This window comes from Helicoverpa zea, chromosome 8, assembly GCF_022581195.2.
Source record: "Helicoverpa zea isolate HzStark_Cry1AcR chromosome 8, ilHelZeax1.1, whole genome shotgun sequence".
NCBI classification, from domain to species: domain Eukaryota; kingdom Metazoa; phylum Arthropoda; class Insecta; order Lepidoptera; family Noctuidae; genus Helicoverpa; species Helicoverpa zea.
The window spans coordinates 1,711,710-1,821,723 of NC_061459.1; the positions used below are offsets into that span (position 1 = coordinate 1,711,710).

Here is a 110,014-nt window from a genome sequence, read left to right on the forward strand (position 1 = left end):
ATTTACTTTGCTATTACCTTTTTTCTACTAATTTAAGCTAATCTCAAATATTCCTTAACATATTCCGATATGTTTATATGAATCCCTTTCATGTGTGTGTCTTTGTGTATGTAAATGATTCCCTTTCATCGCTATCGAACCTAACAAAATATATTCACCCTTTCATTACTATCAAACAACTGTCGCATCTACAATTATACATTTATGATTTGCTCTGACGCAGCCAAATGGTTCGCAGTTATTGTAGCGCCGCTGACAATAAGGATATGCCGTCTGTACAATGAATGCTTGCTATTAACTAACAATTAGGCTTTGGTTAATTGAAAATGGTAGGTACCTAATGGGAGGAGAGGGATTTAATTTTTCTACTTAGCTAGCTAGGTCTTTGCTTGTTTCGAGGAGTTATTCTCAATTTTTCAGAGTAAATTAGTAGATCACACAGCCAGTAAGTAATGGTCACCACGCTGATTAAAAACGACCAGTTAGTCACCATTAGCTAATGGTCTAATATTAAAATAAGGAGATATGCTGTGACGACTCCAAATAAAATTGACGACTGGAGGATGATCATCTTGAGATGATCCCATTAGACTTTTATATGAAGACTAGTTCTTTCCTGAGGTCATACCTACAATGCACATGGAAACTTTTTCCAGTACCTGGATAAAATACAGCTTACCTATATGCATACATACAGCATATATTTAGTGTATAAATTGTTAGATTATGAAAACATAGACGATTTTAATATTTAATAATAGTATCTGTCACATCGACTAATTCACTTGCACCTCACTAATTTTGTGATGGCAACACCGTAGGATGGTACGGATTTTTCCTTCTTCTTGTTCCGGCTACCGACGTTGAAGGTTGTCTCTCGTAAATTCTGAGCTTGGTGTAATCCGATAATACATAGTTTGCGAGTCCATTTTGGGTTTCTTTCAACAGTCAGAAGTGACAAAGTTTATCCACGTGCCTGATGCTGCAGTCTCCTGGACCCTGGATTTATAAGGTCAGATGTTGAAGCATTATCTTGTTACTACTCGGATATCTCAAGAACAAAGACGCGCGAACGTGCGAAGTGTTAATTACTTTACTAGAGTCGAGAGTTGGACATTATCAAGTGGAGATTGTATTAGCTGTTATTTCTTCGAACTACCTACATATAAGCTACGTAAAGTGATTTGGAATAGTTGGTGTTTCGAAAATTAAGACATTTAAATCATTATTCTGCTTACGTTTTATAGTAATTTGAACAATATAGATAGAAGTTTATTTATTTTTTATGTAAATTGCTACGTTTATTGTCTGGTGATTGTTGGTCTTTTTATTTGTTACAAATTGATGTGCATGTTTAAATTGTTGTGATCCTTTACTTGTTTGGTTATATATTTTGTTGTGCTTTGAATCATTTACACATTGCATTACTAGTGAGTACAATGGGAAGACCTGGCCGAAAGAGGCGCGATTCAGTCGAAGGTAGTAGTTACTCGAATTCAGATTCTACGTTTAGTGATACTGACGACAATGAACGTAGGTCACGTCGCAAGCGGAGACGGAGACGTAGGCGTGACGATAAGCATTCTCGTAACCGTAAAACTCACGGTAGAAAACACGCGCACTCTGAACGTCGTGAGCATAGGTCCCCTAGCAAAAACGTTAATCGGGAATTAACCCAAACTCCCCCGTTAATGTCTCAGAATCTAATAAATAGGTCAAATACCCCTGCCGCCGTAAGTTATCAACCTGAAACTGGTTTATTGGACAACAACCGCGATCAAAACTGTATCAATACTCCAAGTAGAAATTCTGCACCAGTACCTCCAAATTTCTGGGCACAAAACAACTTTCCAGTCTCGTTTAGTGTTGTTCCAGAATTTGACCCTAGTGACAATAGTCAGACAATCGAGAACTGGATAAACAAGGTTAATGAGTGTGCGCAAATTTACTCGTGGAATGACCGTCAAATTTGCCACTATGCTCTACCCAAATTAACCGGTTTAGCCAAAAAATGGTATCAAGGTTTGCCCTCAGTCTTATATAGCTGGGATGAATGGATTAAAAAATTGAAATTAGCTTTTCCATCAAATGAAAACTACGGTGACCTTCTAACAAACATGTTAAAGTTTAGGTGTAGGTTTGGGCAGTCTTTAGAACATTACTACTATGACAAAATTGCTCTTATAAATAAATGTGAGATAGCTGGTAAAAAGGCTGTCGGTTGCCTTATACATGGTATCGATGATAAATTTGTACGAATGGGAGCGGGAGCTTGTATGTTTAGTGAACCAGAACAGGTCCTCAACTATTTGCGCACGGTATCACAGCACGAAAATAACACACCACCCAACCACAATCGTAACCGAACTGCTACACATTCAAGACAGCTTAATAAGATAACACATGAACAAACTAGAGTGTTTAACAGTACAGATCAAATTAGATGTTTCAATTGCAATGAATTAGGACATATAAGTTTAAAATGTAACAAACCAATTAGGAAATGCAACATTTGTTTTAAATTAGGTCATGATAGTAAGGATTGTCGAAAGAAAAATGGTAATATTAATGATGAAGCAAATAAAAATATTAGTTCGACGGAACAAACTAAGAGTGTTATGTGTATAACCAATAGTCTAAGCAATAATGCTAAATACTATAAAGAAGTCAAGGTAGGTGATACTGTGCTGCACGGATACGTAGATTTAGGGAGTAAATGTACTCTTATACGGTATTCTGATGCTAAATTGATAAATGATTGTTGGACGACCGATAATTTACCAGTTTTACAGGGGTTTGGTAACTCCTCAGTGAAGCCAATTGGTAGATTAATAGCCAATGTACAAATAGGTCCGGTTCAGGCAGAGACAGAGGTGCTAGTTGTAGATGATCAGTATTTAAGCATGTCAATTTTAGTTGGTCAATCTTTTACCGAGAAACCTAATGTGATACTATTGAAGACAACTGAAGAATTAGTTTTTATACAAACTCCAGATCTGAGTTATAATGATTTTAAAATAAAAGTATACTCCGACAGTGATACTGTTATTAAACACAAAACTGTTATGCCTATTGATGTCAATACAAATAATAATTACTCAGGAGGAATATTTTTTCAACACAATCTTCGAATCTTACCTAACAACGAATATGTTGTGTTGCCGGGGCTCTTCCAATTCGAAGCAGGCAAAGGTTATTTAATGTTAGTCAATTTGTCAGCTAATGATTTAGAAATTGCCAAAGGAACTTTATTAGCTCGCGGTCAGCAATATACTGAAATTAACACGGAATATATAGGCTTAACTACAGAAACCAAAGAGTACGAGCCTTTACCTTTAGCCGAGGTAAAAATTTGTGCGATGGTGACTGGAGAACAGAAACAAAAATTGTTAAATCTATTAGAGAAGTATAGAGATTGTTTTGCGATGAATTTGTCAGAGTTAGGTAAAACAAATTTGACTGAAATGGATATAACCTTAACTGATAATAGGCCTGTCGTATACAACCCTTATAGGGTTTCCCAAAGTGAACGCGAACACCTCAATAAAATCGTAGAAGAATTACTGACCAATGGTATTATACGCGAAAGTACTTCAGATTATTCAAGCCCTGTTATTCTGGTTAGTAAGAAAAATGGTGATAAACGTCTGTGTATTGACTATAGATCGCTAAATAGAAAGACACTCAAAGATAAATACCCATTGCCTCGTATTGAGGACCAGTTAGATAGGTTAGGAGGTAATAAATTCTTCTCAAGCCTTGATTTAACCTCAGGGTATTATCAAGTGCCTTTGTGTGAAAAAAGCAAGCGCTTCACGGCATTTGCGACGCCAGATGGTCTATTTGAGTTTGAAAGGATGCCATTTGGATTGGCTAATGCACCTAGCGTTTTTCAGCGTACTATTAATTCCATGCTGAAAGGTAAACAAGATTTGGCGTTAGCATACATGGATGACCTTTTAGTAATGTCTCAGACAATAGAAGAGGGTTTAGACAAATTAGAAAAGGTATTCCAATTGTTAAGATCAGCACAACTCAGATTAAATTTGAAAAAGTGTGATTTCTTTCAGACTCGTATAAATTATTTGGGTTATGAGATAGGTGCGGATGGTATTCGCCCAGGACTAGCTAAAATTCAGGCAGTAATTGATTTTCCTACACCGAAAAACGTTCACGAGGTACGACAATTTGTGGGCCTCACCAGCTATTTTAGACGTTTCATTCAAAACTTCTCCGTAATAGCTAGACCTCTGACAAGCCTTACGAAAAAGAATGCCGTGTGGTGTTTCGATGAACCACAGCTGAACGCTTTTAATGAATTAAAAACCAGATTGACCACTAGACCAGTTTTAGCATTATATGACCCTCAGGCAGAATTAGAAATCCACACGGATGCGAGTAAACTTGGTATAGGATCGATACTGATGCAAAGAGTCAATTCAGAGCCTTTTCATCCCATTTCATATTACAGTCGTCAAACTACAACGGACGAAAGCAAATTGCACTCATATGAGCTTGAAACTCTGGCTGTAGTTTGTGCGTTGAATAGATTCCGAGTGTATGTTTTGGGAAAACAATTTAAGGTTGTCACGGATTGTGCCGCTGTACGCAGCACAATGATAAAAAAGGACTTAATACCTAGAGTAGCACGTTGGTACTTAACGATGCAGGAATACGACTTTATTGTGGAGCATAGGGATGGGGCTAGGATGAGTCATGTCGATGCACTGTCACGCAACCCAAATATATCAGAGTCAAAGGATGACGTGGAAGTTGTTGAAGTTTTGGCTGTAGACGAGGACGGGTGGCTAGCCACAGTTCAGGGACAGGACTCAGAAGTACAGAGAATAATGAACATCTTGAATGATCCCGATACAAAAGACGTAATCGAGATTCATAAAAATTATACCATAAAAAATGGACGTTTGTATAGAATAGTGATCGATAAAAATAACGAAGTTAATTTAAAATGGGTGGTTCCGAAATCAGTGAGATGGCAAGTAGTTCGTATGAATCATGACGATGTCGGTCACTTTGGTTTTGAGAAAACTTACAATAGGGTTAGCCAAATTTATTGGTTTAAGAAAATGCGACGGTTTATAAAGAAGTATTGCAACTCTTGTCTAAGCTGCGCCCATAATAAGATTCCGGCTGGGGCTAAAGAAGGAGAGCTTCATCCCATACTTAAAGTAAGCAAACCATTTGATACCCTTCATACAGACCATTGCGGCCCCTTTCCCTTGAGTAAGAAGAAAAATTGTCATATTTTAGTAATAATCGACGCCTTTACCAAATTTATTTACATAAAACCAGTGAAAAGTGTCAAGAGCAGTACAACTATTCAGGTGTTTTCCGAATATTTCTCGTTGTTTGGAGTACCACGTCGTATAATATCCGATCGTGGTACAAGTTTCACCAGCAAAGAGTTTTCAGATTTCATCAACGGCAGAGGTGTCAAGCATATTTTGAACGCTGTCGCTTCACCCAGGGCAAATGGCCAAGTAGAGAGGTATAATCGAACTATAGTCGAAGCCATAACATCTACTAACCATGGCAAACCTGAAAATGAATGGGATTTGTGCGTTCCACAAATTCAATGGTCCCTGAATAATACCGTCAACAAATCTACTGGCCGTAGTCCCTCTGAAATGTTATTTGGTATCCAAACAACAGGCGTCTCAGATGCCTTCATGAACCCAGTAGTCTCGGAATCCCATTCTCCTTTAGACCGTGATGTGATGAGGTCCGATGCAGAGTCCCGAATTCAAATTAGTCAACAAGAACAGAAAAAGCGCTTTGATAGGGCTCATAAGAAACCAAGTCAATATAAATTAGGAGATCTAGTTAGAGTCGAGAAGGATATTCGCACAGACCCGGGACAAAGTCGTAAGTTGCTACCGAAGTGTGTAGGACCGTTTCGAATTTCAAAAGTCATCGGTAATGATCGTTATGAGATAGAAGACACCCCTATAACCCGAAAGGAAGGCTGTAAACCGTATAGGTCTGTCTTTGCTGTCGATAGGTTACATCCCTGGCTAGTTTATGATCATGATGCAATGTCAAGTGATTCAGAGTAGATGCGGATAATGTGTGGTGCGTTGTTATAGGTCATTTTAGATGATAGAAAATGATATAGAACGGTTTATTAAGTGTTATTATGTAATAAGTAAGCGGTCAGAATTAATTCAAGTGACATATATTGTATTAAATCTTTCAAGTGATCATGAATTTATACTATACTTACACTATGCTATATATTTTATAATACCTATACTATGAATGAATTGTAAAATTTACAAACATAATATTGAACATAAATGTGAAGTGATTAAGTGATTTAAATTGTTAGATTAAAAAGAGAATTATATTAGTTGTTCATTAATTATGTATGAGATACATTGCAAAGATCATAACATATTATCACATTGAATATAATAAGAAGGAAATATCGATAAACCGTACATAAATTGTATAAGAGACATATATTATTATTTCTTAGAGATGAGTTATTGTTGCGATTCCTTGAGTGAAATTGTAAGAGTGAGTCGATTTGGGTGAGAGTGCCCATAGTCGACATTAGCTATAAGAGTGAGTCGATTTGGGTGAAAGTGCCCATAGTCGACATTAGCTATAAGAGTGAGTCGATTTGGGTGAGAGTGCCCATAGTCGACATTAGCTATAAGAGTGAGTCGATTTGGGTGAGAGTGCCCATAGTCGACATTAGCTATAAGAGTGAGTCGATTTGGGTGAGAGTGCCCATAGTCGACATTAGCTATAAGAGTGAGTCGATTTGGGTGAGAGTGCCCATAGTCGACATTAGCTATAAGAGTGAGTCGATTTGGGTGAGAGTGCCCATAGTCGACATTAGCTATAAGAGTGAGTCGATTTGGGTGAGAGTGCCCATAGTCGACATTAGCTATAAGAGTGAGTCGATTTGGGTGAGAGTGCCCATAGTCGACATTAGCTATAAGAGTGAGTCGATTTGGGTGAGAGTGCCCATACTCGACATTAGCAATAAGAGTGAGTCGATTTGGGTGAGAGTGCCCATACTCGACATTAGCTATAAGAGTGAGTCGATTTGGGTGAGAGTGCCCATAACCAATGTTAATTTTAACGTTACTTCTCTGTACATTTTGCCCTCTCTTTTATTATTATTATTTTTTTTATTTTTTTTCGATTTGTTAAACGCGAGGCCGCGTTTGACGTCAGGATTAGCCGAATGTTAGATTATGAAAACATAGACGATTTTAATATTTAATAATAGTATCTGTCACATCGACTAATTCACTTGCACCTCACTAATTTTGTGATGGCAACACCGTAGGATGGTACGGATTTTTCCTTCTTCTTGTTCCGGCTACCGACGTTGAAGGTTGTCTCTCGTAAATTCTGAGCTTGGTGTAATCCGATAATACATAGTTTGCGAGTCCATTTTGGGTTTCTTTCAACAAAATATACCTACCTACAAAAAATGCTCGTTAAAATATAAGTAGAGAAGACGTTAGTTAAATGAGCAGCTTTATTGTAATTTAGAAAGAAAGAAAGAAAACATAATAAATTAGATATTACGAGCCTTTCTATAAATAAAGTCCATTATGGAAAGCTTAGAACACCCAGACGCGTTCCTTATATAATTTTTCGAAAATTCCCATGGAATGGAAACCTAAAACGACTAGGGAGATATCAAATGCAATCCTGTCAAGTGCTTGAGAGACTCCTGAGTGGTTTTAAAATTACACAAAAAATATCTTTATCTGATGTAATTTTCCTACGTATTATAAACTTAAGATAGATTATTAACCATAACAATAATCAACACGGCATTTGGTCTAATTGGCAATTTGACAACTGAAAATGGTTCGGTTATCAATACAGTTAAATGGTGCAACCCACCGTAAGAACTCAATCATGAATCATGATAAACAGACGAAAACTTTAGTTACAAATGACTCATAATGTAGTACATAGCAACCATTTTAAGAGCTGACAAGTCCCAATTTACGATACAACTAGATAATTAAACAAAGCGAGCCTAGTAATAACTTTGGAAACAATTACCGTACTTTATTAGAAGATTGGTAGGTTATTTATTGAACAAAATAGTCTGTTGTTAATGATTATAATAGGCTTTATGTAAGAAATTAAATACCTATTATATAGAAGACCTATAAATTACTGATTGTTATTCTAATTACCAAAAAATAGATATGAGATATTATGAAGATAAATAATTATGATGTAACTATTAAGAATATATTATTTAAATTAATTTATACGTCTGTTCAGTACAATAATAAATTGTGAAAAAGTAGAAATTAATATAAAATATTCATATAATATCCAGTTAGGCTTAGTAGAATACAAGTAAGGCGAAATCCAATTTTAAACAAAACAAAAAACTTTCATTTCAATAAACACCGCTGGTATTAGACGATAAAGAATAAAAATAGATCTAATTTTGTTTCTAATTTTCTTTTTCAAGATTATTTTTCGTTTTTTAAAAACAGAAAGGTACAAATTTCTGGAAAATATCATTTTATCACCTTCATTAAATTCTAGAGCAGATAGGACCAATATTTTAGGCAACCTTTAATTATAATGCGAAGGTGTTTTTGCGAAATAAGTAATGGGACACTAAAATCTTCAATGATATCTATTATGAACAGTTAAGCTGTTTCATTTATTTATAAATTCAATGAGAAAAAATAATACTAAGCATATTTTTACCCTGAATTTGTTTGAAAAAGCTTATCAAAGATGCTTCCGAACTTTTGAAATGTTAGAAAGCCCATTTATAGCACATCCTCATCCTCATCCTCTGAGCCTTTTTCCCAACTATGTTGGGGTCGGCTTCCAGTCTAACCGGATGTAGCTGAGTATCAGTGCTTTACAAGGAGCGACTGCCCTATCTGACCCCCTCAACCCACCTTTTTAACCCACCTTTTCCACAGTTGCTAGAACCCCAATTTGTTCTACCTGCCGATATATTATTCTTTTATATCGCCTATAAGATCGAAATACATTACCTAGGTATATAAAGAATAGTAATCTCCCCTTAACACAAAAACCTTCATTATCCACTAGCCTAGACACAGGTCATTTAATCACTAATACCTTATAGGCCCTATCTATACTTCTATACAAGTCTATACGAATATAATTAAGAATAAACATTTGATTATTTGTTTGTTCTCACCTCAGAGACTCTGAAACCAATGGACCTATCTAAAAAATATTGCACTCTTGGAAAGCTACTCTATCCCCGAGAACCATATTATATCTCACATAGCCTATATTTTATCTCAGTGGGGCAGTATTGCCCACGGGATGCGGGTGACACCGCGGGAAAACTACTAGCAACTTAGGCCTTATACAATATATTAGCAGCTTATCTTTTCAGGGCCAAATAGCAAGGTCTACCTTCAGCCAAGCAATTTGCTAGAAGAACATTAACGCCTACCTTTATATTGGTTTCTCATAAATACTTCGTACTTTTGTAGGTAAAAGTTTGTGTCAATGGGTCAAGTTTATTCTAAAATAGATTCTTTAGGTAAAGAAAAAGGTATTTCTCCTTAGAGTCGGGTTTCATTTGTAGGTATTCGTAGATACGGTTAAAGTCATTTGAACTATTATCCCTTGCCCTTAACACTTATAGAAGATAGTATTTTTTGTGGTTCTGTACCTAGATGGAGAAACTTGACTTGATTAATATAACTTGGCTGTTCGCCTGTGTGTTTCCGTTCATCCCTGTCACAAGGTTGTATGTCATGAACTCTGATAATGTAGTCAGGCAGTTTTCACAGATGATGTATTTCTGTTCCCTTTGTAGTAACTTATACTGAAAACTAGAATACAGTATTAAATATTCTAAATCTACACAACAAACGTGATTTTTTATGGTTTATCCCTTACCCTTCCCAAACCCTTCATATGTTTTTTCGTTCCGCAATCCTTTGCATTCCTCAAGTGTACAAGAATTTCGTTTGCTCCCCAAATTGCAACACACACGTCACAATGTAAACGTTATGTAACTGAGTTGCAACAGTTGCACGTGCTTCATATCTCGTTCATAAATTCATAAGCTGTAAACTTGCCAAGAAAAATGTACGACTTTATATACACGTGTTAAACTAACATAAGTCAGTTAAGTTACTCCAGTTACATGTACCAAGTTTCACTATGTTTTTCTTTAAGTATTTATTTTCTTTTCGGGATAAACCAGCATCGTCCTGTCCCAATTGCCAACCTCATCATTATGATCATATAGTTTATCGCAGACATCTAATTAAAAATTACTCTAATCCTTTTCCAAAGGGTCTAATTCTACACTAATCTCTCAAGCAAACTAAGATCATGCATGTTCACAGGCAAGTTCACTAACTTTGCTAAACTAATAGCAATCCTCAGAAATGCTCCTTTAAATCGAAAATCAAATAACCCTTTGACAACTAAACGCACTTGTACTTAGTACAGCAAACAGGGTAACTGCGCAGCTCCGCACAGGCTGTTATACCAGCCCCGCCGATCACACCGGTGACACCACAATAACCGACGAACGGTTCACTTTCGACGCGAAGGACCACAATGTACTTGTACTGAGTACAGGGTCCCAATGCGATCGCGGGGATTAGTAGGGAGTAATAATACTGCCAACTACTTAATTAACTTATATATTTGGTGAACACACATTTTATTTATTTTGTTGTCATGTCATCACTGTCATTTTTTCATTCACAGTCAACTGTCAAAAACAAAAAAGTTGTTTACAAAAACAGTTTAAATCCTTATAGGTTAGATACCAAATATAAATAGAACAAACACACAAATCATGGATAAACCAACGTAAAATATTGTACAGTAACATAACGTGTTGAGAGAACCAATGAGTATGTAAGGGCTAAGCTGGTAACACGGAGGAAGGAAAGATGAGAGATGTCATAAGGCAGGTAGCCACGCGCATTCTTCTAGGTCCAATAACGTACGGTGGGCGTGATCAAAACGATAAGTTACTAGTAAATTAACACGCCATTAGGGTTTCTTGACACATTTGTCGAATATTTTTAGTTTTAAAACCAGGTTTCAAAGAATGCTTATTATATAAGGGCGGAGGCAGTAACGTTCCTCGAAAACCCACAATTTGGCGACGCCACTTTCTTAGGAGATTTTTCGTTATGACATCTCCGTTTGTCATTTTGTTTTCCATGGCTAGATAGACTAAAATAGGCTCGGCTAAGCTTAATTTAGTGTTGGCCGTTTATTTGAAGTAGTTTCATGTCCTTGGGCAAACGAAACCTTTGTTGCTTGTTGCTTGTTCAAGAGATGTTAGGAATTAACCTAATACGCCAGACTTGTTAGGCAGTGAATAGATAGCGAATGAAAGCCACATTGTATTCAGATCCTGATATAGGGATTAACGTATTGTTACGGATTTCTTTGTTATTATTAGGGTTGCGTACTCAATGGGAAAAGTGGGAAAATTACACTAAGATTTGCCCGTCTGTCTGTCCGTCCGTTTATCACGACGCCTCTCAATAACCGTGATAGTAAGACAATTATCACTTTTACGTGTCATGTGTTATTGTTGCTGTTTTAATAGAAATACTGAAGATTTTTAGAGGTTCTTTTAGATTTAAATAAATATTTTAAGAGGACCTATTCAACAAACGTGATTCTTTAGCTTGTTTTATAATTTTGTTATTGAAACCCTTAGTGACCAACTACAACTCTCACTTGGCTGGTTTCTTTTAATTACGTTTTGTACAATAGTCTAACTTTTATTATACCTCTAATAAGCGATCTAATTCAGCCTATTATTTTGGGAAAACTCTCCTCAAATATGGCTACCGAAATTCGGTCACGAAAGGACACGCTGAATCAATATTCGGGTCTTGTTACCGCCCTTGATTAAATCAAACTCAAAATTGTAGGTACCAGAACTGTTCGTTTCAAGGTCTCACTAATCAAAATTTTATTTGAAAAGTTGGTTGCTGCTAAAACTTCAATTAGGAACGCTACACAACCTAGTGATTGTTATCGAGTAACAATGTTTGGATTTAATCAAAAAGATCTGCTTTTTGAGCAAAAATAGGTAGGTAAACAGGGATTGACCTGATTGATAAAATATCAACATAATCATCAGCCTCTTTATCTTCTCCCTGATGGGCACAGGTCTTTTATCACATGGAGAAGGATTAAGCGTTAATCACCACGCTTACTCAATGCGGGTTGGTGATTTAAGACTTAAGGTATATACTACAGGTTTCCTCGAGATGTTTTCCTTCACATTTAATGAGTCATTGTGTTCAAGATATATGTACTTGTACAGTACTTACAAACTTAGAAAAGTTTCATTGAGACTTGACTACACTTATCGAGAAATTATTATTATTCGAGCGCATCCGGCCGTGCTCTCGCTGTGGCGGCATATTGGGCTGACAAAGTGTAGTCTCAATATATGACATGTCATCGACACGAAAGAAGAAGATTATTCGAAGGCTGGATCATTTTAACTATAAATAGCACCTAAAGCTAGTTGATGTATGAACTCTGAAACCATGCAAATACAACTCGATTAAAACACGATCAGAACTGAGAACCTAGGTAACATTGATATCAGACAGACTATTTGCAAGTCTAACATCGTATAGTTGGCGTGATCAGATTCAATATCAATTCAGTTCAGTTACCTATATTTAGAATTGAAGATTAGAACTAAGAGTAACCGCATACTGCAAAACAAACAGTCGGCCGACAGTTGGCCCCATGGTTGAAGTTGTTTTTAATAAAATCTCTTGAAGCTTTAGGTACCGGTATAGATCGTTGTTATGTACACTGCCTTTCATCTTCATACTGGTTTATGAGCCTAAACAATCGGCCTACTGAAATTTTGTAGTGTGTGCATAGTCTTAGAATTGAAGATTGAAACTAAAGAAATATTGAAGTAGAATAAATATATTTATATTAGTTGTGACTTTCATTTGATTGTTTGACTTGCTTTGTGTGGTTTAGGTTTGAATCGTTGTAGACTGTGGTATTGGTTAGATAGGTCATATTGTTACGCGCTCTTTGAAATTAAATATTTTGTGGCTTTAGAAATGGTTAGATATGTTATTTGTTAAAAGTATTGTTAGGTATTTAATAGTTATTACATGTAAACTGCAATTTGATGCCTATTGAAAACGGTGATCTTGGTTAATAATACAATTAATTGTTACTTATATTACTAACTAGCTGATCCCGCGAACTTCGTATCGTTCAAACCTTCTCTGGACCTCTACAAACATTTTAAAACCTAAATCAGCTCAATCGGCCCAGCCGTTCTCGAGTTTTAATCAGACTAAAAAACAACAAAACTTTTTTATTTATATAAATAAATGCAAAAGTGACTTCGTCTGTCTCTCTATCCCACTCTTAGGCCAGAATCACTGAACCGATTTAAATGTTAGTGTGGACTGGGCGTAGGTTATTTTCGATATAAACACACTTATTGAAATATAAAAGAAATTTCAGTTTTTACTTAAGGTAATTTTAACGTACTTTACTATTTATTTACTTTTCGGAATATGAAGGCCACATTACAGACGTTGAGAGCTACCAGATGTCTTGACGTATCACTTCATCACCATAACATTCGTTACAATATCGAAATTACATCAAAATATGCATAAAAAACTACGTCAAATAAAAACGTTATTTCTTGATAAAATACAGCGTCTCCCAATGGAAATAAGCCCGCCTTACGTTACTGATAAAGACACTTGATCTCATGTAACAAGATGAAGAGTTCCAATTACACCGACTTCGGCTGTGCAAACGATGTGTATCTTTATTTCATACTAGCTGTTCCCTGCGGTTTCACTCGCATTCCGTGTCAACCACTACCTGTAAAGGAGTAAAATATATGAAACCCATGTTACTCGGGAAGAGTTTAGCTTTCCAACAGTAAGATAAAGAAATATTTTTTCTCAATAGTTTCGGAGCCTTATATAAGTATAGGCAGAAGTAGTGGTTTCACCCGCTTCCAAAAGAAGCTGTTTCCTGACAAGGCATGAAAAGTAGCTATAAATGTCTTATACATTTTACATTTTTCATCATTGTACATTTTTAAAAAAATATTTAAAAATGTACATAATAAGTTATATACCAAGTTTAATTAAAATCCAAGAACAGGAACAAGTATACATACAAACTTTTGCATTTATAATATTAGTAAGGATATGCTCAGTTTAAAAGGAATTGGAATTTACATAACATTCATGTTTCTATTCAGAAACGGGTAGAAAAGTGTGTTTTTATAGCAGACTCGTCTTGGTAGTTTCTTTAACAGAGTTAGCGTTTTCTTATTGGAAATGGAATTTAAACGATGTTTTTCTGAAGTTGAGTAAAGATCTTTTTAAAGGGAGTTAAACTTAATGGTACATTTATAAGTATTCATGAAATACTCTTCTATCTCCTGTATAATGTAGATTTACCCGCATACTACTTACAGACTAAATAGTCGGCCGACATTAATGTGTTCAGGCTGTCTGATACTGGCTTAATACCTGATCTTTGTAATGAGCGTAATACCGTATATCTTCATACTGATATTATGATTTCAAACAAAAAATCGGGCGACTGGTGTGTGCAACTTTTAGTCTTTCCAACAGGTTCGTATAAAACAAATTCTATGCTATTCTATAAACTTAGTGAAAATTCCAATAAATCAATTACTCACCTACCTCAAACTATGCTCATCACAATCAAAACTGAATTCCGTTCCAAATAACTAAGTGATAAGCATTAGTTTCAGTGGTTTCAGTTGTCAAAGTGAGCGAATTAGCGTAAACACAGATATAGACATAATTAATCTGACAACAGATTAACTTGTCTCTTCTAGTCGTCCTTTATCTGTGGTCGGTGGTTTAATAGATAGTGGTGTGATTATTTAGTCAGGTAGAAGGAGAAGCTTGGTTAAGCAACGCTTAGTGCGGTCGGTCCGTGGATGGGTGACAATCTATAGGTCATAACGAGTTCCTCAGCGTTCCGGATGGTGAAATTGTCAGTTAGTTTTTCCCCATTTCACTTAACATATACCTAGAGTTTTATTTTGCAAGGTTTTTGAGAAGCCGAGTATGTGTGTGCCAACTGTCATTGGAGACAGATCACACACAGTCAACATGAGTTAAAATGCATAAGAGTTGCTTAAATACTGGTGAGCCCTCGTAGGGCACTTAACGTAACTCATTAGCAATCATTGGTACAATTTCACGTCAGAGGCCATCTGGTGAATTTGAGAAAACTCTAACATTAGGGCTTATTAAGTGTACTGGGCATGATGATTAGATACACCATAGATGGTATTCACGTTTCTTTCTTTCTTTTTTTTTAGTCTAATCTTCTATACCAGCTTATCTACAAATATTACGATGATGAGGACTTTCTTTGTCAGTTAAGTACCTCCGATAGGAAAAAAGCCGATTGGAAAAAATCTTTCACTATTAGGAAGCTAGACCAACCCCGGGTGACAGAGGCCATGGGAAGAAATCTCACGGGAGACGGTAAAAACCGAAGTTAACAGCTTCTTTACAAAACAAATAACTAACAATCACGTGGCCACCAGCTGTACTGCGAACAGTGCAAATCAGTTAACTGCAGAAATTACCTGATCGTCGAGAATTTGTTCTAACAACCCGATGTCGGCGTAAACTAGGCGAGATCACTTCAATTGACACTTCCTACTTTACTAAATATTAGCACTTTGATCAGCAGGTTACAATGTCAGGTGATTTGTTATGTAAAGGGTACTTTAAATTGTTTTTTTTTAATACTTTTTTTTTCTTGCCAGGCAAGTACCAATGCAACTTTTCTAAGTTTGTATGTACTTTCTAAGTATATCTTAGACACCACTGACTGTGTTTCGGATGGCACGTTAAACTGTAGGTCCCGGCTGTCATTGAACAACCTTGGCAGTCGTTACGGGTAGTCAGAAGCCAGTAAGTCTGACACCAGTCTAACCAAGGGGTATCGGGTTGCCCGGGTAACTGGGTTGAGGAGGTCAGATAGGCAGTCGCTTCTTGTAAAGCACTGGTACTCAGCTGAATCCGGTTAGACTGGAAGCCGACCCCAATATGATTGGGAAAAAGGCTCGGAGGATGATGACTTTTTTTTTCTTGCCATATGAAATCGTAAGATAATGATTAAGTGCGCATAAAAACACATAACGAGGGGTGAAGGGCAGGCGTTTTTAAGGGCTGTCTTTTGTAAACTTGACCTTCTAAAAGTGGCGATGTTTAGCTTACTTAATAAATTTATCTTTTAATAGGATACTTAATTTCACGTATACAGTGTCGTCATTATCCTTCTTTTAAGCTATAGAAGAAGTATATTTCAAAAATAATTGTTATTCTTAGTAAACATGCCAGGCAGTTTAGCGATTTAGCTATAACTTGAGAATAAGTTCCCTCTCTATGTTTTCCAGTGCATCATTATTTAAGTACATTTCACATATTTTGACAGATCTCTGATTACCTGTAGAGTATTACGGCTATAGCTACTATATTACCCCTATATATGTTATGGACCAAGTGATAAATTGGGCAGTATACATAATGCCCGGTCATTATGAAAAATGCGCAATATGAGAGTGCAATTTGATAATAATTATTCAAATAATCAAATTGACCGGGCACTATACATATTGCCCGTGACCTTTTGGGCAAAGTAATATAAACATATTTAATTTCATTTTTTTATTATTGTTGACATTTAACTTAAACTAAATATTAAACCACACAGCATGGAAGTAAGCATGCAACATGCAGCAAGCATGGCTTCTGTCACGGCTCCGGCGCTGCGGGGCTCCGGCGGTCCCATGCGAGCTTATCGTCGCAGATGGTTTTCACGCTCACCACCGCAGCTTCGGCTTGCTGGCCGGCTCAGCCGGCCAGCCTCAGCCGCGTCGGCGAGCGTTAAAACTACCTGCGCCTCAGCTCGCAGGCCGCCTCGCCCCTCTGCGCCTACGCGGTTTTGAATTGCACTCTAGGGGTAGGGCAGACAAGACTACGTGGAGTCGGGTTTGCAGCGATTCGTTTTCGTCACTGACTTCAATTTTTAATACAATGTTTTGAATCCAAATTAAATTCTACCATCAAAAAACGAGCGAAGAAAAATGAGATCAAGAAAATCGATGCCGAGTGAGTAAATTAGATGACAATTGTCCAATAAATAATTTTGTGGTTAGACTTATAATTTCCCATTAAAAAAGAACATATAATTTTCGAAACAATAATCATAAAATATGTAGCGAGTAACAGAATTTATTTATTAGAACAACTGCCACCCTCGCACCGCATAAAATCTAGCTTTATTATCAAATTGCCCAACTGTCATGTAGCAATATAATAATGCCCGTGCAATGTGATAAATAATGAAGTTAAGATAGTTATTAATCATTTGGCCCGATAATGCTAGACATTATTCATAATGCTCGGGCATTATAAATAATGCCCGAATTAATCACATGGTCCATAACATATACATTCCATTTGCCCTATCTTCTTTAATTAGATTATCGACAAAGGTCGAAGCCGTTTAAGTGTTACCTTTGCCAGTTCCAGTACTGTGTGTGGTTCGAGATGGTAGACGGTAAGTATTTATATTTATTCTTCCAAGAAATTCTTTAAAAATAACTCTCACTAGGTCTAATTATTATAGGCTGATGCCATCTTACTGTCTAGACCAATTATCTACATCCCACTTCTAATAAATAAAGGGGATAAAAGTAAATTGAGGCTAAATATTTAATATGCCCTAAATGTCAGTTGACTTTTAGCTAATAGCTTGTCTCTTCATATTCATTTTAGACACCTTTATTCAAGATACATGGGGTCAAAGTATTTACTTTTTTATTTAGCCTATATTGGCTCACTTCAGGGCAATGGCCTCCCCATCTTGACTGTATGAAGGTATGTATTAGTGGCTCATTTCTCCTGGCGCATTTGACTGACCCATCTATTATATTATATTCGTGGGCCCATAACTATTTTAATGTTACCGTCTTTTCGCCTTCATCACCTCTGGAATTCCTGTTCTATACCATCATTGCGGTATTCCGTATGCAATCGTTCCATTCAATACTTGAATGACTACGTCAATTTCTCTGTGGTAAATCTTGAGTCTATATCTCAAATACTCGATGAGAGACCAGGTCAAGATCAACATTTTAATTATTATTTTCATTCAGTTGTAGACCCAGGGGTAGTGAAGACAGGAGCGTATAAGTACGAAGATGGGACCCGTTATGTTGGTGAATGGAATTCTAAGGGGCAGAAGCATGGCATGGGGCATTTGGTCCTACCTGACGGGACCAGGTATGATGGTGCGTTGATTGGAGGCCTGTGCTCTGGTTTGGGTGTTATGGCCTTTCCTGATGGTGCCAAGTAAGTCATTGCATGATTTTTTCTTTTGAAACTAAATTATGGTTATTTTTTAGTCCATAAAGGAAGCCAGGAAATTTGTCTATTAGCAGAAAATTTAATAGAAAAATATTTTTTTTTCTGGAATTAACTTGCATGCAAAATTGCTATGTATATTTTTTCAGGCGCAGACAATTTCTTTTTTCATCGGGTTGCATTTTAATTTCGAAAATATTGTTTCCTCTTTCTTTTCATGACAGGTTATTTTTAGAACTGTGTTTTATTGGGAATAGTTACTTTTTCGTCGTTTCTAAAATTGCCGTCTATTAAATTAAAGCATTCCACCGGAGTACTTACCCTTCAAATGCATTTCCAAAAATAAATGTTTGGATAAAAATAACAGTAGAAATTGGAGAGTTTACAATGTATTTCGAAAAAAAAAACCTTGCAATTTCATTGAAAGTGTGGGCAGCAAAAGGATTTATTATTATTAAATTCTTATCACGTAGGTTTTGTTTATGACGTTTCCATTACTCAGGATTTAATGCTTTACGTCATTACTAAAACTCGTATATCACCCTTTTGCGTCATATTACCAAGGCAGTTAGAATGCTTTCACACTAGCAGATTTTGTCGCGCAAGTGCGCTCGATTTGGCAGACAATTATATTATGGCAAAAATCGATCGCACGTGTGCGTGCTTATTCGAGCGTCATTGCTCGCATAGGGGACCGCCGTGGTTTTGACTGGTGTTTAGCTACCTTCTAAAGCAACGTTCTTATAATCGTGGTCAATATATAAGGCGCGGATAGCTTAGACGAGTATATATGTAGTCGATCTAACGTTTTATTATATCGTATTTTCATTTGAGTAAACTGATTTGGTAGATGATTTTCTACTGACAAAGTGCAAAAAATAAATGAACAATAAGCAGGTAATGTGATATTTGACACGGAGTATCAAACAGATCAAACATGTTTGACTCGAAGTACTAACACAGGCATGTTCTAAATTCCTCCAAAACAATGTTGTTTCGGAAAAGCCTAAATATAATTTTAAGACTGAAATGGAGGCCAAATTCTGTAATCTTACCGATATATTTTAGCGAGCAAAGTTTACACTGCTATACATGGTTTTATGTGTGCTAAATCCATTCACAAAATTCTTTCACTAACACTTACACAATATTATTATAGAACTTATTTGGTATGTGTACGACATGAAAACTACAGATGTTTATAGTTATTTTTCAAACTTAAGACATATTATTTGAAAAAGCTTAGTGGCAATATTTATAGTTCTCAATCTCCATCTACTAATATAGACCTATTGGCAATCTTTACCTCATAAAATATCTATCGTTGATCATTATTTGCCTAGCCTTTTCCCCTGATCTCAACCATGTTGGAGTCGGCTTCATTCCATTTGGACATAAATAAATATCAATGTTTCACATGAAGTGACTGCCTATCTGATATTCTCAACTCAGTTACCTGTATCTCAAAACAAAAAGTCCAAAAAATAATATTAAAGTTTGAATTCCAGATATGAAGGCGAGTTCATGCAGGGCTGGTTCCATGGTCACGGAGTATTCTGGCGAGCTGATGGCATGAAGTTTGAAGGAGAATTCCGTGGTGGAAGAGTTTGGGGTCTTGGTGAGTAATACTAAAGTGCCCGCACATTGCAGACTTGTTGGCAAAAATGATTTTTTTTTCCGAAAATCTTGTTTTAAATAAAAGATTTCAGTCGACTAAATGCCTGATCCTTGTACTATTAGGTAGGTACTAAATATAAATAAGAAAAGCCATTGTAAAAGTCGAATATACACCGTAACTTTTTAGTCGTCTTACAACGGCAGGCCACTTCATGTATCCAATGACTATATAGTAAACGTTCATATAAAAAAAAATATGTTTAAGAGATTTGAATAATTTAAAAATAAAAATTAATTCATTATTATGATGCATGACGTAGATTATAAGAACACCCTGTTGTGAGCGCTGCCCGAATCTTGTATCAATGGAGCGCTGCGCGTTGGGAAGGTACCTATTTTCTACCGTTTGATACGTAAACATTTTTTTTTCAGTATTTTTCTTTGCACCTATTATCTTAATTAAGTAAGGCTATAAAATTAATAATCGTGTCTAGTGGTATTTTATGTCGGGTAGATTGAGTGGACCACTTTTGTAAGACGACTAAAAAGTCACGGTGTATAATGTTGAAAGACACCGGGAGACTGGAACCCAAATCTAACAGTCATGTTACACAAAGAAATACATTACAAAGTTTTTTTTTTGCTATTTATTTTGGATTGTTATAATCCTACCTCAGAAATAAACAGAATCTGAACATTTGGTCAGTATTTTTCTATCTTATCAATGTAAGTATAGTTTTGTACTTTCTAGACTAGCCCTATACAAGGATGTCTAGATCACATGACTTTATCTGTCTGATGGGTGAACACCCAATTTATTCTTAATCCAAACAAGAAACAAAATATAACAAACCTACTGTTGACCCTAACAACGTGATAACTATCTTATTTGCTAAAAGAAAAACAAATTCGCAGACAATTGGCAAATGAGAGTCAGACAAAGTTATTAGACTTGTCAGTTTTGGTCTAACACACTTCCAGTCTGTCTGACCTTGTTACGTTACGAAAAAAAGGGTAGTTTTGGTGCCAATATGTTGACCCAAACTGGTGGAATAATTTATTATGTAATCTGGATGAAAAGATGACCCTCATACGTCTTAAGGATTATTTAAGTGCCTTAATATTCAAGACGTTTTAGATAAATGGCTGGGATGTCATAGTTAATTGCTAAACTTTCTTATCTCTAGAGCAGTGACTGGATTCTAGACTAGTGCTAACAACTAGGATAAAAGGTATAGTTGGTTACTCACTAACAAAACGAAGTAACTTAAATAAAAACTAAAAATTAAAGGTCTCTTCTTAAGCGTTGTTTTGTTGTAAAACTTTAGAGTTTTTTTTAGTTTAATTTATTTAATTTCAAAAAACTCTAACTTATGTTTAATTTGAAACTGCAAGTATGATATACTTGACTAATAGATTATCTATCTAAATTAGTTTTAACAAGATCAAACTTCGCGTTAATTTTTTTTTAATGAGTAATAAAAGACCGGAGTGTACATGAAAAATGAACCTGTTAAAACTATATTTTGTTAAGTGAAGAGTAAATACCATTATTAATTTTGTTAATCTAAACTTTATTTGAATTGTTTGATTTGTAGACCGACCTGTCAGGGATATAATGAATTTAGGTACTAAAGACAATAAAAGCCTTTTAGGTGAATAAAATAGTTGCAAGGTTTAACCTTAAGATAAATATAGTTTCTAGAACAATAGGAGATTGACAGATTAAGGTTTTAGTTGAAAATAAGTTAGTCAATGAAATGGTTTGTTTAAAGCTGTTAACAAATATAATATTGTAAGCAGCTAGTTTTTATTCAAATTGTGTCGGAATGTGACGAAGATTTTTTTATTTATTCGATTTACACAGTTTTGGAAGCCAATTATGTTATACTAAGTTACAGTTCAATAATTTATGGGTGAGTTCTGTATTGTATCTACCTTCTAATCTTCATGGTCTCAAAACAAAATAACATATGTACAAAATTACTTTCTTGAAAAATTCAATCAGTAATCATCTCAATCGAAAACCTTTAATTTAACATCCTGTGGATTCGCCTTTCAAGTCAATGAGATACGTAAAGAAAGAGTTTGAACATCCTGAATCTAAATGAGGTCAATGACCCCGTAGATTTTGGAATAAAAATTCTTTGAACTCGTAAATCATATTTCAAAATCACCTAAATTCTAATCAAAGGGAAAATACCTTAAATAAACTTCAATGCATTACTACGTAGTTGACTTTTTCAAAATAAATTGTAATTGTACCCTTTGAAACATAGAATTCTATATAATTCAAAATAAATATTAAGTTTTTACGGTATAGAAAAATAAATAAAACGCAGTAATTTGATTCGTAAATACTTGTTAATTTATTGATTTATTTATTTAATACTTCTGCACATTTTGTACAAGGACGGACTTAACGCCTTAGGCGTTTTCTACCAGTCTACCTTTGCTTAATTTAGTTGTTAACTTTGGAATTTTGGACCTTCAATTTTCTGGGTACACATGAAAACTAATTTTATTTTTTGGACCCAAGAATAATCTCTTGGGTCATGCCGTTTTTTAAATTAATTTAGAGCGCAACAAGAGGGACTAAGAATTATTAAGGCTCTGAAAGACGAAAAAATAGGTTGAATTAATTTTTGGTTCATTAACTGTTTATTATTTTAACGTAAATTTAATACATATTTACAAAAAAAAAATTCGAAATGAACAAAATGTTAAAAGAACCCTAATAATTAGTCTCATTATAAATTGAAACAAAAGCCAATCAAAACAGAACAGAACACTATACCTATATTTTGCGTATTCATTAAGTTTACTTTTTAAGACACGGTATTAGGTAATTTATTACGTAGGTATTACTAACCTAACCTAACCTATCTATGCTATAGAATGACCTATCGTTTGGCCAGAGCTAAATCTTTGTGTTGCTATTAAGTGTAAGCTGCTTAGAGTCCCTTGAGGCCGGCTTGTTGCGTCACTCCCGTAATGCATCAAATTAATTCTTGTACGGTATTAACTTACATAATATAATATACTATAACTTACATAAAAAAAATAGTTAAAAATGCCTTTAAAATGTATGGCTTTGTTATGAGATCGTCCACTGCATTTAAACGAACCTCTACTTATCTTTGTTTGTATAAGACGCTAGTCCGGTCACAACTGGAATACGCCGTGCCTGTCTGGAACCCGTTTTACCAAAAATATAAAGATGAAATTGAAAGAGTTCAGCGTAAATTTCTACGTGCTATGCATTACAGGTGCCACAAAGTATATTTATCCTATTCAGTGCTGCTTGATAAATATAAACTGAACACCCTGGAAGATAGACGTAAATACCTAGATGCATCTGTATTGTATGGTATCGTCCGTGGTAGCTTTGATAGCATAGATCTCATAAGTAAACTCTGTTATGCGGTCCCACGCACGGTTAATAAACGCAGTGTCCGTGCTGGTACTTTATTTGCTGTGAATTCTTGCCGAACTAATGCTGGTCTGCGCTGTCCTATCCGTCGTATGGTGGAATCTTACAACTGTAACTTTGTTGACATAGATATTTTTGTATGCTCTAAATCTAAATTCAAGTATGATGTATTAAAAATTATAAACAAAAACAAATAAAATAATAACTGGAATGTATACTAATAGGTAAATTTATCTAATTTAACGTACTCATTTAATTTAATATCTGTGTTAATCACTCATTTTGTTACTTTAAGCTGTTGTTGTTGTTATAAATTAAAGCAACATGCTATATTAATTTATTAATTGTTACTTGCATGATATTTATTTTTTCTTTTCTCATATTTATTGTACTGTTAATTTTAATTCTACTTTAATTTTATTGTATTGCCTTTCTAGCGGCACCCATTATTACCATATCTTTGCAAATATGTGGATAATGTAGTTGGCTGCAATATTGTTTAATTATAAGTAATTATTTTTGTAACATTTATATTGTAGCTGTTTATTGTCCCATGATGAATAAAATAAAATAAAAAAAAATAATAACGATAAAATTACCAAAAAAAAGAGTTACCTACAGTTACTGTCACAATGGTAACACTTGTTTTATTACAGTTTTCAGTATTTGTTGTTCCGTTTTAACCTATGGGTACAGAAACCTATCTCTGTCAACTTTGCGTTGCTTGATTTTAATAGAGACAGAATCACCTTTCTTTATCTTGCTATAATATTTTTCGTAGGTGTTAGTGCAGGCGGTCTCTATTTTACGTTCCATAATAATTTATTTTCTAAGAACTTATAAGTCTTATTTTATTTAGGACTTTAATCAAGTACCAATCATGTCTTAAGCTTAGATTTGGTCTTATCTGATTGATTGTATTGAAGTTGGTGATTTGTCTGATTGCTATCGATTTTCTTTAATGTCGACTGTTCTAAAACTATGAATCCGTCTTGACGTAGACTAACTAGCTTTATAAGGAGATTTCAACCGTCTTTTAAAGGACATTCAATATCTCCAGCTATGTCTATATAGAATTTCATCTCAATCTGTTCAGATACATTGGGGCATCCTATGGATGAGATGATCACCTTTGCTAAATATGCATTCATGCAAAAGTGACTCTGTTAATTTGTTATGAAACAGATATAAGAAACTGTAAACTGTAGGATGCCAATGTTGAATTGGAGTTTCTTGCCCGTTCTTCTACATAGGAAACTACTTTTGGATTGGGCAACTAGAATCAAACCTATTTATAATTTTTGACATTCATAAGTGCTTGTAAAGGCCTAAATGAAATAATTGATTTGACTGTGTGACTTTCAAAAGGACTGGTTGGAAGCAGCCGGTTTTCTGTCCAATCTTCGTTATATTATAATTATAAAGTAGAGTAGGTATTTATTCAATCTATTCTCATATATTTCCAGGTCTAGTAACATTCAGCGATGGCAGCAACGGTTTCCCTCGAAACGAGGGTTTCTTCCAAGACTGCAGACTGGTCCGTCGTAAGCGCTGCCCTGAGGTAGTTCAACGTGCACAGAAAGTTGCATACATGGCCAGAGCGCAGTGTCAGCAGATGTAGTTGTGTTTGCATATAGTGCTTACTTGAAAATGTATTTTTTATTAACCTTATCTACAAAAATATCTAAATACTTTTGCCGATTTGAACTAGTGTCTTCATAACTTCAAAGGCAAAAATAATATACTACAGCTGTCGTGAAAATACTACGCGCTTTTGCTAATTTAAAAAATTTCCAAATTGTGATAAGAAAAATCGGCGCTTACTGAAATACTCTGACTAGCTGATCATTTTACTATTCTAGCCCGATTCGGGTCCAGGAATGAGGAATAAAGGATTCGTGAGGAATATGTAAAGTGGTAGGTCTGTATGTACCATAAAATATCCCGTGCTTGAATTATGTATGTTAGTAGAAAATCTTAACTTATAATTGAATGAAATAACTCTTAAAATAATTATGTTAGATGCACCATATTCTTGCCTAGTACTTTCAGCTTTTTATGTCTTTTAAGAAAATATTACCAACATATTTCAATTTGATTACTTTTAGTGACTGGCTTATCAATAAAATCAATCAACGACCTTCTCATAAGTTTTTTATAGTGTAATAAAACTCAAACCTAAAAATGTTATAAAAATATTTTTATTGAGCATTTACAAAGCTTCTAAAGAGAGCTAACAGTAATATTTAAACTAAGTTTAGAATAAATTAATGTACATATTGGTAAGTGTATATAAGTAATTATTTTAGTTAGCTTTCAGTTTCCTGTTGGCTATGGTTTCTTCGTCGTCCAAACATTGGCCGTACCTGACCTCCATGCATTTGCTTCCCTGTAAACAGAAAAAAATGAAATTAGAAATACAGTTCTTCGATACCTAAATATTATACATGCGAAAGTAGGTAACTCTGGCTGTCTGTCTGTCGGGCTTTCTCGCCAAAGCCACTGAAAAGGCTTAAAGGAAAGGCACAGATAGTCTAGAGCCTGACACAGAACAACTTTAGCCCAGAGCAGAATGTAGGTCCCTCAGGAGGCCGGTGAAACCACCGGAAAAAACCAGTATTGAAATAGGTGCAAAGTAAGTATACAATATTTTTTATGTTATTATCTTTCAGCGAAACTATCATTATTTTAAAACTATTTTATCGAGATAATCCAAAACATCTATTTCTAAGAGTGTCTCAGTTATCTTTGTGATATATAAAATCTTATTGTTCTTTATAACAAAAACGCATTGAAAGAATTGTGAAATAGTATCGAAAAAATATATATTTTACACTAAGTTAGCACGCGACAAAACGTTTTTATCAAAGATTTTTCTATTGTGTTTTATGAAGTAAAAGTAGTAGTCTGGATTGAGACGTAATAGTAAACAAGTTATTTTTTTTTCCAATCACGCCTTTTTATATATAAAGTACTCTGTACGTACCTAGAAAACTGTTTGTTACAGCGAAATTTCTAGACAATTTTATAGTGTGAGTTTCTTTGATTCCCAGTATCTTACTTATATTATAAATACTACAGTTTTTAAGAATGTATGTATGTGGCTATCATTGTCACTGTCTGGCGTTTAAATGATTTGATCGATTTTGGTGAAACTTTGCGGCTATTTAGTTTATTTCAGAATAAAATAAATAAGCTTTATATTCATAGCTATGCCTTCCACCTCTCAAAACGCGGGTGAAACCGTAGGGAATAGCTAGTATTATCATAAGTCTATGAAGTCACAAACGTTTGGGGTCGAAGAAATAATATAAGAGACAACATAGCAAACAACAATAAGTAACAAAATAATGAAGTCTAGACAACTGTTGTTACATTGTCTCACAAAAGGACCATGGGCAAAAATGTATGAAGCCTGGGCTCACCCACCAACAGAGATGAGACCACTTTGAATATACTTGTAAAGCACTAAATATAAAGATTTAAACTCATTTTTGCGAAGAATCCATGGGGTTATTTTGCTATAAATATTTTTCTCCGACCACCATAAACTAATATTCTGCAAAAAGTAGTGCTGTTATGGCAGTGTAGGTTTTGTTATTGAACACCTTTAACTAGTTTTAATTCCAGGTTTAATGTATACATAAAAAATAAAACAGCTGCTAACAGTTAAAATTATTTTTGTTAACATTTCAATCAATATCAATAATAATGTCGTCGAAATATCCTGCCAGTGGATTAAATTGTGAGTGCCTGCCTCACCCTAGATACCATATTATTGAAATGATATGAGCACAACTTCCTACTGAGCGTCTACCTGTTAGACACGAGCAGTAATACTGAGCGATGGCATCTCGACCCATTTCGTTTCTGTTAACCAGAATGTACTTATACCTACGTAATATGTAAACCTATTTAGGTGCGTATCTTTTTTTTGCCATGGAATTGAAGGTAGTGCCCATAGTAACAATTTTAGTACAAACAAAAACCTTCACAACGGCGTATGCTATAACTCTGTTGGACAATGAGCCCAATTTGACTCATGGTCCTTTGTTAAACAAACTCTTTGCTATCCAAATACGATACCACTTTATGAAAATCAGTTCAGTATTTAAGTGTTTGATTTTCAGGGAGTAACTAACTTGTTTTTTATGAATCAAAACTGGCCAATTTTTTTTTTTTATTCACAGAAGCATTATCATCCTCTGCTTAGCCTTTTCCCAACGCTGTTACTGTCGGCTCCTAGTCTAACTGGTTAGTTGCATCCAGTTGGATGCAAGTAAGTTCCAATGTTTTACAAGGAGCGACTGCCTATCTGACCTTCACAACCCAGTTACCCAGGCAACCTAATAACCCAAGGAAATAACTGGTTTCTGAGTACCCGTAACGACTGTCAAAGTTTTGCATTAATAGATTGATAAATGACAGCCTGGATATACTGTCTATCGTGCCGGCCGAAACATAGTGACCACAGAACCATTAATAGCATAGAATAGGCAACCGTATTATGCACGTACGACTTTGTATTTTTCCACTAGAGTGAAACTGTTCGATATCTTTTGTACCTTTTTGACCGTTATGTGAAAGGTAACCTTTCACTATAATGTTATACAATACACGATGTACTTTGAAGATACACTCATGTCCGTTCCATGAGATTAACATCAGTACAAATTATATTGCAATTGGTTTAAGTTACTTAAAACGATTTGGCAGCTAATTACCAATTTCACTTTGAAATAATGATCATCTATGTTAAGAAACTTACATATTTCTTTAATCAATATAAATTCAAATAGGTACAAAAATCAATAAGAGAATAAACCATGAAAAAGGAGACATGAACTAGTTCTTTTAGGACACTAATATGAAATTGCCAGAAATAGCAAGCGATAAATAGAGTACTTGGCACTCTAGTAGAGTACTTGGTTGAACTCTAATTACATAACACTAAAGGACAAAATTGTCTACACAATTGTTAATTTATAGTGTATCTTCTAAGTCAACAGTGTAGTATAAAATGTTCTTGTTCGTAAAGTATCGAATTTCCTAATTATGAAAACATATATTATTATCGACTAAAATTGATATCACGTTGTTTGAAATATCTGATAGTATAGTCATACCACTAATATGTTATCCCAGACTTCCTGATCAGTATAGGGAAGGAACAATTAATTAATGAGTACTTATATATAACAGGTTCGATTCCTGTTAGTATCTGGTTCCAGTACAATGGTTCAATAGTGACTTTAAAATAGAAATAGGTTTCGAACCCGCATGCTTGCATCATACATTCTGTCTGTCTAAACATATATCACTCTGTGACAATACATACATTTTTCAAATTGTCTCCTTCATGATATTCGAATGCTCCACAGTCTTAAGAGAGACTTTATTTAAGCTCAAACAGCGCTTTTAATTAAGAACTCCTTTTAAGTGGCATCACAATTACTTCGTCGCGGTTCTCATTAAGGAGATGGAATTTGTTTTATTCCATCAAATTAATATGAACTTTATAGTTTGACGGTTATAGTTTGAATTTCTTTGTAAAGTTTTGGGAACCTGAATCTCAGGTGCGTTTTATGTATCTTTATGGGGTCTTTATTGGAATATTATCTTGTGAATTCTGAACCAAGCTTATAGTAACGATTCTTGAATAACAATTGTAGTTTTTTATTGTTTCTGTTATAGATATTTTTATAAATACATAAGTACTTATTTAAAAAATCGGGTTATAAGTTGTGATCTACTGAAGTCTCCAAAAGTTCTTAACACGCTCTCCACTTTATTATTTCTGAATTCTTTTCATATAGGTACTTCCCAGTCGTCTTTACAAAAGTGCTTAAGTACATAATTCATATCTCTAACAAGAAAGAGTTCCAAAACAAACCATAGCCCACTAACACGAAAACTGACAATACAAAACGGAACTTTCTTCAACACTTCACACTTAATATTGACACAGCTCTACTCAGATGAAGGAAAGTAAAATGATCCATGACATAACGGAACCGTGAAGCAAGTTAGCTTTCACTCGGAAGCAACCACGTAACGGGTTGCATAACCTTCTCTCATTAATCTTAGGTTTAAATTTGTTTATTATTCGTGAAATTCGTTTTGGGCCGGTGGTTCCGTGAGAGGAATTGGGAGAAAATATTTTTTACGTAATTAAATAATAGTGTGAAATTAATAAGTTAGAGAAACTTGTAAACTGGTTTTTTTTTGTGGTTAATTGTTAAGTATAGATACAAATCCAGAGATATTTTTATATATAGGCATTTATTCACTGCATATAGTGATCGGAGGTAAGCGAAGGGCAATTGTTTCGTAAGAAATGCATACATGCATTTTATAGATATTTCGTCTTCATCCCACGTAATCGGAAATAAAAGCTTGTTCACGATACATATTTATCTCAATCGATACTAAATGAGAGCGCAATAATTTTTTACGAGTTCTTTGGTCTAGATTGAAATCACATTTTTACATCACGATCTGTTACATCATTATAAAAACTATGGGTATAAATGTTTTATCTCACGAAAGCTGGCGTGCCTTACTGGTATGTATAAATTCATGCCCGTTGTCTTTGTATTACTCGGCTGCCTCTGGACGCTTCCAAGATTATGCATACAAAGACAATCTGCATGTACTATCGGGGACACTCCCGCCTTATCACCATTAGGATATTCACTAGAAAAAAAATCGTTTAGGTACTTGCTTTGCCCCCATATAAACGATATTATGTTTTCCAGGAAGGGTAAATACAAAAAGGGTTTTCTTCGAATGGCACCGTAGGATTTAAAAAGCAGAAATTAACCATTGGTCAGGCGGCAAGGTCACCGGTAGTACATTTACACACACATTTAATGGCTCCCTCGCTTTTTTGAGGTTTACCTCACGAAACATCTGTACCATTCAATAAACTCCATATTATAATCCAAATTCAACTAACCTTAGCAATATAAGCTTTCATGTAGAAGTTTCCGAAGAGGATGATGAAGGAAATCATGTAGATGATGAGCACGTAGTGCATCCACAGGGGGAACTCGCAGCCAGTCCTGATGCCGTTGATACCGAGGACCAAGGCGCAGGTGAACTGGATCTGAAATGTCAAGAGGATTTATTAAAAGAAAGAAAGAAAGAAACATTTATTTGCAAAGAACACAGGTGGTTAACAGTGGTTAAAAGTTCGAGCTATATTCTGCTTAGAAGATAATAGTTGATGCTTAGAAGATAATAATAAAATCTTTATAGCAATTATGGAGGCCTATTTACAGTAGTTAAGGTTCCAAAAAAGCTATGTTGAAATACGAGAATGTGGAGAATGTGGACTCGAATTCAGATCAGGTAAGTACCAAAGTAACCTTTTCAAAGTGACATAGGTAGAGTATGTATGTATTAAACTTTTAAGTATCAGCAAAGTGCACGTGGGAGGTTCATAGACTTATGCTCGGAAGTGAGTTGCGATTCGCCATCAAGTTTGGTTAGAACAGTACAATAGAGCTTAAGATACACTTTCCAAGTAGAACCTTTTACTGATTGACGGTAAAGAAAAACATAGGCAGAAATCCCGATCTTAAAAAGTCTTTTACCTTTTCTGAATCCATGAGAAAAGTAGGCCTATATCATAAAGTGGGACAGCAAAAATATGTGATGCAGGTGTTACACAGGTACTATACTTTACCAAAGGAAAAAGTGTTGAGCAAGTAGGTAACTATTTAGAAAAAACAAAACTGCTCGTTATTTATACTAGCTGTTTCCCACGGTTTCATTTGCCTACGGAAAGAACTACATCTACATCTCCAATGATCTTATGTAAATATGTGTCGTTCAAATCGGATTAGCTGTGATTGAGTTTTGAACATAGCTAAATGGTTATTTACACAGATTCTTGCAGCTTTTGGAACATAAGGTAGTCCATAATACTCAAAACTAATAAAGTGTGTCAAAAAATGGGTCCTCATCGCTGTCACCAATTATATTCAACAAGCTAATGGGAATAACATAACGTATCTGTTTTAGGGCCATATCCTTATTTTAGCAATTTTTAAGTGTACTGATTACTGCACAATTCATTATAACATTGCCTGACCTACGATATACCTATACTTTAAAAAATTTGCCCCGTGAATTATTTTGTAAAAAAATAAAACTCAAAGATTACTTAATGGCTTTTTGGAAATTATTTAACTTAATTAAAGAGCAGTCTTAATTCATTACAAGCTATAAAGAAGATACGAACACGTTATAAAGTTAAGACATAATTAGCCTTTGCGTTGCTATATTTTAAGAGTAACGTTATTAAAACAAAGTTGAGATCCCCTGATTTAATTACACATAAAAGGGTTTAAAGAGATTTAATTGTGTTAATGGGTCTAGTCTAAGGCTCGTCCTACATTCTTATTGATATGATAGGTCATACGTGACATTTTATTACAAGTATCCCTAACTCTTCTGACTTATATTTCTCAAAAAGATAAACTAGACTATAAATAAATATGGATGGATATAAAATAACAAACAAATGGTGTATTTAGATATCTCATTTTTTAAAGCTTTTAGAAATAATATTTTAAAAACAAAAGTTTTGTTACGCTTGAAGTAAGTGTAACTGAAAAACGTCTTGGAAAAGGATTTTGAAGAAAAACATTTGGAATTTAGAGACTCAAATCTTATCCAGTCTAGTCTCGTAATGTTTCTGATTGCTTTTTATTTTACTATTTTACTTTTTTTCCAATGTTTTTATTTAGTGAAGATTTTTTAAGTCAATTTTATTAAAATCAAAATCTTTTATTTTTACTGTGACTGGATTTTCAATGTGAAGACAATGTTTATCTTCAAGATTTTCTAAGATGCTTCTAAGTTTATCTAAGCAGCTTTTTAAAATTGAAGTTAAGCCCATTAAACGTGACACTAATTAGAGCAAGCAAAGGATTGTCGTAATTATAAGTTCAAGGGTGATAAATAATAGTCAATACATAATTGACATGAATACTCATTATTGTTACATAACTAAAGTATTATAGTTTTCTAAGAAAACAAAATAATTATAAAAACAAAAGAACACGCAATAAGTCGCGTGTTCCGTATCGCAACCAACTGTTATTTATCAAGCCAAATAAATTTAATTTACTATGTCTGATTGTGATTCTGAATTGCCATGGTTTTGTATGTTTGGTAAAAATCGTTATTACATGAAGTGAAAGTGAAATATTCACAAATCATCCTTATTTGCTTTTAATTATGTTCCTCAACGATGGAACTGAGCTCAAATGATTATCCAGAAGACCCGGGCTGTATCTTTACGTACGTTTTTTTTTTTTCAAACTAAATCTATTTCCAAAACCTTACTACTTAGTAAACAAAATAGTTTCACAAAAACAGGTGAGTAGGTCAAAGGTTACAAAAGTTACTTTTTTATATAAGAAAATCTGGTCTGGACATAATTCAGACTAAATTCTTGGAATTTCAGTCACAATATTCAGGAATTTGCGGCGTTTTACTGAGTCAACTTTTCAGTTTAAACAAGAAATCTTTTGCGTATCTTTGTATTAAATAGTCCAAGTATGGCTGAATCAACAGTGCCTTATTATTCTTGGAATTTTAGAGATTACGAAAGATTTTAATTGATATTAAAGCCGGTGTAAAAATAATGCTTTAAGGAAATTAATTGGTTCTCCAGCTTATATTTTGAAGGCTGTCTGTTATGTAATTTTCACGTTCGAAAGACAAAGACGAAAAGTGCTGTTTTGCAGCTTATTTTAAATAAATGCTTTTTGATTTTTATTTAAGTCGCAATAATGGTCCGTCCGTCTATAGGGGGCTACCCACGCTGCATCTTCCAGCCGTCTGATCAGATCAGAATCGAGTACAAACAGTAGAACATAGATAGATAGATGTATGCTTTATAAGGTACACCAATTTCTCATTGTTGATCTCAGATTTAGTAGTAGGTGACATAATGGGCGGTTTTATTGCCAAGAGCGATCTCTTCCAGACAACCTTAGGATGGATTGGGACGAGAAGGAAAAGATTATACGGTAGGCAGTTAGGCAAAGTGTAGGTACACTTGTTCCTGCAATTTTCGTAACTTAGATACAAATAAAGTTAAAACTCACCAGCTGCATGATAGTAAGGTACTTCTTCCACCACAGGTACTTGCTGACGGCAGGCCCGAATACTGACAGACCGTAGTAAGTGTACATGAGCACGTGGATACCACTGTTCACCATGGCTGGAAGGAACGCTGAAAATAAAATGAAGTGTTAGGAAAAGTAAAAAATATCAAAGTTTTATATTTGCAAGAGTTGTCTCTTGGGTATGGTATCAGTTGGTGGACATAGATGTTATAAATCTGAAAATCTGTTTATCTATAATTCTGATAGGCATTCGCGCCACATCATCATCTCTTGAGCCTTCCTCCCAGGTATGCAGCTAAGTACCAGCATTTTACAAGGAGCGACTACCCTATCTGAGCTTCTTTTACTTTCACGCCAAATATGCTATAACGATTTATTTGTTCGTATTTGTGTGTGTTTGTTTTCTGCGTCATTTGTGTGTAAAATTAATGGTTTTTCTTTCTTCTTTCTTTCATTTAAATAAAAAGTTCACAAATAGTCTAATGCGTGGGTTTTTTTTTCCAGGATGTGGGTGAAACTGTGAGATGCAGCTAGTTTTATGTATGTAAATAATATCTAATCTCTGAAACAATGTGTTATTTCTTTCTTTTTTTGTTAAAGTTATGAGTTCATCTGATTTGATATTTTACCAACATAATAATATTCTCTTTACAACGATATTAAAAGTGACCATATTTATCATTCACTCAATATTGGTCGGTAAATTCTCACGACACGAAATCGTTATCGAATCCTGGAAATCGTACACGTGTATATCGAAATTGACATAGGTATACTTATTGCGGAAAACTAATAAGGATTAATAAACACGAAAATAAGGTTCCTACTTTTTCAATAACATTGAGTGAGTTATGTATTTTATACGAAACCCTCCAATATTGAAAGTTGCAAAACATGATTATGCCTAATTATCTCAAAATTGAGTGAATTTATTTACATAGATATTTACAATACATATTTACAATAAAAATCAAAAACTATTATCTCAAAAAACTCTTACACTCTATTGGGAAGTTTATGGATTTTCATTTTTTTAAATCTTTTCATATAAAAATCTAGACTTAATAAACGAAAGTTTCAAAGAAAACTTATTTAAAATATAATTTATGATACAAAAAGAGGTCAAAAATGGTTTCATTTAGAATTTAATCTCACGTACAAAAAGGCTTTTACTTCTAAAATTTTCCAATATCTATAAAAAAATTGACAGAGTGGTCTTGAAGAAAAACCAGTAAAGTGCGAGTCGGACTCGCGCACGAAGGGTTCCGTACCAGAGCAAAAATGAGCAAAAAAATCACCTTTGTTGTATGGGAGCCCCCCAAAATATTTATTTAATTCTAGTTTTCAGTATTTGTTGTTATAGCGGCAACAAACATACATCATCTGTGAAAATTTCAACTCTCTTACTATCACGGTTCATGAGATACAGACTGGTGACAGACGGACGGACGGACGAACAGAGGAGCGAAAACAATAGGGTCCCGTTTTACCCTTTGGGTACGGAACCCTAAAAACAGAGTGGTCTTGAAGACAGCTCTTGACTCAGATTTGGTTCCAAACCTTTTCGTCGAATCCTATTAAAATTATTTTTAGGAGAAAATTGCTTATGGTTTACTTGTATTGGTCTGTCTGTTATTATTGTTTGCCATATCGAACCTAATCTTATTCGCAACTATTAGAAATGGTTCAATGTTATCGAGGTGTGGAAAGTGTCATTAGGCGTATTTATCAGTCTTGCATTGTCTTGCCTTACTATATAGTGCTTTTATGGGACTTTCATACCGAATGTAATTGGCGGGTATTTTAGATGGCACTCCCCTGCATTATTTAACAATTGGTTTTAAATTAACTATTGGTGTTTTCTTGGATACCATTTTTCGATAAATGGGCTGTCTAAGAATTAAATATTTTTTTCAAATTGGACCCAAACAAACTTTTCAGCTTTACTATATCAGTACAATACGATAGATTGTACCTAAAATATTATAGTACTTAGTAGTTTATTTAACAAGTTCAAGAGAAATTTCTAGAAAATCCAAACACTACAAATCACGTTTAAACCTTGTGATTACACCGTAAATCCCTCGTTTGTAGTGAATCGAAGCTCGCTATTGAAGTCTAGACGACGTCGACGGAATACTAATGATTTCCGAGATAAAAGTTTATCGATAATTTATTGTCTTATTAATTATTCTAGACTCGATTATTTACATGACAGGTATGTCATTGGGTTATATCGATTATCGAGAGTTTTTGCACGTCCTTGCTTTTGTTTGATATCTGTTTTTCGTAAGGTATTTACTGTAAAATATTTGGATAAGGCATATTTTACTGATCTGATCTTTTTTTGGTTGTTGGGTGAATGTTGGTGATATTGTTTTAATTAAAATGGTTTAATGTAGGTGATTAGTGTAAATTACATGAAGCTATCTGTTCTCTGCTATTCGTCCTTGTCTACATCACGTCTTATGTCCTTTCTCAGGCTCGAGACGGTTGACCAGTAGCAGTTTTATCGCGAACGTCGGACATGCGGTAAGACATTATTAATTGCTTTCGCATTTATAATTATCAGTAAGGTCATTTCAGTTTAGGTCAAACAATAAAAGTAAAAAGAGCAATACAGTTATGAGAAAGTTTATCAAAGTATTTTACCAGTACAACTGATAGGTATACAGTAAATAAGCCTTTGTAGTTAAATGGACGCTATAAAAGTAGTACCGTATTTCGTGAAATGGCTGAGTATCGTGATAAATGTTAAGACCTGGATTTATTGATACCCGTACTTTATTTCCTAAATCTAGGAAAAGCTATTGCTTACATAAAATTAACATTTTAATACTGTTCCAGAGTAAGACGTATTGATTCTTGTACAAATAAATATTATGTCTAAGATGTTTGTCTATTTACCTCATTACATATATTATGCTGTATTGAGTTATGAGAATTAAATATTTATAAGACTAATATTGACATTCTCTATTGATATAACAATGAAAAGTAAGCCTTAACAAATATTGGAATTTTTGCGTATGATATAATCCGATCAAGGTTATGTTTTATTTCATAATGTCCGACGTCAGTGTTTCAGAAGGTGTGTTTGGCCCGGCGGTAAATTTTACGCCTTTGGCTAGAGGTCAAAAAAACAAAAAATCATTATGATTTCACAAATGTAATGAAACGAGCGTCTCTCTATGATTTTTGAAAAAAAGTTTAAAAGCAAAAAAAAGTGTGTGTCAAAAGCAAGAAAGTATGTACGAACGAACGTAAATAAAGTTGTAGTAAATCATGTTACGAAGTCGCAATTTTGTTTCAAAAAATTTCGTTTTCCTCAAGTTTCTCTTTGAAAGAAAGTCGTTGAAAAAATCTGGCGACAAATTGCTTTTTTATTACAAGTTTGGGTACACTTCCTTTTAGTTTTTCAGTTGGCATAAATTATTATCGGTACATTAGGTAATAATAACTTCCTGCGGGGATTTTTAGGAGCGCATTTTTGAAAATAAAATGATTGTTGAGTATAAAAAGTTCGTAGACACTTGAATAGCTTGTTTATTTGCTTTAAACACAAGCTTATTTCCCTGATTAATACGTATTTTTATATATATATATTTTTTTTATATATATTCGGTGAGTTTTTGTGTTTTTTTTGTACGTTACGTCAGTAAAGTACCTAATTGCTATGTTCAAACTTTCGTTTTTATTTTACATGAGTTATTAATTATAACCTACCTCAAGTTTCAAGTACCTACATAAAGTACCTACCTACCATACGAAACATAAAATTACTTGTCTTCCATAAATACTCACATAGGTACTTTAAAATTTATTGCCGGTTCTACCAACCCAGCTTTCTACAATTGATTGTTTCACCAATATAGGTACTACCAAAAACGGCGAAGGGACGTAATTGGCAATACCGGCTTGTTCAATAACCAGATTTTGATGAGAATCTTTACTCTCTCTTAATAGTTAAATTTATAGGGATATAATATTGAACAGTTATTTTCCAGATAAAAAATAAGCCTATAACCATTTTTATGTAATCAAGAATTGGCTTACATTTATTTTTCCAATAAAAGGAGATTGGGCAAGAATGTATGAAGTTTGGTCCAAATGTCCACCACGAACGAGACCTATATAATTAAAAAGTCCGCTTAATTTAGAGTAACTTTTACTAAGAAAGTAAAAAAAAAACAATGCCAAAAAAAAGTTATAGCCAAAAATGTATTCTTAATTTTCGGTAGTTTTTGTACGTTATCTTTATTATTTTTTATTTTATTCCACTTCCATTGCCGCACTTTACCTTAAACTAAGATGAGTAAGACACATTTGACACAACAGCCCATATTTTTTTGCCCGATGGATGTTCGAATCACTAACCAATTGAGGCGCCAGAAGTGCTTGAATATACTCAGTGGTGCCTGGATCTAAGAAAGTTCGATGTAACTGGTGGTGTCTTCTCTCTAATAATGAACAATTCTATTTGGTCAGAAGTTACAGAAAGTACGAAAATCGAACATAACGAAAAAAAGTAATTGAAAAAATCTATAAAATATTTTATTTGATTTTGCCATAACTTTTTTCTGGCATTATATTTTTTTTTACTTTCATAACAAAAAATGTTCTATATTTAACGGGCTATCTAGCCATATAGGTCTCGTTCGTGGTGGACATTTGGCCCGGAATCGCCCATTGTCCTTTGAGCTTCCAGGAAAAACACCAACCCACCCAAAACAAAAATGTGAAAGGCTGCCAAGTTCGATAATATGGAAATCCTTCGCCTATAAAAGAAGTGAGATCTGAATAAGTACCAAGTTCCATACACATACCTCAGTTAAAAATAGTTACTTTTTAATGATGTTATTTGGCAAGTTTTCACACACCTTCTTATAAACCTACTAAACGCAATGAATCAAGTATTTAATTTTCTATTAAAACTTGCCAAGTAACATTATTAAAAAGTAACTATTTTTAACTGAGGTATGTGTATGGAACTTGGTACTTATTCAGATCTCACTTCTTTTATAGGCGAAGGATTTCCATATTATCGAACTTGGCAGCCTTTCACATTTTTGTTTTGGGTGGGATTTCATTTATTTTTGTAAGGTTGTTTATTTTATTTTTTTCTTATGATTAAGTTAGTTAAGGAAATGTCTCATTTATACTATCTTTCAGATTTTTGAATATGCACTATGCTTCTTACAAAGAAATGAACTAGATTAACTAAATGGACTAGATTTACCAACTGACTGACATGACATGTTATCATATATTATGTTCGTGGATCAAAGTTACACATTCGTTATTTTCGAAAGTGACTCACACTTGGCCGTTTTCAGATTTTTACTTTGACTAAATACAAACCTTTGTAACGAATTTCAGATCGGTACGACCATTCGAAGGTATATTATATAAATATAGATAAATTTAGTTCGTTTTAGTTCCTTAGGGGTATTTTACACTGGGTATTCACCTTCATTATTATACACACCTTCATTATTTTGAAACCGACTCACACTTGGCCATTTTCAGATTTTTCCCTTTACCTTGACATAAAGACCTACCTCCATGCCAAATTTCAAGTCAATACGACCATTGGAAGTGGTCTAGGTTTTTGATGAGTGAGTCAGTCAGTGAGTGTATAGTAAAAATAGCGATTTTCTGACGTCAATATCTCAAGACCTACAATAGGTATATTAATGAAATTTTGTATTTTAGATAAGTGAGGGGGTCTCAACAGATACTAGAAATTTGAAATGTGTAAATAAAATAGATTTTGAGTTATAGGGGGGTCGAATTTGGCCCGAAATGGTTCGTGTAATATAACCCACGGCCGGTGTGTCGCTTTTTTGCTCGAACTTGGCGGACACACTGCCGTGTGTCTAGATCAGAATCAAACAATTGACGGACGATGTCCTTGGGCCGTACGACAAACGCACCGTTTCTGCATAGCAACCGCACTGACAAGAAACGTCCAATTTGAAAGAAACTTTATTCTATGAGTGTGTATGAGATCATTAAATATGGTCTTTACAACCTAGCACCATAAAACGGTTTATTCAACACACATAATTATTATGTATTCTTTCAGCAATTCATTTAAATGTGTGAATTATTATGTGATTGCGAGTTTGTTTCTTTGTAACACTTTTACTGCTAAGCTGTTTAACATCTTGTTACTCCATTTAAAACATTGGTAGATACTTAGCTACATCCCATTACAATGAAATCTGACCCCAGTCTTACTGGAAATTGGCTAGACAGATGATGACATGATGATAAACATATAGCTAGACGACTGATTATTTTAATCCGTGGTTAAAATATAATCACAACTATTCTAAGTACAATTTATATCAGTTACAAAAATACTCACTAGATCCACTAGGCACCCATTTGATGCCAATCCACCAGAAGCTGAACATCGTAGAGTGATGGTAGACATGTAGGAAGGTCAGCTGTTCATCTTTCTTCCTCAATATGAAGAAGAAAGTGTCGCAGAATTCTAGAAGCTTCGAGAAGTAATACCACCATACGGCGTCTGCTATCTGCAAAGTAAATAGTTGAATTTTGAACCTTATTTTGAAAGAGCTAGAGTTCATTATTACTTGGTGGCATAACATTTAAAGTGGGATGCGCCATTTTAACTTTAACGACAAATGATCCATTTTCAATTGTCAAATTGCCGATTTGACCAATAGGCCACAAGTATACGCTTACAGTTACAGTTCTGTTATCATAGTTGAATGGTGCAACTGGGTCCACGAGTAAGTACCTACTTAGGGTAGAAAAAGCCTAAAACTGCCGATTAGTGTTCTTAAGGGTTATAGTCCTTCAAGAATAAGATGAGTGGCTTGAAATAAATTCAACTGCACTTATGAAGACCAACAATTATACTTATAGATAAACTAGAAGAGCAGTGAGAACTCTCAAAGATGTATTTAAGAGGTACATTTAAATGGAATTGTATTGTAACATTATGCAATGTTATTCTCTGAACTTGTCTAAATACCTCTATAGATAAGCAATTTAATATATCAGCAAGAATTTTCTGAAAATCAGGCCGAGTGCAAAGTGAAATTAGGTACCTATTGCAAGGGTTAAAGTTTTTAAAAGGATCTACTTGAGATAGTCATTTATTTGAGCATGAATAAGCGTTGAAGCAGTTCTAATGCTTAACAATACGTAAGAAAAAGGTTGACTGTATTTAATAAGTAAACTGAAATCGAGCCGGTTTTCAGAAGTACACTAACATTGCAATGTAATCTTCTCATTCTTTTTTCTTTTTTTTTTCATTTGTAAGCAACATATATCAGGCCTATTTGTTAATATGACATAACTAATTATTTACTAAGCCAGTTAAAATTCATTACACGTGATACCTAATTATTCTAAATAAAATAAAATAAGTGAAAACAAAACATTATGAATTCGAGTCACTGCTCATCAAGATGGTTGCTCTAAGATATGCTTATATTAATTTAAAATTTAAATCCTACCAATATTTGCTTTGAATTGTTTTTCGTACTTACAAGCAAACTTACTTATATTAAACAAGTGTAAAAAATAAACAAGAAAATTAAAAGTAAACTAACATTGCGATATTAAGTTTGTAGTTTGAATTATAATTTGATACATAAATGTGCACCACACTAAATTAATTACATGTGTATCTAACTATAATATTTTTGAAACACGAAAATCTTCATTTAAAATAATTAACTTGCAGGATAGTTTATATAAGAAGAACATTTTCACCCGCCTCTGAAAATAATCTTCGTCTAAAATCGTCAAAACCGTTTTCCCGAAACAGAGTAAAGTCAGCGTCACCATGAAATTTTAAAATACAATTTAACGGATACATCGCTAAGTAAAATGCTGTATTTGCTTAACATTTTCGTGTTACAAGTAAATTGGAAATACTTTGAACAAGTTATTTTAAACATTTGAGCTATTCCGATACTCTCAGTGTCTCGAGATAATTTTCAACTCTGAGTTGAGTGATTTGTTAACGTTACTGCAATTCATTTAATCGTTTTGTTTGTTCCGATTTCTGAAAGAATTGTTTTCGTTTATGTTATACTTAAGTCTTAGATAGGAACATTGTTTAGTATTTGTATTCTTTACTAGATGTTTCAATCAGTTCCATTCGTTAAAAAACTGTATAAAAGAACCTTTTTCAGGTTAACTCAGATAAAATTGGATAGGACTTTTGCATTTATAAAATAAGTAGTAATATATATGAATCAATACAGTTAGTCATAGTCGTCAAAAACCTATATCATTATCTTCACGTATCATACATAACAATTAATATTTACGTAACAGGAACAGCGTATTTATTACCCCTTATAAGAATGCTTCGCATACGTACAGTGAGATATGGTTCACTTTCCTTATAATGAAGAAGAAGTGCCGTGAAGCATCTTAGAGCTACTTATTATAGAACTAGTTTCCGCCAGCGGTTTCCCCCGCATCCCGAGGGAAACCCTACGAATACCCGGATAATAAGTGTCACTGTAGGACTTTTTAGTCGGATTTTGATCGGGCGCTTGATAAATACATGAGAGTATGCACTATACAGAGATGACTGTGTTTCGGATGGCACGTTAAACTGTAGGTCCCGGCTGTCATTGAACATCGCTGGCAGTCGTTACGGGTAGTCAGAAGCCAGTAAGTCTGACACCAGTCTAACCAAGGGGTATCGGGTTGCCCGGGTAACTGGGTTGAGGAGGTCAGATAGGCAGTCGCTTCTTGTAAAGCACTGGTACTCAGCTGAATCCGGTTAGACTGGAAGCCGACCCCAACATAGTTTGGGAAAAAGGCTCGGAGGATGATGATGCACTATACAGAGATCAGGTATTTGTATGGGGTCAAAATTCTATCTCCAGTAAGCAAATACACAGATGAATCGTTTATTGAAACCTCCACTTGGACTTTACAATGGTCTAGTATACATTACGTCATAAATATTTATTCCTTTGAGTAACAAAGAAATATAGGTAAAAACGGTATTAAATAACGGTTGACCTGCAGTTAAAGGTTTTCCTCCGTTGAATAAAATTTCCATAAAGTACCGATCGCCTGGTCTTTGTAAAAAAGTCCTTTGTAAACCTTCTGTGTCGATTTAATAGGTTTTCATGTTTATGAATGATTTTCAGCTGTATAAAATCACTTGTTTGAAATGGTAAAACTGGCTTTTATGAAGTTGAATGAACTGGCTCAATGAACACTTGGAGAATATCCGTAAAACTGCAAATAATGTGTTTTAATTGAAAATGAATGATTACTAATACGATTTAATAGCATGAAACTTAAAAATAAAAAATAATAAACAAATGTTATAGTTTTGGTTTTTAAAAACAAAACTGTATTACTTCCACAAGAAATAAATGGGCCAAACACAATAAACTTTACTGTTTGGCTAACTTGATAAACTTTATTTGACAGTTCCAAATTGGCCACCTTCCATGTTTTTGACATCAAAATGTTAAAATCTCCTCGTTTTTCTCGAGCAGCTTTGGAATTTAACTGGTTAACGTTTTAGCTTTAATAACAATTTAATGAGTAAAGAAATGAAATGACACAGATCTCAAGCAGTAAAATAAAACCCACAAAAATATTTGTGAAAGTATTTCCATCTTACCAAAACGTAGCTATAAGCTATAAAATTCTAACCTTACAAAGATCTATAACAACTTACTTGCAATTCATCCGGATCATATTTCTGCCTACACGGCTCACAAATATAACTGTATCGGAGTCTAAACGATGCTGTTAACAGTCTCAACGCAATATACGCGTTTAAGCCAGCCATGGCCAAGTTATAGGGCACTAATAGCCACGTCAGTTGGAAGGGTCGTCTGTTCTTCATAATCTTTGGTCCAATCCAGACAATGAAGAGGTATAAAAGGGTGTAGAAGACCGTCGGAGCTGGGGAGTCGACTAGAGGCCAGCCTTTCGTTCTGTTGTCTGTAACAAAATTATTTATTGTTAAAAATTTTAATACTCAGGCCTTATTACAATATTGTTTTGTAGTATTAGGTACATAGCAATTTTTTTGAGAGTAAAATAACGGTAAGATATAATAATGTATATACCTACATACGTATTTAGGGCTAGATTTTTAAAAGGTTTATTACTCTTACTGTCGCAGAAATTAAAGTAAATATGAAAATAAAGTATTTCAGCCGTAACTAAAAAAATCATAATTCAGAAAAAACACCTTGATTTATATGTTTTGTATAAACAACGCAACAAAGCTTCATAAACCTAACGTCATGTTATCAAATCGCGTGTCAGTCAAGATAGTCTATTTTGAACATTGCCGTCCTATTACTATTCATGTTACATTAGTCATTCCTATTACAATCCACGGATGATCATAAAACTGCAATCGCGAATGTATTGAAAATCCATGATGTATTGGATTTTATTTATCTAACATCGGTTTGCTGCGGGTTTACCTCCCAAAGAAGCAGCTTGCTACTACAGCAAATAAAAGATATGCTGTATATTTTGCACAAGTTAAACTATCACCTGATTGAAATTATACAATCTTCTCTTGTCGAGCGAGATTCAGGTCTAATTATAACTATCTCTGACCCTGTTCAGACTTCTCTCAAATTTGCCTGATGGTCGTGTAATAATTGTTACAAATACTGTAGCTGAATAGTTTAGCGGAAGGCGGATTTACGTGCCTAGACACGGGTTTTAACACCGCCAACTTCCAGACTCCGGACTGCTTTGCGAGAGTATCTAAAATCCACAAAGCGATTTTGGAACACGGTTGCGGTCACTTCAGCCATCAAGATCCTTTATATATCATATTATTCTGAGCTCACTTAACAAACTACGAACTTACTAGCATAAATTAACTGACAAACGTAAACAAATATAACTCCAATCTATACAAATTATTATAAGTGGAAATAATTGTATTTTGTTTGTAATGGATAAACTAAAAAAGTACTTGATCGATTTGAAAAAAAAAAAACACAGAAAACTCCAATTATTTCATGTAACATAGGCCTTATTTTATCCCTGTGTGGGCAGTAGTTCTTACGAGACGCAGGTGAAACCACGGCAAAACGGCTAGTCACATATAAAGTTAGAAGTTGTTCAACACGAGTGAGTTTGTAATAAAAGCTAGAATATTATTACTATTGTCTTTGTCGGAGATAGTGTCAAATATCATCATGCAATGACATTAACATGAATATCTTTGAATGCCAATGAACTCGTAAATTACAAAATGCACACAATTTTTATTTATTCTTTGTATTTCAGTTTGTATATATGTTTTCAAGAATTTAGTGCGTAGATCCTCATTAGAAATTTGGTTCAGTCCACCACTACCTGAGACTACGTTTTTGCAACGCAAGTGATAAAGGTGGCACGATTCATCTTCATACTGATTTATGAACCCAAACAAGTTGTCGGCCGACGAAAAGTTTTCAGTGAGTGGTACTCTTATGACCATTTAATTAATCCAAAAACATTATAGAACCTCATTGCACAACTGAATTACATGAAACTATTTTTTATCTCTTTTATTTCACACATAACTGCGTCCCAATGAAATAGAGCGAACATTTCATGTAATATTTCTTTACAACACCAAATAAATGAAGCGTCATATTTATTTTTAAACCAATAAATCGCATCAGCAATACAGATTTTTTACGATGAAAAAATGAAAATAGTTCAGCCAATAAATATTTTGTCTACGCGGTGTCTGATCACGAAAATGATTCAAGCACATTTTCATTATATCAACATTAAAGATATATTTTGATTATTTTTAAGTTACTGAGTCCTTTTTAAACCCAGACTCCATAAGACATGATATTGATACGTTTGACCGCAATGTGTGTCTTTCTATGACGCTATAAAATATTTATATATTTTTTAGGTAAAAGCTGGTAGCTCTATACGGCCGCGATAAGCGTTGCTACCGTTTTTTTTTTTGTGAGAAATCATCGAATGTCTTTCAGTAACTATCAAGTTCTCTGTGTATCATGGTTAAATGGCAGTTCTAACATAACTAACAAGAAGCACGTACGTTATGAAGTTAAAAAAATGTGTTTGTACTTGAATTAGAAATTATTATTCGAAGGAAAATATCACCGTCTGACTTGTATAATTCAGTCCTTGAACTTAGCTAATTTCCGATGTGACGGGAAAAAGCAAAATTACGGTTTTTCGGCATAATACTGATAATACACGTGCCTTACGTAACTTAGTTAATTTGGATGCTCAATAACATATATTCCTAAAAAAAAAAAATTATTCATCAGAAATAAATAAATAATAAATAAATAATGTCGGGACACCTTTTTCACACACGGTCGGTTAGCCCCACGCTAAGTTATTAATTAACTTGTGTTATGGGTGCTAACACAACTGATAAACTACATATAGCTACATATATACATATTTATAACACCCAGACCACGACCAACAAGCATGCTCATCACACAAATGTCGATCGAACCGGGAATCGAACCCGGGACCTCAGATTCGGCAGTCCGGCTTGGTGACCTTTGCGCCACAGAGGTCGTCATCAGAAATGGATTTCAGGATACGAATTATTGTACAAAGAAGAAATAAATCTACTAATTTTACGACATTCAGAAATCGCCAAAGGGTAATTGTAATTGATACAACAATAAAATAGATTGTTACCCGTATTGAGTACCTAGTGAATTTTTAATAAGGCCTGTATGAATACTCGTACGTAAAAAATAAAGCTTTATGTCCTGTATTATCCCATATCCTAGCTTTGACTATGCGTAATGACTGCCAAAGATACTTATTACGATTGAATAAATAGAATTGTTTATACTATATATTAGTGTAATGAGTAAGTTTGTTAATATCTTACCTGACAATGATAACGTCCATAGATAGTAGTCGTAGGTTTCTTTCAGCACGCTTTGTGTCGAATTCATTATTATGTCCGCCATTTTGTTCTATTGAAGACTATCTGAAACAAAATAAAGTGAAATTTTAGTTATACGTGTACGTAAAAAAACATATAGAAATGAAAACTACTAAAATTAACTTTTATAACATACATACTCTGTAGAAATAAACACTTTTATCTAAAATGCTTTGTTTGTTTAGTGGGGTTCAATTTTATTTTATTTAAGGTGATTCTAATTCACTGTAAATGAAATATGAAACAAACTAAATGGTATCTACAAGTTATAATATTGCCAGAATTCAAATTTTTCATAACACGTTTAAAACACTCTTAGAATTTCATAAACTTTTCATATAATATCATGTTTTCTTAGTATAAGTTTTAATTTAAATACCTCTTTCATACATTTCTTTATATATTCTCGTTAATAGGTGAGTATATTTTAGTTGTTAATAAACATCATATTGCCGGTAAATACTTCACTATTCATCTTTTACGCATAAATGTGGAAACCTAGTAATTATCCCGGGGAGGCTGAAGCATGATTGTGAATAACAATAGATCTCATTTATATGATAGTACATTCAAGCTTTGATTAAGGTAGAATCGTGTGTTAGCATTTATAGGTGTGTTAACTATGTTTATATACCAGTTGTGTGGTGATACTTGCCCTGCATTTACGAATACCTCAATTGACCGAAGCATGCTCTAGAGTCTAATAAATATTATTAAGTGGGATATTATTACTGTTTAATTTGTTGGAAACTTCGTAGATTTTATTTCATTTTAGATAGTTAGGTGTATTCTTTATTTTGTGTACCAAATGATAAAAAAGTTTAGGTGACAAAATGGGCGGTGTTACCGTTAAAAACAATCTCTTACAGCAATTTTTGGAATTAAGAACAAACAAAATTGAAACAAACAAACACATTTTTCAGCCTATATCAAAACAAAAAATGGCGTGGTCATTTCATAACATAGAAAGTAAAGCTTTTTGACAATATCTGTACGAAAAAAATACTCTAGAAGTCAAATAGCTAAATTCAGAAGTTCGAAGTTATTTGGCGTGAACTGTACTAATATAACTCCTTTGTTTCAAACCACTCCGAGACCTAAAAATTGTTTTCAGACAAGAATGAGTTAGTAACAGAACATTTTTAATATAAAACAAATAAAGTTGCCTCCAATATTGTTTCTGAAATTAGTCCAGATGTCATTCCTTAGACATTTATGAAAGTTATATTAGTACAAAGCATTTACATAATAAAAATGTGGACTTAATTCCGAAAATATATTCCTTTTTCTAGACTCTGTAACTGAATCCAAAAGTACCTAAAATAAAGATTAAACATAAAAAGAAATGAAATTCGGTCAAGTTGAAAATGAGGTGAAGTTATGACACATTAAACCGGATCTTTTTAAAACTATAAACTAGGCTTTGTTTACCATAGTAAAACCTGACTTAAAAAATCGTGAAAAGGCAAATAAAAGAACTTCAAGGATGAAAACATAAAGTGTTCTTTATTTTCATCCATTACAAAACACAATGGTTATAGAGGTTGAACAACTATGAACAACTTTATGTAAGGATGTCCCAGGTACACTATTACTAAAAGTGGTAATAACAAGGTCTTAGGCAACCCTACATCTTATTCTAGGTCACATTTACTATGAGGAATAATTTTCTTGAGCAATCAGACTTTAAAGTAATATAATATTTTACGTAACATTATATTTCATGAAACACAATGATAGAAAAAACTTATATTAATTGAAATGTTTTCAATTTCATTACAGAAACGAGACGGATACCAGGAAAAGCCGAATTTCTCAGATTTGTGAATATGTCAAACATTGCTATATTTTAATGAAAGAAACAAAAATGCAAATGAAACCAATTTTATGACAATATTTGCGCTTACAAAGTTCCCGGAGCTTACACGACGGGCGAAAAAATACTTCAGCATTTTTCTCCACTTCGCTGTAAAAACATCGGAATACGATATGAAAATATTTTTCTTTTCCGTACCTACGTAAAAGTTGAGACCATGGAGAACAAAATCACTAGCGGAGATATTATAACGCAAAATCTCCTAAAATGCGGGTGCTCGGGGGACGAGGAACGTTACTAGCTCCACCCCTTACATGCCTTTCTTAGAACCTGCCCATTATTTTCAAAATAATATCACCAATCACTCAAGACCAATATTTGACAGATTGGTTTTTAATTGATAAGATACCCGAACGCTGCGTTAATTCTACCTTCCTTATGGCATCTCCGCTATCTTTCCTTCCTCCGTGGTTGAGACCAAGTTGAGACATTCTATTGAGGGAACGTCGTGTATCTTTTGTTTTTTCAGCTTTCAGAAACTGGTAAGATGTGAGATTAGAATAATTTCAATAAAATAATATACTGTTTTGTCAGGTGACTCTTAGAAAGTATTTTTTATGATTGATTGACTCATCAACGAATGCTTTGTGAGAGACAATATAATCTTCACAAATACATATACAAAAGATTTATCTATGAAAGCATGTCTGAATAAATAAATAGTGTTCTTCAAAAAGAATATAAGACAGCCAATTATCGTAACAAGATCGGTCTTTTGTTATATTTTATTTATGTTTTCTGTTTTTATTATTATACCACTATAGTATAAACTCCTGTTTATCCGTGTCAATAAAATGTCTGATATTTATTCAACAACGGAATATTGCTCGTTTTCTTTATTTGTTAGTGCGGAAATACATTCGTTACATAAATAAGAAAACACCTACTTACGTACTAATTAGTAGACGTAATAATCAGGCTTTTGTTTGGTATATTTTTATTTTCATCTTGTATCAATAAGAAAAGAACTAGCAATCGGCCGCGGCTCCGAACGTGAATAAATTGTTACTGTTACAGCCTTTTTATCGTCCCACTGCTGGGCACAGGCCTCCTCTCACACGGAGATGGATTGAGCATTAATCACCACGCTTGCTCAATGCGGGTTGGTGATTTCAGACTATAGTCCAGGTTTCCTCAAGATGTTTTCCTTCACCTTTTTATCAGCCATTGGTGTCTAAGATATACTTAGAAAGTACATACAAACTTAGAAAAGATGCATTGGTACTTGCCTGACCTGGAATCGAACCCACACCCACAAATTATACTAAGATAATTCTCATGAATAAAATACGTATCAGTGATAACCGTAAGAAAATCCATTCAGTAGTTTTTTAAGTCGTAAATAGACAAACAGATGCAATAAATCTATTAAGTAATAATACTAAAAGAACCGTTATTATTTTAAAATGAATATTCAATAAGAACTAGTTCCCTGCCTTCATAAACTGACATACATTTTAACGATCTTACACACTGTTACCACACACCGCAAACTTTTAGTCGGCCAGTAGTGAGTTTTTACTCATAAATTAGTATAAAGGTGAATGATAGCACCTACGCACTTTACAAAAATCAGGCATTTAGCTGGTATCAGACCGACTGAAAACTTAAAGTGGTATCAAGATTTTTACTGATCTTTGTTATATACGCACTCCCATACATCTCTTCTCTTCTCTCTCATCTCTCCCGTACTTTCGAAGACGCGCGACTAAATTGTCGGCCGACCGATTACTCTGCAGTGTACCTACTCTTAGACAAATTAAAAAGTCGTAAGTTAAAGCTGGTTACAGACCCATAACATTATGTAAACGCAGTTTTGACCATCATATCATGTCAACCAGTTTCGTTTGTAGGTTACCGAATGTTGACGCACTTTATGAGGAAAATATTTTAAAAGAAAGCTGCATTGATTGTATCGGATTGATCGATTGTTTCATATTTAAGTTAATACTTTGACCTTTTCAAAGGGACTTTAAATAAATACTTTAAAATACTACATTACTGGTCTGACAACCAGTCTTACCTACGGGTATTGGATTGCCCGTGTAACTGGGTTGAGGAGGTCAGAAGGCAGTCGTTCCTTGTAAAACACTCTTACTCTGCTGCATCCGTTTAGGCTAGAAGCCGACCCCAATATATTTGAGAAAATAGTTAGTGCTAGATGATTTCTGGTTTTCAAAGGAATTTAATTTAATTTAGCTAAATTTAATTATGATTTCTTTTATAGATACAGCTAACTAAATCGGCATATTTTTTTTCTCGTAAGTTGGGAAAGTGAATCGAATACTTATAATAACTGCATAAAATAGGGATCGGCTCTATCACATTTGAAGTATAAATGCAGGTACTTTATATTGAGCACCTAAGAAGCATTGACATTTATGACGCGAATGCATCCATGTTCTATATTCTGAAAATAGAATGCATTCAACCTGAAAGATATTTTCTATTCAGACCAACCTTTATGGATTAAATTCGCAGATATGCTGCGAAGTATATTGTGCTTGTAACTTTACATAGGTATATTAGCATCCCTATCCCTAGTAATATTATAAATGGGATATTAACTCAGTCTATCAGTCTGGATCTCACGCCAAACTACTGAACCTATTCAAATGTTTTTATTTGTACATAGAAAGTTAATACCTTGCCAAAGAACTTAGGCAAAAAGCGGGTTTAAATTTTATCCGGACTAAATAAAACCTACATTGTTTGTGATGAGGAACAACTAAATCGAAAGCATTTATTAGGTCGATACGGGAGTTTAAGCACTTCAAAAATAAGTACCTAAATGTACCCTTCATCTAAAAAGGCGTAGGCCCATATCGACCTAAAATTAGTTATGTACTGTCTACTCAATGAAGTTCGTGACTTTTCCAAATTCAAACCTACATATTTGTCTCCGAGACAAAAGACTACATGTTTCATAAAACACAAAGAATACGTTCTATTTTCAAACAGTCTTTTTGACATCTCACAGAAATGTTTCTAGTAAGTCACGTATTGACAAAGTACTCCGTATAGAGAGAAAAAGATTAATTTGACAACGTCCTATTGTCGGATGTTCTAAATGACGGATTGATATATATGAAGAAATTGGGAATAGAACCTTGTAATATTAAATGTCGTCCAATATTGCGTAAAGGTGAGTGCACCTGTTGCCTATAAGGACGAAATTGGAATAACTTTTAACGTGATTTTTTGTACGAAAATCCTACAGGTTACTCGTAATATTTTCTAGAATAATAGATTATTTTCCTGAATTTTCGCTGAAGGTTATTGTGAAAAGTTCCGCTAACATAAACAATTGCCACTATTATTTTACGAGAAGCTTTAATAAAATCCTGGAAAGCCTGTAGTATTATTCAAATATATTTCATAGTTTTTATACGTTCTTTGGTATTCCGAAGTGATAATATTGTGTTATAATTTCAAGATGTGTAATATGATGTCAGTATCTACTTCACTGTTTCTAAGCAACTTTTTCCACTGGAAATTCTATCTAAATTGACATAATCAATTCTAATTTTATAATACTTAGGTACTAGCTGTTCCCCGCAGTATTATCCACGTCCCAGGAGAACCACTTCCTACCAACGGCGAAAAAATGAATTTTCTCAGGTTCTAGATATGTGGATATATTATTATTTATTTATTTATTTATTTATTTAATGCTTCTGCACATTTCGTACAAGGCGGACTTAACGCCATAGGCGTTTTCTGCCAGTCTACCTTTGGGTGGTGGAGAAAAAGCTGTGGTAGGTGCAAAGTTTTTGTTAAAAATATTGTCAACAAAGAACACAAAAATATATATATATATTTACAATATATGAATAATAATAAATATACAGTATACATACATACTTAAATACATACATACTACAATACATACATACTACAATACATACAATATTACATTTGCCAAGAGAGGCCAAGAAACAAATTAACAACAATAAAATAAAGTAAAAAAAAATAAGAAAAAAACACCAAAAAAAAAACTGTCTACAGTTGCGACTCTGCCAATTTCGTATGGATGTGGTCGCGTAATTTCTTTTTGAAGGAATAACGACTGTTGACCATCCTGATCTCCAGCGGTAGCTCATTCCAGAGAAGAATAGACTTAACAAAGAAGGAAGAATGAATAATATCTGAACGGTGAGCAGGGCAGTGAAGAAGACGATTATTAGAGGAGCGGAGATTTTTATTGTGCTGTGAACACACAAACTGAAAGTGGGAGGTTAAGTATGAAGGTGAAGATGGGGTAAATAGTATAGAAAAAAGAGTAGTTAAAGCCCTCATCACACGTCGTTGTCTTATCGGTAGCCATTTAAGTTGCGCTCGATACGCTGACACATGATCGTACTTGCGGAGATTAAAAACGAATCGAATGCAATTGTTGAGAAGCCGGTCAAGTTTATTGAGCAGATCTGCATTCAGGTCATAGTAGCAAACATCACCATAGTCAATTATGGGAAAGATTAAGGTTTGCATAAGCGTCGCCTTAACATTGAAAGGGAGAAAATTTTTCAAGCGATAGAGGAACCGTAGCGTGCTAGTAACTTTCTGACTGACAGCTGCAACCTGTGATTGCCAGTTTAGCGTGGAGTCAATGTGTAGGCCAAGATTTTTCACAGTGCAACTGTACAGAATGTTGATGCCGTTAAAAGCTAAAGGTGGCAAGCCAACACTATCAACTTTGCTCATAGTTCTCGAGCTCCCAATAATAATGGCTTGACATTTGGTAGGGTTAACCTCCACCCCAAACCTGTCAGACCAATTTTTCACTACTTCTAGATCAGAATTAATTAGATCAAGCGTATTAATCAAGTCCGTAGCTTTGGTGTGTCGATAAAGCTGCAAGTCATCAGCATAAAGATGATACGAACACTGAAGCTCGAGAGTGAGTAGATTTATAAATATCGAGAATAGAAGAGGTGAGAGTATGCCGCCTTGTGGAACGCCAGCATTCAAAGTACACCAAGTTGATGAGCCTTCATCCACCCGAACAGACTGCTGACGATCCCGAAGATAAGAGGAAAACCAGTCTATTGATTCAGAAGAGACCATAAAATGGGATAGGATAGATAACAGGATGTCATGACTGACGGTATTGAATGCATTCGAAAAGTCGACTAGAACCAGCACTGTTAGGTTAGCGTCTTCCGTAGCACGTCTAATATCGCCAGTCACTTTAAGGAGGGCAGAGGAAGTGCTGTGGCCCGGCCTAAACCCAGATTGTAGTGGGCTCATGAGTTTGTTTACATGAATAAAACGCGCAAATTGCTTATGAGCACAAGCCTCAAGCACTTTGGACAAAAAGGGAAGAATAGAGATAGGACGGAAATGACTGGGGAGAGTGGGACTAGAAATTTTGGGAAGAGGACGTACGTACGCTTTTCTCCAAAGCAAGGGGAAAGTTCTAGAGAAGAAGGAGTAGTTGACAATGTGGGTGATAACAGGCAGGATCGGGACAAGGATGGTAACAATCATTTGCCGACTGATGTTATCACATCCCATCGCTTTTGATTTAATGGAGAGGATAATTTTTCTGATCTCTCCCTCATCGACTGGCTGAAAATGAAAAGGATTTATATTAGGACGCGTTAGACGTGATATGAAATTTAGAGTATCCTGTTTGGTTAAATAATCCAAATCAGAAGATGTGCTGAAAAGACTGTTTAAAGCATCTAAAGATATAGAACTAGGTAGGTCTAAATGACGCGATTTGCCAATACCCAGAGTCCCTAGAAACTTCCAGATATCGGCAGAGGTCGATGATGAGACATTGTTTAGTATATGGCGGCGTTTAGCGTTGCGTATCATCAAATTACACCGATTCCTAGCAGCCTTATATAAAGCCCAGTTTTCATCCGTACGTTCCCTTTTAAACTTGCGAAACGCCCGGTTCCTCCTGCGCATGGCAATCTTGATAAGACTGGTCATCCAAGGTGCTGGTGGCCGTTTTACCCTTACCTTTTTAACTGGTGCATGGACATCGTACAGCTTGTTCACAAAGTTGTTAAATATTGTGACCTTGTCATTAACGGAATCAGCTGTCATCAAAGGTGTCCAATCAATTTTAAATGCGTCCTCAAGCAACCGATCTACATCCATGCGTGCGAAGCACCGCCTATGCAGAACCTTAGTCTTGGGCTTGGGAGGTTTCAGGATATAGGAAAGGAAAATGAGGTCGTGATGAGAGAAGCCAGGAGCAAGATATTGACCGTGAGAGGAAACAAGGGATTGATTGGAAATGATCATTACATCCAGCCAGGAATCATTACCGACCGTGGATCGATGAGTAGCCTGGAGAGGAAGTACAATTAAGCTGGACGATTGTACAAGGTGCAGGAGTTTACGGGTACGAGGAGAATTAGGAGCAAGGAGGTTTGTGTTCAAATCACCCATGATAATGTAATGTGCATACTCTGAACCCAGCGATTCTAAAACCGATTCAAAATCAGTGAAGTAATCGACAGAAGGGGGGCAGTAGACAACACCAACGACAGCTTTGGCACCCTTCACTGAAACCTCTAGAAAGAGATATTCAGCACTTGGTAGAGGACCAGAAGAGCGAGCCAAAATCCTATAAGGAAAATCTGATCGAAGGTAAATTGCCACGCCACCCCCTCTTCTCGCAAGCCGATCATTCCGAATAAGAACGAAGCCAGGAAGAGAGTACGAGGTGGACAAGAGATCTGGTTTAAGCCAGCTCTCAGAAATCAGGATGGCGTGAACATTAATATTACTAAAAGTCACAACGAGTTCACTGTAGTGACTCGGGATACTCTGAGCATTGATGTGACATACATTGAAAAAATTATTTATTTGTTGGAATTGTGCTCTCAAAGTATCACCGAGGGTATCAGGTAATGAGCAGAAACTATCATCGTTATCACCAACATCCAAGGATTCATTAGCAGAATGGAAACTATCACTATCAGAATTCATAAATGGCAAATGATATATAAAACAAATATTTATAAGTACCTATATAAAACTAAAACTAAATAAGAAATAAATTTACTTTTTTAACTATTCCAACACCACCCGCCAGCGAACACCAATAAACAATGAATAAAACAACAAAAAAACGTTAACAGCAAAACAGTAAATAAAATAAAAACTGACACGAAAATAGCAAAAAAAAAAAAAAAAAAAACACACACATAAAACACAAAAAAAAAATGATACACTAATGGGTTACATTATTAGTATATGAAAAGCATATGAAAAGCAAACAGATAAAACTATTTATGTGCGTCTTGTCATTCCATTAAAGTGTGACTATGCATGTTTGACACATGACATATCTGACATTACTTAGTTTGACATTCTAAAAGGATTTGAGATTTAACAAAATAGGAACGAATAATATTTATTTTCTAGAGGGTAAACTAAGATTAGAATAAAATAAGTGAACTTAAACAACAAGAGATACACGAAGTAACATTACACTAACTAAAATAACAAAATAATCCAAAGGAAAGTAGATCTAAACATCCACTGTGAAGAAAATTGTGGAAAACGTGAGTATAAATATGATAATTACATATTGAGAAATGCCAGTCGTCACATACCTAATGCACAAGTGTTTTCAGATCAATCAGTCGAGGATGCATTAGACTTCACCGGGTACTTCTCCAGAAGCGGTATCAGTTCTTCCAATGAAGAAATCCTATGCCGGGTCCCATCTGAAGTCCTGACGACAATCACACCGTCCTGCGACCAACATGATCGCATACCGAAGTGCTGCCTGGCCTTGGTGAAGATGGACTGCCTGGTCTTAGTCAAGAATTCCTTCACTGAGATTTTGGTCCCCTTCAAGCCAGTCTTCGCCTTCCATACTGCTGTCTTGACATCTAATCCAGAAAACCTCACAAGGATTGGCCTTGGATGATCCTTACCGGGACTGCCGAGCCGATGTGCCAATTTTATACTTGGAACTGCAATGTCTTTGAGACCCAATTTACCATTGAGTATGCTCAATATTGTGGCAGTACAGTCCTCAGTGTCTGCTTCAGGAACTCCTTGGAAAATTAGAGCCTTCCTTCGGTGCCTCATCTCCAGGCCATCAATATGCAGAAGACACTCGGCAATTTGTTTTCTGAGCAATCCAAGGACACTGTAGATGAGCTCTCTAAATGCCCGGAACTCCTCTGCAATCTTAGCCACAGTATCTTTAGCGGGTCCTGCAGCCTGAATTTGTGCACCAAGTTCATCCATCTTCCGGGTGAAGTTCTCCTCAAGACTCCTTTGAACAGATAATATCTCCGAAAGCTGTGACATTCTTGAACACTTCAATTACTGTGCTTTGTGATTGTGAAATAATTTAGTGCTCTTGATTAATTGTTGTTTGGTGATGTGGCAGGTGGTGAATAAATGTGTGCTCAATTATTACATTTACTACTGTGAGTATTAGCAAACTGAGACAGTAATAATTTCTAAAAAAAACTTATAAATACTATTAAATATTAATTTAAAAGGCTCAGAGAATCTGAGAAACGTTTTGACTTTTTGGACACCTACCCCCAAAAAAAAGATATAATATTATCTGAGTATACTTTTTATCGATTCAGTAGTCTTGGCAGTTATTTTCTCTTTTGTAATAGTATTAGTAAGGATTATAGGTGATTGTGGCCATACTAACTAATACGGACGAATATATTGACAGCTAATCCTTAGATCCTTTGATCAATCCATAGAATATAATATACGATATCCATGTTGATATAATATTGGCATATAATAATTCTATTGTACCTTTAGTTCTTAGAATTAGGCCAGTTATTATTCCCTTATAATTCAAGGTTGAAAGCTTATTATTCCCTATACCTACTGCTATTGTACATACGAAAGTAATTCGGCCTGTCTGTCGGGATCACACTGATCCGATTTTAATTAAAAAATATACATAGAAAGCCTTGCAAAGGTTAGGCTATTTTGTAACTGGATGTGGGAAGTATTTAGCTTTAGAAGAGGATTGTAATAAATAAACACCAACATGTAGCCTACCCTCAAACAGTCGGCCGACAGTTGACCCGATGATTATAAAAAAATAAAGAAAATTTTGATTCTAATTTTCAGACGGTAAGTATAGACACCAGCTAAATACCTGATCTTTGTAATATGCGTACTACTATTCATCTTCATACTGATTTATAAGTCCAATAAAACTATCGGCCGACTAAAAGTCTACAGTGTGTTGTAGGCTTAATAGGCCGTCAATTGGTTTCTTATAAGCCCAATTTGCTGTTGGATTTTTCTAGAATGTATGAAGAAATAGATAAAGTTTTGGCTTTATATGTCCCAGTGGGCGATTACGTGGGCTATTTTCTCGTAAACGGTATAAGCTTTATTTACCCAATTTAGTGGTTGTACCAGAAAAACTGTTTTTTTTTATTTGATACTAGTTATTTTGGTACTAATGGATGAATAGATTTAGGTCTGAAAATAAATCTAGGTGCTACACACTGCTTCACCCACTTTCACAGGGTCTAAGTACTTAGCTTAATCTGATAAAAAGTTTTCCATATCCTTTTCTGGGTTTCAATCTATATCCGTACCATATTTCGTCCAAATCAATCGATTATAGTTCGGCCATTCAGAGAATGCGTTCCTGACACGTCGCGATTGAACTGACGACGTAACTTTGCAATGGCGTTGCAGTTACGATAAAAATATTTTTGCTGGTTGTTTACCGTTTTAACCATTGAGGAGCATTAAAACAACATTATTATATCAATAATCAATGAATGTAGTTACGTCGTCAGTTCAATCGCGACGTGTCAGGAACGCATTCTCTGAATGGCCGAACTATAGTTTGCCATTGAACGAGCCAGATAGAGACCTTTACAATATTGGACAACACCTAAAGTTTTTCGGCAACTTTTATTCAAATGACCAACTTTCCTTTACTATTTTTTTTTTCTTGTTTCATTACATTTCTCAAAGCCTATTATTATATTAGTACAAAAAGTCTTTACTAGCAGCTGTCGGTCACTCATTGTCACTTCCTATGTTACTGGTCAAGAGAAAGTGAAATCTTAGAGCGGGATAGCAGATACATCTGTATGGAAGTGAGGGAGACAGCTGCAGTGAATCACGTGCCGTTTTGAGATGTATGTAGTTGTTCCGTGTTACGAGCTCAATCGGATGATGTATGGAAGTTTGTATTTGTTAAGGTAGTGAATAATTTAATTTATAAGAATATGAATTTAGGTACGGGTATGTAGTAAAGAGTAAGTAAATTATACAAAATATTAATTAGTTTATATCGATAAGAAATTAAAATAAGTTACAAAAAATATTTCAGAAATCAAGCGAATATATTTATTATTCATTGATAATATTTTAATTCATTGAATATATGATATGATTATGATTTTAATTAATGGTAATAAGTGAGTCATACATAGTGATGTACTCAGTCCAATTTTGTAGAGACATAATAATAAAAGGTCATGTTTAAAATAATTCAAGAGAACATTTTATGTACATGACAGCATGACATTTACAAGTCAAACATAAAATATAATGGTAATGAGATAATCAGATCCACCGCAAACAGTTCATCATGAAAAAGAATATTGAAATGCGCGAAATATTTTTATAATGGAATAAAATCAAAATAATTTCAATCTTTCGTGATTTGTACACGTATTTGTTAATAATCCGACCGTAGTCACGGGTGGATCGGTGCAATTTCTTGTCACAGTAGTCTAAATAAAAAATAATAAAAAAAAGCATAGCATAGCAAGCATAGCAAGCGTAAAAAAGCATCATTCAGATTTAGAAAAACTCTGCAGACTACTTAATAAAAATAATATTAAGCGAAGTAAAAATAGTATCAAACCTATTTAAAATAGACCGTATGAGATCGGAAAAAGATTTTTATTAAGCTGTTTTATATCCAAGCTCATGTAGACCCACTGTTATGTAAACGATGAATAATCTGAGATAAAGGTTTCTTAATTATTTTGTTTCATAGATTACATGACGTGCATTTTATTTTTATGCCTTTAAAGATAAGACAGTAAAGCTTTGCTGTTATTTAGTACAGATTATTTCAATAAAAAAGAAACCATCTAGACATGCTGTAAAAAACTAAAACGTAACTGCTATGACAATTTCCAGATTAAGTAATTAAGTTTATTGTTTTGTTCCTAGAATTATGCTGATTTTGAAAGACTTTCGGACTTTTAGTTTTATTACTAGTGTTTAGTAATAATTGTTAACTTAATAACCGACTTTCTCCTTACCATTTATTTCTCATAATAATATCATAAAAAATAATAAAATAAAATATTCACAACACGACCGCGCTTGCATACATATTTCCTAAAGACCCACTAAATAAAGGGAAATCTCGGTAACAGGGCAAATATCAAGAATTTTCGTCTTGTTATAGGCAATATTCTTGACCCTTATCAGTATTCGACTATTTTCCCAAGCCGGAATTACGGAATTTTCCGTGAATTTTCTCAAAGGATTTCGTAATGGTATAAGTAAGGAAAATAAATGAATCAAATAATGTTATAATACTTCTCAGACTATGTTTCAGATAAGTCTATACATATAATAAATCTGTAGAAAGTGATTGTTTGTTCGGGATTCACGTAAAATCTACGAATTTAATGCAGACAATGCTTATATACAAAAGTTCTACGTAACTTGGGGTATTACTTAGGCTTTGTTTCATCGAAATCGGTTCACTCTATCAAAAGATATGATTAATTTAGTGAATTCAAGATGTAAAATATTACGACACGCAATCTGTTTGACAAAACAGTACAGGTTAAAGTAGCTCCATCTGTGGTAAATAAAATACATCAAGAAGCGAGGTGGTAAATAACAATGAATTACCATTTACATTCTTTATATACTATTATTTCAATAGATGGAGTTGTGTATTTTCCGTAATTCACCATATTTTAACACGTAGTGTAATTTTTAGATAGACATTTCAATAGTGTTTGTCAGTTTGCCGTGCCACATCAAAATCCAACTATAATTATTACCTTGATGAAAGGAAAATTAATAGATCTCAGCCAAATTTAAAACGGTGCCATCTAAATTATTTTTTGAACATTATGTCAAAAATGATGACTTTAGTGGAACAATTAATTATAATTTAAAGTTACAGATGGAGTTCATATCAGGATTTTTTCATAAACATAGTTTAGCTTATCTTCCACTAATGTGGTGGCCTTAAACAAATTACTTTGAGTGAGTAGTATTATTTTTTCTGATGCAAAATATGAAAACTTAATCCTAGAAGAAATCAGGATCTATCTCTCGCAAGCGCTGCTAAGCGTGAGATAATGTAGGCTTCTCATATATCGTCCGAGCCTTTTTCCCAAACTATGTTGGGGTCGGCTTCCAGTCTAACCGGATTCAGCTGAGTACCAGTGCTTTACAAGAAGCGACTGCCTATCTGACCTCCTCAACCCAGTTACCCGGGCAACCCGATACCCCTTGGTTAGACTGGTGTCAGACTTACTGGCTTCTGACTACCCGTAACGACTGCCAAGGATGTTTTATGACAGCCGGGACCTACAGTTTAACGTGCCATCCGAAACACAGTCATTGGTGTCTAAGATATACTTAGAAAGTACATACAAACTTAGAAAAGTTGCATTGGTACTTGCCTGACCTGGAATCGAACCCGCGCCCTCATACTCGAGAGGTTGGTTCTTTGCCCACTAGGCCACCACGACTTTTTTTATAATGTAGGCTTCTGTAGCTTTAAAAACCAGCCCAGATACAAAGTGCAGATAAGAAATGGGAGCTGCCTTATCGCGTCTGAAAACGTACAAAATACGCGTCGCATACCAGAGACATGCTTACTTTCAACTTCCGATCGCAATTAATACACTGTTCACGATTACGAACAGTCTCAGTTAGACCCGAGCCAAGTCTAAAAAAAAACCTTTTATATAAAACAACGTTTGATATCATTCAATTACAAAGACAGAATTGTTCTCTGTTGCAAATCCTATCCACCTATATCCTATCCTAATCCAGAATGCATTGCAGGTGTGCATTGCACAAAAACCAATGGTATCCTATTCGAGAAGTCAAAAGAGTTGACCTGCCAACGTCAGCTTCTGCGCTAAGCAAGTGTTCTTAATAGTACCATCAGAATTACATTCATCGTTGAATGAGGTGAATAAATTTTCAGAAACCACAATAACAGTAGGAGCCAAAGCGTATTATCGCTTCATAGAGCTCTGATTGGCCCCAGGTGACCAAGTCAGGTCTGATTTGTTCGTTCATCAGATCTTTGAAAGTGTTTCGGTGGATACTTACGTCCTGTTTACGTGTGACACAAAATATGGTATATAAACGTCCTCCGCAAGAGTGAAATTTTCCCAGTGTGCGATAGTGACGCACAGTATACAACACTTATGTTTCTTTTGATTTGCTGGCTCCACCAAGAAATGACAAATTGCGAGCGTACATTTTGAAAATCTTGGCAAAACTGCAGGTTTCAAGTACGAACACATGAAGTGGACTCTCTCAGATACGTACATTTTGCCTATTCGTGAACTAATGCAAACATTTCGGTGGAGTCCCAGCTTAGGCCACCACATTAGGCGTGCGCGATCCTCGGGCGTGTGAGTAGCGCGAGCGCCGCGCGTGCGTCGCGAGCGCGCCGCGTGAGCGTCGCGTTTTGCTGCCCTGCGGCACTTGCAGCGCGCTCGCGGCGCGCACGCGCCGCTCTCCTTGACGTTTAACTGCTAAGGCGTTTAGCGGGCGGCGGGGATAGCGGGCGAAGGGGTAAGAACGCAACTCGAGCGCCGCGTGCTCGCCTCGAGCGCGTCGCTTGCACTCTTCACACATGCCGCAGGGCAGCAAAACGCGATGTTCACGCAGCGCGCTCGCGACGCCCGCACTACTCACACGCCCGAGGATCGCGCACGCCTAATGTGGGGTCAGCCTTACCATAGTGAGTAAGTGAAACTATCCTACCCTATGCGCCTGCTGATGATGATGACTCATTTCATCATCCATCCAGCTATTCCCCAACTATGTTGGTGTTGGCTTCCAGTCGCCGAATCTGTTCGAGTACCAATATTTTGCTTGGAGCGACTACCTATCTGATCTCTTCAATCCAGTCACATTACAAGACATTATCCATGGTAAGACTGACAGACTTTCTGGCTTCTGATTAGTCACAGCAGCTGCAGAAAATGTACAAATGACAGCTTTGTCAGACTCAAAGCATATAGACATAGATTATAGCTGTTTCCTGTGAAAATTACTTACGCACCATACGTAATAATTTTCCAAATTGGCTGACTAGATCCAGAGATATTCACAACGTCACAAACTTTACTTCTTTTGTTTAGATAAATGGTCACATCCACAACACAACCTTGATCATTGAATCTATGCGACTGCTAAGTGCTAATCCTAATTATACTGTCACGTGAAAGAATGCACCTACGGGATAAGTAGTATTTTGACGATTCTATATTGCCCACGCAAACGAAGTTGCGGGCAACAGCTAGTGTAATAATAAATATGGTGGGTGGTTGATACATATCTAGCTTCCTCCCGTGGTTTCACTATTTAAACTATTAAGTGGAGCTACTGTTACAGCCTTTATATCGTCCCACTGCTGGGCACAGGCCTCCTCTCACACGGAGAAGGATTGAGCATTAATCACCACGCTTGCTCAAGTGCTGAAGTGGAGCTACGTATATAGAAAATGGCTTTAACCTTCTACCATAAATAGGCCATATATCACTGAAAGAATTCTCCAAATCGGACATCTCATAAGATAACTGCGTTAAAGAAAAAAAAATAAACACACGCTTCAGATATTGACCTCTTTATTCTTCACGTTGAAAACTAAGTTGTTATCACACATTGAGCTGACTTAAACCACACTTGAAGTTCCTACAATGCTTTTAATTAAAGTGACAGACATAAACTGTCATGAATAAACTAATGATGTGCATGGTGTATTAAGATTGATGATTATGCTGAGAGCAGAGCGTTTAAATGGACCCTTAACCTATAAAGCCGAACACACACGATCAAACCACATTTGTAGCAGCTGCGAGATTGTTCCAAAGAGTTTCTGGTACATAGAGGGCTTAAAATACCACCTTTAAACCACCGTCCCGAACAAAATCAGTGGACTAAAGCTATTATTAAAGCGGGTACTTCATAAAACCACGTTTTAAAATAAGATGGGCTGGGTTTTAGTCAGTAATGGCCTTACTACAAAAACTTAAACGCCTGTTTTACACGTGTCTAAAAAAATTGTGGCTGCAAAATGAACCATATGTCAACGTCATAATTTGACATTTTTTTAGACAAGGCTTAAACTGACGTTTAAAAGTTTTTGTGGTAAGACGGTAAGAGTCTCATGAGAGGTCATTTGATGATTGCTTACAAAAAGTGCAGCATGTAACAGTAAATTAATGGAAAAACTTGGTTCTGATTTACCAAGTCGTGTTTTATATAACCTTTTAAAAAGTTAAATAATAATATACAATCAATGCAGTTGTTAGGGCCTTTTTTTTTAATAATAATGTCGGGACACCTTTTCACACACGGTCGGTTAGCCCCACGCTAAGTTATTAATTAACTTGTGTTATGGGTGCTAACACAACTGATAAACTACATATAGCTACATATATACATATTTATAAATACATATTGTAACACCCAGACCACGACCAACAAGCATGCTCATCACACAAATGTCGATCGAACCGGGAATCGAACCCGGGACCTCAGATTCGGCAGTCCGGCTTGGTGACCTTTGCGCCACAGAGGTCGTCGTTTTTTACCATTACTTCTTTCACATATGAAGTGGTGAAGGACGTTTTCAGTCTACTCTAGATAAATGAGTTTTTAATATATTATTGTAATCTTGAATGGTGTGTGGCAGAGACAGGCTATCAACATATTACTTGTGTGCACTAATGAACTATCTTATTAGTGGTCAGTTTTATAGGATGCCATAAACGTGTTTATATCAACTGCATAAAATCTCCATTACATTTTATTTGTTGTCAGACCCTATAGTAATTATAATAATGTAATTCTATTGTTGTGTTTTAGATGACTCGATAAACTCTAGGTCCGGCTGTCAAACAATGATAAACATCTTTGGCGGTCGTTACGGGTGGCAGTCAGAAAATCTGGCAACCAGTCATATCTAGGGGTATTGGGCCCTTTAGCAACGACTCCAACGTAGGGAAAAGGCTAGGCAGATGATGATGAAAGAGAAATTGAGATGAGAGGAATCACGTGTTTATGTATTGGTTATTATTTACCAGTCACCTATGCTTACATCATGAAATGTAAGTTTCTGTAGATGTGAACATTCGACACCATTACACAGACACTCTTTAGAATGTTCCATGAATTTAAAGCCTGCAAGTTAGAAATACCTATTGTTTGTCGATATTTCTGACTCTCCGAGTCATGTATAAAAGACCATATAATTTCTAAAACACAATTACCTTTCATTTTATAACGATAAACCTAAAACATATAAAACAAAGTTATGGCCTTTCAAATTAATTGTAAAATGAAAGCGAAATAAAATAAATGAGCAATTTTATTTGTTTCTAACTAATAAACATCGCTGATTCTTTGTTAATTATCTCGGTTTCATTGGTACGAGTATATTTTAAAAAGAAATTGAACTTTCATTCTGATTTAAAATGTTGTATAGTTTATAATAAGAGTTAAATTACGTTTACGTTATAAATATTAATAACTCGGGTTTAAAAACTAAATGAACAATACTTGCTCGTGGGATCGTTATCACTATATATAGGCAATCTATACTAATATTATAAAGAGGAAAACTTTGTTTGTTTGTTTGTTTGTTTGTTTGGTTGTAATGAATAGGCTCAAAAACTACTGGACAGTTTTTAAAAATTCTTTCACCATTCGAAAGCTGCATTATCCACGAGTAACATAGGCTATATTTTATCCCGGTACGGGCAGTAGTTACCACGGGATGCGGGTAAAACCACGGGAAAACGGCTAGTATTTTATAAGGTGCGGAAATATATTATCTCTTTGTCGATAGGTTTATAGTTACTTAATAGAGGTACCTTTTGCGCTTCAACAAAAGTACAATTAAACCAACTTACCTATATGAAAACTACACACAAGATTGTATTGATACGAATAACAAATTAAATCCACAGCTTAGAAATTATGTTATTAAAACAAACTCAAAAACGTTTACCTATGTATTTTTGCTGGGAAGAAGAAGTGGCGCAACAAACTCCCTAGCAACACATGTCTGTATGTAGGTTAGAAGAATAAAATGTAAATATACAGAAAGTATAAACATTGAAAGATGAATCAACAGAATCTGAACAAAGCAGTTGTTAAAGTTCCCATGACATGACAACGGCCGTGAACTGCGAGTTTATAACACAAAGGATTTCCTCGATACTTTGTATATTTGTTTCTAGATACAACTGTGACTACCGTAACTATGTACTTATGTTGATACGTATGTTGATAAATCTCTAGTTGGGAATAAAAGATGAACTCTGAGGTCAGTTTCTACCCTTACTATATCTATACCTTTTCTATATCTACTTGAAACGTATTAAAGACCTGAAAGTTTGGTAAATTTGTTGAACGCCAAAAATCTCTTGAAATAGGTAGTCATCAGATTAGTTTATCAATGAATGCTACATATTATCTGAGTGCCCGACCTAGACTATACGAGACGCTGAAGCCAATCTTTGATACAAATTAAATAATGCCAACTCTTTTGCTAACTGTAATCGGTATCAACTGAATCATTAAATTTCAGAAATATATTTATAACCGATAATACACTCAATTAAACTTAACTCTAGAAAAAAAATTAGTACTTTTATTTGCAAGAAAAATAATTTTTCAACTCTTTTTACTATATAACTTATTCACAGTCCATTAAGAGTGTAACCACCCAAGAGACGAAGGTACTTAAGATAAGTATTTTGAAGTACTATCGCCTACCATATCCGACCAATCGGAAGTTTACAAAGTTAGGTAACAGACTATTATGACTTCCTGTCTTCCTGAGAAGTTTAAAAGCAATTTTCCACCATCATATTGTATTAGCTTATTGTATTTGCTAAGGTTTCAAAATGTTTTTAATTTTGTTTGCAAATATGAATAACTTGCATGGTCTGTGTACTGAAACTGGATTTACAGTTTTAATTTTCTGAAAATTTCAGAAGAATTCGAAAACAAAATGACAAGCTTATTTTTAAGCTCTAAGGAACAAAAATAGGTAAACAAACCACCAAGAAACTGACACAATTCATCAAATTTTACAAAATCTTGAACATCCATTTTGAAATTAATAATATTTTATCATTCTCAACACCGGTTTTGCTTTCAAAGATACGAACACAGCAATTTCAGTATGAAAATTTCGACGAATATCATCGTATTTTCAGTTACAATTCACGAAATGAAAGGTGGCCTACATTTTGACATGTGGGGAAGGGAAGCTTAAAACCTCACGAAGACAGACAGAATGAAGCTTAAGGTGAGATTCTGCCGGTTAGTAGGACTGTGAATAAGCACAAATGTTTATACAAGTCTAGCAAACAGTGACAAATTGCGTGTGAACATTTCTTATACATTTTCTAGTTCAATTTCCAGCGAGGTGGACATGGGAAAATCTCCCCACTTTTGGGAGGCCTTTATCCAGCTATGGACGTTTTGCTTTTGAGGCTGTGACGACGACGAACACTTCTTAAATTTCCCTAAAGTGTACAAAATGTGTACAAATAATTTTGGTGGAATCTCACCTTTATACCTACACTTAAGCTTGTGAAAAGCTATTTAGTAAACGTACTTGTATTTCTTATCATATTTCAGTTATGACGTATATATGTAGTTTTGAGTAAACGTATTTTGTTTAGGAACCTATTAAGTATTTTGCTTAATTTATTGACAGTTTTTTTCAGGGTGGATAGTAAGTTATGATAAACTAATTTATTTTATCTTTTAAATATCCAAATTCAGTGAAACATCATTTTTTGTGCACAAGAGTTTTGAGTACCTCTACAGTATTTATTTAATGCTACAGAAAATATGTGAAGTCCATAGTAATTTGAACCGAAAAATTCACAAAATTATGCCACACGAAAAATGATGTCAGTGATTTGATACACTTAAAGGCCTGACTCAACTTATTTTAATACCAAAACTTTCTCTTTTTTATGCGCCGAAATAAGTGCAGTGCAATCAATGTCAGATGCAGTGTTTTTTACAAGAACTGCACAAAACTGGGTGCTCGAGTTTTATATCACTTTCTTTTGCGGAAATCTTACTCAATAACAATGCACGTACGTGCTCTCAGAAAGGACGTGCTCATTTTGGTTACCTGGTCATGTATCGACAATATTTGGTAAAATTAATTAATATTATATTGGTCTTTGAGCATTTTTTTAAACATTGTTTTGGAGCATTTTTTTAAGCCTAGGAACCACAGCGCTGAATTTAAAAAAAATACTATTTTTGTGACAGAAGGCCTATTTATCGAGGAAGGCAAAAACCTGCTTTTTATCCGGGTCCTAGAGAAGTTTCTACAGGACGCGGGTGGAACCACCGGAAAATAGCTAGTATTTGATACGTTCCAATAAATACATTACATGCCTCATGTATATATATATTGCTAAAAAAAGATTCATTGTCATGTTTGATACGCACGAGTGTGCAAGATGAAAACCTGGTAACCCCTGACTTTATTTTCGATAAAGCCATTCAACAATAGCAGTATGCGTGAGCCAAAACTGAATTGGAAAACGAGAATAAGAGGAAATATTACTACGATTTTTTTAATAGGAAAAAGTACCTATATTTTTGCAATATTTGACTTAACACACTAATGTACTAAAGTACATAAAATGCACCTTTTTGAATATGAAGTTTGCGTGTCCATAATCTGTAGCTTATCTCAGATAGGCAAAACCAGAACAAAAAGCTAGTGTAATCTCTCAACGTATAACGTAACTACACACTCAATTAAGTGAAAGTTGTACACATAAAAAGTTGTAAGTGTATAAGAGTATTGATACTTAAAAAATGTTCCGTTCATTATGTTAATTTTCTGTAGGCTTAACTTTCAAAAATCTCTACCGTACAACCAGTGAATTTAACCAAATTAAATTATGAGTTTTTTTTTTTAAGTACAAGAATAGGCTTTTTATTTCTTTCTACTATTGTATTCTGAAATAAGGCCCGTAAAATATGTAAATTTACTATTTAATGTTAGGTACATTAATTGACATTGAATATCCATATAAATGAAAAGCAAAATTTAATATTCTTTGCTTGCAACGATCTTGATATTTGGGCTTTTATAACTGAAGTTTATTTTTGAATTAATGTATTTGAAGGATTTTATATCAGTTTTGGCTTTGAAAGTAAGGGCTAAATCAATTGATAACTCGGTTAGTGATAGGGTCAAAGATTTTGATTAAACTTTTGAGATTCTTACTTGTTTTTAGATAAATGGTAAGTTATATATGAAAAGTCTAGCAATAATGTAAGCTCTTAAAAGAAGCAGTTCTTTTGCAGGCTCAAAAGTGAAAATGACGCAGGACTACAGTTTTTCCTTATATCTCTTCTACTACCTATAATGCGTAATTGACAATATATTTTTCATTGGTAATCTATGTTGGATGTAAAAGGCTTAGGCATACAAGTTTACCTAGGTTAGGTAAACTGAACTGCTAGGCTTTAGGCGTTCTCGTTTCTGAAAATCCCAGATAGAATTTTTGTCGTATGTTGGTGTATCTCGGATAGCAAAAAACTGAATTTATAAAATGTTTCATTCTCCGAGCCTTTTCCCAATCATGTTGGGGTTGGCTTCCAGTCTAACCGGATTCAGCTGAGTACCAGTGCTTTACAAGAAGCGACTGCCTATCTGACCTCCTCAACCCAGTTACCCGGGCAACCCGATACCCCTTGGTTAGACTGGTGTCAGACTTACTGGCTTCTGACTACCCGTAACGTAATTTATAAAATGTTTAAAGAACAAAAAAACTGGTATCAGTTTTCATAAGATTAGCTAGCCTAATACTTTTTTCGTGAATTATATCATTACGTTACAAATGAAAGTCGTCATTTGTGATTATAATAATTCAAAATACAACATAATGGCAAGATTCATCAATCAAATTCTTATCCTTTCTCGATATGAAACGTAGTTTATTCAAACCACGAAAATCAGCGAAATTTATGCAAACTCAATATCTGTTCAATGGAGCCTACCAATGAAATCTTATAACCTACTTAGAACTTTTGCGAAATAATCCCGATTTTCTTCAGTGAAATTTACCTTATTTCTAAGTAAAGTTTGTCTTTGGAAGATTGCAAGTTATATTTGGGAATCGGACTTTTTCTGTAAATTGAGAATTTATTTATAGACTGGCATTTAGTGTATTTTTGATAGAACTTTTTCAAACATCCGGAAAACTCGTATAAATACTGAATGTTATCAAAATTGGTTCACATATTTTTTTAAAGCGTTGTAGAAATATTTCAGTATTTTGCGGCCAATTCTATCTATTTAAAGATAGAATAAAATAAATGACATTGTAAAACATAATAGGTACGACTGAAAACCATTTTTTGTGTAAGTTGCATTCGCGAATAATTGGAGATACGATAAGAATAGAATTTATAACACAGTTGAATATCTGTAAAAATAATAGAAAAGCCCAGTTATTATGAAATTTGTTAATTTCTGCGTTAGTTGATCCATTATTTGGTATTCAGTAATCAGTAATCGTACCCTTTATACTACCGGGACTGTACCACTGAGGTTTTAATTTAACCCTTAGTATTATAGCCCCTTCAATAAAGTAAATAATTTAGTGTAGGGTCCTATTATATTTGGACTTCTAAGCCTAAAATTAATTACTTAAAATGTTCCTCACAATTTAGTCTGAAACTTATAAATCGCTTGTAGGTCGAATTCCTAAATAGAACCATTTTGCTAAGAGTTTTGAAAATCAACGTATACCAACTTACCTACAAATACGGTTTACACAAATAATTAATCTTCAAACTGATTGGTCAAATTATTGCTCCTGATTGTTGTTTTTTATAATTAGAGTTAGAGAATGCTTTACTTCGTTAAAAATGCATTTTAACGAAGTAAAGCATTCTCTTATTAAAAATGTCTTCAGGAAATGAATAATATTTATTTCACGTTCATTGATTCCAATTTGTTGATTGTGCATAAAATTATGCGAGCTTTACAATTTATCTTGCACCTTGTAACGATGTATTTTTATTGACAGTAATAATTTTATCAAATTAATAAAATATTTCCGCAGTTCTAAATCATAATATTATTTAAAAAAATATATTTAGAAAAACTAAAAAAAATATACGAACTCACCTAAAAAAATCCTATCAACAGAAAGAAAATCGAACTCCGACAAAAAAAAGAACTTCACGAAAGTACTTTCGCAACACTGTCACTCGCGTCTCCCGCGCAGCCAAAGCGCCGCGCTTGCCAAACCCGACTGCGCGTACGACGGTCGCGGAAACTTTACGACAACTCACGTTCACATTACCAAGGGTGGGTCTATGTGTTATGTACCATTTTCACGCCGATTATTCTTACGTAAGACTGTTAAATGAATGGTACGATGCCGTGTTTTCTTTGGTAAATACCGTGGTAATGAAGATATATTTTTTTTAAGTTCTTAGATAGAAAATCTTTGCGGAAATCGATACTAACAGGTGTTTTTTCTTTAATTTCTTTATCGAAATGACTTCATTTAATCTATTTAGCTTGTTTTAGGATTAACTGATTACCTAATACCATTCTATATAGCTTTTGGGTGTGCTTTTGGGCAAATGTATTAAGAATATACACTTCTCACACAAAATTATGGGACGTTATCACTTTAGTTTTCTTTATTGATTTGCATCAAATTGTCTATACAGCTGTAGCTCCAAATTGTCATAAATTTCTATAAAAAATTAACTATGAAAAAAATACATCAAATATCGATTTTTTATCCCACGCAAGCAAAAATATTTATACTACATAAAAAAAGAAATTGCATAAATCTATTTATAGACTATCAATCATTTACTACTTGTGCATTATGAAAAAAGAAAAAAGAAATCAAAACAGGTTTCACTATTTCCGAATCTAGAACTAGTTTTCAGTTTTATCACAACTCGACAGCTGATTCTAAAGCTTTATGTAATTTCGACTTGCATTAGCTGTTAGGCGGATTACACACTCGCGTTAACGTCGCGCTTCGTCGCATTTTATGGCAATGTTGAGACTAACGAGTTGTAAAATGAAAATAAGCACACACTAAAGGCACGTGGCTACGTTTCGTATTCACGTCGTGTGTAATATGCCTTATAAGTTGTTTTGTTATGAAATTTGACTTTGATGAATTTGTTTGTCAGCTTCTAATGAGCTAGGAAAGGGACTTGCCGTTGTGTTGTTATCTAAACTTAAACTAAATTAATATGTAAATATGAAAGATTTAATTATTTGTTTGAATCAAATGGACTCCGGAGCTCCTGAACCGCTTTGAATAATTATTTCACTGTTAGGTTAGGTTAGGTTAACCTAGATTTTTCCTGAGGGACATACTTTAGATTTGAGTTTCCACGTCACGTGGGCGAAATCGAGGGAAATCGACTAGTTTTAAATTTGAAAGTTAAACATTTAACTTTTTAGGGTTCCGTGCCCAAAGGGTAAAACGGGACCCTATTGTTTTCGCTCCTCTGTACATCCGTCCGTCCGTCTGTCACCAGGCTGTATCTCATGAACCGTGATAGTTAGAGAGCTGAAATTTTCACAGATGATGTATTTTTGTTGCCGCTATAACAAAAAATACTGAAAACTAGAATTAAATAAATATAATACAATATACCTACATAAACGAAAAAAAATACAACAGAAAAGGAAACAAAGACACGACTCATAAAAACATACAACCCACCAACAGTATGACAGGCCATTTAAAATTTTAAACAAAGTAAGAGCGTTCACAACTGAAGTCAAAGTTTTCCCCATTGGAAACTGCGGAAAGTAAACATTTCATATGACACGAAGGTCCTCAGATGTATATGTTTGGCACACAACTCTCGACTCTTGACGTTATGCAGTCATAGTGTTTGTTCCGTGCAGTCTACTGATTTAAAATATCGAAAATGAGTTTTTATTCTGGGGTTCTCCACCGACTATAATGTAAATATATTATGGTGGTGGTCTCAGGTTCGATTCCCGGGTCAGGCCGAAATAGTTTTGTGGGCTTTAGAAACTTTCAAAAATGCAGCCCATAGCCTGGAAGTTGGTGATTGATACACTCGTGCATTGGAGAGTACAAAATGTCGGTCCTGCGCCTGATCTCTCATGACATTATAGCCGAAAATGTATATTATAAGATCCAGATAGCAAAATATATTTGTATTCTATTAATTGGTTTTCAGAAATGGAATAACTTCGTGAATGTCCAACCGTTTTCACGGTCTAACTTCAATATAAAATCTCAATCGGCTTAGGCGTTTTGAAGAGAAAGTGTAACAAACAAACTCACTTTCATCTTTATAATTTATGAATGATTCTAGATTTCAAATTATGCCTATAGCAAATTTCGGCTACTTTGCTCATTTCACCGTTAAAGCAAAAATAAAAAAAAAACCGCTGATTCCATTTATAAAGTAGTCGTAATTAGAGTTGAAATTAAAATAACTAATAATTATAAGTACCCAGCGTATTTCAATTGAAAACACAAAGTCAATATTAAAATTGATACAATATTGCCATTAAAACTAGTTTCAACAATAGATAACCAATTAAATTTAGCTATTTAATCTAATCCATATCACGTTAATCCCAACTCTAGACAAACTTGAACCATGATTTATTTGTGAACCTCTTTAAACAAGTTGCTAAGTTAATTACACTTCAAATAGTAAGTATCGTTCATTAGGAAATTTACGAATAAACTTTACCTATAATTTATTAGCTGTTTGGTACTTTATTCGCTATGTATCTTGCAGGAACTATTTCACGCTCGTTGGTAAGACTAGTTGTCAGACTTTTGGCTTTTGGTTACCCGTAACGACTGTCAAAAATGTTCAAATGATAGCCGGGATCCATGAATTTAACGTGCCCTCCGAAACACTTGGTTAAGCCACGAGTATCTCAAGTATCGCTATAGAGACGATGAGAAAATTTTTAATTCTCTTTCATTTTGGATGCCAGAAGAGAGTGTCATGCCCGTTTTCACCAACAATCTCTTAACGTTTCCCTAACTAAGTATTACTCAGAATAAGGGCCCCCCCAATAATAAAGGTTATAAGGGACATTTAGAGTTTGGTGAAAACGAAATTCGTATTAAGTGTTTCCTATATGCTCTTAAGGGATCCCTAAATTTAGGTTTTTGTTGGTGAAAATGGACATCGGACACTTAAACATACCCCTATTCCTTTTGGAGCTCTTTAAGTACCAAGGTCGCGATAACTCTTTGGAACAATCTCGCAAACTATACCATATAGGTATATGTATAGTCTGCGTAATGTAAAGTTAATGACATGTCCAATTATCAGACTTAATCGTTGTTATAGCATACCGCATAATGCTACCATTAAACAACCAAATAATACATACTTTCATGAATATGAAAATTTTACCCGACTTTTTACTATTACTTTACTTACGTAAAAAAAGAACGCTTTACGCTCAAAATATAAATAGAAAGTTACTCATGTTACTTTAAATTAAAAGTAGGATGAATGAATAAAACATGATCTCATGAACGATATTTCATATTGTACAGCTGTTAAAAATTCATAGGTTTTCGTAAGAAAAAGTGACAGTTACACATAATATATTATATCATTTTTACATTATTGATAGTGTCATCTTCCAACAATAGTCTGCCGTATAGCCTAATCATTTATTTCAGTGACAGTTGATTTCAGGCAGTATACAAATTGCTATACCCCGAGCCCCTTTTCTTAGTACAGTTATCAGTCAGCTATCAGTCAGTAGTCATCAGTACAAACAGCAGTTTTTTCCCTGAAACTGACAGCTTTCCATTGCACAAAACATTCGGTACCCTTATACCATTAAGCCTACCTTTAATTTAAGAGCATACACTAACTGTTGTTACTCTTATTTTTAAGATTGTCATATTACATCTATCAACTGCACATAAGACGCGGTGACAGTTGGCTTTATTTACGCAAATAAATCGCACTCTTTTGTTTTTTGTTTAAACAAATGATGAAACTCGTTTTGCACCAAGTTTAAAATAGATGCAGTATTTATGCAATAGTTCCGGATTTACTCAGCCAAAAAGAAGGCTATCTTTAAGCCATTAAAAACTTGATTTATATGAGACAAATATTCAATTTACAGAGCGGGTTATTTTTTGTTTTCTTTGCATAATATCTTTCAATAAAATATTTTGCATATTAATTAGATAATAATGCTGTAACAAAATGTGTTTACAATTGAATTAAAATCGCTTAACAAAGTGAAAGTGCTTTTCAAGTACTGTTTTCGCATTTTGATTTCTATTTTATATCATTTTGTCATTGAAATAAAATTAAATTGCGATTAATAAACCATTTATTAATTTGAGTTTTAAACTATTCAGATGTTAATTTACTCGCTTAACCCAAACAGATAAGATTGATTTGATCAAATAGACTTTTGAATTTGTTTAAAGTCTTTTTATTTATCTTTCAATATTATTGCTTCGAAGCAATTCAATCTGGAGGATGATAAAAGTTTGGTTTTCGATTCAAACTAGTTGATTTGAAAAGGCTCTGGATTTTTAACCCATATTTAAATCAAAATGTAATTACTCAAATTCAATAATTTTACGTTTCAAAAGAGTTGTTTTTAGGCCACACCTATAATTTAAAGCTGAACTTACACATAATATTATAACGAGCATTTTCTACGGTTTCATCGGTCACCGGAGGAACTTACATACATCAATATATATATATTTATAAGAATAAAATACAGCGTATAACACTCACAAAAAGTAAATATGGCTTTTTATTATTTTAACACGCTTATATTACGTTCACTTGTAACTAACTAGGTATGTAAGAAAATCTTGGAATCTCAATTTGACCCACTTCCCGGTCTCCGATTAGGATGAAATTTTGAACACGTTCTGACTTCTAATGACAATACCTACATGACTAAGTAGCTAATTAGTTGTCAAAGCATTTTCATAATCATTACCAACAAACTTCACAAACTGATTTATAATATTAGAATAGAAGAGGATTCCGTGAGAATAAAAGTACGAAGATTATCAAAAATTCCCTCTAATAGGTGAAAGTTTAATATTTTATAACATAACCATACAAGATAGTCGATACTGACGTCAAAACGTCATTCTTTAATATTTAAGGAGTGGGTATCACTCAGACACTCCTACTTCTGTGATTTTAAACTTTCATAAGTTTTGACAAGAGAATTATGGTTTTGGATATGTGTAAAATGAGCTTAAATTTAAGCAGACTGAAATATCTGAAGAACTTATATTTTGTATTGAAAGAAAATTATTTAAATACCAGCTTCCACCAGCAGTTTTACTCGCATTCTGTGGGGTCTACTGAACGCAATCGGATGCCTTTTCAGACAACATACATTTTTTGATTGAAATATTTTTTCAAATAGGTCGTAAAAAATCTTCAGCTTCAGCTTAAACTCAACATTATTTTTACATAACGGCTATAATGAAGCGTACTCGGAATTATTATATGCAAAAATACTATTACTCAAATGAGCCTAAGGGATTGTTCACACCAAACGTATTGTCCGCCGCTGACTGTGAGTATACTCACTGTCTGCCCCAGTGTGAACTTCGACTCAATCTGCAGTATGCGTACTCACCAAGCCGACAATAGGCTATAGCGTACGATGCGCTACATGTGTGAACAAAAGAATAGGCTCTTGTAGGTTCACACTAGATGCGTACGCTGAGCGGCTGACTATTCTACACATAAAAGGGCTCAGTATTTGAAGTTGCTCGTAGTATTTTATAAACGATAAAACTAGCGTAATTTATTTTTTTCAAATCAGACGTTTTACTGATATTTCAATTAAATGATGCGCATTCAGATAGTTGCCATTTGCGAAGCTCTAGAGGAAGACGAAAATAATAAAAAGAAGAGATTGTGGGTACATCCCTTAAATTTGAAGAGATGTTTTCTTGGTCAATTTCATACTTTATATTTCGAATATAGACTTTATCCAAATAAGTTCAAGAAATATTTTCGTATGACAGTAAAACATTCGATGAGTTACTATACGTTTAAGTTTATATAAAAGGGACACTAATTATCGACGTGCTGTACCGAGGCGCGGCGGTGCGTACGCGGCGGAGCGGCGCTATTCGGCAACTGCGTCCGCGTAGCCAATCCGCGTCCGCCGTGCATAGTCGCGTAGTAAAATAATCGGCCACTGAGAGTCAGCTACAACAGACGACGTAACAGCGTATAGTCGGTTCGGTGTGAACGACAATTTCAATATATATGGAAAAGCAATAAACTGCGTAACGCGCGCTCACAGTCAGCGGCCGACAATACGTTTGGTCTGAACGATGCCTAAGAATGCAAATAAGTTGCGAACTGTCAAAAGGGTTATACATAAATTGCAATCACTTCAAAACATCTACACTATCAAGGTCAAACGCCGACTAATCAAAAACGAACTTTAACACCATTCAACAAAGCTCTTTTCACCTTGCACCTTGGAACTTAATTGCACGGTTCCCAGAACTGTGACGTCATACTGACGGCTGTTTTTAAACATCCGAAGATTGCAAACGTTTAAAGATTCCGTGAAACAATGGCAGACTAGCACTTTCACTTTCGCATTGTTTTTGTTTGAATTCAGGTTTTAAAACATAGTATATCTGTGTATGTAATTGGTTGGTATTATTGATTTTGTTCGGCCTGTACCTGTCTTTTATGTAATAAAATTTACATAGTTACATGTGCTTGTCCGTCTGAAGAAAGAATCAGAATAATAATTTAGTGTTATTACAAAAAAGTTACACACCCAACATAACAGGGATGCATTTTAAATCAAACAATTTAACTTCCTATTTATTTTGATAACTTTGCAATAAAGTAATCCATCCTAAAATTACTACACATCTCTTAAAAGTCAATCAAACTCACTTAGTAACCAAACAAAGATTTTGACCGTAGATAAAATTGAAAGTACCGACCCGGAATCATATTTCGTCTTGCTTTCACAAAAGGGTTCAGATTGTTGAAGTTTCGGAGCCAAAGTCCAAAAGAATCGATACCTGCTCTATCGTATTCACAACCCTATGGTATCGATTGAGTTGTATTGTGTATGAGTTTGAAGAAATTTTGCTATTGGATAGAAATCTGTTTGAGGTAGTAAAAATAATAGTCCATCGTAAAAAGTGTTAGGCTTTAAGCATTGATAGGTCAAATCATCAGTTTATGCCTCTCGTTGTGGTGCATAAAATTCCCTTCCAATATCAAGCTTTTCTTCACTAAAACCCGCCTATGTTCCTTTTGAAGTATTTTGTAATTTGAGGCAGTGGTAACTCTTTTGAACACTCTCGCGGCCGCCTTTTAAAAGACTCCACGCTGCAACAATACGGTAATTGAAAAAATCTTCTATATTGAAATATATAAAATGAAAAGAGCTCATTGTATGATAAGGGCTCAAAAATAACTGAAAATAACAGACGAGAAACCAAGCACATAACGTAAAAACGCGCAGTCTAAAAGAGTCATACTTTGCTCGCTCTATTATCAACACAAGCTTAACCAAAGTTTTATGAACGAAACAAAAACACTAAACGCTTTAATTATTTTAACAAAAGCTTACTCGCTTTGAACAAACAACATGATCACATAATCACATGAGTGTTCAAATTAAAAACCCATGAGAAAAAAAACTAGTTCATAAAGCTGAGAACTTATTTTCGATTGACGACTTAGTTTTACAGTACTATGTTCTTGATTTTAATAAGACATTTCTTTGAAAGTAATAGACTTATTATTCGGTTTTTATAAAATACAAATTAATAAAGCCATAATTTATTAATATGCCTGGTATATTATCTACCAAAACAAGTCTATCGGTTCGGTTGAATCACAGTTGAATGCATAAACTAATTAAAAGTTTGACAAAACTGAAACATTCAAAGTAATTTTCACATTTCTTACAACTAGCCGCAACCATTACAGTAGTTCTTTTTTTATTTTACTATTTTTGTTTGCAATAGAAAGGAGGATAAACTGCCTACAAAATACATAGCACTAGATTTTTATAGCATTTTCTAGACTGTTCTTTACTTACTAGCAGAAGAAGATTCTAGTTTCCGAGAATCGCACCCATAAAGCAATTAAATCATGTGCGTTGAGTAAGCTTCGACAGTACTGAACACTCTTGAAATATAATTTTCACTGTTAGGAAGCCACACTGTGTATATCTGAAAATACTAATATACAATGATAGTAATATAGAGGAGGTTGTGGCTACATGACAGCCGCATGGGTCGATCGGTCATAAAGTTAAGTAACGCTTGGCACAGTCGGTTTATGGATAGGTGGACTATCTTGTTTCTTTGTTGACAACTTCCTTAATGTTTCAGAAGGCATGTTAAATTAGCAGCGGTTTTGCCGTTTACCGCATACCTAAAATAATAATAAAAAAACTACAGCTCTGAAATCACACAACAGAAGTTGCGCAGCAGTCGTAGGTACTTCAGTCAACAATTTGCAGCTAATAGAGGTATAACGCCGTCCCAAGCAAGAGAAGCATTACTCTATTCAGACCAAGCTTGAACCAACCTCATGCTATACTGGCTTCCCAAAGAAAATTGAACGTCTGGACTTTATGAATTACTAATTGAAATTTCAGCCACTGAACCGCATCGAAGTTCAGCTAGTAACGTTGTTCGACATCCGTTTGTTTGTTCAAATACTCTCCTATTGGTTAGCTTGGTTGCCTGTGGACTGTTTAAGGTCTGGTAATTTAATTAGACTGTCTATTGCAAGCTTGGGTTTGTATAGGAATCAATTATGTACTTGACCATTCTGTCGACCTTTGATAAAATCGTGTAGAAATACATTCAGTCATTTTTGAGTTTTCCTGCGAATAAACAGACAGACACCTATATGGTTCTGTATGTTATCACCACCTGTGTACCTGGTGGTACCTGGATAGTATCATAGTGATATCATCGTAAGTCATCATGTCCCGAGCCTTTTCCCAATCATGTTGGGGTCGGCTTCCAGTCTAACCGGATTCAGCTGAGTACCAGTGCTTTACAAGCACACAATATTTACCAAAACAATTTTATTTACCAAACCTTACGGAACATAATTTAAGACCACACCTCGAACCAAAATTCAAAAATTTATGGTTTCACTAGAAATGAGTAATGCAATCTCAGACTACTTTCTTTTAACCCTTAACTATCCAGAATGCTTTTGTGACGTAACTGACCAGTAGTGTCCAACAGACACTTTATAAATGTAGGTAAGGTACGACAAAGCAAAATAAAGTTATTTTGAATTAAAAATACAGTATAATGTATTTCAGTAATGTTTTTTTACACTTATTCATTTATAGATATTACACATTTTTTTTCTTCAGAATGTTCAGAGCAGACATTGCAATTGCATTTATCACAACACTGTTTAGAAGCCCGAAGAATTTCGAAGGGCAAATATAACAACGCTTCTTGCTTTTCGCAGCAGGTTCAGATGGTTGAGTAGCTACCCGATTTGACCCTGCCACATCTTGCATGGCACCCGACACCATAAGATTATGTATAAATAAATGTAAATAAAAAACAATCTACCTTCACACTTGAATCAAACAAAATGTTACTGTGTCTGTTGGACACTTGTGGGTTGATGAAGTACTATTTTCGTTTATTAACCAAAAATAATAAACTATTCATGTTACAAATATTTTCATTGCACATTTAGATTCGTAAAACATTGGTGATAAATTAGATAAAAGGCCGATTCATAAAAATAAATACTTTCGTTTTTATGAAAACATAAACGCAAAAATGTGTCCGCGAGACACTTGTGGGCTGTTAAGGGTTAAAATAAACTCAAAAACAAACAAACCGCAACGATCCTTGGTGCTCTAAATATTTCATAATTAAAAAAAAATTGAACAAACTCGCAAAATCTTTCTTCGAGTAAGCGACCAACTGGTGACCACCAAAATATGATAAACATCATTCCATTAGCCAAATTACGGTCAAAAAAGGCAAAAACAATTCATAACAAGCATAATTAAAACTGAGACTTGTCAGAAATGAGATTTCGACTGATTAAGTCGTTGAAATTAAAAAATTATAAACCCATCAGCATTGTCATTAAATTGTCCGCTTTGGCTTTCTGATCCTATTAATTGTAAAATAAAATAACAAGCCTAGATCTAGTTACATAGTTAGTTTTTAATTTATTTTCAATTGAAATTGAGATAACTATCAATACCAATTACCGACTCTTTAAATTAAAATTAGAACACAAAGAAAATGAAATAATTATCTTTCTAGCCATACTTAATTTAAACATTTCTTCAAACCGACTTCCAGATCAAGATGTTACTGAATCTGGCACTTCAAATATTCTGTCTATCCGATAAGTAGAGATAGAACTGCGACGTTCAGACCCATTAAAGTAATGCCATATTCGTATCTGTACTAAGCAGAACAAAAGATACATTATTGAGAGCGGCCGTAAGTCCACAATGTCAGCTATTATGACGTGTTACCTCAAACTTTCTTACAAACGTAACACACAGCTAACGTGTTTAAAACACATAATATTTCTAAAGTTACGCAATAACACGGAAATCTTACATTTGCCTGTTCATCATTAAGCTTTGATGACATAGAAATTATTGTGATTTTGGATGTATTTCGCTAGATGTTTTAATGAGGGTCATTTTAAGAAACCTTTGAGAGGTTATTGCATAAAAGTATATTGAAGCCTAATGTCAAAACGTATGTGTTTAAAAAAGAAGATCTTAAAAAAGGTGCACGCACATTTTTAGGATAACGTGCCGATTGGACTCGTAGATACGGGAAAGTAAAGAATTCTAGAAACTTTTACGTTCAGTAAGTGAGGCTCTGATAAACCTGCGTCCACCTTAAATGATGTTACACAAAAATAAATCCAGCTACATTTATTCAAATAATAATAATATCGTGTGAAGCTTTCGTATGCTAGATAGACATTTCAATCTAAGCCAGTTCCGGGGCGTAGCTATATTTAATCCAATCAATCCAATAACAATAGATTCGGAAATACCAAAATATATATTTTTATTTGAAGTATTTACATAATATTTACATTAATTTTAAAAATTAAAAATAAATTTATATATACAACTTAAAACTAATACATTGCATCAAAAAATTGCTCCTCATCGCTGTCACTGGGTAACATTACCCAGTGACAGCGATGAGGAGCGATGGTTACATACCCAGAAGGCTGGCAGCATTGCCACGTTGGATGGCAATGCTCAACCTCTGTGCGAAATAAAAGCCAGCCCTTGGGTCACGAGAAGTGTCAACAAGGCGCTTAGAAATTTCCTTCGCAAGCGCGTGAGCACTCGGACCCCACCGCCCGAGAGTTTCAACCCCAAACGGCTCAAACATGTAATTCCCGATAAGGCTACTATATTTGCGCCGTTTGAGGTCCTCTGCTTGTGAAGCGGCGGAGCTAACACAACACGCAGTTCTAGGAAGATGGGATGGCGCAAGAGTGTCAACGCAGGTCGCGTCCCACACTAAAGTCCTACCCATCTTCCACGGAAATAGTGACATGCCGTCTGGTCTCTTGCCATCTTCACGTGCCAAACCATTTGGTTCAAGTACGGCTGGCACGCCGACGGCAACAAGAGCCCGACGGATCACGTCGTTGATATTCGCATGTCGTGGTATGCGGCCCGCACTCCGACTGCACGACAGGCCGTGGTGACCGAGGCTGTTGACAGCTTCCCCGCAGTGGCAGCGGTGAGGAGTACAGCACGAAGCACCCAGACGCAGGCAGACAGCGAGTCTGAAAGTGGTGTCGTCAAACATGGTGCCTATGTTTGCCGACGGAAATGCGTGAAGCCAAAGACCTGACTCCCATTCACCCACAGCCAGTAGGCGTGCTCGCTCCGCAGAAGTAATTGACGTATCAATGAGATTTTTCCGTATTACTCTGCAGAGCGGCTCATCCCACTGTCTCTGGGAGGATGGGTTGGCGGGTAGATCGGTATTCGGGCATGTGACTTTCCGAAGACTTTCCGTTCTCGAAGTTGTTCGGAAATATGTATACCTCGGGCAGACATTGCAGTTAGGTAGAAACAACTTTGAGGACGAGGTGAATAGGAGAATTCAGTTGGGTTGGGCTGCATTTGGGAAGCTACGTCGAGTCCTAACATCGTCGATCCCACAGTGCCTAAAGACAAAAGTCTTTAATCAGTGCGTCCTACCTGTCATGACTTACGGAGCCGAAACGTGGACACTGACGGTACGGCTGGTCCACAAGTTTAAAGTCGCTCAGCGGGCTATGGAAAGGGCTATGCTCGGCATTTCTCTGAGGGATCGCATCAGAAATGAGGTAATCCGTCAGAGAACCAAGGTCATCGACATAGCCTATCGAATCAGCAAGCTGAAGTGGCAGTGGGCTGGCCATATTAGCCGAAGAACCGATAACCGTTGGGGTAAACGAGTTCTAGAGTGGAGACCGCGCCTCGGCAAACGTAGTGTAGGACGTCCTCAGGCACGGTGGAGTGATGACTTGCGCAAGACGGCTGGCAGGAGCTGGATGCGAGAAGCCGAAAATCGATCTCAGTGGCGTGCACTTGGAGAGGCCTATGTCCAGCAGTGGACTGCGATAGGCTGATGATGATGATGTGACTTTCCAAGCATTAATAGCCTCCGCCAGGCATGGCACCTCAAAATTGATCAGTGTAATAGGTAGAATTTTCCTGATCAATTTGTCAGTGCCATGGACGGAGGAAATAAATGCCGGTAAACTAATACTGGAAATTTTGCGGACGCCAAGCCCTCCCATACGGATGGGAAGTGTAGCTTGAGACCAAGCTTTGTCGTCCAAGGCCACATTTAAAATTGATGAAAGTGTATGTCGAATTATTTTATCAATTTGATCCAAAAGGTTGATGTGCTTCCATAAATGAGAAGCACGCAAGATGTAGGTTAATTTGGGGCCAAAGCAGTAGTATCGTAGGATGGTGATGGCTGAATGTATATTAATTTTGAATAACCTTTCCGAAATATCATTGAAATTTTGAATTTTGTTGTCAATAAAATCCGAAAATGACTCTTCCAGTACTGGTGACCCCAGGAGGCAAAGAGAACTTTTGTCTATTATTTTTATGCCATGGGCTACTGCGTTAAAATTTTGGAGTGTCGTCTGTCTGTCGGTTGTCTCAATGGCAATGTAATACCAAAATAATTAATGCCGTGTCTAATACAGATCTCTATATTTAGAAAATTGTTTCAGAGTTCCAGGAGGCGATGAACTGAAATCAGGATTACAGATCATATTCCTTGTACTGGGAGTTATTATTTCCGTTTTACTGAAAATAGTGCTCTTATCTAAACATTTTTTGGCAATTCTAGTCTTTAAAATATTTGAGAGGGAATCAAAAATCAATTATGTTGCACAGCTTATTGTTCAAACTTATATAACTTTGGAGATTTTAGGTCACAAAATATGAAAGTGTTGTAGGTTGCCTCAGGCAATATTGTATCTTAGCTTAGTCTCATCTTTATCTTCATATTGATCTTTTAAATCTTTGTACCTGTTTCACCAACATGCATGCCCAGTGCGGTGAGTATGGGTAAATCCCCTAGCTTGGGGGAGGCCTTTGTCCAGCAGTGAAAGGTATTTGGTCGTTTTCTATTTTTAGTCCAAAATAATGATTTCCTATAAATTTATCAGGATCAATAATTTCATGCATTTACTCATATAATTTAACAGTGTTACCCATTTCAAAGTCATTAATTCATCAAAAGTTTAAAAGCCTGGTTCACGCAACAAACATAATATCTTACTTCGTGTGTAAGCTTTTGTAAATCTTGATATTAACTTGTGTTACCAGGCTTTCCCGATAATAATCCACGCAGCAAAATAAATATCCTTTAACAGCCTTACTTATAAACGTGAATTAAATAATAAGTAATACTTAAAGGCTGTTTAAGAAAATTCTTACTTATAAACGTTGCTTAAGCATGTCTTAACGAACATTTAATCATTACTTAAGACTTTAAGTAGTGATTAGTTAAAATGTTGCTTAGAAGGTGATTAGAGATTTTTATAAGTAAGGCTATCGTATATCTGCAGTAGAAGTTCAGTATTTCTTGAATTGTAAAATTTTATTGAGTGTACTTAAACTGCCTCAAATTAGCTCGAACAAAACCTTGACAATGCACTTCAATCCGACTTGAAACCGCCTGTCGACATCTTACCTTCGCTAAGGCTGTTTACACACTGACCGACTGAGATTGCAGTGACTTACGTCTATTTTCGTAATTAAAGATGTTCTGCTTTATAATGTAAGTATGCAAAATTGTTATATAATGTAACGAATGTCACGTAGATTATACTAAAGAACTCTTTTATTCTATCAATCTTACTCATGGCTAGTTTTCATTTCATGAGGCCAAACTTGTCACACAAGCCGAGATTGACGCAAAATTGTGATTTTCATCCCACAACACACAAAACTCAATAATACTCATCGAACAGAAAATGTGTTCACTAGTATAGCAAAGTGCTCTCACCACATTGATCGATAAACGTATTAAGTTGCTAATATACCTAGTTAAAGTTCACGACAACACTAAAAGCGATCACAGCTGCACAAAATTGATGAAATAACCTGATTCACGGCAAAATTCCAACGTGTAGTCGAGTATTTGCAGGACCAACAAATACCCGCAGCTCTCGAGTTCTCGATTGTTCATCCGAGCACGAATAATCGAACAATCGCCTGTGTATTGGAGTAACCAAAGATGAATGGAGATGCCATAATGCAAGTAGGTCAAGGTGCTTTCTACTAGGTCAAATTCGTAAAGTGGGGATGACCAAAACGATAAATTACAAGTGAACTAACGAGGCGTTTGGGTTTTTTGAGAATTCTGTCAACGATTTTTGGGCCAAAGGAGGCCTTCTTCTTCCTCCTGCCCTGTTCCCAGGCCTATAAGGGTGAAAACAGCGTCGTCTTTCGCCCCTCACACATCCCCATTTTGGCGGAGATTTTCCGTTATAGCATCTCCGCTAGTCATATTGTTATCCTTGATTCGTTAAATCCGGGCACGAATAATCGAACTATCGCTCGTGTGTCAGTATCCTTACCGTCTAATTGAACGCGGCCCCACTAAATACGAGTTCCGGTGTTGCAATAACGAGAGTCGAAAGCAAGTGGCATTCCGACGCCTTTCACTGGTTCATTATAAGAGCCCCTTGTGCGCTGACCGTACCGATGCTTTGATATTGGACATCTTATTCACTTCTGATGCCCTGGTACTTTTTGATTTGCAGCGAGGACGGATTTTGCTTGATTTATGTTGTTTTTAACCGACTTCCCAAAAAGGAGGAGGTTCTCAATTCGTCGGGATCTTTTATTTTTATATTTTTGTGCTTCAGCCTAGAAGTCGGTGGCAAAATAAAATTACTATCATCCACTAGACACCGAATTCTAGGCCGATGCACCAAAGAATATTTTTTTTTGCTTTTCAGTTTTTTTGGGAGTCGGTTTTATTCTTTTGTAAAAAGTTTTTTAATTTTTATTGATGTAGAAAGATATTTGATCCGTTGCAAACGTTGTTCAAATGTTAATGAATGAATATGTATGTATTTACATATTATTTATTCAAAACATAATTATATGCATAATCGACAGGAAGTTACTACTTGATAAGGTAGAGAGTGAATCTGGTTTTACACCAAAACCAGTTAGTAAAATTATTTATTACATAAGTTGACGTAAACTGACTGCTTTTTTATATAGGCTCCTTGTAAAACATTTAGAAATAATAAACATAGATTTAAAGTTATGCTTGACATAAACAAAATAACATTTTGTTTGATGATTTCAAGATAAAACTATTTTTCTTGTAAATCTGATAGTGCTAAATTGCATTAATTGAATTATTATTATAATTCAAACTTCACTTTAAAACAGTTGCAATTTAATTGTTCAGTATTTTCAAAAGTTTTGCATGAATTGAATTATTATTTGCCATCCTTTGCTTAGCGAAGTTAGTTTTGAAGCAAAACTTGTACACTTTCTAGACAACATTTTATATTAGTTCATAAATAATTTGCATGAATTTTGTGCTTCTTTTGTTATCTTGTTTTATTGAATATTTATATATCTTGGTTATTCCACATTTTGATGAAAACCTTTCAATAGATACTAAAGTAATTTTACTGGAAGGTTAATAAGCTAAGATGTTTGCTTTACTAGTAGTACTTACAGTTTAAATACGAGTAACTCAGGCTTCAGGAGAGTTTTAAAACAACCAATAGAATTTCTTTATACAAAGTTCTCGTTCTCGTATACCTGAATGGAGGAATTCTATTGGTTGTCTAAGAACTTCCCCGGTCTGCTTTGATTTTGGTAATGTATGGGATTTCATACTTGCCATTGCATTTTTGTCGTTTTTCACACAAGTTGATCCTATACATTGTTTTTCGATTAGAGATTGATTTTTGACATTGCCTTCTATGTTTTTCATCTGAAGTGCGATTTCGTGTATATAATAATAATAATTATAATTCTCTGCTCGACCAAATTTTCAAAAAACACAAACAAGAAATGTGAAAGTATCCATCTATTCATAAATACGTCGTCACGCTTAGATGACAAAACATAGTATGATTCAAAATAAAAATAAAATCCAGACTTATGGAGCAGTTTAAAAATAAATCGCTTGAATGTAACTTTTAGAGTATCCGCATACTGCAAACTTTTAGTCGGCCGATGGTTTGTTTGGGCTCATGAATCAGTATGAAGATGAATGGTAGTACGAGCATTACAAAGATCGATACAGACCGACTGGAGACTTCGATTAGAATCGAGATTTCATAAAAAAAATATTGCCTACCATCGAGGCAACTGTCGGCCGACTATTTAGTCTGCAGTATACAGTTACTCAACAAATGCGAAGTTTTTCTTGCAAACGCAAAGACCATTAGCTTGATGATGAAGCAAGTTTCTAGTGCAAATAATTAGCGGTAAAGTTGCCTGTATCCGACTTATTTTTGCTAAGAGATTAATAAAGTTTTGCGAAATAAGGAAGCAGGAAAATTATTATATGATCTGTACAGCTATGGGTAAACGTGTTTTTGGAAAAATGTAGATGTAGTCGTACCAAGTTTTGGTGGCAGTTATAATCTGTACCTACATGATGTTTGAAAGAAACTTCTCAGTTTTCCATAGATATTTTTATTTGATAGTTCAGCAGTAGGACGGTAAAAAGACTGACGATGATGACTCAAAAAAGATATACATATTGTGGTTGTTTTTTATTAGTTTTTAAAGATAATAAGATGCTTTCAACTTTCAGGTATGTGCGGGGAAAACCCCATTCGTTTGAAAAAATGAAATTCTTACACCTACAGATATCTTTTTAAATACATGGTCTACTTACCCCTGTCAGCAAGAGTAAGCAGGTAATTATTAAAATACACAGTAAGTACACAAAAAGACATAATTCCTATTGTTGTTTGTCTAATCTCATTTTCAAATTTATGTATTCTATTTTAATCCACCGATGCAAAATAAGTGTTTCTCTGTCTATCTGCGGCACGGTAACTCTTGAACCATATGAACCGAGGTTATTTTTTTGTAACTGTGTTTCGTGGCCGTTTTTAGAGACGTGTAATCAAAATCGGCTCAGCCGTTTTAAAGTTTTTATCTACTAAAAACAATTATTAGGTATGCCATCTAATCATAATAAGTCTTAACGGCACAATTACAGAAGCCGCAAAATATTTCTAGAAAAAAACGTCTGACAAAATGGTTTCAACGTAATGTTTATATTCATTCACTGCATAATTGTTTTGGTAAGATTCCTCTGCTTCAGAAGTATGCTAATGTATTTTTATACCGTTTATGTAACACAACAGTTATTAAAAAGTAAAAGTATAACATTGGTTAAAACGCACGTGTAAAGCAAGTAGGCATACTTTTATCAACTTGATCTGCTACACAATTTTATGCTTTATATCCTATGTTATAAGGCTGATAATCAAGTGTTAATCATCATCTAATTTTAACAGGTGGACGTCAAGCCTCTTCTCAAATTATATAATCATAATATTAATTTCATTAAAAACATGTTTACAACTCTATTACTTTCAAATTTAATTCTAGCCTAAGAAGACAGATTATTCCTTAAATTAACAGTTTTCTCTAAAAATCTTTACGTTCTCTTACGAAGACCACCTCCAAGCTGTCATATTTTTAGCCTACCCAAACACTGCCAAAAAAACAGTCGGCCGACAGTTTATTTAGTTCAGCAGTTTTTTTATAATAAGAAATTCATTATTATTCTTTATTGTACACATAAATACATTTTGACATACATCTCCGAACTTATCAAGCACCCAATTCAACTGTTGGCCAACTAAAACAGTCCACAGTCTGCGGGTTCTCTTAGAAGGACTCGAAATAAGAAAAAAACATATTAACAATGTACCTACAATTCGAAAATTGAGACGTCGTTCTTTATTTGCGTATACGCCGAGACGCTTCATCCGAGTCCCATCAACTTGTATGTGTGCTTACATTACAGTACAATACTCCATTTATTTACATTCTGTCTAGCACGGAACATTTTAATATGTTTCACCTTCACTGCGTTTATTGCCCTCAAGATTAAAAAATCGCAACCAAACCAAAACCACATTTGAAAGTCAAAACTTCATCTCTCCACTGATTTTTCTATGATCAAAGGTGTTATTTAGTGTGTTGGTTTCGTAACAGAAAATATGATTGAAGTGGAATTTTAATCTGTTAGATGTTTTTCTAGAACGATGCTCAAGAACCGATTATGTGATTGACATAGATTTGGAGCCAGTTTTTCTAAGCCCGTATCCAATTGAGAGTTTTAATTTTCCTTTTGATGCTCTTAGATAAAGTTACTTTTTTTTCCCTTGACGATAGATATAGGTCATTTACTCTTCCTTAAAATAAAGGTTCGATACATTTGTCTTTTTAAACGGTTTTATTTAGCTTACCCTGTTTGTTTTATTCATTCTTGGGTCAAATTTAGAAATTGAAATTTCAGTGCCTTCCTGTTGTCAGATTGATCTGAAATTTGGTACACACCTTTATTTCCGATGACAATACAATATAGTATAGTTCGGCCATTCAGAGAATGCGTTCCTGACACGTCGCGATTGAACTGACGACGTAACTTTGCAATGGCGTTGCAGTTACGATAAAAATATTTTTGCTGGTTGTTTACCGTTTTAACAATTGAGGAGCATTAAAACAACATTATTATATCAATAATCAATGAATGTAGTTACGTCGTCAGTTCAATCGCGACGTGTCAGGAACGCATTCTCTGAATGGCCGAACTATAATATCAATAACATTGTAAATCCAATATGGCTGCCGGCACAAAATGGCGGATAACGTAGATTTTATCAATCCCATCAATATGGGTATCAAATGAAAGGGCTCAACAAGCAGAATACAATATACTATAAAAAATTGAAATCCAAGATGGCGGCCGCTACAAAATGGCGGATAACGTAGGTTTTATCAATCCCATCAATATGGGTATCAAATGAAAGTTCTCAACCAGTAGAATACAATGTACTTTATAAAATTAAAATCCAAGATGGCGGCCTCTACAAAATGGCGGATAACTTAGGTTTTATAAATCCCATCAACATGGGTATCAAATGAAAGGACTCAACAAGTAGAATACAATTTACTATAAAAAATGAAATCCAAGATGGCGGCCGCTACAAAATGGCGGATAACGTAGGTTTTATAAATCCCATCAACATGGGTATCAAATGAAAGGTCTCAACAAGTAGAATACAATTTACTATGCAAAATTGAAATCTAAGATGGCGGATAACGTAGGTTTTATCAATCCCATCAATATGGGTATCAAATGAAAGGGCTCAACAAACAGAATACAATATACTATAAAAAATTAAATCCAAGATGGCGGCCGCTATAAAATGGCGGATAACGTAGGTTTTATCAATCCCATCAACATGGGTATCAAATGAAAGGTCTCAACAAGTAGAATACAATTTACTATGCAAAATTGAAATCTAAGATGGCCGCCGCTACCAAATGGCTGATAACAATTTTTTATCAATCCCACCAATACGGGTATCAAATAAAAGGGCTTCACAAGTAGAAAACTGTCAGTAACTCCAGCGGGGCCCAACAGGGCCAAGGCCTGCCTGGGCTGCGAGATTGTTCGAAAGAGTTATCGCGGCCCTGGTACATAAAAGGCCTACGACGGAACAAAACGGTTTCTAGTCAAGAGTCTGACACTCCCTCACCGCTGCTGACCCACAGCAGGAGAGGTCATGTGATGATTTTTGGGGTTGTTAAAAAAAAAGTATCTGGAAGGGCTATGTATTGAGGAATTAGATTGTAATAAATTGTCAGGTAAGAGACCGTGTAATAATGATACACTAAATGAATTAGATAGAATGAGGAATATTCGGTACGCATTTTCATTAAATACTAAAAACTAGAAAATAAAAAATCGGTAAAAAAAACTTTTAAGTTAAACGGTTTTATCTTATGTGCACTGAAAACTAGAAAATAAAAAAATAGTTACTTACCTGTCAACCTACGTAGGTGGTCCCGGTCATATTAAACTAAAATAAAAACGTGGGGCCCCTGTGAAATCCTACCTATGGCAAAGCATATCTTTATACTTTGGTAGATCATGAGCTCGGCGTTCGCCGGTGAAGCTGCTACGGCTGATTATTGATTGTCAAAATCTCCAGTTACGATTATAGTAAGTCGATGCAATCCACACCTATTATACCTCTAGAAGAAAGTACTACAGCAATAGTTAATGGGCCCCACGTTTTTATTTTAGTTTAATATGACCGGGACCACCTACGTAGGTTGACAGGTAAGTAACTATTTTTTTATTTTCTAGTTTTCAGTGCACATAAGATAAAACCGTTTAACTTAAAAGTTTTTTTACCGATTTTTTTCGTGAATCTATTTGAATGCTGTAGAGCCAACTATAGATACCTACTACCTTAATTCCTACTAAGTACTTTTTTAATCTGCTTAATTGATCAAATCTATTCAGCAAAAACTTGAGGATTGAAAAATCTGTCCCCATCACAATGAAGAACGGTTCCCTTTCTATCTATAATTAAAAGCGATCACGGCTAATACCAGCCGAATAAATTCTTCAGATCAATGAACACCAATATCGGAGAACCAATAAATATTCCTCGGAATTCGGGAACATAATTTCGGCACACTCCCTTAAATTACCCGCAAACTGTAGACTAAACAGTCGACCGACAGTTAACCCAATCATCATCATCATCATATCATCTCAGCCATAGGACGTCCACTGCTAAACATAGGCCTGCCCCTTAAATCTCCAGAGATTGCTCGCAGAGCAGATGGCCGATGGGGTCGAAAAGTGCTGGAGTGGAGACCATGGACTAGCAAGCGCAGCGTTAACCCAATAGCTGGCAAAAAAATGTTTAAAGAAAATCTTGATTGCAATGAAAGTCTTCATTAGTCTGATACCGGTTAAATACCTGATCTTTGTAATATGCGTACTGCCATTCATCTGCATACTGATTTATGAGCCCAAACAAACTATCGGCCGACTAAAAGTTTGCCGTGTGCATGTACTCTTAAGAGGGCATTTTCAGACCTTCGAAGATAGGGGAAAACTTATTGAAGCTAATGTTAGTGATATTTTTTATTACATAAAAATATTTCGGTGGATGGATCTAAGCACTCTTTAATCCTGATTATTATCTAGGTTTAACTTAAGCTTAAGAGTGACTAAAAAGCTGCTCATTTAAAACTACCTGCTTAAGTGATTCCAAAGATATTGTGATTCAAAAACCATCTAAAAACTTGTGACTTTTTTGAAAACCCATAAAATCTATAGATAATTTTTTTTGAAAGGGAAAGTCACAATCAAGTATTTCGTAATCAAACTCTAAGTAAACGTATTTTATTGTATCCAGAATTTATTGTATCGCAGAGGTACTACACACAGCCATAGAAGATGTTTGAGTGATTACCAAATGAAATAGACAATGACTTACATAAAAAAAGTAAAAAGGTATGAAGAAGGCCTATGGAAGAACAAAAGAAGACTACTGACCCTTTGAAAAAATCTGCAGTAAAAGGAATATCACTTCAAGAGAATTGGCATCACAATTTATAAAGGCGCTAAAGTTTATGAACATGAAATTATATTTTTTGTAAGTTTACGCTTTTGTTTATTAGGTCACAAGGAAAAGAAAATAAAGTTCATAAAGAAATTACCTGACAGTTGTACAAATCGTGTTTCTCTAAGAATTGGGTTAACCGCCTCTATCAATGTCAGAATGGCCTTGCAATGCTAACGCGTGTCGGTAATTTGTCAGCGAGCCTGTAACGCTGGCTTCTAACACTGGTCCCAATGTTGGATACAACGAGTTGGGGATTTATTTATTTTATGAGAGGTAACTTCATAACTTACCTACATAAAATTACATGATCAAACATTATACCAATTACGAAGTACACAGAATAGTGAATAGGACTGTATATTAAATCAATAAAAAATGCTTCGTGAAAATTTATAAAAGTGTTGTATTCCGCAAGGCTTATTTGACAGCGAAAATTTAAAAAAAGATAAAACAAAATACAGACACAAAGAGGTTCCTACATTACAGGTTTTAGTGTTTTACATTCAAAAAGGTTTAACGTTCTGGGTATCCCGAACATCCCCCCGGGCGTTGAGAGCTCGACTCTCAACCAGAATCTTCCGAGTGAGCTATAGGTAAGGGGCATATCTTGCTAAAAGCCCGACGAACCACATCACCACTTGAAATCATGATGTCCGCGACACGACTGATGCCATCATGTCCAGGGAACACCTCTGTGACTCGGCCCAGGCGCCACTTTAAAGGAGGTACCCTGTCCTCCTTAATGAGCACAAGAGTGCCTTTTTCTAATGGCTTTGTGCAGGATCGCCATTTCGTTCGTTGCTGGAGCTCCGACACATATTCCTTACACCATCGTGACCAGAAGTGCTGACGAAGTTGCTCTATACGCTGATATCGGGTTAACTGAGTCAACGATCAGTCCTCGAGGTTTGAAGATGGAAGTGATGTCAGCGGTCGTCCAATTAAAAAATGTCCAGGCATAAGCGGCGACAAGTCGTTAGGGTCCGAAGAGAGTGGTGTGAGTGGGCAAGAGTTCAGTATGGCTTCGATCTGGACTAATACAGTGTTCAACTCCTCATATGTTACATTACAATTGCCCAGTGCTCTTTTTAAATGATACCTAACAGATTTTATACCGGCCTCCGAAAGACCTCCAAAGTGCCGGGAATAAGGAGGGATAAAATGAAAGTTAATGTCTCCATTTGATAACTCACCGGATAACGAATCGCAACTACCCTTTAAAAACTTACCACGTTCGTGATAAGCACCAAAAAACGAGGTCCCAGTATCAGAGTGTACATGTTTAGGTTTTTCCCTTCGCGAAACAAACCTACGTAAAACTGATAAAAAATTGCTGCTTGTTAAATCACCTGCCAACTCTATGTGTCCAGCCTTAGTCGTAAAGCACACGAAAAGAACAATCTACACTTTCGTAAGACGACATCCACGTCCCTGCCTAGTGGCTGACATAATAGGTCCAGCATAATCTACGCCTACTGTTTCAAAGGGGTAAACTCCCAGAATCAGACGCTTTTGTGGCAAGTTACCCATCAGAGGAGCAATTACCTGTCCCTTTGTACGACAGCAAGCTATACATTTCTTATAAATTGATTTAGCTAATCGTCTACCACCAATTGGCCAGAAATTCTCTCTTATGGACGCGAGTAAGAGCTGCGGTCCAGCATGCATAAGTTTTTTGTGCATAAATTCAAATAATAATCGTGTAACGACATGAGTGGACTGTAGTAATAATGGATGCTTTTTATCGAAAGCAAAGTGAGAATTATCAAGACGACCTCCAACACGAATTAAATTTTGGTCGTCTATAAACACATTAAACTTATTTAAGGGACTCTTTTTGGGTAGTTCCTTTTTATTCAATAACAGTGCGTATTCGGGGAATGATTCCTTTTGTGAAATTCGTATAATAACACGTAGAGCCTGTTTTAACTCATGAGTGGTAAGAAATAGATGTTTAGATAACTCCTCTTTTTTACAACGACTTATAAATCTCAATACGTATGCAACCGACCGTTTGAGTGTAGTGAAGTTTGGAAATCTATCAAAGTCTATAAAACATGGTCGAGAATTCGGATAGAAACTTCGGACCTAATTTCGGGAAGGTTTTTCGTTGCAACTGTTGGATCATCAGGCCATTTAGAGACATCATATCGTAAAAATTCAGGGCCTGACCACCATAAGTCTAACGATGACAAAGAAGTTACATCTGTTCCACGTGATGTATGGTCAGCTGGATTCAAGTCTGTGGGAACATGCCTCCTAGAGGAGACCGCAATTTTGTCCAATATCTCAGCGACACGGTTACGGACAAAAGGTTGTAACTTTATTGGCAACATTTTAATCCAACCTAAAACAATCGTTGAGTCAGTCCAAAAGGTGACACTTCTAACCTTAGTTCTAAGAGCGTTTATCACCTTTTCGTAAAGACGAACACCAACCAACACCGCACAAAGTTCAAGTCTTGGTATAGTAGTTGGTTTAAGTGGAGTTACTCGGCTCTTAGCTGTCAATAGCCGTACTAGTACATCACCATTATGATTCGTACTTCGAACATACACGCATGCACCATACGCTATTTCTGATGCATCACTAAATATGTGTAAATCTATATTTTCATACGAGTCACATAGTACGATCCGTGGAATTTTCAATGAGTTTAATAACGGTAAGTCGCATAAGATCTTGGACCAAATTCTGGATATTTCAGGCGGCAGCTCATCGTCCCATCCCAATTTATATACCCAAAGCTTTTGCATGAGGGTTTTTACGACAATAATGCAAGGAGCTAATAGACCCAGTGGATCAAAAATTTGAGCGATTGAAGAGAGTATCCCACGCTTTGTCATTACTTTATTAATATTGGGATTAATTGAATAACCTAAGACGTCAGTCTCAGTATGCCAGCTCAAACCTAACGTTTTACAAGGTTCAAGTGAACCAATGTTCAAACTAAATGAAGAATGACCTATATGATCAGGTAATACTTGAGAATTATTTGATGTCCATCTATGTAATGGCATGTCAGCTGAATTCAGCTCAACGGTTCCTTCAGTAGTTAAAGTATTTTCACAGACAAGGCCATGATGAGCTATTAAATATGCAACCTTCTGTGGATCAGGTGCACATAAAGACATATGGTTAAACTCTAAATACTCTTTCATAAAATCACAATAACGAATGCTAAATGATGTCTGACTCTGAACGCTACGCTGTAATGAAAGCAAACACTGCTTAGCTTTCTGTTCAGAGTGACCTAAGTTATAATGTGATTGTTTTACCGTTAATCCAACACAAAAATGGCCATCTTTCAGACACGTAGTGTTTCTAATAAGGTGCTCTTCACACATTTTTTCTTCTAGATAATGTACTGATGACTGATGGCTAACTTCCTCAAGCTGCCTAAAACGCATTAAACGGTTTTGGATGTCATCGGTACTTGAGTCATTCTGTAAAACATTAGCTTCAGAATGATGAATATTCGTAAAATTACAAATTAATGAGGGTGAACGCGATACTTGACCACTATTAACCATAGGGCCTGAAACTATCCAACCTAGTCTAGTCTCAAATAGTATCGGTTTACCTATACCGAGGTTTATCTTATCTGTACCCAAGATGTCCCAGAAAACATCTGCACCTATAATTAAGTCCACGGAGGATGGTGCATAAAAATGAGGATCAGCTAGACATAAATCACTCGGAATATTTATGTCATTAAGATTAAGTTGACGACAAGGCACTTCTTCAGTGATAGAAGGTAAGATGTAACAATTAATATTTACAGAAAAGTTTTCATTCAATGATTTTATCGGAACGCAACACATTTTACTTATTTGTGAGTTGGAATTATTAATGCCAATTAATGTCTCGCTTACCTTAATAGTCGGCAAACTTAATGAATTACAGAATTTCTCTGTGATAAGGCAGCACGTACTACCACTGTCAAGAACAGCACGACCAAGATGTTCGCGGTTACTGCTATCATAAGGTTTTAACAAAGAAGTGGCCAAAAGAACTTCTCCTTTATTTCGTACATTCGCCGTGACTTGTGCCGACAATGTTACGTTGTTATTAGGCAATGGCTTCGCAACTTCACTGCTGTTATTGCCGTTACCGATAGAGGTTGATGGTTCAATTGACGAGTTAGCATTACCATCAGTAATATGAACAAGAGTGTTGTGCTTGCGCTTACACACTTTGCAGCCTCTTGCTTTGCACCGATTTGCATAATGACCCGAACGGAAACAGTTAAAACATATCTTGTATTGTGGTAGTAACTTCCACCTCTGTTCATTACTAAGATCTAAAAATTGTGAACAGTTATTAAGATTATGTTCACCGCTACACTTCGGGCAATGATTTAATGAATTAGACTGCTTATCTGGCGCACTGGTTACAGACACCATGCTTTTATGTTTAATGTTAGTAAGAGATGACTTATTAGCACTAATCTGTGACATTTCAATAGTCTCTAACAAATCTGACCGGCTTCGCAAGAAGTCAAAAAATATGTTCAAAGTAACTGACTTGTCCTTAACAAACCTACCTTTAAATTCTTCCCATTCTCGAAAGGTTTTAGAATCCAATTTGGTTGATACCATGTGAATCAACAGCGTGTCCCAATGATCTGTTGGCTCTCCTAACGATTCCAATGAACGCAAATTCTTATTCACAGAATCAATGACACGTTTTAAAGCTACGGAAGATTCTTTTTTAACAGTCTCGAGGTTGAATAATGCTGCAACATGGTTGTTTATTAAAACCCGCTTGTTGTCATAGCGTTCGCATAATATCTTCCATGCGACAGAATAGTTGTTCGCGGAAAACTCAATGGATTGGATCACAACAGCAGCTGATCCCTCGAGACACGCTTTAAGATAATGAAACTTGTTGACGTCATCAATATCATCATTACAATGTATCAAGCTAGAGAACGTGTCATGGAACTCCAACCATTTCTCATAGGAACCACTAAACTTAGGCAGTTGTATGGTAGGTAATTTAACAAGCCTGCGATTACGCGTTTGTGCTGAACTATAATCACTTTCCAAAGGTTCATTCTTAGTTGGTTTCAAGTTACGTGTAAGTAAGTCTTGAGCCTTTGCAAAGATCTTATAATACTTAGATTCAAACTCGTTACGCTCCGGTAGTTGACTATTAACATCATCAGCTAAACACTCTAGTTTTGACTGAACCTCGTCAAATTGTGAAAATAAACTTTCCATCTTACCCAAACGTAGTTGCAATTCGCACACCTGTGACGCATCCAATGACTCATCCAACTCGTTGACATAATTGGTAAATGCTGTCAACCGACCCTTGCAACTCGCGCGTTTTCTGACTGACTCCTTGTCGGTCATTTTGGAGACCGGTATTAATTACACTGTAATGTTAAATAAGTTAATACCAATTCGTAATGTCTCACAAACTTAGAAATAAGACTTGCAAATAATAATAAGGGAATACAACAAGTTAAAGTATACAAATAAGAGTACCTACCTAATAGACTGCCTGATACCAACTTACATTAGTGAAAACTTAACAGAAAACCTAAACTAACCCTTAAAGATGTATTACAATAATCACTATGTATATAACACACCTAGTTTCTGCTTAGTTTAGCACTGAAGCTAGTTAACTGCAGATAAATTATTTATCTGGTTACAACAGCCTAAATAAATAAATAGGTAGTACTAACCTTAACAATTTTCACTTAGCTGAAATACCTATTACCTTACCTATATATTCAGAGCACTGGGTACCTTTGCCTACAATGAATAAGATTATCAATGTTATCAATGAACACCACTGTATGCATATCCGCGTCCAGTTCCTCCAAATTATATAGGTTTCCACGTAGGCCGTAATTAGTTCTTCTTATTTTATCCAATCGCAAGGACCAATGAATAGGACTGTATATTAAATCAATAAAAAATGCTTCGTGAAAATTTATAAAAGTGTTGTATTCCGCAAGGCTTATTTGACAGCGAAAATTTAAAAAAAGATAAAACAAAATACAGACACAAAGAGGTTCCTACATTACAGGTTTTAGTGTTTTACATTCAAAAAGGTTTAACGTTCTGGGTATCCCGAACAAATAGTATGTATTATAATTTAGCTGATAGTAACGTTTATTCATCATATTCAGCCTTTTTTCGTGCTTTTTCACTATCATCATTGTCTTCCGTCCGCTGCCATTCCTTGAATTTCATCTTCTTTTCCTTTAATACACTCTGCAAGAAGAAAGCAAAGAAGATTGTGGCTGTTTCAAGGGCAAAAGCGCACGAGAGGATGTATGACTCCCTAGATAGCCCAGCTGGTCAAAATGACTTTTACCGATTGGTTAAATCTAGGGAGAAAATGACAAGAGATGTATGCCAGATAAGGTGTGTAAAGAATGGAGACGGAACGGTCCTTTCGAATGATGTGGAGATTAAAGGTAGGTGGAAGGAATATTTTGAAAGACTGATGAATGAAGAAAATGAGTGGAGCGGTGTGCTCCATCATAAAGCGGTGAACGAGGGCCTTGTAAGAAATGTATGTGAGGATGAGGTCAGATTAGCAGTGAATGGAATGAAAAATGGAAAAGCGATAGGGCCAGATGGAATACCAGTGGAAGTGTGGAAATTATTAAAGATGGATGGATGGAAATGGCTGGCTTTATTCTTCAATAAGTTGTTGCAAGAGGAAACTATACCAGACGAGTGGTGCAATAGTTTCCTGGTGCCCATTTTTAAGAACAAGGGTGATGTGTTGAATTGCAACAACTATAGAGGAATAAAGCTAATGTCACATAGTATGAAAGTGTGGGAGAAAGTTATTGAAAGGAGGCTGAGAGAAGAGAGTGATATCGCACGAAATCAATTCGGTTTTATGCCTGGTCGGAGTACAACGGACGCTATATTCTGTATTCGCCAATTGTGCGAAAAGTACAGGGGTGCACACAAAAACTTGCATATGGTGTTCGTTGACCTCGAGAAGGCATATGACCGGGTGCCTCGTGAGGTTTTGTGGTGGGCCCTTGAGGAGAAAGGTATACCAGGGAAGTATGTGCAGTTGATCCGAGCGATGTACGGCAGATGCCGTACAGAAGTCCGGTCCGCAGCGGGCACTACCACCAGCTTCAGTGTAGGTGTTGGCTTACATCAGGGGTCGGCCCTCAGCCCGTATCTCTTCCTGCTTGTAATGGACGCGCTTACGGCAGATATACGGGAGGAGGCACCCTGGTGTATGCTTTTCGCCGATGACATTGTTCTGGTGGGGGAGAGTGGGCCAGAGGTCCAGAGTAGACTGGAGGCATGGCGGCTGAGACTGGAGACAGTGGGTTTAAAGGTGAGCAGGAGTAAAACCGAATACCTTCATTGTGATTTTGGCGGTATTTCGGGACCCATGACCATAACCCTAGCCGGCATGCCCCTACCAGTTTGCTCCGACTTCCGGTACCTTGGTTCACTCGTCCAAAGTGACGGTGAGGTGAACAGGGACGTTACGCATCGGATCAATACTGGATGGATGAAGTGGCGACAGGTAACTAGCGCTATTTGTGACCCGCGGATGCCCCTCAAACTGAAGGGCAAAATTTACAAATCCGTCATTAGACCTGTCGTCCTGTATGGATCGGAGTGTTGGGCATTGAAAAAGACGGACGAGAAGAGAGTGCATGTAACAGAAATGAGAATGCTGAGATGGATGTGTGGTGTTACAAGAATGGATAAAGTGAGGAATGATTACATTAGAGGAAGTCTGAAAGTAGCGCCAGTTACAGAAAAGATGAGAAGTAGAAGATTGTCGTGGTATGGACATGTAATGAGGAGGGATGATACGCATGCAACAAAGTATGTGCTAAGTATGAATGTAGATGGTTGGAGAGGAAGAGGAAGACCTAAGAAAAGATGGATGGATTGCCTGAAAGATGATATGAATAGGAAGGGAGTGAGTGTCAGTATGACGAGTGACAGGGGAAAATGGAAGAAAATGACATATTGCGCCGACCCCAAGTAATATTTGGGAACAGGGCAGGAGAAAGAAGTAACGTTTATTAGCAGGTAAGTTTTTTGACACGTTAAGGTAAGGATGTTGGCATTAGCTGGACTGCCTCGAACACGCTACTGACAGCTTACAATGCTTTCACACTGGCGAAATTTGATCTGCTGGTGAATACAGAAATCTTCCGTGAGGTTTTTTCGTCATTTTTGTAGCATTTGTTACAAATGTCACTCAGTTTTTGTACTCGGAAAATCAGCTTGTGTGAAAAGGCTGTTGTTGTTGTTCTTGCTTGTTTCTTGCTCCAACGTTTGCATCCACATATTGTTGGTGCCAATATTGGCATCAATTTGGTAAATAACGCCTATCGTACTACTGTTTGCTCAGATATTTGTTGTAGGCGTTGTGTATAGGTATATATGTACCTATTGTTTAAGTTAGTTTTCCCTTATTTACAAATAAAGTGTGTTAGTTGACCTCTAGTTGACATTTAGCGTTGCTGGGAAAACCTCCAATATGTTAATGATGATAAATTAAATCATAATTATTAAGCTGTGAAACAAAATTCTTATCAATCTAATCTAATTGTATTGTGATAATTCTTTATTTTAATATTTACTTCGGTTTTATTTTAGTAAATAGTTCAAAGAACTATGAATAATTCATTATAATTTATCATTTCTTACCTCCCTAATTCAGAAAGGTTACTAAAGACAAAATACATAATACCTTAGTAAGTAAAGTATTTTTGGCTCATTGGCTCATTTATTTACTCCTGAAGAACTTTTGCTATTTCTTTTTGGAAGACGCGATAAAAAATAAGGCTCTTCGGAAAATAATGAAACGAGAGTCCATGATTGAGGAAAACCAGTAAAAATCGCTAAAAACTTTGATTATATTAACACAATATATTAACACAGTCCTTAATACAGGAATAAAAACTTTTAGGTATATAATAGGGATCAAGAGGTCGTTAAAAAACTTTAATCTAAATGGTATTGTAAAATTCGATATTATATTAAAAGTATTTTTATAGCGCTGCAGTTTTCGAATATAATGACCGCTGTTAACGCAAAAATGGCCATTAAGATACACAAAATTACTCTAAAAATGGAGAAAAAGTTTTCAACTCTCTGTTGAATTTGTCAGGCCACCGCGTTTTGGTGTCCAGCATTTTTCCCGTAATATTGTAAAGCTAGAAACTCTTCAGCTACTTTAGCTGTTTGTTTGCATGTTTGCTTGAACACGTTATGTCGTGAACTCTTAGTCAGGTTTAAATACTTTGTCAGTGTTTGATACCTCATTTAGCGAGAAGGTTATAGGTTACATATCCGCTGGTTATTTTTGCGCTGATAAACGCTGATATAACCGCTGGCGGAAGCTAGGGATGTATAATTGTACATATTATAATGTGCAATGACAAATTTCACAGTAACCTCATAACTTCTCAAAACCTTTAACAAGACGCACACTTATTGTGAGAACAGGAGCTTTCCTTCAAAGCCAAACTTCACATAATTGGACAGCCTATGGCAATACACACAGTGTTTCCCCTGACAAAGTCAAAGTACCGAAATCTTCAGTGATCTGGGTCAAACACTCATATTTCGAGCACTGTAATCCCGACTGACAAATTGACGGGTCACTGTTGAACTTTTATGTTTGATGTAGACTACCCCTTAACAGTAACTGTGAAGGAACATTGTGTCAACAAAAATGTGTTGTGGGTCTTTGTAAAGAAAGCTGTTTAGTTTATGAAATATTTGGAGCATAGTCTAAGTGTATTCATCGTTCTTCTCCATAGCAAGTTACTTTTGGAAATGGCAACTAGAATCTTTAGTTATGTTTTTGACGTTCATAAGTGCTTGTAAGGGCCTAAATCAAATAAATGATTTGACTTTGAAACTAATATTAAGAAGCAGAAGAGTTTGTTTATTTGCTGGAACGCTCTAGTTTTAAAAACTATAAGATCAAATTTGTAATTTTATTTCAGGGTTATATGGCTAATTTATTCAGTAGGTCAAATTTTTATCTGGATTCTCGTGGTTGTTCCCGTGGGATGTGTGTAGTGTGCAACAGAAATATACTTAAAAAAATAGAATTTTATTAATCAGTACTCACTCTTTCCTCAAAGTACAGTCCTGGCCCTTGCAAGCCGAAGCCTACAGGGCTGCGGTACCTATTGGTCGAAACATTTATCGCGGCCCTGGTATGAAAAGGGCTCCCGGGGAACAAAAGCCTTTATTTCCATCTAAAAAAAACAAATGAATAGTCAAATAATTAGTACCTACGAGTCATCAGAATGTCAACTTAATTACCTAATAACGCGATCTAGTTAGACGGCCAAGGTTATATTTTAAGGCTAAGGATTTGTAACACTTTTATAATGACTGTTTAGACTAATTTACTAAACCACTGAAAACTGGTTCTTTCGTTTAGGTATGAATGGTTCAAGTGACAAGATTAACTAGATACATAAAATTTTCCGTCCAACTTTGTGTGAAAGAAATTGCTTGATAAGCTTAACCATTGTACAATTCTAGTACAATGGGAATCATTTTTATGTCTTTGCTAGAAATATAATCCTTTTATTTAGCGTACCTACAATAAAAAAAATCCATATATTTTTTAATTAATGTATCTTTTAACTATCTTCAGGCAGCTGGATTTTGATAAAACTTGACTATTGGATTCTTTATATGAGTCCGGAAAGTATTTACCACAAGACGAAGGTATAACCATGAGAAATGGCTAGGGTATCTATAAAAACAGTACATTAATCAAAACAGAAAATAATAAATAATCATTTCTGCAATTATAACGTCTTATTCAAATTAAACTCCCAAGTTTCTCGTATAATTCGTCCATTCAACTCACATTATTCACTTCACTGAACTTAGTCCTGCATTAACTGGATATTTTACAAAGTATTAAATTATTTATTAACGTGTAAAAGTACTTGTGAAAATGTTAAATGAGTACAATTTAGCAGTATTTACAGAACTCTTGGGAACTCAAGTGATTTAGTTTTAAGATGTTTAAGTTCTTAAATGTAACAGCTACTTTATGATTTTAAGATTAAAACACCTTTGGGAAGTTGCTGTCTAGACTTGTTCGTGTAATACAAGTGTTTCTGTATTTTGTTTTTATTTAAACATATAAATATAATGTAGCTTCTGTCAGCGGTTTCACTCGCGTCCTTTAGAACTACTTCAAGAGCTCGGATCTCGCTTTGGAATCACTCAATAATTCTAACTCTGAAAAGATTTTCAAATTATATGAGTCCAGATATAAACTGTTTGAACCACTTTAAATAGATGTTTACAATCTAGACTAAAGCCGAATAAAGCGGAGACAGCGAGGAAATAATTTCATTTTTTTTCCGTAAAGAATTTTTGGCCAAAAGTAATTGTATTTGGTTGTATTAATATAACATCAAAGGCAGGTGAGAAGAGAAAATCCTTATATCCGTTTAATTTCTATATAATATTATATTATTTTATAATTGGATATAATCCATTTAATATCTAATGTATCTTCAAATGGAAGTACTTTTGAGGATATTTACTAAACAGAAGATTAACTATGTTCTTTTGTTTATAATTTCAAAAAATAGAATTATTTCTTGTTTACATTTATTATGTTTTTTGAACGTAAATACAAGTAGGTACATACAGGAGTAGTTTATTTCATTTTGTTTAGCTTTAAATAATTGTGTGGTAAACCTCATGAATAGTAATTAGCATTGTTTCTAAACAATGTGTAAAATGTTACTTCCCACAGCACGTATTTTATTCTCATAGCATTTTCATGATTTTGAGGTCAAAACATCCACGTGTTTATGGTATGTTATTGTTGTATTTTAAGATACAAGGTATAGTTCATATCATTATTCTTTTTATTAATGTTTAAATGTCAGTCCTGCGCCTGATCTTCTCCGGTCGTGTCGGATTGCCGTCCCATCGGGCGCATGAGAGTGGTGAAATATAAAGTAAATCTGTGTCTACACAAATGCTGTGCACTACGATAATATGTCCTGCGCAACTAGCTGATCTCTTTATACCTTTGAGAAAAGCTGCCGAGGCTGAAATCGAGCTTGGACGCCATAATTCCGCATTCGATTACACAAACAAAAGCAATGCTCATGAAATATGAAGAGTATCTTTATATCACCTTGACGACAATTGGCCGGATTTCCCACCTTTTAGAGATAAAATCAAAATTGTTCACCAATCTATTTTGTTGTTCTAGGTAAGTGACACAAAAAGATTCAATCTTTCGCAACTTGAGATAAATCAATTTTTATCTGTCCACGATTTCGGTAGATGAAAATGACTGACTATTACTGATAGTGTATCTGAAAACTAGACAGATAGTTTGAGAGCGAATTTACGTAGATTCAATCGTAAACTAGATTTTTCTCGTATATTGGATACTTCAAACGGTCTTTTTCTACACCATGCCTTGTCAGGGACAGTAACGTTCGTTCGTTACTGTGTGATTATCCTTTCGGTTGTCGACCTCCGTACAGCATATTACGTGCAATGTTAACGCTTTTATGAGTAAGGCAATAACGTTAGGTAGGCCTTCAGAAAAAGGAAGATTATACCGTTAAATCGATAATAATAAATTATAAATGATACCTTCCCGGAATCCTCATTAGTTTTTCTATCTAACAAAACTGATATGCAGTGAAATAAAACTGACCTGACATTCCTGTGACGTGATATGTTTTCATTTTGATAATATTTATTCACATCACCTTCACACTCTATCACAATACGTCGAATCCACAAATATATTCACAAAAACTACACTATAATACGATGGCACATATGTTTACACATTCATAACATACTAAATATCACTACTAAATACACTATTTGCACGACACAACAACTTTTTCTGTCAACCGATAAAAATTCTGCGAATTGATAACTTTATTTTCTGTTTTAATGATTAAAAATCACTTTTCTAATTAAAACTATCCATTATAATTATTCACGCATAGCACCTTGATATTATAAGTAATTAAATATGTACTTGGGGTCATAAATAATGGAGTCTGATTAGTTAATTTTCTATTTAGGTAATGAATACATTGTTCTCTTACTTGAGTCAGGTAATTATTAAAAATGTATTACAAGGCTATTTTCCTGCAGTGATTAACTATCAAATTAGAGCATTTAACACTGTAAAATATTAGTTACGCTAACTTATATTATTTAGGCGTAGAAATCTACACTCATATTATAAAGCTGAAGATTTTTTTGTTCGCGTAACACTTGGCTCCTTAATGCATTATTACTGATCTAATTAAAAAAAAACGTGTCAAACACCTAGTTTAAGGGAAAAATCTGCCTGTTAGCCGTCTTTGCGAAGTAAGTAGTTCCCATGGAAAATGGACGTATCCACCCGTGGTAACGAGTTATAATTACAAAATATTGTCATACAAAGAGACAGGAAATAAGTAGCTCTTGTTACATGCGAAGCCAAAATAAAACAAAAGGGGTTCGTATCAAAAATAGACTGGAAATATTATATTATTCAAACCGCCTTTGACAAATCAATCAATCAATAGGTACATATTGATAATGGAACCCGTAGGTCCGCCAGATGTTAAATCTGATAACATCTCAACGATTTCGTTTTTCACAATATCTTTTGAAACAAAATACTTATCTTATATTCATGATGATTCTTGTCAACTCTTGTCGAAACCTAATTCTATTGCAAATATTCTGCTTCGGAACACAAGTTTTATCTATTAGCAAAACCAGCCTTTCTACTTTACTTAAGAAAATCAGCCCTATTATCATTTTAATCTTCTTGGAAATCCAACTATAATTCTTCATTCAAAAGAAAAGGGTTTGTTTTTCCAAAAATGTTAAAAAAAGACTAAACTATTACCTACCTGAGATAGTTACAAAAATTAATAAGGTAATTGGTATCTAATACTAACTTATTTTTCCCATTTTATAACTGTCAATACTTCACACAATTTTGCCACAAAATTAAAGATAGCAGATAGAAGCAACTCAAAGGCAGATCAGCCGACAAAAACGTGACAAAAGCCACATTACACTAACATTATGTTTTTCTAACACGTCAATAATTTTCCGTTGTACAGTAAAACATAGAAATAGAATGCAAAAACATTGTAATCACATGCTATTAAAGAAAACTCATCACGTTGCTTGAGAATAGGGCGCAATGTTCATTAGCCAAGAATACATTAATTATCTACAAGGATCCTTATTATACAATGTACGATCTAGATACAATCGATTACTAATTAATTGTAAGGAAACTCCGTCTGTCTATCTATCAAGCCTTCATTCCATCATTCCAAAAATACTGAACCTATTTAAATGACGTAAGTGTCATATCGATAGTCCAGAGCCTGAGAAATGGCATAGGTATTTTTTATCCAGCTGCAAAAAGTGGTCCTCTAGGGACTTGGGTGAAACCTCAACAATCAGCTGGTTCCAAAATAAATTGATAAAGACATGAATATCAACGATTTTTCAACACCTGCATTTTATTTAAGAAAAACAGATAAGATAATATTGATAACTCATTGATAACCAAACCTCTTACGTTTAACGGATGCCGATAACACTAAGATCACCATCTAAATGGCGTGTTAGATCGTTGACTCACACTTCGATACTTTAAGCACTAATCAGCCATTAGAAACTCAAGGCACACGTACGAAACACTTAATTAGCTATAAAAATGACAGTGGTAACTTACTGATAGAAATCTAAGCCTTTTACGCCGACTATTGAATCGCTTTAGACTGCAAACAAAAGCCATTGATTAATAGAATGCATTCATATAGCGAGTTTCCAGCAAAATTGTTCGCGAGTGATTGCCATACAGTGGTGGAATTGACTTGATGTTACAATTGCAATTAAGTTATTGTCATACTGATTTTACCCCGCGAATGTCTGCTCCCGAGGTCACCTCAGACCGTAATCGGAAAAAAATTGCCATGTCAATATCTCAATAGGTTCCGGAAGATTCATCTAACCACTTTTGGTCTGTGATTGCTCTGGTCAAATATTCTTGCCGTTCTGAAGTTAGCTTCTAATGACTGTATTACAGCAAAATAGACTTGAAAGGATCTTGTCAAATATCTTAGCCATCCCTAAGTTGGCTACTAGCGACTGCGTAACAGCTACTTTATAATGGCTGACTTCAGTTCAGCAAAATTATTTAAATAGACTTATACTCTCTCATACAATCATTAAAATGCACAACTAGAAGCCTTAATAGTCACACTAGTTGCACAAACGTTCTCATTTACAAATGCATGACCAGTTCCTAAGGGCAGTCGGTTTTCAACCTTGAGTTGACATACTTAAATCAGGTTTTTGAACAATTTATGATGTCATACGTTATAGGCCACTGTTGTCTTATTTATGTTAAGGTGAAGATGTTGTAGGCTCATTTTTTCTCACGACTTCACTTGGCATTGCTTAATTTTACTTGTAAAGAAAACAATTTATTGTTTGTTAAACAGAAAAAATATGTTTTATAAGTAGTTTTGCTGAGACATCAAGCCAGACATTTTGTTAGGTGTTTAGTATAGAGTACATAAGAATAAATTATTTCCTCTTTACTCAATATAATAATTCTTGTTTGATACAAGATGTTTTGAATGCTACTTAGATGTTTGATCATATTTTCAATACAAGAGATAGCAAAATTTTGTCTTTTAAAAGGGGCCAAGAAATCTTACAACCTATTTGGTTATTTTATTAAACAAATTATAAGATAATCAATTAAAGAAACCAACACCTTAGAAAGTTATTTAGAATTCCTATAAATATTAGGTTATTCCCATCTTTTAAAATTCCTGAAAAACCCTCACAAATTCATCAATAAATGTTTCCTTTGAAATTCTTCGCACAAAAAACCAATTGTATCAAACTTGGGTAATAATTTAAGTTGTCCTATTTGAACAAGAAAAGTCGTTTCTTGTTCAGTCAGTTTAATTTAAAACCTATTGAAAGGGTTCAATGACCTTACAATGGAGTTCCTTCAAACGTAAAAAGTGCCCAGTACGTATAATGTCTTATTTCAACTTGCGATAGGATTGAAGACTTCCTTTGTTTTTTTTTGATTAACTCCTGAAACCGCGTATAAATAAACATTATAGGTACTTTTAATATCATTGTATTTTTTTCATTATAACTACGGGATTGTCTGAAAGTTAAAATGAGCTTTTTTTCTGGTGGGAAATCGTCTAATGATCCTGTTGTGGGTGCTGGGTGTGGGAGTGGTAGACCCTTACTGACTAAAACCAGCCATGTTCCTTCTGAAGCCCTTTGAGTACGGGCAGTTACGGTGAAAGAGATTCTTAAAAGTACAAAGTAGCATTTCCGCAGGTAAGAGTCTGACACTCAACCACAGCATGTGGCCTCCTCATATAAGGGCATTCATTTTTCAAAAATAATTTTAAAAATCGTCAATTAGTTGATATAACATAATGATGCACTTAAAGATTAATTAACGATTTATCTGATGACACATTTTCTTCATTAACTTAATAAGCAATTAGCCTAATAATCCTTATTAATTGGGTTAGGTTGGTAAAACTAGTTGCCATAGATTTCTGCGATCAATTTGTAGTTTTTTTTTTTTTTTTTGTACAATCCGCTCACTACAAAGGTACTTGGTATTTTGCTGTGTAGCATTTTCATACATAAGAAATTGAGCCTTACTGTTTAAATATACACGTCATAAACATGGAAAAATATTGATATTACTATTTTTATATTAATAAGACCTCTTATAACAAAAGTCACACAAACACTCAATGTTTTCCAAGAAAAAAAGTATATATTTAGTAACTAGTAACTAACCAGCACGAACCTCTTTATTATTTACGAAAGTTACTAAAACTTTTGATTACTTCAACTATTTACTACCCAGAAGGTCTTTCTCACGTCGGGCAATCAAAACTTCTTTATGGATACTAAATTAACTACAAAGTAAGTAATTTGCTTTATAAAGTCAAACGAGTACTTTAACTGTATTTCTTTTAAACATTATAATACTTATCCAATAAAGTACCTACCCGCACACTGCAAACTT

At 35.0% G+C, this 110,014-nt stretch overlaps 3 protein-coding genes across 3 annotated transcripts; 1 reads left to right on the top strand and 2 right to left on the bottom strand.

The window, feature by feature from the left end:
* The first annotated feature begins 17,518 nt into the window (after positions 1-17,518).
* LOC124632455 (MORN repeat-containing protein 4 homolog) lies at positions 17,519-25,132 on the top strand. Its single transcript, XM_047167306.1, has 4 exons — positions 17,519-17,625; positions 18,224-18,419; positions 19,940-20,049; positions 24,948-25,132. The coding sequence occupies exons 1-4, from the start codon at positions 17,616-17,618 to the stop codon at positions 25,100-25,102; spliced, it is 471 nt and encodes a 156-aa protein (XP_047023262.1). The 5' UTR covers positions 17,519-17,615; the 3' UTR covers positions 25,103-25,132.
* A 528-nt stretch (positions 25,133-25,660) lies between these two features.
* On the bottom strand, positions 25,661-70,980 carry LOC124632547 (elongation of very long chain fatty acids protein 4-like). The gene is made up of 7 exons (XM_047167419.1): positions 70,848-70,980; positions 46,510-46,611; positions 43,327-43,595; positions 40,000-40,171; positions 33,606-33,733; positions 30,440-30,589; positions 25,661-25,870 (listed from the first exon to the last, which is right to left on the bottom strand). Exons 2-7 carry the CDS (start codon positions 46,589-46,591, stop codon positions 25,787-25,789), a joined length of 885 nt encoding a protein of 294 aa, XP_047023375.1. The 5' UTR covers positions 46,592-46,611; positions 70,848-70,980; the 3' UTR covers positions 25,661-25,786.
* LOC124632548 lies at positions 55,971-56,932 on the bottom strand. Its single transcript, XM_047167420.1, has one exon. It carries the CDS (start codon positions 56,729-56,731, stop codon positions 56,045-56,047), a length of 687 nt encoding a protein of 228 aa, XP_047023376.1. The 5' UTR covers positions 56,732-56,932; the 3' UTR covers positions 55,971-56,044.
* Positions 70,981-110,014: the final 39,034 nt, after the last annotated feature.

Coding starts and splice junctions, on each gene's coding strand:
- LOC124632548 (XM_047167420.1), bottom strand. CDS start 56,731: ATGTCACAGCTTTCGGAGATATTATCTGTTCAAAGGAGTCTTGAGGAG.
- LOC124632547 (XM_047167419.1), bottom strand. CDS start 46,591: ATGGCGGACATAATAATGAATTCGACACAAAGCGTGCTGAAAGAAACC. Junction 40,172..43,326: donor ATGATCCGGATGAATTGCAA/GTAAGTTGTTAT, acceptor TTTACTTTGCAG/ATAGCAGACGCCGTATGGTG. Junction 30,590..33,605: donor ACCTTACTATCATGCAGCTG/GTGAGTTTTAAC, acceptor TTGACATTTCAG/ATCCAGTTCACCTGCGCCTT.
- LOC124632455 (XM_047167306.1), top strand. Junction 18,420..19,939: donor GCCTTTCCTGATGGTGCCAA/GTAAGTCATTGC, acceptor TTTGAATTCCAG/ATATGAAGGCGAGTTCATGC. Junction 20,050..24,947: donor TGGAAGAGTTTGGGGTCTTG/GTGAGTAATACT, acceptor ATATATTTCCAG/GTCTAGTAACATTCAGCGAT.